This window comes from Oncorhynchus kisutch, linkage group LG14, assembly GCF_002021735.2.
Source record: "Oncorhynchus kisutch isolate 150728-3 linkage group LG14, Okis_V2, whole genome shotgun sequence".
Classification (NCBI taxonomy): domain Eukaryota; kingdom Metazoa; phylum Chordata; class Actinopteri; order Salmoniformes; family Salmonidae; genus Oncorhynchus; species Oncorhynchus kisutch.
In genome coordinates this window covers 22,757,674-22,901,852 of record NC_034187.2, presented here as the reverse complement: position 1 = coordinate 22,901,852, position 144,179 = coordinate 22,757,674, and the positions used below count along the sequence as shown (strand labels likewise).

Sequence of the window (144,179 nt, the reverse complement as noted above, 5' to 3'; positions counted from 1 at the left end):
GCCGCAGAGAGTGCCTGGAATCCGGAGTCTCTTTTCGATACTTCTCTGCACGGATTATCTGAGGAGGATAAGGATGAGCTCGCTGCTCGGGAACTGCCGGTGAACCCTCCACTCCCTTATCGCCACCATTATAATTGATAGACACCTAAGGGAACACAAGAAAGAGAGGAGGTCTGGTCTCGGGCACACTCGTGCACCCGATATGGCGCATTCATCTCCTATGGAATCCAAAAATTTCAGAGAGGAGTCGAAACAACCCGAGTTCTCTCGTGAATCTACGACGGGTGAGTTGGATACTTCTGAGCCTATGCAGTTGGTAAGAACTAGGCTATCAGTTTGGGAGTGCTCACAGAGGATGAATAATAACTGTGTCTGTACTGTGGAGGGGCAGGACATTTTATAGCTACCTGCCCTATAAGTAAACCCTTGTCTATAGTGGGTACCAGTACTATGGTGAGTCAGACTGGGAGTTCCCTAATTCCCATCCCCCGCACAATCCTTGTTTTTCTTGTGCCGTGGGGAGACCATTCTAAGTCTCTCCGAGTGCTCATTGACTCTGGGGCTAATGAAAATCTTATGAATGTCACCGATAGCTTCGGAGCTTGGTATTCCCACTCAGCCTCTCTCTGTGCCCATGGATGCTAGGGCACTGGATGGCCGCTCTATAGTGTAAGTTACCCATAGCACTGTGCCTGGTCAATTACGGGTTTCTGGTAAACACAGTGAGACAATACAGTTCCTCCTCATTACTCCTCCCCATGTTCCGGTGGTTTTGGGATTTTCCTGGCTTCAGAAGCACAATCCAATGATTGATTGGACCACAAGCTCCATCCAGGGTTGGAGCCCATTTTGCCATTCCCACTGCCTTCAAGCAGCACAGCCTTCCTCAAGTCATCTTCCTCAGGATGTTAGCAAGACTGTGGATGTCTCTGCTATCCCGACCGAATACCAGGACCTCCTGGAAGTGTTTAGTAAGGCACGTGCTACTTCTCTTCCCCCACACCGTCCTTATGATTGTGACATTGATCTCCTCCCAGGCACCAAACCACCTCGGGGTTGATTGTATTCTCTGTCTGGACCAGACACCAAAGCTATGGATGAGTACATAGAGGAGTCTCTGGCCACTGGGGCCGTCCATCCATCTGCATCTCATGCTGGCGCAGGGTCCTTCTTTGTGGAGTAGAAGGACATTACTGTCAAGAATCGTTACCCCCTACCTCTCCTCTGCATTTGAACCTCTCCAGGGGGCCACCATATTTTCCAAGTTGGACCTTCGAAATGCCTACCACCTGGTTCGGATACTAGACCACCTCCAGGTGTTGCTTGTTTTCCCCAGTGTATTTATCCCTGTGTTTCCTGTCTCTCTGTGCCAGTTCGTCTTGTATGTTTCCAAGTCAACCAGCTTTTTCCCGTTCTCCTGCTTTCTGCATTCTCCTTTTTCTACTCCTCCCGTTTTTGACCCTTGCCTGTTTCTGGACTTTGTACCCACCTGCCTTGACCATGAGCCTGTCTGACACTCTGTACCTCCTGGACTCTGATCTGGTTGACCTTTTTGCCTGTCCACGACAATTCTCTTACCTACCTCTTTGTTTATTAATCCATTCTAAGACTCCAACCATCTGCCTCCTGTGTCTGCATTTAGGTCTCGCCTTGATACTATCACACCTCCTCCTCCATTCTTCTCGGTGGGAACCACACTTCCGGAGATCATCCGTTCACCTACCCTGCATCTCATAAAGACACGGCGGCTGGAACCAAAAATCTCAAATTTGGACTTCAACTGGTCTAATGTCTATTGCTTGTGTTTCTTGGCCCAAGAAAGTCTCTTCTTATTATTGGTGTCCTTTTAGTAGTGGTTTCTTTGCAGCAATTCAACCTGACTCACGCAGTCTCCTCTGAACAGTTGATGTTAAGATGTGTCTCTTACTGGAACTCTGTGAAGCATTTATTTGGGCTGCAATTTCTGAGGCTGGTAACTCTAATGAACATCTGCAGCAGAGGTAACTCTAGAACTTCCTTTTCATGTTGTGGTCCTCATGAGAGCCAGTTTCATCCTAGCGCTTGAAGGTTTTTGCGACTGCACTTGAAGAAACTTTCAAGTTCTTAACATTTTCCAGATTGACTGACCTTCATGTCTTAAAATAATGATGGACAGTTTCGCTATGCTTATTTGAGCTGTTCTTGCCATAATATGGACTTAGTCATTTACCAAATAGGGCTATCTTCTGTATACCACCTCTACTTTGTCACAACACAACTGATTGGCTCTTAAGAAGGAAAGAAATTCCACAGATTATCTTTTAGTAAGGCATACTTGTTAATTGAAATGCATTCCAGGTGACTACCTCATGAAGCTCCCGAGTGGCGCAGCGGTCTTAGGCACTGCACCTCTGTGCTCTAGGCGTCACTACAGACCTTGGTTCGATCCTGGCCTATATCACAACTGGCGGTGATTGGGAGTCCCATAGGGCGGCGCACAATTGGCCCAGCGTGGTCCGGGTTAGGGTTTTGCCTGGGTAGGCCGTCATTTTAAATAAAAATTAGTTCTTGGTAGAAAGAGGAGGAGGGAAATGCTACTAAGGTACACAATAGCACATTTTGGTAGACAGAAGGTGCTCTTTGGTAAAAGGGGTGAATTGGTCATCAAAAAGAAAGGAGGACCAAGGCACTCTTCATATAATTAATAATAATGCCTTTATTTGTATGACATGTTCAATAGAAACAAAGTTTTAAAAATCCGACACGTTTCGGCTGCATGGCCATCGTCAGGGAGTTTTGAATTTGTTCTTAACTGACTTGCCTAGTTAAATAAAGGTTGAGAGAATGCCAAGAGTGTGCAAAGCTATCAAGGCAAAGGGTGGCTACTGTTTAACACTTTTTTTGGTTACTACTGTACATGATTCCATATGTGTTATTTCACAGTTAAGATGTATTCACTATTATACTACAATGTAGAAAATAGTAAAAATAAAGAAAAACCTTGGAATGGGTAGGTGTGTCCGAACATTTAACTGGTACTGTACATGCAAAAGAAAGAGACCCTATTGTCACGTCAAACAGCTGTCTAACTAACAGCACAATAACACAAGATCTCCAGGAATCTAAATAGAAACAATGTGCTTCTTTTGTTCTTTATATGTTAGAGGCCTGGCATGGATGGAATGCTAGGTTATGGTGGGGTGGGCCCTGTCACTGCAGGCTATGTGGTACAGGTGTTGTCACATGGCCTCTCTCTGTGTGTGACAACATAGATGGAATGCTAGGTTATGGTGGGGTGGGCCCTGTCACTGCAGGCTATGTGGTACAGGTGTTGTCACATGGCCTCTCTCTGTGTGTGACAACATGGATGGAATGCTAGGTTATGGTGGGGTGGGCCCTGTCACTGCAGGCTATGTGGTACAGGTGTTGTCACGTGGCCTCTCTCTGTGTGTGACAACATGGATGGGCCCATTTCTTCCATTGGTCCCACTCCTCAGTGAAGGACTGTTTAATGCCACATAAAAAGGAGTAGGTGGGGGGGGCTAGGGGGTGTGGGGAGAGCTAGTATTAAAGGGCCTTATTGCTTCCTCTCTCTCTCACACACACATAAAACACGCCCAAACCCCCTGTCCCACATAAGAGAGAGACACCATTGTAAATACAACCCATATTTATGTTTATTTATTTTCCCTTTTGTACTTTAACTATTTGCACATCGTTACAACACTGTATATAGAAATAATATGACATTGGAAATGTCTTTATTCTTTTAGAACTTCTGTGAATGTAATGTTTACTGTTAATGGTTTATTTCACTTTGGTTTATTATCAACTTCACCTGCTTTGGCAATGTTAACATATGTTTCCCATGCAAATAAAGCCCTTAAATAGAACATTGAATTGAATAAAATTGACAGAGAGAGACAGAGACTGTGAGAGAGAAAGAGATGCCCAGGCATTCTCATTTTGGACCTCCATTACCAAGCACTCACACACTCACAAAATGGTCCTAGCAGAGGCTGACATTGTACCCAGTCCTATCCACCCACCTCCACCGATGGGAGCTACAGGAGAAGAAGAGAGGAAGTTGTAGGAGTGTAGGGGTGTGTGTTTGTGCATAGACGGGATAGCTGACAATGTCACGAAATCGATGTGCATGCTTAAACGGGACAGAAGTACAGGTGTTGTGATTCTGGATGGCCAGATAGCTAGCAACAATGACAAGAAGCTAACATGTGGGGAATCGTAGGTGGCTCGTTTCAGCTACTGTAGTTTAATTTGTTGATACCATGTCTTGTTTTGAGGAGTTTAGACTGATGTCACGTCTATGCTAATATGGCTAAAATGCGCTAGCTAGCTAACCAAAAATTGCAACGATGTATGTGAGAGACAACAAGTGTTCATTGTGCAAACGTATTTATGTTTTCAATAAAAATCCAACACGAGAGTGTGGTAGGTGTGAGTGTGGTAAATAATGTACTCTGATTTGTCTGTGTGTGTGATAGTGTGTGCTCGCGCTCGTGTGTGTACAGTATGATAAACTGTGACCTTTCCTTGGTGTTGTGGTGAGCCTAATGGTTGCCCTCCATGCCCCAGCTGCTCACAACTCAAGGTGTCTGACTTTAGTAAATGGAGGGGTATTTTTAACCTAGCCACACCATGCCCGGGCCTGGGCCTAGCGTCTGGGAGCACCACAGGAGGAATAGAGAGAGAGAGAGAGAGGAGGCGAGGAGAGGTGGGGCTGGAGGGTTGGCACGCATTGCTGGCAGTACTCAAGTTCCTGATAGCTTTCAGTGGACCCTTTGATGTGCTCTAGCCGCCCCCGTCCCCGTCCCCATTCCCCCTGACTCCACCTCGCAGGAAATTGCATTCTGTCCGCTGCCACAGCAGATAAATGAAGAGGGAGAAGGGGCTGCACACCGTCACCAGCTGACCTGGCCTGTCTCACACCGTGGCCTGCAGTATGTGAGCAGTGTGTTAGCCGCGTGTGCCACCATCGGGTACCCACCGCTTCTCCTTTCCAAGACAGGACCATATACAGTGCATTCGGAAAGTATTCAGACCCCTTGACTTTTTCCACATTTTATTACATTGGAGCCTTGTTCTAAATGGATTCAATTGTTTTACCGTCATCAATCTACAGACCACATTTTCTTGCCATTTCATTAGTTTAACAGAGCGTTTCCTAAAAGTTAAAATATTGTTGCATTTCATTTACATTTTGGTAATTGTCTTGGAACGTTCTCCAACTGGTTTGACATTGGGAATCTTCTCAAATAGTTACTCTGTGGGAATTTCAGTTCTTCAGCATAACTTTTCCTACAGATTTCCTCATGGTTCTATTTAACCTCTACAGGATGGGTGTCCCTAAACCGGGAACAGTTGTTGCTAACGTGCGCTAATGTGACTAGAATGATGTTGCATACACCAGCCAACTTTCCGGGACATAGACATGTCTTATATGGGCAGAAAGCTTAAATTATTGTTAATCTAACTGCAATTTCCAATTAACAATAGCTATTACAGTGAAAAAATACCATGCTATTGTTGGAGGAGACTACACAACAACAAAAAACTTTTATCACGGCAACTGGTTTGATACATTCACCTCTGAAGGTAAATAATGTACTCTGATTTGTCTTCCTGAGGGTCCAAAAAATGAAATGTAGTATAGTTTTGTTTGATAAAATCAATGTTTATGTTCAAATGTAGGAACTGGGTTCTACATTTTGACCCCACTGCTGTCTCTGGCTCCACACCCACCCCGTCCGGCCATCTAGATGTGTGAAAGTGTATAAGCTAATGACCCATCATGTATGACATTCGTGGGAGTGTGTAATCATACATTTTGTATAACATAGCATTTTGTTATGTTCTCTATAGTTATGTACTTGAAAATATATCAATTGGCCAATTCGGCACATTTGGGAAAACTCCTGGCAGACTTGATACAAAATATTGTGCAGTAATTTCATTATTCACTGGATCAGTGAAACTTTGCACACACACTACTGCTATCTGGTGGCCAAAATCTAAATGAAGTAGGGCCTTTCTTTTGCATTTCAAAGATGATAAAACAAAAAAATTCATGTTTTTTTTTTTACCAGATCTAATGTGTTATATTCTCCTACATTCATTTCACATTTCCACAAACTTCAAAGTGTTTCCTTTCAAATGGTATCAAGAATATATATGCATATCCTTGTTTCAGGTCTTGAGCTACAGGCAGTTAGATTTGGGTATGTCATTTAAGGCGAAAATCGAAAAAAAGGGTATGATCCTTGAAGTCATGTTCGCAAATTGTTCTGAGAACATTAAGAAAACCACAAGAAAACTTTAGTAACGTTCAGAGAACATTCTAAGAATGTTATTTGAAAAAGTTCCATTCTCAACATTAACAAAACTCTCTATCCTCGATCTTATTAATTATGTTCAGGTTTGTTGGCCGTGCCCACTAATTGGCCGAACCATAGTGGACTAATTCCATGGACAGAGAACAGAAGATCATAGTATCGATTCTCACTGACGCGGGGTCACAATAAAAAATAAATGTGTTTGCATGATTAATGCCTAAGCAAATGTATTTCCATGTATCCTCTCTGTACTTGGACTTCAAAACAGTTAACCCAAACTAAGCTAGCAGTATTATTAAAAATCTTATTGAAACATGTTCTCAGAACCTTATTTCATTACCTTCAAATAACCAATAATATAACGTTAATAAAAACCTTCTAGGAAAACATTCAGGGAACCAGAGTAAAATGTCCTCAGAACCTCTTTGCAACCTAAAAATGTACGTTCCCAGAACAGGCAACATTTTCGCTTCCGTTCTCAGGACGTTTAAAAAAACATTCAGTTTTACCGGTCAGGAAACTTATGGCTTCATTCCCAGAACCAATGGGAAACCAAAAACGTACATTCCCACAACTTCCAAGGAACCAAATGTGCTAGCTGGGTATGCATGCAATAGAAACCTCTGATAGAGATACTGTAACTACTCTATGCTCTCAGCAATAACATCAGGTCACATCAAATGACATCAGAGACTAAAAGAGTGAGATTCCTGCTGTCTTTCCACAGAGACCGTCTGAGAATGTTGGGACTCAACGTGTCTAAGAGGGGTCGCTCACGCAATGGGACCCCAATGGCACTTATGGGTATTGAAGGGACAATACTTAGGGGAAGCTGCCTTGAGCGTGTTTGTGTGTGTCTGTGTGTGTGTACGTGTGTACACGAGTGAGGTCATGTGTGTGTGAGATCATGGACGAGTGGAGCGAGTTGTCTCAGACAACAACTATTTGATTAGTGCTACATGAAACAGGGCTCGTTCCTGCCGGAGAAATGACGTCACCCCCAGTGGAACTCTTTGGGGCTACTCCACCCTCACCCCCTATACTATAGACTAGGAGCCTCCAGAAGGAGAAGCTAGTATGTCATTATACTACGACACATGGGATGCTTCCTATGGCTCTATGACATGTTAATGTCTTCAACCCATTTTGCTGTATCTTCTCTCATATCGTCTTTCGAACTTCAAATCAGGTATGTCCATGATCCCAAGGGTCATTCTTTATGTGGTCTCTTTAAGACAGTAAAGCAATTTGTTTACTTGTGATCTACATAAAGAAGAGGTTTATGTGAGACTCATGGGTTTGATTATTTGATTACTCTGTTCTGAATTACAGGCCTATACTGAGCCATGTGGGGGTCTGGCCAATGAGAAATGTGTGTGAGGGTATTTAGGTCCATGTTGATTCAGGAAAGTGTTGCTGTTGATGGGAGCTATCCTGGACGTGGTGAGTGAGGAGAGCAAGAACCCTGTGGCCTCTCGACCCAGCATGCACGCACGCTCACTCTCTTTATTACCACCAGCACCATGACCTCTCCATCCTCCCTGAGCTGTTGCAGACCCTCCCCCCCTTCAGAATCCCTGGGGGTCCCTGATTGACAGGCCGTGAAGATACACCAACACAGTCTCCATTTAGCTCAAGAGCCACCTCCCTCTGACTCCTCTTCTCCCTCCCTCCCTCCTCCCCCATTGTCTGATGAGAAAACACACTTGAGCCAAAGTGTTTCAGAGCAGGAAGTTTCCCGGGGAGAGAAGGTTTCGTTTCGGGTCAATGTGTACCGCTGCGGCGGACGGTGCTTTTGGGGAGGTCAGGACATCCAGAGAGGAGGTGACGGGGAAGGGTGCGTGTTGGAAGCTGTTGAACATTGGGGAGAGGTGAAGGTGGAGGGTGGGTGGAGGTAGGGGTATTTTATTTCCTTTAACCTTCATTTAACTAGGCAATTCAGTTAAGAACAAATTCATATTTACAATGAGGGCCTACCCCGGCCAAACCCTAACCTAATTGTGCGCCGCCCTATGGGACTCCCATTCACTGCCAGTTGGGATACAGCCTGGAATCGGACCAGGGTCTGTAGTGATGCCTCTAGCACTGAGATGCAGTGCCTTAGACTGCTGCGCCACTCAGGAGCCCTAGAGGTAGGGAGGGAGGGAAAGTTGAAGGTGGGTGGGGTGGATGTCGGGGTGTTTAGTCCTGAGAGGAAAGTGCAGGTAGGGAGGGAAAGTGGAAGGCGGGTGGGGTGGCAGTAGGGGTGGTGGTGGGGTCGAGGTAGGGGTGAAAGTGGAGGGTGGGTGGGGTGAAGGTAGAGGTGTTTAGTCCTGAGAGGAAACATTAGCAAAGCGAGGAGGAAATGCTGCCAAATTAACTTCTCACCCTTTCAATCACACCCCTAGGAGTTACTGCCCCACTTTACTTCTGCCGATCTGACTTTTTTGGGGGGGAGTGGAGGGTGTTTCTTTTTTCTCTTTTTGGGGGTACCGCACTGGGGAGAGACATTGCACCCTCACACCGACCCGAGGTTCGCCCCTCTGACCCTAACCCCCCCAACCCCCGGCACCCGCCATGCACCCACTCGGCAAGCGCAGACTACAAGCAGAACCACTTCAGTCAATCCGCTGCCAGGACCGCCCTCTTAATTCTGCTCTCGGTCAATGAGAAGAGAGGGAAAGCTTCAAACATGTCTGTCCAAAACAGGCTAAATCGATCTCATACTTTAGTAAATTAATCCACTCCCAAACAAGGGCCAGTGAATCAGTCCTTGGAGAGAACAGAAAAACACTTTCCTCTCAATGCTTCTCATTATCCAAGAATGACAGAAAATGCATTCATGTGGTTTGAAAAGATCACCAGAAAGGAACAGAACAGCAGATGGATGGTTTGTCGTGACTGCTGCTTTTCTCAGCTCATGCATATGCTCCAGTACCAACAACATGGGCAGGAGTGCGGCAACAGAACATTTCAAACCTCTCTCCGTACTCCCTCTCCGTCTCTTCTCTTCTCCTCCCCTCTCCCACCTCCCTCTTACTCAAAGGCATACCTGCCTAATTTGCTTGTATTTGTGCATCTTCTTCCCCCCTCCCTTCTCTCCCCCTTTTCCTCACAATTTCTCTCTTTCTACAGATCAGATAAGGTGGTTCGTCCTTCTGTTCCAGCTCCCTTTGCTTGGAGAATAGATGATTGTAACTTTTCTGGATGCTCTAAATCTATTTAGGCACATTTAATAGTGTTAATTATTGTGGGGCCCGACAGGGGACTGTGGAGCTTTCTTTGGTCAGGGCCTTTAATAACATTGACTGCAATGAGAAGCAGATGCTGATCCGCTTGGTACCTTTGAAAGAAGACATTTGAGTCGCTCTCCTTCTAATTTATGGGCCCCCCTCCACATCTGGAATTCTTTATAATTAAAACGTAAAACCCAAAGTTCTACTTCCACCTGTCAAACGTTGAGAAGATGAACACAGTAATGGGCTTCTCCACCATCGGTGAAGTGGTGGTGGAGGTTTTATTTTTGGAGGTGGGTGGGGGGGTTGTATACAGGGCTTGTGTTTCAATACTTTGCCTGTAGCATTGCTGTGGGAGCTAAAGTACATCCAGACAGTACAGATGCTCAGAGACCTAGGTCCCTCAGGTTAACAGCCATGGAACATTCATTCAGAGATGCTCTCTTTTCGTTCCAAAAGGGTCATGTCTCCTTTTGGAAGATCAATTATACCCAGACAGAGAATTATACAACAACATGAACAAATGTAATTCTCATAGGGTTTCCTTTAAACCTGTACTTCACAAGCTTTAGTGCTGAGGGAAAACATCAGTAGAGACTAAAGCATTCTCAACACTAATAGGACGGAAACAGAGATTTCCGATTCTGATCTCTCAAAGATCCCGGAAACATCACAGTTAAGCTTAACAGATTTGCTAACTCTGTTTTATTAGCTAATAATGAAAGCAAAAATATGGATTTGCCACGGCTGGTGAATAACATCATTGCTCATGAATAAGAACCTGCAGAAGTTAGGAGTGTCACCTGTATGTGGGTATGCGTGTGTGCGTGCGGGCGTGCGTGCCTGCGTGTGTGTGGGTGTGTGTGTGTGTATGTCCGGGCGTGCAGAGCTCAAAGCCTCTCAAACCTGTAGCCTACTTCATTAAAAGGAATTAAGATCCAGCACCCAGAAGATTAATTTTCTTTGTCTTTTCTTCCCTCCCTCACTCTCGCCTCATTGGAGTGCGAGACAAAGGCAGCTGTAAGAAGGGTTCTGGAAGAGGGAGAGGAAGCTGGCCAAGGTTGGGGAGTGCAGCTTGTGCAGCTAATCCTTCTGTGAACACGGCCATGTGGACAGCATTCCTGCCATTTTCTCCACTATTACCAGATCACCGTAATTAAGTCTTCAGCGTTAACAGGTCGGCCGGGCCTGACCAGGGAGAGAGCTAATCTACTGCAGCGTTCTGTGGCTACTGGGGGGTGGGCTGCTGTTGTAGTCAATACATACGGTACACACACACACAAACGTATTCACACATACTGTACATGTACTCACACACACACAAAAGGGTTAACCAAGCTCAGTTTAACCATCTTTTCAGTTAATCAATGTTTCAAGTATTCTTGAAATATGGTATAATAATAATAGGCTTCCAGAAAATTCCCTACGCAGAATGGATCTGTTTCAGCCAGTGAGAAGGGTCTCACAAAAACCAGTCATGTTGCCATCAGCATTAGGTGAATCAAATCTCTCTCTCTCTCCCTCCTGGTAGCACACACAGCAATCTACACTACAGTATACTGTCAGCTGTTATGGGGGAGCTTCAGATATGAGGCAGTTAAAACCAGACCAAAGCCAGTTCCCAACAACAACATAAAAATGTATAGCCTCGAAGAGGGCGGCCATGTTCAAAGGAAGAAGGTTGCACTGCTGTGCACGAGAGAAAGAAATGAGCACAGTATGGGAGGAGAGAGAGAAAGAGAGAACTACAGGGTGAAATAGAGAGTTGCATAGAGAGTCACGGGAGGTAGAGAGAGAAAGTGCACTCGACACAGGGGAGGTAAAGGCAGAGACAGAAGGGCCCCCTTTGTGGATCATCGACAGATAATGGGCTCATTAAGGCTCTCGCTCTCTAAACAAACAGAACAGGCGCTGAGGAGATGGACTTAAGGGCCCGACATGGAGAGAGAGAGATAATGAGGCCCCATCACCCGCTCTGCCCCAGCTCCGCTCGACACAGCAGAGTGAGGCCTATCAACAAGCTGCTGGCCTGTAACCAGTAACAAGTCAATCTCCCCATGCACTTTCCTTGTACACACACACTAACCCACAGTAACATACACTAGTTCTCTCACACATACCACAGGGATGCAGCCCATGTTGACTCCAATGCTCCCCACAGTTGTCAAGTTGTGCTTTGGATGGTGTTGGAAACTGTTGAGCTTGAAAAACCTAGCAGCATTGCAGTTCAATCAATCAATTAAATGTATTTTTAAATCCCTTTTTATATCAGCAGATGTGTACAGAAACCCAGTCTAAAACCTCAAACAGCAAGCAATGCAGATGAAGATGCACAGTGGCTAAGAAAAACTCCCTAGAAAAGCAGGAATCTAGAAAGAAACCTAGAGAAGAACCAGACTCTGAGATTATAAGAGTACATGGCCATTAAGTGGCACCTCAGTTGTAAATGTCAGTTGCCTTTAATAGCTGAGAGAGAAAGAGCGAGAGAGTGAGCGAGAGAGACGAAAACAGCAGGTCCAGGACAAGGTAGAACATCAGGTGAACAGGTCAGGGTTCCATAGTCACAGGCAGAAGAGTTGAAACTGGAGCAACAGCTCGACCAGGTAGAGTGGGGACAGCTAGGAGTCATCAGACCAGGTAATCCTGAGGCATGGTCCTAGGGCTCAGGTCCTCCGGGAGGGGAGGGAGAGAGAGATTTAGAGGGAGAATACATAAATTCACACAGGACACGAGATAAGACAGGAGCCCCCCAGCACATAGACTATTGCAGCATAGATACTGGAGGCCGAGACCGGGGGGTTCTGGGGACACTGTGGCCCTGTCTGATGATACCCCCGGACAGGGCCAGCCAGGCAGGATATAATCCCACCCACTTTGCCAAAGCACAGCCCTCACACCACTAGAGGGATATCTTCAACCACCAACCTACTACCCTGAGACAAGGCTGAGTATAGCCCACAAAGATCTCTACCGCACGAGCCCGAGGGGGCGCAAGACGGGACAGAAAGAAGGCATAGGGATGGCATAGAAGAGCACCAGTAAGCCAGTGACTCAGCCCCCGTAATAGGGTCAGAAGCAGAGAATCCCAGTGGAGAGAGGGGGGTCGGCCAGGCAGAGACTGCAAGGGCGGTTCGTCATTCCAGTGTCTTGCCATTCACCTTCTCACCTCTGGGCCAGACTACACTCAGTCATGAGGACCTACTGAAGAGATGAGTCTTCAGTAAAGACTCATCGAGACCGAGTCTGCATCCCTCACATGGATAGGCAGACCATTCCATAAAGTGTTGCTTTCTAGGGACAATAAGGAGGCCTGCGTCTTGTGAGCGTACGTGTAGGTATGTACGGCAGGACCAAATCATAAAGATAAGGTAAGAGCAAGTCCATGTAATGCTTTGTAGGTTAGCAGTAAAACCTTAAAATGAGGCCTAGCCTTAACAGGAAGCCAGTGTAGAGAGGCTAGCACTGGAGTAATATGATCAAATGTATTTGTTCTAGTCAAGATTCTAGCAGCCGTATTTAGCACTAACTGAAGGTTATTTAGTGCTTTTTCCAGATAGTTGGATTGCAGTAGTCTAATCTAGAAGTGACAAAAGCATGGGTTAGCTTTTTTTATATAATTTTCAGATAAAAAGTTTCCGTTTTTTTGCAATGTTACGAAGAGTTCTTGACACAAACCGGTGCGCCTGGCACCTACTACCATACCCCGTTCAAAGGCACTTAAATCTTTTGTCTTGCCCATTCACCCTCTGAATGGCACACACATATAAGCCATGTCTCATTTGTCTCAAGACTTCAAAATCCTGTCTCCTCCCCTTCATCTACTGATTGAAGTGGATTTAACACGTGACATCAATAAGGGATCATAGCTTTCACCTGGATTCACCTGGTCAGTCTATGTCATGGAAAGAGCAAGTGTTCATAATGTTTTGTACACTCAGTGTATGTAAGTATTTCTCTCGCACAAGCACACACAGATCCCACACATCTGTCCATGCATTGCACTCTCTGTCTCCCTGTCTTGTGTTTGCTTGTCCCACCGCTCTGTCGCTCTCTCTCTCTCTGCTTGTGTATCTCTCTTTTTCTCCAACTGTGTAGTTCTCTCTCTCTGCTTGTGTATCTCTCTTTTTTCTCCAACTGTGTAGTTCTCTCTCTCTGCTTGTGTATCTCTCTTTTTCTCCAACTGTGTAGTTCTCTCTCTCTGCTTGTGTATCTCTCTTTTTCTCCAACTGTGTAGTTCTCTCTCTCTGAAAGCAGCAGTCTGGTTTCCTAATTTGGGTGTTTTGTGGAGTATGTAGTCTGGTTTCCTGATGTGGGTGTAGTGTGACGTATGTTACTGACGACTGGGTAGCCATGGATCATCTGGCAGACTGATTCTGGCATCCAGAAACACCTGCAGTGATTTCTTTCCTGTCACCTCGTAAAAGTGGTTAACACACGACGTCATGCAGTATTAATCACTCATGATGCTTAATAACTCAACACTGGCCTCTTCTCCTTAACTCTCTTCGGAGCGGTATTGCTCAAACTAACCTCAGGAGAACACAAATAAAATGTTAGGAAGTAGGCATAAGAAATGTAAGGCATAGTGCAATGGGGCTGGAGAAATGCAACCACTCAAATTCATAGAACTACGGCTACAAGGACTGACAATCCCAGAATGATAGATTTAACCATGTTTTCAAGGCCAGTCTTTTGTTTACATTTATTTTTTTTACAAACATTGGAGTAAAACAAGTTTATATTTCGGGTTCTGATGGGGTACGTAGTGGCGACCCATCGCACAGGGCAAGTGGGGCTGAGCCCCACCAGTTTTTTTTTATTTGTTGTTGCCTGTTTTACATGTTATCACATATCAATTTGCAAACCAAAATAAATACTGAGTTAATAAAGCTACATACAAAAATAGTCTCTTTTTTGCTTTCTTGATTAAGGCAGTTCCAAAATGCTAGCTCAGTGCTTTCCGTGGTGGTGGGGCAAGCCAATGGAAAATACAGAGCGTAGGGCTTGGTAATCTTCTCTAGTTACGCTGTGATTGGCTCAGTGTTTTGTTACTTATGGGGACACTACGTTACCGCAAAATCTACATGGAGAGCTAGAAAGTTCAAGCCACATTGGGTGCTAATATAGATTTACATTAGAAGGGCCCATACAAGAAGGTTCAAGGTCTTTTGTCCACAGATAAAATTACGTCAAATCACGTTATGTCTACTGTAGCTTTGACTGGACTTAGCTAGACAAGCAGTCATCATCATTAATCACGTTGACAATCTACTGGAAAATCCTTTTAAATACTTGTCAAATGAAGAGAAATTATATATAAAACGTATCAGTGCTCATTGGCCATTGGACATAAAAATTAAAGACAAGTGAGAAATCGTAAATTCATCAATAAGTGGTTTGGAAGGAATCAGTGGCTAACTGCAAGGGTTGCAAAGCAATCACTATTTTGCTTTCCCTGCTATTCGGTGGAAAGGGTCTGTTTCAAGTCTGGGTTTAAGTCTCTTTTCCAAGCTTAAAAGGATTAACATTCACCAGAAAAGTTTGAATAGGTTGGTCATGCTGTCATTCCAGAATTTAAAAAAACTGGAAACTGGAAACTGGGAAATCTCAGACTTCAGTGAGTTCAAGACAACTGGGAACTCGGGAAAAAACTAGTTCCAACAGGGAAATACGTTTTGAACAGTCATCCAACTCGGAATTCCAAGTCTGGAACTCTGGCCTCTTTCCAGAGATCCGTCCTGAAGATCATAGACCCCCCAAAAATGAAATACTAATTAGCTGCTAATGTGGCTCATAAAGATCTACAAATGCCATGATGATCTGGACGAGACTGCAGAATTGAGGCAAAGGTAAGAATCTCTGGATTAACTATCTAATGTTAGTTAAATTAAGTAAAATGGACAATTCTGTGAACTGTCTTGTGCAAGTTTTAAATTGACGCAATACCTGTTAGCAAAGGTGTCAGCTAGAGATTACGTGCAGGACCTTGCAGGGATTTGTAGTTTTGCATGACTTTGGTGCTAATTAGGATTTTTGAATCTGAGCATAAATAGAGCTGAATATATTGATAAAATCACTTTGTCCGAAGAGAGATTTACATTGTTATCAAAGCTTTGCCAGCAGCTTTGCCAGCAGCATACCACCCTGCATACCACCCAGCATACCACCCTGCATACCACCCAGCATACCACCCAGCATACCACCCTGCATACCACCCTGCATACCACCCAGCATACCACCCTGCATACCACCCAGCATACCACCCTGCATACCACCCTGCATACCACCCTGCATACCACCCTGCATACCACCCAGCATACCACCCTGCATACCACCCTGCATACCACCCAGCATACCACCCTGCATACCACCCTGTATACCACCCTGCATACCACCCTGCATACCACCCAGCATACCACCCTGCATACCACCCTCATACCACCCAACATACCACCCTGCATACCACCCTGCATACCACCCAGCATACCACCCTGCATACCACCCTGCATACCACCCTGTATACCACCCTGCATACCACCCTGCATACCACCCTGCATACCACCCAGCATACCACCCTGCATACCACCCTGCATACCACCCTGCATACCACCCTGCATACCACCCTGCATACCACCCTGCATACCACCCTACATACCACCCTGCATTCCACCCTGCATACCACTGCTGGCTTGCTTCTGAAGCTAAACAGGGTTGGTCCTGGTCAGTTCCTGGATGGGAGACCAGATGCTGCTGGAAGTGGTGTTGGAGGGCCAGTAGGAGGCACTCTTTCCTCTGGTCTAAAAAAAATGTCCCAATGCCCCATGGAAGTGATTGGGGACACTGCCCTGTGTAGGGTGCCGTCTTTCGGATGGGACGTTAAATGGGTGTCCTGACTCTCTGAGGTCATTAAAGATCCCATGGCACTTATCGTAAGAGTAGTGGTGTTAACCCAGGTGTCCTGGCTAAATTCCCAATCTGGCCCTCAAACCATCACAGTCACCTAATAATCCCCAGTTTACAATTGGCTCATTCATCCCCCTCCTCTCCCCTGTAACTATTCCCCAGGTCGTTGCTGCAAATGAGAACGTGTTCTCAGTCAACTTACCTGGTAAAATAACGGACAAATAAAAGCTTACATGAAAACAGACCTTATTTTAAGTGTTTCTAAAATCCCCTATGTGAAAAATTAATGGTGGAAAAACGATTGGAACAATTTCCTTGTTTGACCGTAAGGTTTTAAGGGTATTATGACACCTACACTGTGGGGCTCTATAAGGAAATGAGTTGCATTCATGAGTAGTAGGGAACAGAGTTTCAATCATGAGCAATAAGGCAATGAGTTGCGTTCATGAGCTACTTAGAGAACCCTTTCTGCCCTCCTATTGCTTCAGTGGAAGAAAACGAAACAAAATGATATTGTATGACATGCGATTGAAGTCGTCCACTGTAGCATATACCCGTAAGGTACCATGGCTGTAAGCAATAAAAGACGAGGAGCACTCCTTGAACTCCCTTGTAATCAACTGGAGGAAACTTCACAGCAGAGCAGGCCCATCCAACCATTCAAACTGCCATGAGATTTATTGTGAGAAGAACTAAAGAGGCTGCTGTTTCTCTGAGAAGCAGCCCAAATACCTTCCTTCCACTACCCTCCCTACTCCCATTACAGAATGTCAGCCTTTGCCTTTATTAATACCAATATATTATGGTGGAAAAAGGCCGGAGTGCATTACAAGCTCGAGACAGTGGAGCGCGAATAAAAAAAATTGAGGCATTGTGAGAGGGACGGGGAAGGGGGTTCTGTTAATCTCCAGCTGCTTCTCTGCTCATCAAGCTGTGAGCTAACATGAAACAAACTCACGCTATACACATCTGTCAGCCATTAGGGACAGACAGACAGACAGACAGACAGACAGACAGACAGACAGACAGACAGACAGACAGACAGACAGACAGACAGACAGACAGACAGACAGACAGACAGACAGACAGACAGACAGACAGACAGACAGACAGACAGACAGACAGACAGACAGACAGACAGACAGACAGACAGACAGACAGACAGACAGACAGACAGACAGACAGACAGACAGACAGACAGAGACTCTGAGAAAGCCTCTGAGGGGACATATTGTCCCATCTCTCAGTTCCGTCCTCATGGAGGGAGAAAGAGGGAAAGGAGGAAGGAGGGGGAAGAGGAGGGAGAGGAGAGGGGGAAAGAAGGAAGGGGGGGAATAGATGGATGGTGGGGGGTACCATAGATGAAGTTCCATAGATGAAGTTGAGGGGGACCCTGGCCATTTTGAAACAACATTCCAAGGCCGACTCTGGATATGTCTCTCTATTCCCTCAGAAACTTTCCCCACTCAGATAAGTCAACCTTGACAGTGTGAAACAGCTCTAAAAACACTGCAGACTCGAATTACACATGTAGGTCTCCACGCAAGGCCACAGAGGTTGGGAGGGCAGAACATTCAACCTGTAAATGACAGGCAGATCTAAAGAGGTTACTCATGGAGAATCTATTACACACCATCCACACCTGGACTGGGCCCCTTGTTGGACATATAGGAAAACTTGGGGCTGTGGGGGCTATTGAGGCAAAGAGCACAGAGCCTGCACACACACACACATCAACATCCTTAGAGAGGGGCCAAGCTACACTGATACCCACAATTCAACTCTGCTTTCAGGTCAGTTTCTTACTCATCATTTGTTAATCAAATATAAAAAATTCACTGGTTAATGAAAGATTTTTATTAAAGTAACGCATTGCATAAATCCATGGCTCACTCTGTGAGGCAAACCCACAGCAGTCACACAAAAACACTTCCATGGAGGCCTGAGGAGGATCCATTGTGAATTGTGGAGAGGAGAGGACAGACAGGACAGATTGAGGAGACTGACATGGAGAGAAAATAGCTTTTAGAGAGTGTTTGTCCAAACAGGATTACACCAAGCCTAGTTTGATGTGTATGAAGCTAGGTGATGCTAACATCACCCGTCTGTCTCTCCCAGATATTTACCTCAGCTAACTACACCACAGGGGCGGCCCACACACTCACACACAGATAAAGGAAAAAAGAGCGGGATGGCGTGAAGGCGAGAAGAGGCACACTTCATTAATCTCTTTGGCACTTTTCCACTAAAGCGCTGTCTGTTTTAGCAGCCCCGTTAACTTTTAGCTGAGGTGAAAGTGACTAATACCCAAACCCCACCGCCCCAAAATCCAAAATGTACAACTTCACCCACAAGTCATAATTTACACCATTTGTAATTTCCGTGCTGTCCTATTTTCTTCAGACATTTCCTGAGCACTGGTTTCTGGTCGTTTCTGGTCTCTTAACATGGAATTTTCAATACATTAAGACACATCCCACTGGGCACACACTGGTTGAAATAACGTTGTTTCCATTTCAATGAAATAATGTGGAACCAACGTGGAATAGACGTTGAATTGACATCTGTGCCCAGTGGGATACTACATCTTCCACAGCTGACATTTTAAGGAGTACCCACTATTTTGTCACACTGGGTCATTGTCCTGTTGAAACAAATGATAGTCTCACTAAGCGCAAACCAGATGGGATGGCGTATCGCTGCAGAATGTTGTGGTAGCCATGCTGGTTAAGTGTGCCTTGAATTCTAAATAAATCACTGACAGTGTCACCAGCAAAGCACCCCCAAACCATCACACCTCCTCCTCCATGCTTCACGGTGGGAATCACACATGCGGAGATCATCCGTTCACCTACTGTGCGTCTCACAAACACACAGCGCTAAAACATTTTGGACTGGATATCTCAAATTTGGACTCATCAGAACAAAGGACAGATTTCCACCGGTCCATTGTTTTTAAGGCCGAAGCAAGTCTCTTATTATTGGTGTCCTTTAGTAGTGGTTTCTTTGCAGCAATTTGACCATGAAGGCCTGATTCATGCAGTGTCCTCTAAACAGTTGATGTTGGGATATGTCTCTTACTTGAACTCTGTGAAGCATTTCTTTGTGCTGCAATTTCTGAGGCCGGTAGCTCTACTGAACTTATCCTCTGCAGCAGAGGTAACTCTGGGTCTTCCTTTCCTGTGGCGGTCCTCATGAGAGCCAGTTTCATCATGGAGCTTGATGGTTTTTGCGACTGTACTTGAAGAAACTTTCAAAGTTCTTGAAATGTTCTGTATTAACTGACCTTCCTGTCTTAAAGTAATGATGGACTGTTGTTTCTCTTTGCTTATTTGAGCTGTTCTTGCCATAATATGGAATCTTTTTTTTTTTTACCAAATAGGGCTATCTTCTGTATACCACCCCTATCTTGTCACAATTAACAAATTAACAGTTAACAAAGGCACATCTGTTAATTGAAATGCATTCCAGGTGACTACCTCATGAAGCTGGTTGAGAGAATGCCAAGAGTGTGCAAAGCTGTCTTCAAGGCAAAGGGTGGCTACTTTGATGAATCTCAAATATAAAATATATTTTGATTTGTTTAACACTTTTTTGGTTACTACATGATTCCATATGTGTTATTTCATAGTTTTGATGTCTTCACTATTACTCTACCATGTAGAAAATAGGTCAAAGAAAGAAAAACCCTGGAATGAGTAGGTCACTGATACTATACATGTACAGTTACTGACCAGGTTCTCTCTTTAAGTTTAAGTTTCATCCTGTGATGATGGTCCCTCTTGCTATGCTTAGCCTCACTCACACCGTGCTATTTTGATTCTAGAGCGAGAGAGAGAATGCTCTGCTAGGATGTAAACCAGGTGGCAGACAGACTTGTCCTGCTTACATAAAGGTGTGGTTGGTGTGTTTTCTGTTCTGCGGGCAGGGAGTGTTCCAGAGGAGCAGTACAAAAGAGACCGAGCCTGGCTAACAGTGTGTATATCTGCCAGTGCATCTTTATTTGTGTCCAATGGGGTAACAACAGACAGTGCTGTTCCCTTAATTAGGCTAAGTGTCTGAGTGCTCCAAGTAACCAAAAGGAAGCCCCTCCCTAAAAGAACACACACTCAACAAAAAAATACAAAAATACAAAAAAATAAATAAAATACATTCACACTTTTTCACATATACACACCGTCTTTCTCTCTGACACACACACACACACACACACACACACACACACACACACACACACACACACACACACACACACACACACACACACACACACACACACACACACACACACACACACACACACACACACACACACACACACACAGCTAGCGGCAGAAGCCTGGGCCCAGGCTCCGGAGCGGAGGGATATCCGACCTGTGAATTGGAGGGGGTAGCTGAATCACAATAGGACTGGCAGCCCTGGAGGAGGTCATTAGGGTTGGGGCCAGGCTCTGGCTACGGCACGCTGCAGTCAACAGCCCCCGGTCACCCACCTGGCAACTGGAGCCCAGACGTCCCGGGATTGAGAGGGGACCCAGGGGGGAGTGGAGCCGTGGGGCTGGAGGAACGCCAGACGAACCCAAAGGGCTGCTCCTGTGGGCCCGGTGCCCCTGCACCTCCTCCCACCCACGTCTGTGGCTGCTCACCACCACCCTTGTCTATATCCTCCCACCTATAACCCCCCTCCCGCCCCATTCTCACACCAGCAACTCCTCACCTCCACAACTCTCAACTGCCCTAACTCTGGTGTAATCACCTCTGATGTGGGTGGGGTAAGGAGAGGTAGGTGGGGGGGGGTCACACATTACATCATTTATTTACTTATCCTGGGTAGCTAGCTAGTGTTGCGCGTGTCATGGTGGAGTTGAATTATGGATGAAAGGTGACGGATGCGAGAGTAAATGAGTCATGACCAACGTGGGGTGTTGAAAACGGGGGTTGGGGGATGTTCTAAAAACCCAAGGTACTCACACCACTCCCTATAGCATTGTTACAAGCAAAGTATCTAGACACTAATATGACATTGAGGGATTTTAGGCATCAATACAAAGTGACAAATTTTCACTTATTTCTAAACCAGGCTGTGTTATGAAAGCAAATTGGAGCAATTTACCTTTTTAGCAACCAGCCTGCAATTTTCAGCATTTCAATTTTTGGGACCAAATCACAAACAACTACATCTGCGGTCTTCAAAAAAGGGGGCCTAAAAAACACAATTCAATCCCTTTTTAACCAAATGTAGCTGGGAACTACTAGTGCCCCCCCCCCTCCCCCGGGCAATAGTGGTGCAGCCCAGCAAGCCCTAGCAGCCTCAACAAGGAGAGGCTGCAGGCTGTTCTATTTATCACTTAGCACGGGGTCCTCTTTCTGCAGAGAGGTCCCAGTTATGTCAAAATGGATAAGAGAGTGAGAAAGAGAAAGACAGAGGGAGAGAAGGATAGGGAGAGAGAGAGGGATTTCCATTCCTCCATCTCTCTGTCCCGAGTGGGCCTTGCCTGTCTGATGGAGTGGGAATGGCGCACGCAGAGACATCAAGCACATTCCAAGGGTAGGCCCAATTACGGGCAGATGAGGGGCCGTTCTCTTTGTTTAAGAACAAAGCTAGGAGTGATACAACTGGTCTTTAAATGGAGCTCTCTTAGCCAAGGTGGTGGAGGGGGGGGGGGGGGTCTCAGTGGATGGGGGAGATGACCAGCTGGTTATAAATATCTATTTGGTCAGTTACTGGAAGGGAAATTTGCAGTTTGTCCTTCACCCATTCATCCAGGTGGTAGGCCTGTGGTAACTCTGAAAGAAAGGGAGTGCCTCATTGACAAACAAACAAACCAAAACAAAGGCAAAGTCTTATCATGCTTTGTTGATAACAAAAAAGCTTTTGACTTAATTTGGCATAAGGGTCTGTTATACAAATTGATGGAAAGTGGTATTGGGGGAAAGAACATACAACATTATAAAATCCATGTACACAAACCACAAGTGTGCAGTTACAATGGGCTTAAAACACTCACATTTCTTTCCACATGGCCGTGGGGTGAGACAGGGATGCAGCTTAAGCCCCACCCTCTTCAACATACATATAAACTAATTGGCGAGGGCACCAGAACAGTCTGCAGCACCCAGCCTCAACCTAGTAGAATCTGAAGTAAAATGTTTACTGTTTGCTGATGATCTGGTGCTTTTGTCCCCAACCAAGGAGGGCCTATAAGCAGCACCTAGATCTTCTGCACAGATTCTGTCAGACCTGGGCCTTTATAGTAAAGCTCAGTAAGACAAAAAGAATGTTCAAAAAAAAGGTCCAGTTGCCAGGACCACAAATACAAAAATCTAGACACCATTGCCATAGAGCACACAAAAAACTATACATACTGTACCTCCGCCTAAACATCAGAGCCACAGGTAACTTCCACAAAGCTGTGAACGATCTGAGAGACAAGGCAATAAGGACATTCTTTGCCATCAAAAAGAACATAAAATTTGACATACCAATTAGGTGCTGGCTAAAAATACTTTAATCTTTATTTAACTAGGCAAGTCAGTTAACAAATTCTTATTTAAAATGAGGCTAGGAACGACTGTCACCACCGGTAAATCCACAATAATTGAGAATTTCAATAAGCATTTTTCTACGGCTGGCCATGCTTTCCACCTGGCTAACCCTACCCTGGTCAACTGCCCTGCACCCCCCACAGCAACTCGCCCAAGCCTCCCCTATTTCTCCTTCACCCAAATCCAGATAGCTGATGTTCTGAAAGAGCTGCTAAATCTGGACCCCTACAAATCAGCCGGTCTAGACAATCTGGACCCTCTCCTCTAAAATTATCTACCAAAATTGTTGCAACCCCTATTACTAGCCTGTTCAAGCTCTCTTTCGTATCGTCTGAGATCCCAAAGATTGGAAAGTTGCCGCGGTCATCCCCCTCTTCAAAGGGGGAGACACTCTATACCCAAACTGCTACAGACCTATATCTATCCTACCCTGCCTTTCTAAGGTCTTCGAAATCCAAGTTAACAAACAGGTCACCAACCATTTCGAATCCCACTGTACCTTCTCCGCTATGTAATCTGGTTTCGGAGGTGGTCATGGGTGCACCTCAACCATGCTCAAGGTCCTAAATGATTTAATAACCTCCATAGATAAGAGCCAATACTGTGCAGCCGTATTCATTGGCCTGGCCAAGGCTTTCGACTCTGTCAATCACCACATTCTTATCGGCAGACTCAACAGCTTTGGCTTCTCAAATGACTTTCTCAATCTAGAATCGGCTTCCTATTTCGCAACAAAGCATCCTTCACTCATGCTCCCAAACATTCTCAACTAGCCTACCTGGTTAAATAAAATAAAATACCCTCGTAAAACTGACCATCCTACCGATCCTCGACTTCGGCGATGTAATTTACAAAATAGCCTCCAACACTCTACTCAACTAAATGGATGCAGTCCACTCACACAGACAGCATCGTGAAGAAGGCGCAGCAGCGCCTCTTCAACCTCAGGAGGCTGAAGAAATTTGGCTTGTCACCAAAAGCACTCACAAACTTCTACAAATGCACAATCGAGAGCATCCTGGCGGGCTGTATCACCGCCTGGTACGGCAACTGCTCCGCCCTCAACCGTAAGGCTCTCCAGAGGGTAGTGAGGTCTGCACAACGCATCACTGGGGGCAAACTACCTGCCCTCCAGGACACCTACACCACCCGATGTTACAGGAAGGCCATAAAGATCATCAAGGACATCAACCACCCGAGCCACTGCCTGTTCACCCCGCTATCATCCAGAAGGCGAGGTCAGTACAGGTGCATCAAAGCTGGGACCGAGAGACTGAAAAACAGCTTCTATCTCAAGGCCATCAGACTGTTAAACAGCCACCACTAACATTGAGTGGCTGCTGCCAACACACTGACACTGACACTGACTCAACTCCAGCCACTTTAATAATGGGAATTGATGGGAAATGATGTAAATATATCACTAGCCACTTTAAACAATGCTACCTTATATAATGTTACTTACCCTACATTATTCATCTCATATGCATACGTATATACTGTACTCTATATCATCGACTGCATCCTTATGTAATACATGTATCACTAGCCACTTTAACTATGCCACTTTGTTTACATACTCATCTCATATGTATATACTGTACCTGATACCATCTACTGTATCTTGCCTATGCTGCTCTGTACCATCACTCATTCATATATCCTTATGTACATATTCTTTATCCCCTTACACTGTGTATAAGACAGTAGTTTGGAATTGTTAGTTAGATTACTTGTTGGTTATTACTGCATTGTCGGAACTAGAAGCACAAGCATTTCGCTACACTCGCATTAACATCTGCTAACCATGTGTATGTGACAAATAAATTTGATTTGATTTGATTTGTCTATCACAGTGCCATCCGTTTTGTCACCAAAGCCCCATATACTACCCACCACTGCAACCTGTACGCTCTCGTTGGCTGGCCCTTGCTTCATACCCGTTGCCAAACCCACTGGCTCTAGGTCATCTACAAGACTTTCCTAGGTAAAGCCCTGCCTTTTCTCCGTTCACTGGTCACCATAGAAGCACCCACCCGCAGCACGTGCTCCAGCAGGTATATTTCACTGGTCACCCCCAAAGCCAATTCCTCCTTTGGCCGCCTCACCTTCCAGTTCTCTGCTGCCAATGATTGGAACAAACTGCAAAAAGCCCTGAAGCTGGAGACTCATATCTCCCTCACTAACTTCAAGCACCAGCTGTCAGAACAGCTCACAGATCATTGCACCTGTACATAGCCCATCTGTAAATAGCACATCCAACTACCTCATCCCTGTACAGTATTTATTTATTTATTTTGCTCCTTTGCACCCTATTATCTCTACTCGTGCATTCATCTTCTGCACATCTATCACTCCAGTGTTTAATTGCTATATTGGAATTACCTCGCCACTATGGCCTAATTATTGCCTTACCTCCATTACCTTACCTCATTTGCACACACTGTATATAGACTTTTCTACTGTATTATTGACTGTATGTTTGTTTATTCCATGTGTAAGTCTGTGTTGTTGTATGTGTAGAACTGCTTTGCTTTATCTTGGCCAGGTCGCAGTTGTAAATGAGAACTTGTTCTCAACTAGCCTACCTGGTAAAATAAAGGTGAAATAAAAAGAATTAAACTCTACATGCAGAATTCTGCAAAAATATCCTCTGTGTACAACGTAAAACACCATGTAGAGCGGAATTAGGCCGATACCTGCTGATGATCAAAATCCAGAAAAGAGACATTTAATTCTACAACCACCTAATAGGAGGTGATTCCCAGACCTTGCATAACAAAGTGATCACCTACACAGAGATGAACCTGGAGATGAGCCCTGAGCAAGCTGATCCTGAGGCTCTGTTCACAAACACAAACAGACCGCACAGAGCCCCACAGCAACACAATTAGACCCAACCAAATTATGAGAAAACAAAAGGATAATTACTTGACACATTGGAAAGAATTAACAAAAACAGAGAGTACACAGTGGCAGAATACCTGACCACTGTGACTGACCCAAAATTAAGGAAAGCTTTGACCATGTACGGACTCAGTGAGCAAAGCCTTGCTTTTGAGAAAGACTGCCGTAGGCAGACCTGGCTCTCAAGAGAAGACTGGCTATGTGCACACTGCCCACAAAATGAGGTGGAAACTGAGCTGCACTTCCAAACCTCTTGCCAAATGTATGACCATATTAGAGAGACACATATTTCCGACTACACAGACCCACAAAGATTTCGAAAACAAACCCAATTTTGATAAATTCCCATATCTATTGGGTGAAATACCACAACGTGCCATCACAGCAGAAAGATTTGTGACCACAAGAAAAGGGCAAACAGTGAAGAACAAACGGCATTGTAAATACTACCCATATTTATGTTGATTTATTTTCCCTTTTGAGAGAGAGAGAGAGAGAGAGAGAGAGAGAGGACAGGACTGAGAGGGAGGGGGAGAGAGAGAGGGAGGGAGAGAGAGGGAGGGAGAGAGAAAAAGAGAGTGAGGAGGGGACTGAGAGGGAGTGAGGGAGAGAGAGAAAGAGACAAGAGGGAGGAAAAACAAGCCAACCTGTTTGAGATTGAGTTGGCCAGGAATGAGGAATTTTACTAATTCTTATATAAAAGCCATATGTCATCCCCAAATGGAAGCCCTCAACTAGAGAGTGAGAGAGAAGAGAGAAGGAGGGAGGGAGAGAGAGGGAAGGAGAGATCTGGAGGACATCTCAATAGCTATTTAGCATGTTAGTGCTCAGACCATGCAGACAGAGATGTTCATGTGCATTAGCCCTCCACTCAGAACATTCCACTACAATCTTGTGTTGCTATCCTTAGGAGAGGATATGAATAATATTCATGAGTTGGCTCAGGTTCCTGTGTACTCATCACATACTTACTAAAAATAATATTTCTGGCATGGGACGTTTCAATATAATAGCATTGGTGAAATGCATATGGCCTCAAATCAAAGGTCTCTGATAGACTAATAATCTAAAGTATCTTAAAACAAAACAACACTATCCAAAGAAATAGACAGATTTTGTAGGACAAGACACATGGCCTCATGAATAAACAGCTCCAAGAGCTGAACCTTAAAACAACACTATCCAAATGAAGTTGGTGTATGAGAGCAAAAGCTTGAATGTACCTTTATGAGTGTTGAGAGTATGTTAGGAGGTGACTGGGGTCGTCTCTCTTTGGCTTTGGTTGTGCAAGGGGATGCAGGTGACCAGACATTGGCGTGTTTGACTAGAGAGGGGTGGGACGTGTTTAGAGTTTGATTCCCACTCTGCAGTAAATTAGAACACAGCGGGGTAATCTCTGTTTATTCACAATACAGCTGCACAGGCCTCTCTCTGTGTCCTACTGTAGCTCTCCCCATAGACCTGACCCCGGTCTGGGGTTCACCTGTAGACTACTATGATTACACTCACACAAATAAGCAACGACAAATAGGTTGTGTGTACAATTAATTTAAAAGTGGAAAGTTATTACAGCTGAACAGAGTATTGAATAAACAAAGGCATTGAGTGTCCTATACTTTAAATGAGTATAACATTATGCAAACAGAAAACTATATATTCAATTTAATGAAGTGTCTCAAATATTAGTGACTGAAATTACAATTGACTATGAATCTCACTAAACACATCCAACTAAAAGAGCAAGTAACATTTTTGAAGGCACAATTCTTCAGACAAATGTTGCGTTCTAGTGGACTGTTGTTCAGCTGTTTCTCAGTCAATTCCAAATTTCTACTCATATTAGAAAGATATTGTCTCCATCTAGTGGCAATAGTCTGAACTCGTTTTTTGATAGCTTCAATCAGTTGCATGCTGTGTAGGCTGGTGGGAGGAGCTATAGGATTACAGGCTCATTGTAATGGCTGTAATGGTATTCATGGAACGGAATCAAACATGTGGTTTCCATATGTATGATTTGTTTGATACCATTCCATGAATTCCATTCCAGCCATTACATCGGGCTCCCGAGTGGCACAGCGGTCTAAGGTACTGCATCTCAGTACTAGAGGCGTCACTACAGACGCCCGGGTTAGATTCCAGGCTGTATCACAACTGGCCGTGATTGGGAGTCCCATAGGACGGCCCAGCGTTGTCCGGGTTTGGCCGGTGTAGGCTGGCATTGTAAATAATCATTTGTTCTTAACTGACTTGCCTAGTTAAATACAGGTTACATAAAAAACATATACAATGAGCCTGTCCTCCTATAGCTCCTCCTATAGCTCCTCCTATAGCTCCTCCTATAGCTCGGCAAATAACTTGCAATCTCTGTCTAGCACCGCTGGTCTAGCCAGGCTAGCCGCGATTAGCTGTCCATCAGTGTTTGTCACACAAGATCGATTTTGCACGCTCCCTTGATTCAATAAAAATTTAAAGCACTCTCCTGCAAAAAACAAAGAATAATTTGCCTATATTTGAAATGGAAATTGAACATTTTTATAAGTTTGCAAAACATAGTCCTACACCGAAATTAGTAGTCATTTCAATTCATCCAAATTCATTGCAATTTTACCATGAACCAATAGGTAAAGGTGTGTGAGCCTTCATTGGGGATTTACAGGTTTTTCTTCTTCTGTGGGGTTTCAGGCTGACTACATCCAAAAAGTAGCAGTGCCGCCCACTACTGGATTCAAAGTAAAAAATACAACCATACTTCATGTGGAAAACCAACTTACTCTACACAACTAAAATAGTCGACAAAAACAAAAAAACTAATCAAAACAGACTCTCACTTCTTCAATCCTTCGAAGTTCCATATCTCCCCACTCAGGCTCTGGGGCCTGACAGGGTAGTACAGCTCGTGACAGCCTTACTCCTTCACCGAGAAGTCCTTCAATCCCAGAAACCTCTCTGCCGCATCCACAATGATGTCCACCTTTCTAGACTTTGCCTCTACTTTGGCAGTGCCATTGAACCCATAGCCATAAAGAGTACAAAGTCCACCTTCTTATCCTGTAAAATATCTGGGTCCTGCTGATGAGAGCCAACCGCAGCCGTGCAGTGAATGTCTATCCACCAGCATGGGCCCTTCTGGACCATTGTCTCCGTCAACCCTCTTGACCGCCGCTGCATATGATATGTTCTGGTTAGCCCTGACTTTAGCCACCTCATTTTCGGGCATTCCAAAGATGAAGCAATATGGTTCCCACCACAAAGGCAACATTTCCCACAATCAAAACTCAAACCACAGTCAATATGATATTCTCCACAACTGTCACACCTTGGCTTCTTTCTTCCACAGAGATTTCCCACATTTCCAAAGACACAACAGCGACCACACCACTTAAACGGCAATTCATATACCCCAACTTCACGTGGGTAGGGATGCACTCCACTTCAAGATGTACAGGTTGAAGAATGAAATAGGGTTTTATAACCTAGGCCTACTTCAAAATGGCCTCCTTAGGGACCACAAAGGGAATATGACACAAAAGATGATGTGATCGGTAAATGAGTTGCAAAAATCGGACTAATAGAAGGCCATTTAAAATACATATATATACACACACACACACGCACACATGCACACACACACACACGTGTGTGCGCGTGTGTGTGTGCGCGTGTGCGCGTGTGTGTATATATGTATTTTAATATATACAGAGGCATACAGCAGGTCAGCCGCCAGGGGGAGACTCGTCGAGGCCTGGTGGCAGATGGAGTCCACATCACAAGGCGATGGCTCCCTCAGCTGGACGTGCAAGGTCTCGATGGGCTCTCCAGCCAGCAGCCCCATTGGGGCTTATTATGGTTGGTGAGTAATCAAGGGGCTGATTGCTCATCAACTGGACAATTCCCATAATGTTGCCAGAAGGGCAGCACAGAGGAGAGGGGACTGGGGGAAGAGAGGTTATTCCTGTATAGTCGTGCTCAGTCCCAGGGATAACAGAGGGAGCTCACTTTAGTTCCCGACAGGATACAGCAAGACTCGGAGCCCAGCAGACGGTATCCCGGAGAAGGTCTCCTGGGGGAGACATTTTCTTTTCCTTTGTTGTTTAAATAAACACCCTTGAAACCGAACTAACCCAACTCTGTCCGTGTCTGATCTCTGTAAACGTCTTGACCAAACCCCTGGTCTGCCACTATATATATATATATATACATACATACAGTACCAGTCAAAAGTTTGGACACTACTTATTCAAGGGTTTTTCAAGTGTTTTTCTTTATTTTTACTATTTTCATCTACTCTGTGTCTGACAGACACAGCGGTTGGAAACAAATCTAAAATTTGAACTCATTCGACCAAAGGACAGATTTCCACTTGTCTAACGTCCATTGCTCGTGTTTCTTGGCCCAAGCAAGTCAATCAATCAAATGTATTTATAAAGCCCTTTTTACATCAGCCGATGTCACAAAGTGCTGTACAGAATCTCAGCCTAAAACCCCAAACAGCAAGCAATGCAGATGTAGAAGCACGGTGGCTAGGAAAAAAGGCCAGAACCTGGGTGACCAGTCCTCTTCTGGCTGTGCCGGGTGGAGATTATAATAAGTCTCTTCTTCTTATTGGTGTCCTTGAGTAGTGGTTTCTTTGCAGCAATTCAACCTGACTCACACAAACTCCTCTGAACAGTTGATGTTGAGATGTGTCTGTTACTTGAACTCTGTGAAGCATTTTTTGGGTCTGTGGTCTCTGGGTCTTCCTTTTCCTTTTCCTGTGGTGGTCCTCATGAGAGCCAGTTTCGTCATAGCGCTTGATGGTTTTTGCGACTGCACTTGAAGAAATGTTCAAATTTATTTTCTTATTTGAGCTGTTCTTGCCATAATATGGACTTGGTCTTTTACCAAATTGGGCTATCTTCTGTATACCACCCCTAGCTTGTCACAACACAACTGATTGGCTCAAATGCATTAAGAAGGAAAATAATTCCACAAATGTACTCTAAACAAGGCACACCTGTCAATTGAAATGCGTTCCAGGTGACTACTTCACGAAGCTGGTTGAGAGAATGCCAAGAGTGTGCAAAGCTGTCATCAAGGCAAAGGGTGGCTACTTTGAAGAATAGTTTTGATGTCTTCACTATTATTATTATAATGTATGCAGACGGGTGGCTCAGGCGGCGCCGGGCAGACGGGCGGCTCAGGCGGCGCCGGGCAGAAGGGCGGCTCAGGCGGCGCCGGGCAGACGGGCGGCTCAGGCGGCGCCGGGCAGACGGGCGGCTCAGGCGGCGCCGGGCAAACGGGCGGCTCAGGCGGCGCCGGGCAGACGGGTGGCTCAGGCGGCGCTGGGCAGACGGGTGGCTCAGTCGGGGCTGGGCAGACGGGTGGCTCAGGCGGCGCTGGGCAGACGGGTGGCTCAGGCGGCGCGGGGCAGACGGGAAGCTCCGGCAACGCTGGAGAGGAAGGCTCTGGCAGCGCTGGACTGAGTAGCTCTCATAGCGCCGAACAGGCGGGAGACTCCGGCTGCGCTGGAGAGGCGGGAGACTCCGGCAGCGCTGGAGAGGAGGGAGACTCCGGCAGCGCTGGACAGGCGAGGCGCACTGTAGACCAGATGCCTGGTGCTGGCACTGGTGGTACTGGGCCGAGGACACGCACAGGAAGCCTGGTGCAGGGAGCTGCTACCGGAGGGCTGGGGTGTGGAGGTGGTACTGGATAGACCGGACCGTGCAGGCGCACTGGAGCTCTTGAGCACCGAGCCTGCCCAACCTTACCTGGTTGAATGCTCCCGGTCGCCCTGCCAGTGCGGCGAGGTGGAATAGCCCGCACTGGGCTATGCAGGCGAACCGGAGACACCGAGCGCAAGGCTGGTGCCATGTAAGCCGGCCCAAGAAGACGCACTGGAGACCAGATGCGTAGAGCCGGCTTCATGGCACTTGGCTCGATGCTCACTCTAGCCCGGCCGATACGCGGAGCTGGAATGTACCGCACCGGGCTATGCACCCGCACTGGAGACACTGTGCGCTTCAAGCATAACACGGTGCCTGCCCGGTCTCTCTAGCCCCCTGGTAACCACAGGAAGTTGACGCAGGTCTCCTACCTGGCTTCGCAATACTTCCTGTGAGCCCCCCCAATACATTTTTGGGGCTGACTCTCGGGCTTCCATCCACGATGCTGCGCTGCCTCCTCATACCAGCGCCTCTCCGCCTTTGGCCGCCTCCAGCTCTTCTTTGGGGCGGCGATATTCTCCTCCAGGCTGTGCCCAGGGTCCTTTACCATCCAACTCATCCTCCCATGTCCAGTACTCCTATTTGGGCTGCTCCTGTTGCCTCTTCTCCTGCTGCACCTTGGGGCGGCTACACTCCTCTGGTTTAGCCCAGGGTCCTCTCCCGTCGAGGATTTCCTCCCAAGTCCAGCAGTCCTTATTAAGCTGCTCCTGCTGCTGCCCGTTACCACGCCGCTTGGTCCTGTTGTGGTGGGTGATTCTGTCACGGTTTTTTTGTAGGCAAAGGAGAGTCAGACCAAAATGCGGCGTGGCTATTGCGATCCATGTTTAATGAAAAAAAGTAAACACGAATCAAATACAAAAACAATAAACGTAACACGAAAACCGAAACAGCCTAATACTGCTGCAAAGTAACACAGAGACAGAACAAGGACAAAAAGTTGAACAACTGAAGGGTAAGATTCCTGGTGTTTGTGATGATCGTCGTTTGTTGCGACACAGACAGGGTGAAACAGAAGAGTCATTGTCTGTTCTTTTGAGTTTTGATGTTGAGTCTTTGCCCGACAAAGTGATGTTAAGATATATAAGTTATCCTGTACAAGCTTTTGTGCCGAATACATTACGTTGTTACAGGTGTCAAGCTGATGGGCATGTGGCAGCAGTATGTAGGAGGGAGGTTCCTATGTGTGAGAAGTGTGCAGAAGGGCATGAGACAAAGGAATGTGTAGCATTGGGAAAGTAGTGGTATGTGTTAATTTCAGGGGTGCCCATGGGGCTGGGGATCAGAAATGTCCTGTGCGAGTGAGGCAGGTTGAGGTTTCCAGGGTTAGAGTAGTGCAGAAGTTATCATATGCTGAGGCGGTGAAGAAAGTAGAGGAAGATGGGTCAAGGGGGAAGGATCCCAAGAGGAGTGGTGTGAGTAGTAGATTTTTACCAGTACAGAGGTATAGGCCAACAACAGATATATGTTTCAGTAAGATTAGATTTTTAGCATTTATAGCAATGGTTATCAACTGTACTGCAGGAATGGAACGTAAGTATTTTATCAAAGTATAAGGGAGTTGTACTCCAGTCTAGTAGGTGGCGGTAATGCAACATTTATTGGATGCCAACCGCCGTTAAACCTAATTGAAGAAGAGGAAGACACTAACAACACAATCCTTTGGGCAAAACTGAAATAACTGACATCCCAACCATGGACCAGACCACAATGGCTTCAAGTGATTCCTCTCATCAAAACGAATTAGAAGATGGAGCATTTTTTTAGGAATATGGTGACATTCAACTATACATGTTTTAACCGGAATAACGAAGAGGATTCAAAACAAATAGTTGGATTTAGTTAGAAGCTCAGCTACAGCAGATGCCAGCACCAAGGCGGCTTTCTGATTACTACATAGAGGTCGGCTAGCAAGCTAATGGCAAGCTAGCTTGCTCAATAGTTATGTCGAGCAGTTTTACAAACAAGACGTCTTTGCTAAGCAGTTCTCCATGAACAGTTTTTTTTCATATGTTGGTAACAACAACACAGACTGGGACTTGGAAAGCAATGTATTTGTGTGCTGCTATGAAGAGCCTATAGGCGAAACGATGCAGGCGGGGATGCACTCGGTTCAGCCAGGTCTGAATAGGCACCTGCCGCCAGGCCGTTACCGGGTTCTCCCGGGTAGTATGATACTGGGCCTAGAGGAGGCTGTCACGGTCTGACCATCGTTCATATGTGTTTTCCTTGTTTCAGATGCGTAGAGCCGGCTTCATGGCACTTGGCTCGATGCTCACTCTAGCCCGGCCGATACGCGGAGCTGGAATGTACCGCACCGGGCTATGCACCCGCACTGGAGACACTGTGCGCTTCAAGCATAACACGGTGCCTGCCCGGTCTCTCTAGCCCCCTGGTAACCACAGGAAGTTGACGCAGGTCTCCTACCTGGCTTCGCAATACTTCCTGTGAGCCCCCCCAATACATTTTTGGGGCTGACTCTCGGGCTTCCATCCACGATGCTGCGCTGCCTCCTCATACCAGCGCCTCTCCGCCTTTGGCCGCCTCCAGCTCTTCTTTGGGGCGGCGATATTCTCCTCCAGGCTGTGCCCAGGGTCCTTTACCATCCAACTCATCCTCCCATGTCCAGTACTCCTATTTGGGCTGCTCCTGTTGCCTCTTCTCCTGCTGCACCTTGGGGCGGCTACACTCCCCTGGTTTAGCCCAGGGTCCTCTCCCGTCGAGGATTTCCTCCCAAGTCCAGCAGTCCTTATTAAGCTGCTCCTGCTGCTGCCCGTTACCACGCCGCTTGGTCCTGTTGTGGTGGGTGATTCTGTCACGGTTTTTTTGTAGGCAAAGGAGAGTCAGACCAAAATGCGGCGTGGCTATTGCGATCCATGTTTAATGAAAAAAAGTAAACACGAATCAAATACAAAAACAATAAACGTAACACGAAAACCGAAACAGCCTAATACTGCTGCAAAGTAACACAGAGACAGAACAAGGACAAAAAGTTGAACAACTGAAGGGTAAGATTCCTGGTGTTTGTGATGATCGTCGTTTGTTGCGACACAGACAGGGTGAAACAGAAGAGTCATTGTCTGTTCTTTTGAGTTTTGATGTTGAGTCTTTGCCCGACAAAGTGATGTTAAGATATATAAGTTATCCTGTACAAGCTTTTGTGCCGAATACATTACGTTGTTACAGGTGTCAAGCTGATGGGCATGTGGCAGCAGTATGTAGGAGGGAGGTTCCTATGTGTGAGAAGTGTGCAGAAGGGCATGAGACAAAGGAATGTGTAGCATTGGGAAAGTAGTGGTATGTGTTAATTTCAGGGGTGCCCATGGGGCTGGGGATCAGAAATGTCCTGTGCGAGTGAGGCAGGTTGAGGTTTCCAGGGTTAGAGTAGTGCAGAAGTTATCATATGCTGAGGCGGTGAAGAAAGTAGAGGAAGATGGGTCAAGGGGGAAGGATCCCAAGAGGAGTGGTGTGAGTAGTAGATTTTTACCAGTACAGAGGTATAGGCCAACAACAGATATATGTTTCAGTAAGATTAGATTTTTAGCATTTATAGCAATGGTTATCAACTGTACTGCAGGAATGGAACGTAAGTATTTTATCAAAGTATAAGGGAGTTGTACTCCAGTCTAGTAGGTGGCGGTAATGCAACATTTATTGGATGCCAACCGCCGTTAAACCTAATTGAAGAAGAGGAAGACACTAACAACACAATCCTTTGGGCAAAACTGAAATAACTGACATCCCAACCATGGACCAGACCACAATGGCTTCAAGTGATTCCTCTCATCAAAACGAATTAGAAGATGGAGCATTTTTTTAGGAATATGGTGACATTCAACTATACATGTTTTAACCGGAATAACGAAGAGGATTCAAAACAAATAGTTGGATTTAGTTAGAAGCTCAGCTACAGCAGATGCCAGCACCAAGGCGGCTTTCTGATTACTACATAGAGGTCGGCTAGCAAGCTAATGGCAAGCTAGCTTGCTCAATAGTTATGTCGAGCAGTTTTACAAACAAGACGTCTTTGCTAAGCAGTTCTCCATGAACAGTTTTTTTTCATATGTTGGTAACAACAACACAGACTGGGACTTGGAAAGCAATGTATTTGTGTGCTGCTATGAAGAGCCTATAGGCGAAACGATGCAGGCGGGGATGCACTCGGTTCAGCCAGGTCTGAATAGGCACCTGCCGCCAGGCCGCCACCGGGTTCTCCCGGGTAGTATGATACTGGGCCTAGAGGAGGCTGTCACGGTCTGACCATCGTTCATATGTGTTTTCCTTGTTTTAGTGTTGGTCAGGACGTGAGCTGGGTGGGCATTCTATGTTGTGTGTCTGGTTTGTCTATTTCTATGTTTGGCCTGATATGGTTCTCAATCAGAGGCAGGTGTTAGTCCTTGTCTCTGATTGGGAACCATATTTAGGTAGCCTGTTTTGTGTTGGGTTTTGTGGGTGATTGTCCTTAGTGTCTTGATGTCCTTATTCTGTGTGTATGTGCACCAGTATTAGGCTGTTTCGGTTTTCGTTAAGTTTATTGTTTTGTAGTGTTTGTATTTAGATTCGTGTTACTTCAGTTTAATAAACATGGATCGCAATCTACACGCTGCATTTTGGTCTGACTCTCCTTCACCACAAGAGAACCGTTACAGAATCACCCACCACAAAAGGACCAAGCAGCGTGTCAACAGACAGGAGCCGCAGGAGAGGCAACAGAGGCAGGAGCAGCAGGAGCAGCAGCAGCTACAGTAGGAGAGGCTGCACTACTTGGAGAAATGGACTTGGGAGGAGATTCTAGACGGGAGAGGACCCTGGGAACAGCCTGGAGATTATTGTCGCCCCAAAGCCGAGCTGGAGGCAGCAAAAGCAGAGAGGCGGCATTATGAGGAGCTAGCACGGCAGAGCGGATGGAAGCCCGAGAGTCAGCCCCAAAAATGTATTGGGGGGGGCTCACAGGGAGAAGGGCTACGCCAGGTAGGAGACCTGCGCAAACTCCCTGTGCTTACCGGGGGGCTAGAGAGACCGGGCAGGCACCGTGTTATGCAGTGGTGCGCACGGTGTCCCCAGTGCCGTATAGGCCGGGCTAGAGTGGGCATCGAGCAAGGTAAGGTTGGGCAGGCTCGGTGCTCAAGAGCTCCAGTGCGCCTGCACGGTCCGGTCTATCCAGTACCACCTCCACACCCCAGCCCTCCGGTAGCAGCTCCACGCACCAGGATTCCTGTGCATGTCCTCGGTCCAGTACCACCAGTGCCAGCACCACGCATCAGGCCTACAGTGCGCCTCGCCTCTCCAGCGCTGCCGGAGTCTCCCGCCTATCTAGCGCTGTCAGAGCTTTCCTCATCTCCAGCGCAGCCGGAGTCTCCCGCCTGTTCAGAGCAGCCAGAGCTGTCAGTCTGCATGAAGCAACCAGAGCTGCCAGTCTGCATGGAGCAGCCAGAGCTGTCAGTCTGCATGAAGCAGCCAGAGCTGCCAGTCTGCAAGGAGCTGCCAGTCTGCAAGGAGCTGCCAGTCTGCAAGGAGCTTCCAGTCTGCAAGGAGCTGCCAGTCTGCACGGAGCGGCCAGAGCTGCCAGTCTGTAAGAAGCCGCCAGAGCTGTCAGCCTATATGGAGCAGCCAGAGCCGCCAGTCAGTGTGGAGCAGCCAGAGCCGCCAGTCAGCATGGAGCAGCCAGATCCGTCAGTCTGCCAGGATCCGCCAGTCAGCCATACTCTTCTAGATCTGCCAGTCAGCCAGACTCTTCCAGATCTGCCAGTCAACCAGACTCTTCCAGATCTGCTAGTCAACCAGACTCTTCCAGATCTGCCAGTCAGCCAGACTCTTCCAGATCTGCCAGTCAACCAGACTCTTCCAGATCTGCTAGTCAACCAGACTTTTCTAGATCTGCCAGTCAACCAGACTCTTCCAGATCCACCAGTCAACCAGACTCTTCCAGATCCGCCAGTCAACCAGAATCTTCCAGATCCGCCAGTCAACCAGACTCTTCCAGATCCGCCAGTCAACCAGACTCTTCCAGATCCGCCAGTCAGCCGGGATCTGCCAGAACTGCCAGTCGGCCAGGATCCGCCAGTTAGCCAGGATCCGCCAGTCACTGAATCCGCCCGGCACTGAAACTGCTGATTCCACCAACCATGTCTTGATGATTTGTTGATTAGCTGAATCAGCTAGTTCTCCTGGACCAGGGTTGGATACCAGTGCTGTAGGAATGCTCTCTCAAATCTTCATCCGCAAAGCTCTTTCAGCGAAATCACTACTAACCTGATTATAATTCCAGCCAGGCAATTATCTATAAGGAACTTATACATAATACAATGTGATAGCGGCTGTGGAATGGGGTTCTCTGTCGATGGTGTCTGGGTTAATTATGGACTCCATTAAAAAAGCATCCGCTCCCATTCAAGTCATTTACCTTAGCCCACCTTAGCAGAACTGAAAAGTGCTTTTGAGACTCATGTTATTACTCAACTTATTAGCTATCATGATCTCCCTGTAGACCAGAAAAATATAGGTTTGATCTTTAGGAGGCAGTTGGTTGTATTGTGTTAGGTTGTATTGTATTATAGGTAAAAGTGTATTTGTTATGCAAGGCTCAGACAGCACAGTTATGTGACTTATTTTCAGGAATGGTTAGTTGAAGCACTCTGAAAAGTAATGATAAAGCAATCTTTCAGTCAGCAATCCACCTCTGAATGCAACACGTCTTTAGGGCTGCTTCTTCTGTAATGAATGTGAGGTTGTGTAAATGAGTGCGATACCAGCGGTATTACATCGCAGTGTGTCACCAGGGGAGATTTTGTGTGACTGTGTCAGTGAAAGAGGTAAAGGTAAGGAGACTGTCTCTACGTTTGTGTGTGTGATAGAGAAAGGGCGAATGCCATTGGTGTTGGTGTGTGCTGTCTAAGGACATACATGTTTATATGCACACTACCGTTCAAAAGATTGAGGTCACTTAGAAATGTCCTTGTTTTTCATGAAAACATACATGAAATGAGTTGCAAAATGACTATAAAATATAGTCAAGACGTTGACAAGGTTATAAATAATGATTTTTAATTGAAATAATAATTGTGTCCTTGAGAATTTGCTTTCGGTAAAGAATCCTCCATTTACAGCAATTACAGCCCTGCAGACCATTGGTATTCTAGTTGTCAATTTGTTGAGGTAATCTGAAGAGATTTCACCCTATGCTTCCTGAAGCACCTCCCACAAGTTGGATTGGCTTGACGGGCCACTTCTTTTGTACCATACGGTCAAGCTGCTCCCACAACAGCTCAATAGGGTTGAGATCCGGTGACTGTGCTGGCCATTCCATTATAGACAGAATACCAGCTGACTGCTTCTTCCCTAAATAGTTAAGAGCTGTGCTTTTGGTCATTGTCCTGTTGTAGGAGGAAATTGGTTCCAATTAAGCACTGTCCACAGGGTATGGCATGGCGTTGCAAAATGGAGTGATAGCCTTCCTTCTTCAAGATCCCTTTTACCATGCACAAATCTCCCACTTTTACACCACCAAAGCACACCCAGGCCATCACAGTGCCTCCACCATGCTTGACAGATGGCGTCAAGCACTCCTCCAGCTTCTTTTCGTTTTTTCTGCGTCTCATGAATGTTCTTCTTTGTGAACCGAACACCTCAAACTTAGATTCGTCTGTCCATAACACTTTTTTCCAATCTTCCTCTGTCCAGTGTCTGTGTTTTTTTGCCCATCTTAATCTTTTCTTTTTATTGGCCAGTCTGAGATATGGCTTTTTCTTTGCAACTCTGCCTAGAAGGCCAGCATCCCGGAGTCAACTCTTCACTGTTGATGTTGAGACTGGTGTTTTGCGGGTACTATTTAATGAAGCTGCCAGTTGAGCACTTGTGAGGCATCTGTTTCTAAAACTAGACACTCTAATGTACTTGTCCTCTTGCTCAGTTGTGCACCGGGGCCTCCCACTCTTTCTATTCTGGTTAGTGACAGTTTGCACTGTTCTGTGAAGGGAGTAGTACACAGCGTTGCACGAGATCTTCAGTTTCTTGGAAGTTTCTCACATGGAATAGCCTTCATTTCTCAGAACAATAATAGACTGATGAGTTTCAGAAGAAAGTTATTTGTTTCCGGACATTTTGAGCCTGTAATCGAACCCACAAATGCTGATGCTCCAGATACTCAACTAGTCTAAAGATGGCCAGTTTTATTGCTTCTTTAATTAGAACAACAGTTTTCAGCTGTGCTAACATAATTGCAGTTTTTCTAATGATTGCCTTTTAAAACGGTAAACTTGGATTAGCTAACACAACGTGCCATTGGAACACAGAAGTGATGATTGCTGATAATGGGCCTCTGTATGCCTATGTAGATATTCCATAAAATAATCAGCTGTTTCCAGCTACAATAGTCATTTACAACATTAACAATATCTACACTGTATTTCTGATAAATTTTATGTTATTTTAATGGACAAAAAAAGGTGCTTTTCTTTCAAAAACAAAGACATTTCTGTGACCCCACGCTTTTGAACAGTAGTGTATGTGTATGAGAAATCATCTTGACAGGTCAAGCTAAGTCTGAAGACAAAACGTATATCTTGAACTGAGAACAAGTGCTGCTTTCCTTCCAACGAAGGCCAGCGCCATCTCCTCAGTCACAATGGCACTCTGTATTGGACCATAACACAGTGTTTGCACACATTAACCCCTCATTGTAAATGGTCATGACTTGCTCTGATTAACTGTTAATCAAAATAAGTTTAGTCCTTGAATGGATCCCTGTTCTAGCATCTATTCTGTGTTTTGAATTCCTCCAACAGTACACTCTGTTCATTCATTCAAGGACAGTCTCTTCTCACCGTTCAGGAGCTATAGGGGACCGTAAATAGTGTCATCTGTAGACTGGCTGGCTACTGGAGGTTGCCTTACAGCAATCTACACACGCACAGAGGACACACATCCTAATCAAATCACAGACTGAGTGTTTGAAATGGGTTCCAGGGTTATGCCAAGGGTTGTGTCACCTTCACGTAACTACCAACAACCCGGCCCTTTCCAAATCCCCCTCTGGAAGCACATCCCACATCCTTTCCGTTCTGAGTCACCTCTTCTGAGAGAATACGACACTACTCTGTTCTGTCCTATCACTTCACCAAATCAGTTGGATGGATTCATTCATACGAGGATTCACTCTTCTCGAGATTGACACTTCAAACTGTTGACATGTTCTGAAAAAGCCAGTTAATACCCTGTGTAGTGAAGTCTTATAGCTTACTGAACTTCTCTTAGTTTTTGCTATGCTACACTGAACATTGTTGAAGACTGACAATCTTGTTATTAGTGTCCATGCTGATATATACTAAATAATGATTGCATCTTAAAAGCCTTACATCTTAATATTCATTATCATCCGTTTGAGACGCATTTTTAGTGTGCTTCCTTTATAATGCGAACACTCCGGGCTTCACACACTGTTGTAAAGCACCTTGAGCCACTTTAGCACAGTACACAACACAGAGCAAGCTGTGCTTTGAAAATACTGCAGTACTCTCTCGCTCTCCCCCTCTTTCTCTCTCCTTCACTCCTCTTCCCATCATTCTCCCTCCAAACTCTGTCTTTCTCTCTCACCCTTCCTCCCCCCCTCTTTCTCTCTAACTCATCACCCTTTCCCTCTTTCTCTCAACATTCCTATCCCTTCTCCTCCCTGTTTCCCTCCCTGCCTCTCTGGCCCTGAAGCCCCAGCAGCCATCTCAGACGAATGGAGCAGAAAGCATATGGTGGGGCATGCATTGCAGGCATGTTATGTAGGCATGGGTTGATCATGATACAGGCAGGATGACCTGTGTGAGTGGAGTCCTCTCCTGCCCTAGGTTACTGCTGCTGCTGCTGCTGTCTCAGTCAAACAGGGGGAGAGGATGTGGAATGACATGTCATTTCATAGAGATATTCAGCCACTGTTCATTGTTATTAAAAATGGAGGGGGAAAATACATTGAAAGGTTCCTCATTCCTCATCAGGCTTCTTTGGCCAAGAGTGACAGTGACAGTTTGCCACTTTCTTTGCAGTTAATGGCTGCCATCGCTGCCTAATTTGAGGAGGAAAATTGACAGGGTCATGGCTAGAAAGGGATCCAGCTGTTGTCAAATGAATGTCAAAAGTTAGATTTTTATTTTATTTTAGCTAAGACTAACCCTTTTCCTAACCTTAACCTAATTCTCCTAACCTGCTATGAAAAGTCAAATCTGATGTTAATTTGACAAAAGCTGGATCCCTCCTAGCCATGATCAATTGACAGTGGCCACAGATGGCGACCCGCATAGCAGCTGTACAGTGGAGGGTTTAATGATGATTTCAGCAGCTACTGAAGCTGGCGATGGGCTGAGTCACATGATATAGAGTCAGTACCTGCCAGTCTGGCTTGAGAAACGAGGAAAAAATAATGTACAAAGTATCACTGACAATATTTGTTGTACAGAAACCGTCAGTTAGCGCCAGTGTGACTGAAATGGCACCTCCAGAGAAAAGTCCATTGAGGCTGACCCTCTCACTGTGAATACACCAACTATGGAGCAGGGGGGTGTTAATAGCAAGATGGCCCTGATAGCTCCCCTTTCAGGATTTGGAAGACCTGTTTAAACATGCCCTGCCTGTGTGTCACTAAGGGAGACTGTGTGCTCACTGTGCTGTGTATGGAACAATATAGTGAGAATGTGTGTGTACTGTGGCTATCTGCCTGCATGTGTTTTTGGAGTGGTTGCTGATGATGGCAACAGAGAAATGTGAGTGTGTGAAGGGACTGTGTGTAAAGCCTATGTGAGAGTATCATGAGGGTGTGTTTGAGGCAGGAGAGCTATTTGCCTGTGGGCCGGCTAGGGGCTGGGCCAGGGCTCATGACGGTGGGGAGTATTCCAGTCTGTCAGGCTCATGGAGGGCCAGAGCAAAGCAAAGCCCCACAGACACAAAGGGTCATGTGTCAAACACACACAGGTCATAACACCACATAAAGTCATGTCACAGCTCTAGCCTACACCACAGGACATTCATCATGGCACACTATGACATGTACATTGACCATACGCATTCAATAACTAGAAGGGCTACCATTCAAAATAAACAATACAAAATGTAATCATAAGGTTGTCAGACTCAAGTTGTCAAACAGTTTAATTAAAGTGCAGTACATTTGCAGTGTTGCATCTGCAGTACTGCTCTTTCCCCTGGACGATTAAATCCAAAGCTCCAAGCAGAGCAGACCAGCTCTAATCTAATATGTCATTTGGAATGCCATGCCATTCCACTCCACCAATGGACCTACATTCAATATTTAGGCCATACCAAGCCCTGAGCAGGCCACGTCAAAATGCAATATCTTGTACTTTGTAGCACTGTCATATCATCTGCAACTGTCAACATCCTGAAATATACAGCATTGAACCTCTGAACCCAAGCATAGCCTATGATAGGGCACGCAAGCCATCTTCAGTTCAGAAAATAAGCCAGATGTATTAATGCTGTGTTAGTATTAATCATAAGCAGGATATAAAGCCTATTGTGAAACTGTTGTATTGATGTGGTCCCAGATGGAGCAGCTGATTCATGTGTCTGTCACCAGACCCTCAGAGGGTGGCCATATGGTAGTACAGTGCTCGCTCTCTCTATTCCTCTCTCCCTACACAACTCACCCTTGACAACTTGCTTGCATCTGGGTAGTCTTGATTGACCTATTTATAGCTGTGAGTAATTGTGAAATATGAAAGCCTTCACAGCACAGCATCATACCTTTATGACCAGCTGAGCTCCCAGCTCAGGTTTAATATGAACACCCTTGTGTTGACTAACTGTCCTTAAACACAAACCCAGCCTCCAGCTCAGTCAGCTCAGGCAACTTACTCCCTTCCAACAGTAGGGTCCACAAACCGGGAGGTCCATGGGGCGGCGCACAATTGGCCAAGCGTCGTCCGGGTTAGGGAGGGTTTGGCCGGTAGGGATATCCTTGTCTGATCGCGCACTAGCGATCCGACACATTGGTGCGGCTGGCTTCCGGGTTGGATGCGCGCTGTGTTAAGAAGCAGTGCGGCTTGGTTGGGTTGTGTTGTGTTTTGGAGGACGCATGGCTCTTGACCATCGTCTCTCCCGAGCCCGTACGGGAGTTGTAGTGATGAGACAAGATAGTAACTACTAACAATTGGATACCATGAAAAAGGGGGTAAACATAAAAAATAATGTATTAATGGTTAGGCTGTACGGTTCTAAACTATTTCCTATTAAAAACTAAATGTGACATTTTCAGCTGCTAACCCAACGGCTAATGTACTGTACACACAAATCCCAGCGTGGTTACCTGATAGCGGCGCTGCTTGACAAATGCCCCCAGTGTCACAGTGATGGCAGTGGGTAGCCCTTTCTGACCAAACACCATCGTCATGTCCATCACTCACTGTCTCTTGGTTGTTAGTTCTCTCCCACCTGCCCCCTTTCTACCTCCCCCTTCTTTTCAAATGGAGTGGATTTCAGCCGAATGCTACAACTAAATGTCGCAAGCGCAAGCGCTTCTCAGGTACTGTAACACCAGCCTTTTTTATCCCCTACATTATCTCCTACATGTCTGCTATACTCCATCCTCCCTCTAGATCTTAGGTTTCGATTGAACTAGATCTTCGTTCAAAGCCCAGTGAGACATCCCAACCCGCTCTAGAAGAATTAGATCTAGATTAGACTCCTCCTCACTCCTTTAGTTTAAACTGGGCTTAGTCACTAGAATTTCCCCCTTTCTGTGAAGCAGAGTTTGTCACAATTACTGCTGCAGCTGCTTTCTGGACTTCTGGATGATCTTGCTCCGGTCTGTCTGTTAGTGGAGGTACAGCTAAGTAGGTGGAGTGTCAGTTAGCTAGTAACATCCTTCCAGGCTCTCTAAATCCACATAGGACAACTATGGATCTGAGCTTAATAAGCTATCTCTCCAAAAATCCTCCTCTTCTCCGCCTCTCTTTCCCTGTAGTGGCGTGATCACAGACAATGAGGCAACAGAGTCGCCATTCGGGCCCCCATAGACTGCAGTCTGCACTCTAAGGTATAACATTGCCTCTATGGATGGAATAACTGCTCCTCTATCGCTGGCAATAAGCGTCTCTGCACTGTCTGCAGAGTTCAGTTAAACTAGCCTGAATATATACCTAATATAATAATATAATATAGACCTAATAATAATATAGACCTGTACGCTCTCGTTGGCTGGCCCTCGCTTCTTACTCGTCGCCAAACCCACTGGCTCCAGGTCATCTACAAGACCCTGCTAGGTAAAGTCCCCCCTTATCTCAGCTCGCTGGTCACCATAGCAGCACCCACCTGTAGCACGCGCTCCAGCAGGTATATCTCTCTGGTCACCCCCAAACCCAATTCTTCCTTTGGCCGCCTCTCCTTCCAGTTCTCTGCTGCCAATGACTGGAACGAACTACAAACATTTCTGAAACTGGAAACACTTATCTCCCTCACTAGCTTTAAGTACCAGCTGTCAGAGCAGCTCACAGATTACTGCACCTGTACATAGCCCATCTATAATTTAGCCCAAACAACTCCCTCTTTCCCTACTTTATTTATTTTGCTCCTTTGCACCCCATTATTTCAATCTCTACTTTGCACATTCTTCCACTGCAAATCTACCATTCCAGTGTTTTACTTGCTATATTGTATTTACTTTGCCACCATGGCCTTTTTTTTCTTACTTTACCTCCTTTATCTCAACTTATTTGCTCACATTGTATATAGACATATTTTTCTACTGTATTATTGACTGTTTGTATCACCCCATGTGTAACTCTGTGTTGTTATATGTGTCGAACTGCTTTGCTTTATCTTGGCCAGGTCGCAATTGTAAATGAGAACTTGTTCTCAACTTGCCTACCTGGTTAAATAAAGGTGAAATAAATAAATAAAATATCCACATGCAGTAAATTACAGTCCGGTAATCTGGAAAGACATGGGTTGCATTCATTTGGCACAACATTTTCTCTGCTGTTTTTGTTCATAATGAACGCAACCGTAGTGAACTAACACAGAGTAGTGTACTCCCTAGCTAAGATGTTTGGCAGGCCATAGATAGGCCTTGTGCATATTTGTCAAACTGTAACTCTCCCATGCCATTTAAAGTTGAGAGTAGCATCCTAACAATAGCACCATTTTAACACCACTTTTGCCCTAGTTTAGTGGCATAATTCCATACCTCAGGTACAAACAGGCTGTCTTTCTCGCTCTCTTTCTGACTGTCATTCTCTCTCACTCTAGTTCTAGCTGTTGATCTCTCACACTGTCTCTAAATGTATCTACAACTCTTTCTTCTTTTCCATCTCCCTCCCTGGCTCTCCGGGGCGTAGTTGGGAAGCCTCCCATGTAAACTTCTTAAGCTCTCTGTGTTTGACTGCTAGATCCTCTGGTGTGCTTTGCCCTGGTCTGGGCTGCATTGTAAAACAGGATGTGGTCTCTAGGAGGCTACACAAGTACAGGTCACTGGGAAAGTCCCCCTAATGTCCACCTCTCCTTTGAATCCCTTTGCCCTGGACTCTTTAACACTGTCCTTCTATTCCCTCCTGATTGGCTGTGAGCACCGCAGGGTTCGGTCCGGTGACTGGTGTGTGAAAATAACCGGTCACCTCTTCGCGTACTGTACATTGTCTGAAGTGTCATTCAAACCTCAATGTGATCGTCTCACCCTAATCAACTGGTTTAATTTATCTTTCTTGTTTTCAGCTAACCGCTTCCAATTCCGCTCCCCCTGTTTAGACTATACATGCCATATTTCCACTCTTACTTGCCCTGTTGTTGTGTGCCCACTAAGATAACAAGGCTGGAATCTAATATAGTCCTCTGTCAAGGATATGTTCTGCACAGCCTCAGTGTAGCCCATCCACATAGGAGATTGGGGCTTACCATAGAGCCCCACTGGGGACTTGTGTGGTACTGTAGTATCTCACATTGTCTATTGTACACAGTCAATGACACTCAAGGAATACATATGCTCAAGGAATACATATGCAGACTCTGTGAACCTGTGTGCTTCTTCAATATGTTATTTTATGGTTCTCTAGTAACTCTCCGCAGATCAATGCACTAGTCATTATTTGATCGACCGCTAGACCAGATCAAACTTTCTCCTTGTTGAGTTGAATGCAAAATTAGGAGTTTGTAATCACCCTTTTGATGAGTGTATTTTCTCTCTACCCCGTCATTCATTCATCTTTCCTCACCTCCTTTTTCTGCTTGCTCTCTCTTCTCATTCCATCTTCCTCGCATGCTTCCCCCTTTCTCCATCCCTTCCAACCTCTCTCGTTCCTCCATCATTCCCTCCTTTCCCCAATCCTCCCTCTTTCCTTCCACTATTCTGCCCTCCCTCCCTCTGCAGCTGTCCATAGTCTGAAGCTGAGTCGTACCCACGTGGACTGGCACAGTGTGGACGAGGTCTACCTCTACAGCAATACCACCACCTCCAAGATCGCCCGCACCGTCACCCAGAAACTGGGCTTCTCCAAAGGTTAGAGGTCACTGCTGACTGACCACTCTACTGTTGAAGCCCCCCTTCCCCATCCCAAAATCAGTAAACCCTTAGCTAGACACAACCTCCTAGGCCACTTGTGGAGATGAGACCGGATTGGAGAGGCTCCATATTTCCATCCAAAGTTGATGAAGATGAAGAGGTGGATCTGGGAGGAGTTACCTCAATCTCCTCTGAATGACACACAAACCCACGGTCGCTGGAAATATCCTTAGTGCTGTGCTGGCTAGATGGCAAGCAGAAAATCCTGTTGGCTTAGTGTGTTAGCAAGTGTTAGCAAGGAAAGCTCTGAACAGGGCCACACACACAGTGTCCCACGTAAACAGCACCATGTAAACGGTCACTCCAATGTTCCTTTCAAATATAGGATGATCTACGATGTTCATCACCATCTATGCCGAGTATATGTTCGGTCAATTCGTTGTGGCAGGGGGTGAAATTGAATGTTTCTTATGATTTGAGGCTTTCCTTAAATCAGGGTAATTATGATTCAAGGCAATTAGGGAAACATTCATCAATTGGGCAAAATCTGGGCAATGTGCAATCGCCTACTGTTGGGAGCCTCTGATTTTCCTGACCATTTCCCCTCCCACGCCACCCCCCAGCCTCCAGCAGTGGTACGCGGCTCCACCGAGGCTATGTGGAGGAGGCCTCACTGGAAGACAAGCCACCCCAGACCACACACATTTTCTTTGTGGTCCACGACATTGGATAGAAGATGGACATGGGACGCATCATCAAGAACACTGGCATGTGAGTGCACTCGTGTGTGTGTGTGTGTGTGTGTGTGTGTGTGTGTGTGTGTGTGTGTGTGTGTGTGTGTGTGTGTGTGTGTGTGTGTGTGTGTGTGTGTCTCTGTCTGTCCCCGGAAAAAGTCAAGGGGTCTAAATACTTTCCAAATACAGTGCATTCCGAAAGTATTCAGACACTTTGACTTTTTCCACATTTTGTTAAGTTACTGCTTCATTGAAATGTATATGGAATCATGTAAAGTCAAATAAATATACATTTTTCCTTTTCAGGACCCTGTCTTTCAAAGACAATTCGTAAAAATCCAAATAACCCCACAGATCTTCATTGTAAAGGGTTTCAACACTGTTTCCATGCTTGTTCAATGAACCATAAACAATTAATGAACATGCACCTGTGGAATGGTCGTTGAGACACTAACAGCTTACAGACGGTAGGCAATTAAGGTCACAGTTATAAAAACTACTACAGACTCTGAAAAACACCAAAAGAAAGATGCCCAGGGTATCTGCTCATCTGCGTGAATGTGCCTTAGGCATGCTGCAAGGATGTGGCCAGGGCAATAAATTGCAATGTCCGTACTGTGAGATGCCTAAGACAGCGCTACATGGAGACATGACGGGCAGCTGATTGTCCTAGCAGTGGCAGACCACGTGTAACAACACCTGCACAGGATCGGTACATCCGAACATCACACCTGCGGGACAGGTACAGGATGGCAACAACAACTGCCCGAGTTACACAAGGAACGCGCAATTCCTCCATCAGTGCTCAGGGCTGTCCGCAATAGGCTGAGAGAGGCTGGACTGAGGGCTTGTAGGCCTGTTGTAAGGCGGCTCCTCACCAGACATCACCGGCAACAACGTCGCCTATGGGCACAAACCCACCGTCGCTGGACCAGACAGGACTGGCAAAGTGGCGGGTTTGTCTCGCCAGGGGTGATGGTCGGATTTGCGGTTATCGTTGAAGGAATGAGCGTTACACCGAGGCCTGTACTCTGGAGGTGGAGGGTCCGTCATGATCTGGGGCGGTGTGTCACAGCATCATCGGACTGAGCTTGTTGTCATTGCAGGCAATCTCAACGCTGTGCGTTACAGGGGATACATCCTCCTCCCTCATGTGGTACCCTTCCTGCTGGCTCATCCTGACATGACCCTCCAGCATGACAATGCCACCAGACATACTGCTCGTTCTGTGCATGATTTCCTGCAAGACAGGAATGTCAGTGTTCTGTCATGGCCAGCGAAGAGCCTGGACCTCCCATTGAGGCACATCTGGGACCTGTTGGATCGGAGGGTGAGAGCTAGGTCCATTACCCCACAGAAATGTGCGGGAACTTGCAGGTGCCTTGGTGGAAGAGTGGGGTAACATCTCACAGCAAGAACTAGCAAATCTGGTAGAGTCCATGAGGAGAAGATGCACTGCAGTACATAATGCAGATACTGCATTATTACTTTTGATTTTACCCCCCCTTTGTTCAGGGACATATTATTCCATTTCTGTTGGTCGCATGTCTGTGGAACTTGTTCAGTTTATGTCTCAGATGTTGAATCTTATGTTCATACAAATATTTACACATGTTAAGTTTGCTGAAAATAAACGCAGTTGACAGTGAGAGGACTTTTTTGCTGAGTTTAGTAACCAAAAAACGGTTAAACAAATCAAAGTATATTTTATATTTGAGTCTTCAAAGTAGACACCCTTTACCTTGATGACAGCTTTGCACCCTCTTGGCACCCTCTTGGCATTCTCTCAACCAGCTCCACCTGGAATGCTTTTCCAACAGTCTTGAAGGAGTTCCCACATGCTGAGCACTTGTTGGCTGCTTTTCCTTCACTCTGTGGTCCGACTCATCCCAAACCATCTCAGTTTGGTTGAGGTTGGGGGGATTGTGGAGGCCATGTCATCTGATGCAGCACTCCAGCACTCTCTTTCTTGGTAAAATAGTCCCTACACAGCCTGGTGATGTGTTGGGTCAGTGTCCTGTAGAAAAACAAATGATAGTCCCACTAATCCCAAACCAGATGGGATGGTGTGTCGCTGCAGAATGCTGTGGTAGCCATGCTGGTTAAGTGTGGCTTGTAAAGTAAATCGCAGACCATGTCACCAGAAAAGCACCATAACACCCCCTCCTCCGTGCTTTACTGTGGAAAATACACATGCAGAGATCATCCGTTCACCCACACCGCATCTCACAAAGACATGGTGGTTGGAACCAAAAATCTCCAAAATTGGACTCCAGACCAAAGGACACATTTCCACCTTTCTAATGTCCATTGCTTGTGTTTTTTGGCCCAAGCAAGTCTCTTCTTCTTATTTATTTCCTTTTATTAGTGACGACTTTGTTCTCCTCTGAACAGTTGATGTTGTGTTGTCACGGTCGTCATAAAGAGGAGACCAAGGCGCAGCGTGGTCAGCGAACATAACTCTTTACTAAAGAGAGAACACTGAACAGAACAACAAAACAAACCGTGAAGCAATATGCCTAGTGCAGAACAGGCAACTAAACATAGAATAACAACCCACAAAATAACCAAGGAATATGGCTACCTAACGATAAACATCTGCCTCTGATTGAGAACCAATGTAGGCAACCATACATATATAAACACATAGACTAGCAAAACCCCCTAGACAATACAACAACTAAACAAACCACCCTTGTCACACCCTGATCAAATAATAAAGAAAACAAAGATAACTAAGGTCAGGGTGTGACATATGTCTTTTACTTAAACTCTGAAGCATTTATTTGGCCTGCAATTTCTGAGGCTGGTCACTCTAATGAACTTATCCTCTGCAGCAGAGGTAAATCTGGGACTTCCATTCCTGTGGCGGTCCTTATGAGAACCAGTTTTATCACAGCAATGTTTTTTGCGACTGCACTTGAAGAAACTTTAAAAGTTCTTGAAATTTACTGGATTGACTGACCATGTCTTAATGATGGACTGTTGTTTAGCCTTGCTTATTTGAGCTGTTCTTGCCATAATACTGACTTGATCTTTTACCAAATAGGGCTATCTTCTGTATACGCCCCCTACCATTGTCACAACACAACTGATTGGCTCAAACGCATTAAGAAAGAAAGAAATTCCACAAATGAACTTTTAGCAAGGCACCTGCTAATTGAGATGTATTCCAGGTGACTACCTCAGCAAATCAAATCAAAATGTATTCGTCACATGCGCTGAATACACCTTACAGTGAAATGTTTACTTACGAGCCCCTAACCAATAACGCAGTTTTAAATAAGAAATAAAAATAAGAAGTAAAAGTAACATGTCATCAAAGAGCAGTAGTTAAATAACAGTAGCGAGACTACATACAGGTGGGTACCGATACAGAGTGAATGTGCTGGGGCTCCGGTTAGTCGGTAATTGAGGTAATATGTACATGTAGGTAGAGTTATTAAAGTGACTATGCATTGATGATAACAACAGAGAGTCGCAGCAGTGTAAAAGGGGGAGGAATGCAAATGGTTCTCGGTATCCATTTGATTAGATGTTCAGTAGTCTTATGGTTTGGGGGTAGAATCTGTTTCGATGCCTTTTGGACCTAGACTTTGCGCTCTGGTACTGCTTGCCGTTCGGTAGCAGAGAGAACAGTCTATGACTAGGGTGGCTGGAGTCTTTGACTATTTTTAGGGCCTTCCTCTGACACCGCCTGGTATAGAGGTCCTGGATGGTAGGAAGCTTTGCCCAAGTGATGTACTGGGCCGTACCCACTACCCTCTGTAGTGCCTTGCGGTCGGAGACCGAGCAGTTGCCATACCAGGCAGTGATGCAACCATGCTCTCGATGGTGCAGCTGTAGAACCTTTTGAGGATCTGAGGACCCATGCCAAATCTTTTCAGTGGCCTCTTCACGACTGTCTTGGTGTGCTTGGACCATGTTAGTTTGTTGGTGATGTGGACACCAAGGAACTTGAAGCTCACAACCTGCTCCACTGCAGCCCCGTCGATGAGAATGGTCCTCTTTTTCCTGTAGTCCACAATCATCTCCTTTGTCTTGATCACGGTGAGGGAGAGGCTGTTGTCAGGGCACCACACGGCCAGGTCTCTGACCTCCTCCCTATAGGCTGTCTCGTCGTTGTCAATGATCAGGCCTACCACTTTTGTGTCATCGGCAAACTTAATGATGGTGTTGGAGTCGTACCTGGCCATGTGGTCATGAGTGAACAAGGAGTACAGGAGGGGACTGAGCACACACCCCTGAGGGGCCCCTGTGTTGAGGATCAGCATGTTGGATGTGTTGTTACCTATCCTTACCACCTGGGGGCGGTCTGTCAGGAAGTCCAGGATCCACTTTCAGAGGGAGGTGTTTAGTCCCAGGATCCTTAATTTATCGATGATGTTTGTGGGCACTATAGTGTTGAACGCTTAGCTGTAGTCAATGAACAGAATTCTCACATAGGTGTTCCTTTTGTCCAGGTGGGAAAGGGCAGTGTGGAGGGCAATAGAGATTGCATCATCTGTGGATCTGTTGGGGCGGTATGCAAATTGGAGTGGGTCTAGGGTTTCTGGGATAATGGTGTTGATGTGAGCCATGACCAGCCTTTCAAAGCACTTCATGGTTAAAGACGTGAGTGCTACGGGTCAGTAGTCATTTAGGCAGGTTACCTTAGTGTTCTTGGGCACAGGGACTATGGTGATCTGCTTAAAACATGTTATTACAGACTCGGACAGGGAGAGATTGAAAATGTTAGTGAAGACACTTGCCAGTTGGTCAGTGCATGCTCGCAAAACACACCCTGATAATCCATCTGCCCTGCTGCCTTGTGAATGTTGACCTGTTTAAAGGTCTTACTCACATCGGCTGTGGAGAGCGTGATCACAGAGTTTTCCAGAACAGCTGGTGCTCTCATGCATGTTTGTGTTATTTGCCTCGAAGTGAGCATTGTAGTTTAGCTCGTCTGGTAGGCTTGTGTCACTGGGCAGCTCTCAGTTCTGCTTCCCTTTGTAGTCTGTAATGGTTTGCAAGCCCTGCCACATCAGACGAGCATCAGAGCCGGTGTAGGACGATTCAGTCTTAGTCCTGTATTGATGGTATGTCGAAGGGCAAAGCGGGATTTCTTATAAGCTTCCGGGTTCTGGTCCCGCTCCTGGAAATCAGAAGCTCTAGCCTTTAGCTCAGTGCGAATGTTGCCTGTAACCCATGGCTTCTGGTTGGGGTATGTACGTACAGTCACTGTGGGGGCGATGTCATCGATGTACTTATTGATGAAGCCAATGACTGATGTGGTGTACTCCTCAATGCCATCGGAGGAAACCCGGAACATATTCCAGTCTGTGCTAGCAAAACATTCCTGTAGCTTAGCATCTGCTTCAACTGACCACTTTTCTATTGATCGAGTCACTGTTGCTTCCTGCTTAAATTTTTTCTTGTAAGCAGAATTCAGGAGGTCAGATTTACCAAATGGAGGGCTAGGGAGAGCTTTGTATGCGTCTCTGTGTGTGGAGTAAAGGTGGTCCAGAGTAATTTTTTTATTTTATTTGTTCCCCTCTGGTTGCACATATGGTCCCAAATAATTTTGCTTGTCAGCATTCACGTTTTCAAGATATGTAACTTTCAAAATACAGAAATCATCCCCGTATGATGCTGTTTGCATCACATGATGCCGCGTATATGATGTAAAACGCAGCATCATACAGGGACGATTTCTGTATTTTGAAAGTTACATACAGTATCCTGAAAACGTGATTACTCACAAGCAAAACATTTTGAGGCCATGTCAACAATGGACCAATGAAACAAATACCAACATTTTCTCAACGAGAATAGACTATGCAGCTGCCAGCACCTCAAACATGTTGACCCATTTACGTCATCACCCCAGTATTCCTACCATCAGAGTAAGACAGAAACACAAAGAAACAACACATTGTCTCCCTTCTGCATTCAAGCAGCCCTTGGTAGATGATTTTGACCTGCGGATATGCGCCCATTCTAAATGGCTGAGAATAGGGGGTTTTAGCACCTTGTAAAAGTGCTTAAGACACGTTATGAACTTCCCTCTTGCACCCATTTCAGCAAACAGGTAGTACCTGCTCTATTCTAAGTAAACCAAAGTCAAAGTCTTTAATTAATTGGCCAATGCACCCTGTGTTGCGCTTATTTAACAGTGACAGCCCGTCACATTTCACGGAGTGGGAGATGTACCGTGCCACAGACACACACCCTTTATGAGAGTCTGCATCTGGCACTGAAGGAGGCAGTGTCATGGTGCGTTCGTAACCAAGTGGAAAGTGGGAATTTACCACATAAGACTGTGAAAAATCCACTTGGACTGGCCTCAAACTGGTTAAAACTAGTGGGAAACTCCTCTATCACCCACTTCTTCCACATGCTGACCTCTGACATCGCCTACTAATGAAATGGCCTCTAACAGCTTTTTCGACAGTTAAATGCAACAACAAAACATTATTTAAAAAAGCAATCTATGAATGTATTTTTTAAACTCTGGAAATAGTTTACAAGCATGATATCTGTACTTCTAGTTTGTGATTGACACAACTTTTTGGCCATTAGCCAAAGTGATATTAACGACCTCCAAACTCCCACATGGTCGCAGACGCAGCATTGGAGTGGAAACTTGAGGCCCAACATAATGCTCCAGTCACAACACACAATGCAAGGAACATTGTGAATGCTGAACATTGTGAATGCTGAACATTGTGAATGCTGAACATTGTGAATGCTGAACATTGTGAATGCCATTTAATTTTTACACTGTCCTGAAACTGAACCGTGACCCCCCCAAAACCTCAATACGTACCGAACCGTGGGTTTGGTGAACCTTTACATAGCTAATAGATACTTCTGGCCATGTAGTGTATGTGGACATCCATTCAAATGAGTGGATTAGGCTATTTCAGCCACACCTATTGCTGACAGGTGTATAAAATCGAGTACACAGCCTTACAATCTCCATGGGAAAACATTGGCAGTCGAGTGGCCTGTACTGAAGACCTCAGTGACTATCAACGTGGCACCGTCATAGGAAGCCACCTCCAACAAGTCAGTTTGTCAAATTTCTGCCCTGCTAGAGCTGCCCCGGTCAACTGTAAGTGCTGTTATTGTGAAGTGGAAACATCTAGGAGCAACAACGGCTCAGCTGCGAAGTGGTAGGCCACACAAGATTGAAAATAAAATAAAAGAGAGCCGCACACTCTAGGAGCTCAGATGCAAAAATGTAATTACCAACATTTTGACAGCCAAGCTGTCTTCATCAGGGTAGGCCACACAAGCTCAGGGTAGGCCACACAAGCTCACAGAACGCGTAAAAATCATGCTGTCTGCTCCAAACTGAGTTCCAAACTGCCTCTGGAAATCAAATCAATCAAAGTTGATGTGTCTCCTTCCATACCTCTCCTCTCACCTCTCCTTCCATACCTCTCCTTCCATACCTCCCCTCTTACCTCTCCTTCCATACCTCTCCTTACATACCTCTCCTCTCACCTCTCCTTCCATACCTCTCCTCTCCTCTCACCTCTCCTTCCATACCTCTCCTCTCACCTCTCCTTCCATACCTTTCCTCTCATCTCTCTTTCCATACCTCTCCTTCCATACCTCTCCTCTCACCTCTCCTTCCATACCTCTCCTCTCACCTCTCCTTCCATACCTCTCCTCTCACCTCACCTCTCCTTCCATACCTCTTCTCTCACCTCTCCTTCCATACCTCTCCTTCCATATCTCTCCTTCCATACCTCTCACCTCTCCACTAAGAATAATGGCTGCTTGTTCTGCTTGAGTGGCAGGGCAGTAAAGACAGCCTCTCTGTATGATCCTCATGTGTTAGAGGGGGTTTGCGTTAAGACCATTAAAGCCAGTACAGTTAGCCACTTGAGATAAACTGTGCTAGCCCACGCTAGGTTATCCTGCTAGCGTCTTTAGCATAAACACCTACTATACAGGTGCATAGAAGCCCACCAGAAAGACTGCATTAGTGACAGTGACAGTCACAGACCAGTTCACCTAAGGCCGATGTCCCTCCCAGGTCGTCCCTGTTATGTCAACAGCAGCCACTCTCCCATTGTTTGTGTATCTAACATAGTACACTAACGTAGCCTGCTAGCAGCCATTGAGAGTAAATGGACTGCGTCAGTGAGTGGTGAAATGGACACATGTCATCCCTCTCAAACACAGTCATTAAGTGAAAGGCAGAGCAAACACAAGGCACAAAGGATTTCCTGGTTGACTTGGAGAGGGGTAGACTAGTAGACAGTCTATGGACCACATTGTAAAGCTATTCATTCATTCACCCAGAGGTAATGAGGTACCGTTTGGTAGCCTGCTGCGAAGATGATTACTTGCAATGAAATGTGATGTTAGGTTGATGCCCTGTTTATCTCTGTTTTTAGAGCTTTAGGACACGTAGATTAAAGGCTATCCAGAGAATAAGACCATTTTCAAGACCGAACAGCAAGAAACTATTCTTATGCACATAGCAATTAAACTGTCTGTGTGTGTCGTCTTTGACATCTGTGTCTGTGTGTCCAGGCTAAGGGAGGCAGTAAGGAAGATGGAGGAGAAGCACTTTTCAGAGTACACAGAGAAGTATCTGGACTTCCTGCCTGTGGAGTGGCGCTCCAAACGGGCACTGGATGGGGGTAAGGGGTGTGTTTGCTCGTGCGCAGTGTGTCCTTGATCCCAATTGAGCTGAGAGAGCAGCTGCTGTCGTCCACTAGCTTCCAGGAGGTGACACCCACCTTGTGATGGCACGCTGAATTTAGGTCACACTTGTGGAACCACAAGCCAGGCAGATAGGCTACATCTCTCACATGGAGTTCCGTGTGCTGTCCTCTGCCCTACTCCTGTCCTGTCTCCTACGCCCTTTAATTTCCTATTCTGTCTACAATGCACATACAGTACTGAGTATTCAACATCTATACAGGTCTTAGGCCTTAACTGTTTTAGCCAAGTGAATGGAAGGTTGATCTGAATACAAATAGATCTGTAGAAGTATAGAGGATTAACAAAGGCTTACTCTTAAAAACTATCCACAGTCAGACATATATTTGTATATGTTATTGATGGTTGAATCGTGTGAATCTGTAGATACGGTGGACTCCATCACCCCAGACAAGGTGCGAGGACTGAGAGACCTGCTCAACAGCAGTGCCATGAACATTATGTACTACACCGGTCCCTTGTACAGGGACAAGGTGAGACTGAAACACACACACATTTGGTTTAAGTCTTCATCTCTCTTGACAACCGTATTGGCCCTGGCTAATTGATACCACCCTTCATCTCCAGATCACCAGGGGCCTGACGTCAGAGCTGAACCACCTTTACACCCTGTTCTGCTCCAGGAACCCTGAGTTTGAGGAGAAGAGGGGCAAGGTGTCCATCGTGTCGCACTCCCTGGGCTGTGTGATCACCTTTGACATCATGACAGGCTGGGACCTGGTGAGGTTCTGTCTGCAGAAGCACCAGGATCTGGAGAAGGAGCTGGACCTGAGATGGGAGTGTGTGTGTGTGTGTGTCTCTTTGTCACAGTTGAGATGGCCACCTAAACTGTTTCTTCAGACAGTTAGGTAGTGTGTGTGTAGGATGGAGTGGGGTGTGAGTGGTGTAGGTATTTTGTTAATAGTCTGAATACTAACAGTATTACTGAAACTCACTCTCTACTCCTCAGGTTACTAGAGCTGGAAGATCATCTTCAAGGCCTGGAGGCCTCCAAAACGCTAGCAAATTTAAGGTACACTGCTAACTGCTCAAAAGCAATACCTTCAACCCGGGACACAGGATCCAGGGTGATAATGGCAGAAAGTAGAATGGCAGAAAGTAACAAGATGACTAAGCAAATCACTGAAGGAAAGATGGTGTCTGTTTCCTCCTCTTCCCCAGGTGGAGAATCCTTCTGTATGGGCTCTCCCCTGGTGGTGTTCCTGACCCTGAGAGGGATTAGACCAGGGAACAGTGGAGAACAGGACCACATTCTGCCTCGCTGCATCTGCCAGAGGCTCTTCAACGTCTTCCACCCTACAGACCCCGTGGTGAGACACAGAGACAGACAAACACACACACTATTCTTTACAGTCCTGGAGAGCTGAATGACTTCGTTTTTTTGTCTGTCTCTCTCTAGCCCTGCCATTCCCCTTACCTCACAGCTCCTTTATGCTTATCTAAGAGCCTTTATCATCTTAAGGATTGTTGGGAAAATTCATACACTGGACACTCGAAGTCAATCTTAAATGAATCATTCAGTTTGTCAGCGCGCTGGAGAGGTTTCCAACCAACTCAATGCGCCACAGTACACATGTCAATCAGGAGCTCTGCCTGGGGCAGTCTCAGCAGTTGTCTTTATATACAGCTATACACATGATTTAGCATAATGAATCATTACCGTTTTTTTTCATCCATGTGACCGACCAATACTGGTTCATAACATGTGACAGACCAATACTGGTTCATAACATGTGACAGACCAATACTGGTTCATAACATGTGACAGACCAATACTGGTTCATAACATGTGACAGACCAATACTGGTTCATAACATGTGACAGACCAATACTGGTTCATAACATGTGACAGACCAATACTGGTTCATAACATGTGACAGACCAATACTGGTTCATAACATGTGACAGACCAATACTGGTTCATAACATGTGACCGACCAATACTGGTTCATAACATGTGACCGACCAATACTGGTTCATAACATGTGACGACCAATACTGGTTCATAACATGTGACGACCAATACTGGTTCATAACATGTGACGATCAATACTGGTTCATAACATGTGACCGACCAATACTGGTTCATAACATGTGACGACCAATACTGGTTCATAACATGTGACGACCAATACTGGTTCATAACATGTGACGACCAATACTGGTTCATAACATGTGACAGTTCAACACTGGTTCATAACATGTGACAGACCAATACCTCACGAGGCTTCTCCTCTCTAAGCTGAGACCTTGAAACTGAGATCTTTCGTTCGTTCTCAAAACAAGATCTGAGCGTACTGCCAAATCGCAGCTACTAATAGTGAGGATTTGTACAGTCTGCCACTTGCAAGAACACAGAAATTAGTTACTTAGAACAGCACATGAATGGAACACAGAAATTTGTTATAACCACAAACATAAAAATTTCACTTACAGGATGATTAGACCCAGGGTTTTTTCCTGATCAGAGGAAAGACAAGGTGCTAGACTGACTGTGACTGGTTTGTCCTTGCTGCAGGCTTACAGACTGGAGCCCCTCATCCTTAAACATTACAGCAACATTGGACCTGCGCAGATACACTGGTAAGAGATCATTCATTCTCCCAAGGTGAATCTGCTGAAACTACTACTTTCTGTACGGACAGTGACAGGTGTTTTTCTTCTCCCAGGTGTAGTGCTGTAGACCCCACGCCATACGATGAGATCCGGCCAACCTTCATCAACCCACAGAAGGACACGACGTCAGACACAGAGAGCATCCCCAGCCCCTCCACTTCCCCTGTCCTGGCCAGGAAATACTACGGAGAGTCTATCGCCAGCATGGGCAAGGCCAGCATTCTGGGTACGTCTGTCAGTCCTCTGGTTGATTCTCTGTATAGAACCTTTTTGCCTTTAATCACCGTGCACATTATTATTAACTTAAATATTTGAATATGAGTGCCTTCATTACCTGTGCACATGATGCAGATTCACACTCGAGGTGGTCCAAAGCTAGAAGGGATAGAATTAAACTTCATTGTAAGATTACCTCACACAAAATCCCATAGATTTTACAGTCAATCATTTGTACAGCAGATATTTGTAGACAGCACAACATGTCCTGAGCAAACAAAGCAGATGGTTCCATTCAAAAGTACATCAGCATGTAATCAGCCTCTTGTGATAGAGTTGTCATTTATTATTGGACTCACTCAACAGCATTTCCCTCACAGACCCACCTAATCGGATAATTTATGACATAGGAAACACTGCTGTCTTGTGGAGAGAGCATGTAAAGACCAGAGCCGTACTACTGGGTTAGTCTCCAAAACTCCACCCTAGGCAACAGATTAAGGTCTGGTTTCAGTGACGGACTCTTGGCAACTTTCATAAGCAGAAGAGATCCTCTTCCGAGAGTCAACTCTCCCAACAAATCACGAGGCAGACATGCCAGAACGTCGCGATTGGAAACCAAATTTGTCAGGGAAAAGCTTTTTTGGTTTTAGTGAAGTTAATTGCACTCATGAAAAAATAATCTCTTCATCTTGCTAGATACTATTTAGTATTTTATTCAAGCGGATAGGGTAGTGACGTAGTTCCTCTATGCCAAACTGACCTTCTATTACTTACAAACCTGTTAAGCCGGAGCCGGGGAGGCAACCCGGATGTCTAGAGTCTAGGGTCGACTTCACTCACCTTTGTCGCACCCTGTCTGAAATGAATGTCTCTCCCTCCCTCTCTCTGTGTGTCTTGCTGTCTTTCCGTCTTCGCTCTCGGTGTGTCTTGCTCTCCCTCGCTGTCTCTCCCTCCTTCTCTCTGTGTGTCTTGCTCTCCCTCGCTGTCTCTCCCTCCCTCTCTCTGTGTGTCTTGCTCTCCCTCGCTGTCTCTCCCTCCCTCTCTCTGTGTGTCTTGCTCTCCCTCGCTGTCTTTCCACCTTCGCTCTCTGTCTAGGAGTGGCCAGTATAGGTAACAGTATATGGAAGGGGATAGGAGGGATACTGTTCTCCCAGTTCTCCCGCTCCGCGCCCTCCGGAGTGTCCTTTGGCATCGAGGGCGGGACCCCAGAGGGAGAGGAGCCGAAGAGGACAGTCGACAGCCAATCAGCTTACTGCCTTTCGTCCACCTTGTCCCTGTCTCCCTCCACCCTCACAGACCCCTCAGTTTTGTTCGGCTGCATTTCAACCCCAATTACACTTTCAGGAATAATTGTATTGTAGTCCATGTAATAACAAGTGCCTTTTCATAATATTTGCCACCCTTAACCCCCCCCCCCCCCAGAGTTGTTATATACAGTGCCTTGCGAAAGTATTCGGCCCCCTTGAACTTTGCAACCTTTTGCCACATTTCAGGCTTCAAACATAAAGGTATAAAACTGTATTTTTTTGTGAAGAATCAACAACAAGTGGGACACAATCATGAAGTGGAAAGACATTTATTGGATATTTCAAACTTTTTTAACAAATCAAAAACTGAAAAATTGGGCGTGCAAAATTATTCAGCCCCTTTACTTTCAGTGCAGCAAACTCTCTCCAGAAGTGAATGATCCAATGTTGACCTAAATGACTAATGATGATAAATACAATCCACCTGTGTGTAATCAAGTCTCCGTATAAATGCACCTGCACTGTGATAGTCTCAGAGGTCCGTTAAAAGCGCAGAGAGCATCATGAAGAACAAGGAACACACCAGGCAGGTCCGAGATACTGTTGTGAAGACGTTTAAAGCCGGATTTGGATACAAAAAGATTTCCCAAGCTTTAAACATCCCAAGGAGCACTGTGCAAGCGATACTATTGAAATGGAAGGAGTATCAGACCACTGCAAATCTACCAAGACCTGGCCGTCCCTCTAAACTTTCAGATCATACAAGGAGAAGACTGATCAGAGATGCAGCCAAGAGGCCCATGATCACTCTGGATGAACTGCAGAGATCTACAGCTGAGGTGGGAGACTCTGTCCATAGGACAACAATCAGTCGTATATTGCACAAATCTGGCCTTTATGGAAGAGTGGCAAGAAGAAAGCTATTTCTTAAAGATATCCATAAAAAGTGTTGTTTAAAGTTTGCCACAAGCCACCTGGGAGACACACCAAACATGTGGAAGAAGGTGCTCTGGTCAGATGAAACCAAAATTGAACTTTCTGGCAACAATGCAAAACGTTATGTTTGGCGTAAAAGCAACACAGCTCATCACCCTGAACACACCATCCCCACTGTCAAACATGGTGGTGGCAGCATCATGGTTTGGGCCTGCTTTTCTTCAGCAGGGACAGGGAAGATGGTTAAAATTGATGGGAAGATGGATGGAGCCAAATACAGGACCATTCTGGAAGAAAACCTGATGGAGTCTGCAAAAGACCTGAGACTGGGACGGAGATTTGTCTTCCAACAAGACAATGATCCAAAACATAAAGCAAAATCTACAATGGAATGGTTCAAAAATAAACATATCCAGGTGTTAGAATGGCCAAGTCAAAGTCCAGACCTGAATCCAATCGAGAATCTGTGGAAAGAACTGAAAACTGCTGTTCACAAATGCTCTCCATCCAACCTCACTGAGCTCGAGCTGTTTTGCAAGGAGGAATGGGAAAAAATGTCAGTCTCTCGATGTGCAAAACTGATAGAGACATACCCCAAGCGACTTACAGCTGTAATCGCAGCAAAAGGTGGCGCTACAAAGTATTAACTTAAGGGGGCTGAATAATTTTGCACGCCCAATTTTTCAGTTTTTGATTTGTTAAAAAAGTTAGAAATATCCAATAAATGTCGTTCCACTTCATGATTGTGTCCCACTTGTTGTTGATTCTTCACAAAAAAATACAGTTTTATATCTTTATGTTTGAAGCCTGAAATGTGGCAAAAGGTCGCAAAGTTCAAGGGGGCTGAATACTTTCGCAAGGCACTGTATATAAAAAGGAGAATGAATACATAATGCTAATTCACAGAGTTAATTACCCTTTTGAAACTGTAGCAGTTAAGTTTGTGCAGTATACAGTAGATGGTCTAAAATGTATTCCCACAGTGAATCTATCTCTGTTCTACAGTGGAAATAGAGCGCTGCATCGATTTTGAACTCCGTGAGGGCCTTGTGGAGAGCCGCCATTGGTCAGCGGTGACCTCACATACAGCCTATTGGGTCTCACACGATATTGCGCTCTTCCTACTGACGTTCATATACAAGCAGGCCAACGTGCCGCCACCCACAGAAGACAGTCCTGACCCAGAGTAAACACACAGAGAGAGACTCCATGTCCACACTCACACAACACAGCATCTTTATCACCCTCTGTTACTCCATTCTCTCTCTGTTTTTATACTGACACATCTCTACTAACACACAGACTTTGTACTGTTTAGGATGGGATGGATACACACTCACCCAAGGGTGACACATTGGATTATGCCCCCCGAAGGATCCTTATATCCCCCATGCTCTATGAAGCATGGGGGATGGTAGTATCCTCTATGTATCCTCCCAGCCAGTCCAGCCGCCAACGAGTATGTCAGAGATTCCATTGCACACTACCGAAGGGGTGTCCTCTTCCTCGAAGATCACTGTCTCTGTCTGAAACTGCTGCCCTCCTGGATGTACCCATCTCCAACTCCCCCCATGTGTAGCAGCCATGGTTCAGCCCAACCCAAATATTTTCTCTCCTCCACAGACCTTGGAGGAGAGGATGTACAAGTCAGCCAGGCCCCCTCAGTAAACTCCCTCATCCTCACTGCTCTGTCTCTTCTTACGCTATGCTTCCATCTACAAGGACCTGGGCTGAATACTGGGACCCTTAGTCTCAAAACCTACAGTATGTCACTGTCTGAGCAAACTCAATGCAACTTTCAAAGTGGTCTAAACTTTATTTATATCTTATAATGTTAATATATTACCCTAAGAAAATAATACGGCATAGTTCATATTTTTCTCTTTGTTTTGGAAATGTAAAAAAAGGGGAGATTATGATCTTGTCTCTAGTTTTTATTTTGATATTCCACAAGGACGCTGTACCTCTATTACCATGTGACTATCAAGTGACTTTTACATAGAAGTATTGATCTACGCAAACCAGATGCGTGCATGCTTTATTGATTTTGTCCCCCCACACCAAATACGATCACAACACGCAGGTTGAAATATGACCCAATTATATTAATTTGGGGACAGGTTGAAAAGCATTAAACATTTATGGCAGTTTAGCTAGTTAGCTTGCAGTTGCTAGCTAATTTGTCCTATTTAACTAGCTAGCTTGCTGTTGCTAGCTAATTTGTCCTGAGATATAAACGTTGAGTTGTTATTTGACCTGAAGTGCAAGATCCTCTCCTCCAACAATTAATCCACACATAAAACGGTCAACCGAATCGTTTCTAGTCACCTCTCAATCCAGGCTTCTTTTTCTTCTTTGGACTTTATATGGAGATTGGCAACTTAGCATTCATAAAAGGTGCTTTACCACAACCGACCTCAATTCATCTTTCAATCACCCACATGGGTATATGTTCCTAAAAACCAATGAGAAGATGGCACATGGGTATATGCTTCTAAAAACCAATGAGGAGATGGGAGAGGCAGGACTTGCAGCGCGTTGCGACACAAATAGAATCAACTTCTATTTTAGCGCCTGGCAACGCAGACACTCGTTGGCAGTATGGATGCAATGATTGAATAACATGTATGTGTACATTTATTTTGCAAAGCACATGACGCGTCTGGTTTGGGCATGGTGTAAAATGACCTTATGTCTTTGGTTTAATAATTGAATGGTGCTGTGTGGCAAACTGTTTGTTTTTGTTATGAGGTACATCTTTGGCTCCAACGAGTGAGAAACAATGGCTTGACTCACTTGACGTTCAGATGACGTTCACACAATGTCAGCAGGACATTCAAGTGACAGACGTACATCCATGTGAAAGTCAAGCTTGATAAGTATAACTTACCTTATTGTCATTAAGTTTCTCTTTTAGTCCTACCAGGAACCATATAGATCCCTGTACGGAGATCTGAAATGTAGCCTCCATAAATATGTTATAGGGCAACTTTTCAATCCAACCAAAACACAGGTGAAATCAGTTTTGTTCAGACGGATAGTCGGAGGTCTGACAAGCTCCCTTTGTATGCAATTCAAGTGTCCAATCAAAAGAGAGATCATGTCAATGTTTCAGTCTGTGGTTGGACAGAGGAGCTGTCACTCAGAGGTTCAAGCCAGTAGGAACACTTCTCAGAAAACTTGAAAAGGTCATAAACAGAAAGTGACCTTCAGGTGCCTACTATTTGCATTGATCCTGAGATAAATCAAAAAGAAAGGATGTATATATTTTTTTATCCAATTCATTTTTCATGACCATTTTTTAAATCTGTAGTAGTGTTAACATAGATCCCGGAGTCCAGCAGGTGGCCACATATCTCTTTAATGTCACTAAGTTATTCTGTCTGCTTCACTCTTAGTGGCTAAGCTAGTATGAACAGAGCATGTTGAAATCCAAGGGCATTTTCCCTCTAGTAAAGGGCTTCAGGTCAGAGTTACTCAGCTTTAGTTGCTTTTTCCACAAACAATATGCAAAACTAAACAAGCTCAGTATATCTTTTATGGCCTCCAAAAAGAAACATGATGCCTGAATCACTTTGCATCCCATGTGGTAATTTTAAATGTGAATGTGTCTCTCATGGGTGTTATTGCAGTGTTCCCAACAGACCTCTGAAATCCTGAAGCTGCATTCAGATGGTCTGGCGCTAGCTGCTCACTATCTAAAAACACTTCCCACACAGCATTTATTTTTTATATCAGCAGTTTTAGAAGATGATGGATGCAGGATGATGAAATGTAACTAACCTCAAATGAATGTGTATGCTGCTGACTGCACGTTGTCATAGTAGAGTTCCCTATATGTCTTGTGCTTTGTCTTTAAAATAAGTCTCAATTGAGTTGTCTAATAATCTGTATGGCACAAGCTAACTGTCCCAGTGGTCTCGTAGTCCACAGAATGGATTTATTTGAGTGGTTTTTAATGTAGATGCATGATGTGTATGAGAGTCAGACCTATTTTGTGAAGCGGACTTGGACCAGACTGCCTTGTAGAGGACCACAGAACAACTTGAAGTCATGGACAATAAAGGAAAAGTACTTGGAATTGTTCAGAGTGAAGGATGATGTTGGACCTTGCACATTCTCAATGGCTTGAAATTGCACAGTACCCCTTTTAGACATGGCTTGAAATTGCACAGTACCCCTTTTAGACATGGCTTGAAATTGCACAGTACCCCTTTTGGACATGGCTTGAAATTGCTTTTGTGTGTTTGTGTTAAATATCAATCACAGACAAAGGTGAAAACTTCCTCGTTTCTGCCATCTAAATCAAGTTGTTTCCACATTGGGCAGTCATGCAACTATTCTCTCTTATAAAGGGTTTGAACACTCCCTACCATGTTTTGAGTGTACTGATCAAGGACAGTTCAACTGATGTCTCTGCATGCTAAAATGATACGGGCTGGGTATTGGGGCAATTTACAATGATGGTTGGAGGATGTTTTGTTCGTGGGCTATCATAATTGTGGTCTATTATAGTTTCAACACATCAGGCCAGCTATCACAAGGTGAACCTCACTCAAATAGACAAGCACAGAATGTTAACTATGTTCGGAAATACATTGGCTAAAGAACTAGGTTTGTTTAAATGGTGTGCTGTGCATGTTCTGTTTTTTGTTCTGTTTTGAAAATGGTCTTGGGACCTGTTATATTCTCTCACCATTCATCTCAGCTACAAGCATCTAGTGAAGTCAAAGTGCGGTAGCTAGCTGGTCTATCCCAGAGTCACCCCTAGTTTAATGAGGGCTTTGGATGACCTTTGAACCCTAAGGGCTCATCTGTAAAACCAGTTGTGTTCTGTTGGGCACACCGTAGCAAAATGTTTTGCAACAGAATATAGATGGTATTCTTATTTGACAAGTTCAGGTAGTACCTCTGTTGCACAAATGTTCCACCTACTCAACATGTTCCAGGGCTTTCGCCTTTCAGATAATGTCCACAGAATGAGAGGTACCATCATCAATGTCTGCATTGCCTGGGTCGACTGAATGAACAAAACCTTTTTCAATAAAACTTTTAAAACTAAAACACTTTTTAGTTTGATTTTGAAAGGATTTCTGCTGGAAAAGTGACTGTCCCTAGAGCTGGGCAATAACCCACCATGCCTGAAATGGATTAAAACTGCCATCTGAAACGCTCTTTACTTAAAAAAAATTTTTTTTATACGTTTTATGTACAATGGCTTCTTTTATTCTGTATTCTTCTCCCATCTGCTGCTTCTGAAGTTGTTCTGTCATGTCCCAAGGATGACATCTGAGAGGAAGTACTGACGTCTGGACCGTCTGGTCTGTATGAATGAAAAGTGCTTAAATGTGTGGGAGGGAGGTCTGGGACGAGGCTGAGGGAGGAAGATATTCTCCAAATATTAAATGGGAAAGATTCGCTAGTTTCCATCTCCCGGTTTTGATGGAGCACAATAGTGCTATTTGTTTCCTTTGAACCGTACATCACATTCTTTCGTCGGCCCCACGCATACTTTCCACCCACACAACAATAGCTGATTCATTGTTAATGAATAGAGCTTTGTGTGATTGAAGATATGGACCTAACACTTTTTATGTATCTAATGTGGTACTGTAGTAGAATCAAAATGCAGTTAAGCAATATCTGTAAAGCAGAGATGGGATTAGTTAAATTAAGTGAATGCAACAACAAAAAACTGCAATTCCCATTGTTCTAGGTTTGTCCACAAGATGGCATACCTCCCCATGTAGTAAAACAATGGCCCCCATTGAACAATCTGGTCATCACAGACCTCTCCAAGTCTATTTCCTCTCTCCATTAACAATGAGGCAATTAGCATGAGACAGTTACTCAGTTACTAGTTACTACTGATCAGCCCTGCAGTGGTCCTCATGTCTGAGCTATTAGAGAGGATTTATAGGGTGATGTACTTGAGCTGCCCTTCTCTTAGCTTGTGCAGTACTAACTCCTAGTTAAATCACACACAAATACCTTGGCAGTGAATTGTAAACGACTGTGTGTACACCATGCTATAATGCTGTAATATACTGTCTAATTGTATGATTATATGTCCGTCTAGGATGGTTTGCCGTAATAGTGATTGTAGGCTATATGTCATTTGATTTGTACAAAGTAACACATTTCTATTGGACAGTGCCATATCCACACGATTACAGATGCTGTTGTGAACTTCATTAGAAGACACAGTACAAGTTCCTCATCAGTAATTAACTGTCTGGAATTGATTGAGACTATTTTAGTGACACCACCAGTGTTGTGTGAAAGCCAGACGTTATACAGCGAAACCAGACCAGGGCAAGCTCCACTCCACCTCAGTGTACCGTCTCTCTCCTCTCCTCTGCAACACCGTTCCCAACTCCATTCTCATGCTCTCCCTGCATCTGACTCAAATGTTTACCCGTCAATTAAAACAGCCTTTATAAGGCAATGGGTCGGCTGCCAGACTGACGAGGGGGTCAGAGCAGCAAGAGAGAAAGGTTATACATTGTTTCAATGCAGACCATAGTCTGAGGCCCAAACTCCTTAGCTGGAGCTGGAGAGCTGACACTAGTGAGAGCAGAACACTGGAGGAGAGACAGAAACCCTGATGATTCATGCCTTACCGCCAACCACTTGGAGCAGGAGAGCGTGCTGCTGTAGAGAAGAGCAGATGCAATGGAAAAAAAATGGACAGCAGCTCAATCTTTGCCAAACGAGCCATTTGTGTTGCTATGGCTTTGAATGCACATCAACAAAGCCAAACAAATGAGTAGTTTGGCTAAATATATCATTCTTTAGAGTGGTGGAGGCAGTGTGTGGATAGAAAAATCTGTACAAATCCACACATTGATGTGTATTTTATTTAGTTTACAATGACTAATAGCTACTACCCATGCACGCTCAACAGGGTATTCTTTCAAGGCTGAGGTTGTGGATCCATCAAAGAGGTTTGATTATTCTTCACTTCAGTCAGCCATAACTCATGCCTGTTGATCTGTCAAAGTGTATGCCTACAATCCACTCCTGATGTTGGTATTTTAATGATGTACCAGAAATGAAAATACAGGGAGAGAGATTATCTTGTTATTTTATTTAGCTCAAGAAAAACAATGAACAGAAAGGATGTGTGGGTCTGATAAGAGGGTAGGACACCATTTAAGGAAAACAAGTGCAATGCATGTTATGTTAAAACTTGTGTGTTTCATCAAAAGGAGTGATCAGCAGCTATATCCAAATCAGATTTGTGGCTGCACACTGGACATTTTGTAACATCTTTACCAGTGAGAGCATAATATTGCAAAGTATTTAAGACTAGTGGGCTCAGTCGCTGGATTTGATATACTGTAGATGTGGGGGGGGGGGGGGGGGGCTTTAGAATGTGTGTTCTAAATGAGTAATTGTGTGTAATTCCCTAGGCGGGGACCCCATAACGGTCCCCGGATGTACCACCGCAAACGCTATACTATTTCCATAAAAGGCATGCAGCAGCGGTTCTATGCGCTTGTTATCCCCTACCAAACTGTTGGATTTTCCACAATGGGTCAGTTTTGAATGAAAGCATGGAATAAAACACCACATACAAAAGCATAGTTTTAACTTTTCCAATGCATTTCTAAATAAGAGTGCGTGGTTGGGGACATCATTGAAACTCCAAGCCTAGGGGTTAGAAAAGATCTGCGAGATTATAAAAAATGACATTGTACGTAATTTCCCGCGTCACACAAGTCCCCTTCCAATGAAAAATAATATAAGTATGGAAGGAGCAGGGGAATGACCGGGCGGGTAATGTTGGGAGAGAGGAACTGCTGAACCGTTTGAAAGGAAACGTCGATTGGAGCTGGAGCAGTGAGTGACGTTATCTGGTGGGAAGAGGGAGGGAGAAAGAGAGACGGCTGGACTCCATTAGCTGAAGCCAGGAGGCACTTTGGGATACTTCAATTGGACGCGTTTTTTGGGGGATATTCTCTTTGAAAAGACCCAGATAGTCTACATTATTTAGAAAATCTGGTTGACTATCGAAACCTCGGAAGTTTAAGTGGCTTTTTGGATTTGGTTGGTGTATTTGAGAAGGTGAGTGGACACAACCGATTTAATTTACGTCCTCAACTCAATAAATGTAGTTCTTTTTGCGCACTCTGCCGCTCGGGAATATGAAAACATTTTTTTTTGTGCGCCAAATGCAGATAAGGCCTGCTATATCTGGTAAATAACGTATGATTCTAACTCCCCTTTACTCGTTCAAACGTATTAGTTTTGTTCATGTATGGACATAAAGTGAGTTACTCTGGCTGACCAGATTGGGTGCTCTCATGAGTTCTTGTATGGGGCTGCTTACGTAATCAACTTCATATTTGTCAGGATGTCTTTACCGTTAGAAAAAGCAGGTGAACACAGACGGGAGAGTTTTTTTAAATATTTTTCATTGAAGTTCAGTTTGCCATAATTTAGGCCGGTACCCTTTGTTCTTTTTTGGTTATCGATTAATTGCGTCCTTCACATGTAGCCTTAAAGGGGCAATCTGCAGTTGTTACATCAATTGTTTTTGGTATGTACCCATTGATAATGTAATGCCTCGTGACCTTAGTTCAACTGTCGTACCCAATCAGAATCTTAAATATACGTTTGACTGTTTCCAAATATTGACGTAAAACAATGTAAACACATTGTATAGCCTCAACGTTGTTCAAACTATGTTGATATCATGGATGGTCAGTCATTGCATCTCTAGTTATGTCTGAATTTGAGTGGTTACATTTCTCCAACCCCATCCCTCCAACCAGTTTTTGTCGAATCTAGGGCGGGATTTCGCGTTGTTTCAATTCCTGATTGCCGCTTTAAGACTTATTCATGACTCCAATTACATTGAGCCATTGGATGTCCCTTTAGCCTTGTGAGGCAAATGCCCCGACGCCTGCCCAAATGCCCCGACGCCTGCCCAAATGCCCCGACGCCTGCCCAAATGCCCCGACGCCTGCCCAAATGCCCCGACGCCTGCCCAAATGCCCCGACGCCTGCCCAAATGCCCCGACGCCTGCCCAAATGCTCTGTCTAAACGCAAATATGCCTCGCATGCAATACAGCTTTGGCAACATTTGGAACTTAACTTGTATATCATTTTTCCTATACAACAGATACACTTACTGTCACAGTTCAGGAAAGTTACAACCGCCTGTATTTTGACAAACATGCCATCTGACCGCAAATGTGGAATGGTCCAATGGAAATGCGAGCGCAAGGTGAATGTCATATCTGAGGTAGTGAGTGAAAACAGCCGGGTGCGACTGATAAATTGCGCACAGTCGGTGTTAAAAAAATAATAATAATTGAAAGTTAAGTTCCAAAGGTTTCCAAAACAATATCGAGATTTTAGTTCACATGGAGCCAGCTATCCTCCATACCATCAGCAGAGAACCAAGGACGGGCTGTGAGCCACTTTGGGTTCTGAAGAGCTAATGAAGCCTTTGCTAGAGCCATATCCAAAGCATGCTTCAAATGGCCTATAAGAAAACATGTAAAATGTGAGTTATGATTCAAGAAACAAACTGAAGTTATGGACAATCACAACATTTTATCAAAACACTTTGAACGGCTATGGTGGTCTGGGTCCTGTGCTTCCTCAAGTCACTTTTAGTCTGCATATGACAAACTTCACAAATGTATGGCAAGCACAATTTTGATGCATCTTTTTTTACCAGTTGAACGGAAGTATTTTTTTTCTTGGGCAGTTTTTCCTAATTGTTGTGATTTGTGTAAGGATGGCGCTGGACGGTATACGGATGCCCGATGGCTGCTATGCGGACGGAACGTGGGAACTGAAGATGCACGTGACAGACCTCCATAGGGACGTGTCTCTGAGGGTCACCGGCGAGATCCACATCGGTGGGGTCATGCTCAAACTCGTGGAGAAACTCGGTAAGAGATGTTCAATGGTGTTGCACTCTATGTCCAGCTTCTTCTGGAAGAAATGTGCTTATCTCCTTTTTGTTTTAGTCCCCATCTTATTCAAAGTATTGGAATAGAAACATTTGCATATTGATTTATGTCAATGTTTTATTTTGTGTAGATTTGTGCTTCTATTCAGATGACCAATTTCTACTATATTTGTTTTCCTTATGTGGTTGACCAAAGGGGAGGAAGGCCATAGTTGGTCACGAGGCAATGTTCTTTGGCCCCTGTCCCCTCTGACTCCCATCTGCAGCTGGGTTCTGTCTGTCAGTTATCTCGTCATATTTGTGAGGCAGTACATGTATTTTCTTTGCAACTGTTACTCAACTGACAACTGGAATGAGACTTCATCTAAACACCATTAACAGATAATAGCACATCGTAGCCGGTGAGCGACGCAAACTAAACATACAGGCTACTCTGTTGGCTTAAGTGGGAATTCAGAATCTATCTAGCCTGTAATGTTTTATGATATGGATATACTGGAACTTCTCACATTCTATCACATGATTAGCAACATCCAATGGAATTATGCTGCCATTTTACAAGTTTCTGAGCGAGAGATTGAACAGAGTGGGAATGAACTCTGTTTCAGCATGTGGAACACTGGGTTGTTTCATGGTGAAAAACATGATGGCAGTGTAGTTTGGGACTTGACAGTGTCTTAGGCGTGCGAATACCCAACATTTCTCCATTGCACCATATTTTTTTCCCCCCTGGCCTGCACATTTCCCTGTTCCTTCTGTTAAAGCTCAGTATAATTGTGGCCTTTGTTCTCTGTGGTCGTATGTGCTGCATCTAAACCAGGCTCCCATGCAGCACTGCAGCTGCACCGTGTGGGGAAACGTCAGGGAGGCTCAGTTAACTGACTCTGTTTTTGACTCCTTCAGTCAAAAGAACACATCTTTTGACTCCATTCATTAATTGGAGTCAGTTCTGCCCAGAGAACGCAGGACCCCTACCGGAGAACGAGGAACTGAGGTCTTTAGAGTCATGATTTTACAAGCCTCTCGTTCACCGTAAGGGGTTTGTTGGAGCTGTCATTTGTGAATGAGACTTGTAAAAAGGTGTTTTAAACCATGTACGCGTGTTGATTGCTAGGCATACAAATAAGATGATTTCTTGATGCATTTGAAAGAAGGTCTAGTTGTGGCTGAAACCGGACTATATTGTGAACGACGACTCTTGGCGGAATGCATTGCTTGACTGCTGTGAGGGTGATGAGCACAATATCGTTTGCGAACTGCATCACCCCAATGGTTTGAGTTGGTTGAGCAAAGGATGCGTGTATGTTTTAGTTTTTTACAAAGCTGTGTCCCTCATAATATCCAATAATCTAATCATTACATTCGTTCCTACTCCATGAGATCAATTATCAGTTTTAAATATGTATTTTCCTTCTCTGTGCTGCTGCTGGCAGCATGATCGGTTTTCCTGCGCGCATATATGGCGGACAATTGTTGGAGCGCGTATTAATCCTGCTGTCACTCAGAAACAAATCTTGACTCTCGAGTCAGTAAAATGAGTTGTTCAAAAAGGATGAATCGTTTGCAAACTGCACATCACTAGAAGATGTGGATGTATGGAGCTGTAAGTTCCCCTTGTGAATGCTTCCCTTCTGTTACAGCATGAGTGTGTGTGTGTGCTTTTATAGTGGGTTGTCCAGCTTGTTGTAATATTTAAATAAGTTACTGCTCTTGTTATTGGTCAATAGTTAGTATCATAAATACAATTCTGATTCCGCGAATCATGTTGTGCTTGGTCCTGGCTACCTTTGGTTTTGTGAGTTATCGCCAGTGGATTCAAGTGGTGTGTGTGTGTGTGTGTGTGTGTGTGTGTGTGTGGTTTGATGTCCATGGTTTAGAATAATTTGGTTCAGCTGACTGACTGTCAGTTGTTCTTGTCACACTGAAACAAACACTGATTATACTAAACAATAGGAACACCTACCTGATATTGAGTTACATCCCCCTCCCACCTTGGATTCAACAAGGTGTTGAAAGAAGTCCACAGGGATTCTGGCCCATGTTGACACCAATGCTTCCTAAAGTTGTGTCAAGTTGTCTGGATGTCCTTTGGGTGGGAGACCATTCTTGATATGTACAGGAGACTGTTACGTGTGGAAAAATCCAGCAGCGTAGCTGTTCTTGACACAAACCGGTGCGCCTGGCACCTACTACCATACCCCGTTCAATGCACCATGTTTTCTTGCCCATTCACCCTCTGAATGGCTCACATACACAATACATGTCCCAAGGCTTACAAAACCTTTCAACTGTTTCCTCCCCTTCATCTACACTGATTTTGAAGTAGATTTAACAAGTGATCTCAATAAGGGATCACATCTTTCGCTGAGTCTGTCTGTCATGGAAAGAGGTGTCCTTAATGCTTGGTACATGTTTTTCCCAAACTTTACCATACCACCAAAAACATTTCCTCCTTCTCAATATGTCAATGGTATTTTTTTATCTAACCAGGTAAGCTAGTTGAGAAAAAGTTCTCATTTACATCTGCGACCTGGCCAAGATAAAGTAAAGCAGTTTGACACATACCACTACACAGAGTTACACATGGAAGTAACAAACACAGTAGAAAAGGTCTATATATAGTGAGTGCAAATGAGGTAAGGCAATAAATAGGCCGTGGTGGCGACGTAATTACAATATACCAATTAAACACTGGAGTGATAGATGTGCAGAAGATGAATGTGCAAGTAGATACTGGGGTGCAAAGATAAATACAGTATGGGGATGAGGTAGTTGGATGGGCTATTTACAGATGGGCTATGTACAGGTTGAAGACATGTATCAAACTCCCAGTTATCCAATCGTTTGTAATAAATGTGAAGGAATAGCTTACCAACGTGTGGTGACCTAGATTGTCATTTCAGCACCGCTTTGATTGCTTTGAGACAAGCGCTGGGACTTAACTTGATTTATCAAGTTTAAAAGTTCCTGTAGCTGCTATGGTTATCCTCAAATGGCCCCCATAGTTGACATGTTGGTGTTTGGGTGCACCTTAGATGGCATGGGAACATTCAAATGGGTCTAGTCAGGTTGTTTTCCATTGTAATCATTAACCCAGTCTCCCTGCAGACTTGACACGTGGCTACTCTATGTTAACCTTGTTGAAATACTGTACATATGACCAGTAGTGGTAATGAGATGAAGTAGTGATCAAGTATTATCCACATTTAGAGTAAATCAACAACTTACACTGGATAGAGTGGGATCATGGGAGCCTCACATGATGAAACTAGTGTGACACTGGTGTATTGTGAGAAAAGGCACCACCTATTTTATGTGTGTGCGCTTTCTCCCAGCTGTACGTGACCTCTTTTCATGCCTCCCGGTCCACCCACCTCTCACTGGTGACATCGTTGAGTACAGACTGAACTGCATTCAAGTGCTTTGGCCACATGTCGGCATATGGACTCTGATTGGTTGAATGATAGTCGGATGTTTGTCTTGGTGTAGGGAGGTTAATTTAGAGGGCATCCTTTTGAACGTAGTCTGTCAACACACATGCCACGTACTTCTCGCACACAGACACACAGGATGTCCTGTCCCAGTCTCTCTCACAAAATCCCTTGTGATTCTGTTCATGTCTAAGGGTGCAGTCCGTGGCATGCGCTGCATTGTCACACATACTGAGCTAAGATTCCTCATGGTGGTTTCACAGCTACTGTTTACAGCCCACATTCAAAACACAACCCTTTACCAGCACAGTTCTCTTGTTGTAGGTTGGGGCATACATTATGCATGTTAACGCATGTGTTCTGTCTGCCGTCCGCCAGTCCTCTCCATCCCCTACTATAAGCAGTGACTAACCCCTTTACATCAGAGGCTCAGATGGGGAGCTAGTAACTACAGTACAGCATAATGGATTCAACTGTGAAATGCCAGGAAAGCACTTTGCCATTGATTAGTCTTCATTCCCCCCTGATCTGAGGAGTACGGTGTTTCAGGCTGCATGATTAAAAACCCTCCCCTCTGATCGCCTCCTCACTCACTACTTCACTTGTTTGTGTCTGCTAAAGTTGGACATTATTACTTTGTTCTTATCCGAAGTGCTTCCTTTGAAAGCTTTTCTGTTGGACTCGAAGGGGAAACCAACATCTGACTAAACAACATTAGCTGTGGACTTTATTGGATGAAGATGGAACAATTGTCACACTGTATCAACCATTGTAGGAAGTCTGAAATTCTGAGACTTTGGCTCACTATCAACTTCGGGTTCATCAAATATGGTTAAAATGGTCTAACTTGATTTCACACTCAAACATGAGATTTTGCTGCTGCGTTGACAGTTACCATTGCCGTCATCAACTTACTCAATTTCACACAGTAAACCATGATCATTTGCCACCACCTGAGCAGTTTCCATTGCCGGGCATCACCTCATCTAATCCAAGGGGTTTGGACACACTTACTCATTCCATTCCACACTTACTCATTCTACATTGTAGAATAATAAGGAAGACATATCAACTATGGAATCACGTAGTAACCAAAAAAGGGGTAAACAAATCTAAATGTATTTGAGATTATTCAAAGTAGCCTCCCTTTCCCTCTGACAGCTTTGCACACCCTTGGCATTCTCTCAACCAGCTTCATGAGGTAGTCACCAGGAATGCATTTCAATTAACAGGTGTGCCTTGTTAAAAGTTCATTTGTGGAATTTCTTTCCTTCTTAATGCGTTTGATGCAATCAGTTGTGTTGTGACAATGTAGGGGTGGTATACAGAAGAGACCTACTTGATAAAAGACCAAGTCCATATTATGGCAATAACAGCGCAAATAAGCAAAGATAAACGATAGTCCATTACTTTAAAACATGAAGGTCAGTCAATATAGAACATTTCAAGAACTCAAAGTTTCTCAAGTGTAGCCACAAAAACCATCATGCGCTATGATGAAACTGGCTCATGAGGACCATCACAGGAAAGGAAGACCCAGAGTTACCTCTGCTGCAGAGGTTACGTTCATTAGTTACCAGCCTCAGAAATTGCAGCCCAAATAAATGCTTCCGAGTTCAAGTAACGCACATCTCAACATTAACTGTTCAGAGGAGACTGAGTGAATCAGGTCTTCATGGTCGATAAAAAAAAAAAAGATATATATAATTTTTGTTGTTTCCAACCGCCACATTCTGCAGCGATACGCCATCCCATCTGGTTTTCGCTTAGTGGGACTATCATTTGTTTTTCAACAGGACAATGACCCAAAACACCTCCAGGCTGTATAAGGGCTATTTGACCAAGAAGGAGAGTGATTGAGTGCTGCATCAGATGATCTGGGCTCCACAATCACCCAACCTCAACCCAATTGAGATGGTTTGGGATGATTCGGACCGCAAAGCAGCAGTGACAGAAAAGAAGCCAGCAATTGCTCAGCATATGTGGGAACTCATTCAAGACTGTTGGAAAATAATTCCAGGTGAAGCTGGTTGAGAGAATGTCAAGTGTGCAAAGCTGTCATGCAAAGGGTGGCTTCTTTGAAGAATCTCATATCTTTTAATTTGTTTAACACTTTTTGGTTACTACATGATTCCATATGTGGTGTTTCATAGTTTTGAAACACCACACATAGTTTTACAATGTAGAAAATAGTAAAAATCAAGAAAAGCCCTTGAATGAGTAGGTGTTCTAAAACTTTTGACCGGTAGTGTACGTTGCCCAGTCCCTTTCATTGCATATGACTTGGTAATAACATGATCATTGTCCAACAAACACTTTGGTTTCTTTGGGTTTTGTTGAAGCGAGCACCATGAAGTACTAACTGATGGCTAAAAATGTTGAATTCTTTGACGTGAGTACCAGAAAATACCCATATCACAATTTTTAAAGAGTGCCAAGATCTGTCCTGGCCTTTTACACAGGCCTTTACAGTGTCCATGAAGGGACAGGACAGCCACTGGCCTTGTGCTCTTATTGTTAGCCTATATAATGGAGGCCTGCCTGGCTGCCAGCACTCAATGCTAATGCAATCCCTGGAATCCTGATGCGCTAACACGGACGTCATTAAATTGAGCGAGGCACATTTTGTACAGACACACACACACATACCGGTATGGCCTGCCCCTTCCTGTGAAAGTGGGGATGCAAACACTCTTGTTTGTTGTGTGCAATCTTTTTTCTAAGAATGCATTGTTGTAATGTTTCACCATCCTGGAAGCAGTCCCTGTTTTCTGTATCAGGGCTCCAAGAAAAGGGTTTGTGAGAAAAGCCAAACATCTGACTTTAGGGAGTAGAGGAGCTACTTTGTTAGTATACAGTACCTCTACCCTAAGGGAGGGGGAGCGCATGGAGGAAAGTCCAAACTCTTATGTAAAAGGTGTGTTTGAGTAAAGTAATGTTGCCCCTCCAACCTGGGTGGGTGTTGACTCCCAGTGGGAAAGTTCTAAGGGGCTTTGACTCTGAATAGTAGAGCCAATCAGTGTTGTGTTGCCCCTGCTTAGCTTCATCCTGACAGCTGTTTAGCGGGGAGTAAGGTTCAGATGCCCTTAAATGCTGTTTTCCCATCCTAGTGGTTCGGATTCGAGGATAAGCTGATCCTAGATCTGTTGTAAGGGATGGAGAAGTGGTGGTGGGCTGGCTGAGAGGAAGGGGGGTGGGTGGGTAGGCTTGGGGAGGGGGGGGTAGAGGGAGGTGGTCTTTGTGACGTGAAACACGGTGCTAGAATTCCATAAAAGTCTTCTGTGGAGCAGGAAATGATTTCCATGGTTTGGCATGTTCTCTGGAAGCTACAATGCCGTCATCCCAATACCTCCTGCTGCATGCTTCAGCTCTTTCCCCCGCTCTCTTTCCTTCACTCTGTTTCTTTCACTTTCGACCTACCCCCTTTTTTGGAAAATTTGTTTCGTATGAGGAGCCTGTTCCCTGACAACTTTTCCTATAGCGGTTTTATTAATTGAGAATCCATGTCCCTTGAAATAGTTTTTGGGGTGTATATTTAGAAGCCTTGTGCAGTATTGTTTTAGTAGTTGCCCTCATTTTTGTTTTATAAATAGACACTACCGTTTTTATAGAAATGTACACTAGTGTTCAAAAGTTTGGGGTCACTTAGAAATGTCTTTGTTTTCGAAAGAAAGGCAAAAAAAAAAGTGTCCATTTTGAAGTAACATCAAATTGATCAGAAATACAGTGTAGACATTTAACGTTGCACATGACTATTGTAGCTGGAAACTGCTGATTTTATTCTTACATTTTTTTAAATAGAATATCTACATTTTATCAGCAACCATCACTCCTGTGTTCCAATGGCATGTTGTGTTAGCTAATCCAATGTTATCATTTTATGTTAGCACAGCTGAAAACTTGTGCTGATTTTAAAAGAAGCAATAAAACTAGCTTTCTTTTAGACTAGTTGAGTATCTGGAGCATCAGCATTTGTGGGTTCGATTTACAGACTCAAAATGGCCCGAAACAAAGACCAATTGGCGCTAAGCAACTGACATTTAATTTTAAAAAGTGGTGGATAGGTTTTCCTAGTACTCCAATCAGAACGGCAGGTTTGGTCTGTTGCCGTGGTGGGGTTTTGTGTGGTGTCCCCGCTGACCGGCCTGTCTGTTGGTGGTATTGACCAGAGGATGATTGTCAGTGTTTGACAATGAAGATGGTCAAGGTTTGACAATATATGAGGGGGTTTGTGAGGAAACGGATGCGGTTTAACGCAGGATGTGTGACTTCCTGTGAAATGTTGTTCTCAACATCCCCTCAACTCTGCTCTCCTTGTTTAGGGGCTTTCTAAATGGATACTTCCCAGAATTTTCTCTGGTTTGGAATGAGGGTCTTGACTACATACAAAGAGAATCTCCCTTCTGTAGAATCAGGGTAGTATTGCAAATCCCTCTCTGTTTCCTATAAATGCTTTGTCATCTCACTTATCATGTTTCCATGACTCGCAAATGAGGTAACACGTAGAGATTTGAGTTGACTGTGAAGCAGTCTTGTCCATTGGTCAGAACCCTCCACAACCATAGCTCCCTGCAGAGAGGGGGCCTCACCGGACCAGGCGATTAGCCCCACTCTGCTTTGCTCTATCTTACAGGAAGTAGTTAGGCTAAGTAGCAGCCCTGCCCTGCCCAGAGCATCCTGTTACGTATGCAGATCCTGCTGGGTTTTACCCCCCCCCCCCCGATCACAGCACTACACTACAAATTGTGATTACTATCCTAAATTGAGCATACATTGCAATGCGGTTCCAAAATGTCCTAAGAGGTCTAATATCTAGTACTCGGCAGTTCTATTCTCTCCCTCCCTCGTTAACTAATTGTGCTGTTTTTGGACCCTTCTGTGTCCTTGCTTTTTATTTTTTTATTAATAATGTTTGTCATCTCAAACATGCAGCAGAAAGGCCTTTCCTGGCTCCACCTCCTAGTGCTGCCTGGTAGTGATGGGGGGAAAATAAATCACTACAGTTACATTTTGGGATATTCTTTTTGATATTTCGGTCTGACAATATCGCAATATTGTTTTAGCGCTAGTTGGATGTACCTGCATTAAAAGCCCTTCATAGCTTGTTTTCAGCACTTTTATTTCCCTGATTGATCAACAGTCTCATGGGTCTCTCCTGTCCCTCTGCAGCGGACATGTCTAGTTGGATGTACCTGCATTAAAAGCCCTTCATAGCTTGTTTTCAGCACTTTTATTTCCCTGATTGATCAACAGTCTCATGGGTCTCTCCTGTCCCTCTGCAGCGGACATGTCTAGTTGGATGTACCTGCATTAAAAGCCCTTCATAGCTTGTTTTCAGCACTTTTATTTCCCTGATTGATCAACAGTCTCATGGGTCTCTCCTGTCCCTCTGCAGCGGACATGTCTAGTTGGATGTACCTGCATTAAAAGCCCTTCATAGCTTGTTTTCAGCACTTTTATTTCCCTGATTGATCAACAGTCTCATGGGTCTCTCCTGTCCCTCTGCAGCGGACATGTCTAGTTGGATGTACCTGCATTAAAAGCCCTTCATAGCTTGTTTTCAGCACTTTTATTTCCCTGATTGATCAACAGTCTCATGGGTCTCTCCTGTCCCTCTGCAGCGGACATGTTTAGCAATATGTTTGAATTATCAAATTGCAATGAAAGCACGGTATCGAAGCGCAACACATCGTATGGGCACCTAAGTATATCTTGAGGTCCCTGGCAATTTCCAACGCCGCTGCCTGGCTCTCCTCACACCCAGGCAAGGAACTAAATCAATATGGCTTTTATCATTTTGGTCCCTAAGCTACGTTACATTCCAAAACCCTGTCACCTTTAACTCTATCCTCATTTACTCCCTTCTATACATCGGACAACTGTTCTATTGCTTTCACCTCCTGTCAGACCTGGGAGTGAGTGAGGGTAGAAGAGGGAACAACTTTGGGATGAGATGCAGCCCTGGTCTGTTTTCCCTCCCTTTCATAGATGGCTTCTAAACTCTAACCTCTCTCTGGTCCCCAGTGTAGGTTAGTCACTCACTAAGAGCTGTAAGCCTATTCACTGTCCCTATTATTTGGGTGAGGTGATGTATGGCGCAATCACTGGATATAATAGTCTGTTTACCTGGGTAGCCAAACTAGCCATCCCACTCGGCTGTTCCCTTCTGTCAGAGAAACAGCAACTCCAGGATACCTAGGGCCTATCGGAAATAGCTAGGCATATATAAATATATATATATATATATTTTTTAGGTTTCACTGATACTTTTGCATAGGCGGGTGAGCACAGCAAGTTTATTTTTATTATTTTTTTTCCCTTTCTGATAAATCATAGTGGTAGTATAATGGGGGGGACAATACATTAGGATGATGGGTTGTCAGTGAGTGTGGCAGATCTCTCCCATATTCATCTTTGGTGCCTTGGGGATTGGATGGCCTCTCCCTGTGCTCCATTGATCCTGGACACTGGCTATAACGTGATTACAGGACTGGGCCCTGACTCTGAACACATCTGGGTATTGTTTTGCTTTGTTTGGATTATGACAAATGGATACAAACGATCAGTCTCCGAGGAGGACTGGGCGATCCTCTCGTTTGTTATCCAATAACCCCCACAGCAGAGCTCTCTGTCTCCCCTCTCCTCTCTCTGAAACAGGCCTGACTCGGTGAATCCTGGCAGTGATGGTCCGTAGGTAAGGCCATTCCACTCCCCTCTAGGGCTTTAGAAGTTGGACACACCACTCTCCTTTCGTCCTCTCTCGCTCTAGCGCTGAGCGTATCCTCCTGGGCTGTAAGGTATCAGGTAGCTCATGGGTCTTCTACACAGATTCTCCCAGACCATAACAAAGTGCATCTTTGGGGAAAGCCTGAGCGAGCCTGCTTGGAAAATCCTCCTGGATACTCCCGGCTACACTTCTAATCCACGAGCTGCAGCCGGGCTGAAGGCTGAGCTCAAGGGCTGGGCTCATGGGCTTGCTGCTAGTGGCATCAGGAGACTGCTCAACCACCATGTACAGTAGCCAGGGACTTGTGTGTGTGATTCTGTTGAACAGGGTCTTATATCAGACCTGTCCCAGAGGAGGGTTAGTGTGTCAGACAATAAGATCACCAGGATCAATATCTAGCCTATAGCCTCTGTTCCTTCTGGATGCACATGACTTCTACAAGATAGATGGGATATATATATATATATATATATATCCCTCTGTTTCTTTCCTGAAGAAAAGTGTATGTGTGTCAGTTCATAGCCATTGACTGCGCTACACTGTACTGTGTTGTGTATCATGTCCGTAGCCAAAAGGAGGCTAGAAGGTCCCTGTGTTATTTTGTGTAACATACATGCAACCACACTACAAGCTGATCCAACTTTGATGTAATGTCCTTAAAACAAGTCAAAATGAGGCTCCGTGTGTGTGGCCTCCACGTGCCTGTATGACCTCCCTACAACGCCTGGGCATGCTCCTGATGAGGTGGGGGATGGTCTCCTGAGGGATCTCCTCCCAGACCTGGACTAAAGCATCCGCCAACTCCTGGACAGTCTGTGGTGCAACGTGGCGTTGGTGGATGGAGCGAGACCTTGTGTCCCAGATGTGTCAATTGGATTCAGGTCTGGGGAACGGGCGGGCCAGTCCATACCATCAATGCCTTCCTCTTGCAGGAACTGCTGACACACTCCAGCCACATTAGGAGGAACCCAGGGCCAACCGCACCAGCATATGGTCTCACAAGGGGTCTGAGGATCTCATCTCGGTACCTAATGGCAGTGCTCTGGCGAGCACATGGAGGGCTGTGTGGCCCCCCAAAGAAATGCCACCCCACACCATGACTGACCCACCGCTAAAACGGTCATGCTGAAGGATGTTGCAGGCAGAACTTTCTCCACGGCGTCTCCAGACTGTCATGTCTGTCACATGTGCTCAGTGTGAACCTGCTTTCATCTGTGAAGAGCACAGGGCGCCAGTGGCGAATTTGCCAATCTTGGTGTTCTCTGGAAAATGCCAAACGTCCTGCACGGTGTTGGGCTGTAAGCACAACCCCCACCTGTGGACGTCGGACCCTCATACCACCCTCATGGAGTCTGTTTCTGACCGTTTGAGCAGACACATGCACATTTGTGGCCTGCTGCTGGGTTGTTGCCCTCCTACGGCCTCCTCCACATCTCCTGATGTACTGGCCTGTCTCCTGGTAGCGCCTCCATGCTCTGGACACTACGCTGACAGACACAGCAAGCCTTCTTCTCACATCTCGCATTGATGTGCCATCCAGGATGAGCTGCAGAACCACTCCTTTATTGGGGGTGTCTTGCTAATTGCCTATAATTTCCACCTGTTGTCTATTCCATTTGCACAACAGCATGTGACATTTATTGTCAATCAGTGTTGCTTCCTAAGTGGACAGTTTGATATCACAGAAGTGATTGACTAGGAGTTACATTGTGTTGTTGAAGTGTTCCCTTAATTTTTTTGAGCAGTGTAGATTTACCCTATACCCTGCTACATCTTAGACTGTATGCAATGTTGTGTGGTGACAAATGTGAACAGTGTTGCTCAGTTTTATCAGAACTCTTCAGTCACTATATACAGATCTCTCCTAGTTTTTTTTACCAAAACAAGTTTGTCTGCTTGCCGGGCTCCAATCTTTTCACAAAAGCCTTTTCTGACAGACTTGCACCATATCTCAGAATACATTATTCTGCACGCCCAGGCTATTGAACACAATGTATCACAGTATCATCTCGCACCGTGACACCATGTCGTGACATTTTATCTACATGCCACACGAACGTTGTCACCATCTCCAGTATTAGTTGGGTGATATGGACACATCCATATCATGATAAATTGACTGACTGAATTATAATGATACATTGAACAATAAGTTCATAAACTCAATGTGCAAAGGGGATTCATATTTTCCTGAAAAATCTACCAAGTTTCAATTTCAGGAATAATTCCTATTTAGCCTAAGAATCCTGTGAAAGACTGCACAAATCAGATGGTCATTTAAAACCAAGATATGGTCACTATGCCAGGATTCTCCACAAATAAGAGGTGCTGTGTCACCTTTACATAGTGTCGCTGACAAGATATCAGAACCAATGAAACCGATATAAGCAACTTGGAAAATAACCTAGGCTCTAGGACCGGAGAAGATAGCATCTTTCCCTCAAGTCTCTCTGAGTTGTTACGACTTCATGTCTGTGACCGAGATGCTTGTTGGTGAATTGTGCATAGGCCTATCACATTCGTGACTGTCTGAAGATTCACAATGACTTCATAGAGGCACACATCATTTTATAGACTATACTGTAGGGGTTTCCTGTAGGGTTTATTAACTGCATTCAGTGATTTTTCTTTTGGGGGGGGGGGGGGGGTCGCTACAGGTACATATCGGGATATTATATATCGTTTTGACTCACAATATTATTTTTGTGCTAGTTGGCTGTGCCTGCATCAAAACTCCCAGTTTTTTTCCACTTCATAGCTTGTTCTCCATCTTATTTTTTTAATAGGGAGCCAATTTGTTTTCAACACCTTTTTATTTCCATAACTAGGGCTGTGTGGTGACCGTATTACCGCCACATCGGCGGTCACAAGTCATGACGACAGTCAAATTCCACGTGATGGTTTAGTCACAGTAATTTGGCTTTTTCCAAGCTCTGACACTGGTTATTAGTAACCTACCAAACTTGCTAACTGCCTGGTACTCAGCACTCTTGTCCCACTAATCACTCTGACATCCATGTCAATGTAATGAAAAATCAAGTCAAACACTTCATGAGAGCTCATGTTGCGCAACATTTCTATTGGCGATGCAGTTGCGTGAGAAAACAGTGGCCTCTTAAAAAGAGGATCCCATCAGCTTTCTATAGGCTAGGACTACTATATTTCTCAACTTTCCTAACATTGTCTCTATACAACAGGAGTACAGCCTACCTGGCTGGCATGAAAATGAACCCCGTGAAAAGCGACCTCCATTCGCTATTTAAGTGCATAGATGTTTTTTTTTCCAGCTACCCCTGTTTTGAGACAGGTGCAGGATAATGGTCCATTCTACATAAATAAAAAAAATCTCATGATTTAGCATATGTAAAACCATTGTTAAATCAAGAATAGTGTGATGGGCTAATATTGTCACCCATCACTTGTGAATATGTGAATGATGCCCAGCGTGAGGCAAGAAACACAGCATACCTTTTTTTATTTCTCAAATCATAGTCACACACCACATGTAGCCTAGCCCATAGGTCGATATGTTTTGATAAGGCTTGTATCACAACTAAAGTGGCCAAATAACTTCTCAAAATGAAGCACATTAGGCTCTACACCCGTTGTAAAGCAGATGATCTGGGATACATAAGCAGTGTGTGAATTTGAAGTTTGGAAGATTATTTTCACCATAAAAATTCACCTTTTTATAATAAAAGCATTACAACAGTAATCACATTTACTGCCACTTGATAATGGAACGTGTGCATTACTGAGCTTATAATGTAAAGAAATGGCCTAATTGTTTAGCTTAAAATGTTGATAAACTTTCATCTGTTGCATCAGGCTCATTGCTTAGAACTGTTATTTATTTTTAATCCCAAACTTAATACATCGCATCCCACAACTGTCCCAGACTATGTTTTGGAATATTTATTTCTTACACAGGATGGGTCAACTTTTGTACTATGGGCGATAGTAGCTTGATATAGGCTAGTGCTTTTGCTGTTTTTTTAGGCCTACTCATCTTGTTGGCTGATGAAGAAAAGTACATGTGGATAGCTCCAATATCCAATATCTTCAATATGCTCCTCGGAATTGGATAAGCACGCGCATAGTCCCCGACGTCTGTCTTCACTTGTAGCCTGTCAGAAGGACCCGATCACGTGAGCAGCCAGGAGAAGGGAATTATAATTATTATATTCAGCCCATGGGCACAGTGGTCACTGGGCGCAAAAGGCATGGATTTTTTTTAGGGGGCATTATGGCGACACAAAAGGGATGAATTTCCCAGCTGCAAGAAATTTATCAAGTGCTTGTCAAATTGTGAATGAGACAAGTGTGTACAGCCTGTGCAAAAAGCAAAGCAGAGCTCATACCTGTCATGAGTTTTCTTTTTCAAATCATCATTAGTCACATCATGCAGCCTATAAAATCTAAACTTATAGCCCAACATTTGTATCACAACAAAAGTTACATTAATATCTCTAAATGAAGAATATAGGAGTACCTGTTTCTTTATTAACGCTCAACACATTAGCCGCATGTGCTCACTTAAATCGCTTTGGAGAACAAAGCTGAATACAATAGAAAGGATATGTTCAATTGTGTTCTTCATACTATAAAATAATGCAAATATTGTCTGCTAAATATTGTCTGCTAAATGGCATATCTTGATCAGGACCTAACATAAGGACAACTCCGAGTATGCTATTCTGTTCTTCTGAAATGGACTAAATTGTCTTAATGTTTCTTTAGACCTGTCTAAAATAAATCATGGACATATTGTGATGGTTTAGGCTATATTAAATGGATTTATTATACTTTAAAAAAAATGTAGATGTTCTAAAGGTCTGTATCAGTGGCTTGTAGGCCATGTCTGGAAGCCAGGAGATGCTAAATGATATGTTAATTGACGATCAATTACAGTGAGAGCAGCAGGTAGTTGCTTGACATTCACTGGTCGCCACAGCCCTATCCATGACTGAAACATTTTTCTCATGGCTCTCTTGTTCTTCTCCAATTGACATACAATGAGAAATATTTTGGAAGATCTAATTGCAATAAAATTACAGTATCGAATTGCTGGTGTTTGTTAGAGCAAATAGTGGTTATAGCGTTGGACTAGTAACCGAAAGGTTACAAAATCAAATCCCTGCGCTGACAAGGTAAAAATCTGTTCCACTTTTCTCAGGCCGCCATTTGAAAATAATCATTTGTTCTTAACTGACTTGCCTAGTGAATTAAAGGTACAATTTTTTTTTTAATATTACACACACACACACACACAGTACAAGTCAAAAGTTTGGAAGGAATTGAAGACCCCGAGTTACCTCTGCTGCAGAGGATAAGTTCATTAGAGTTACCCGTCTCAGAAATTGCAGTCTGAATAAATGCTTCAGAGTTCAAGTAACGGAGACATCTCAATATCAACTGTTCAGAGGAGACTGTGTGAATCAGGCCTTCATGATCGAATTGCTGCAATGAAACTACTAAAGGACACCAATAATAAGAGACTTGCTTGGGCCAAGAAACATGAGCAATGGACATTAGACCAGTGGAAATGTGTCCTTTGGTCTGACTAGTCCAAATTTGCGATTTTTGGTTCCAACCTCGGCGTCTTATGAGATGCGGAGTGGGTGAATGGATGATTTCCTCGTGTGTATTTCCCACCGTGCAGCATTGAGGTGTTATGGTGTGGGGTGCTTTGCTGGTGACACTGTCAATGACTTATTTAGAATTCAAGGCACACTTAACCAGCATGGTACCACAGCATTCTGCAGCGATACGCCATCCCATCTGGTTTGTGCTTAGTGGGACTGTCACTTGTTTTTCAACTGGACAATGACCCAACACACCTCCAGGCTGTGTAAGGGCTATTTGACCAAAAAGGAGAGTGATGGAGTGCCTCATCAGATGACCTGCCCTCCACAATCCCCCGACCTCAACCAAATTGAGATGGTTTGGGATGAGTCGGACCACAAAGTGAAGGCAAAGCAGCCAAGAAGTGCTCAGCATATGTGGGAACTCCTTCAAGACTTTTGGAAAAACATTCCAGGTGACGCTGGTTGAGAGAATGCCAAGAGTGTGCAAAGCAGTCATCAAGGCAAAGGGTGGCTATTTGAAGAATCTCAAATATATATATATATATATTTTTTTTGACTGGTTAAACACTTTTTGGTTACTACATGATTCCATATGTGTTATTTCATAGTTTTGATGTCTTCACTATTATTCTACAATGTTGAAAATACAGGAAAATCCTTAAATGAGTATGTAAATAAGGTACCTCCTGCTTTTTATTTTTTTACTGCATTTGCAAAAAATGTCTAACCCTGTTTTCACTTATGGGGTGTTGTGTAGATTGAGGGAAACAATTGATTTAATACATTTTAGAAAAAGGCTGTCACGTAACAAAATGTGCAATTAGTGAGGGTGTCTGTACTTCCCGAATGCACTGTAAGTAGTCAGTTTGGTCTGTGTTGATCATTTTCGGTTTATTGTCCCAGCTCTAGTCAGTATTTCTAATAGGAGTTGGTCAGCTGGAGGCTGAGGGGAGGACAGCCATGTGTGATAACACACTGCTCTCCTCGCACCACTACCCCTGCGGCACCGCAGCCTCTGAGAAGGCAGTCGCCAGGAAAATGCACGCCGTGCAACGTGACCAACCTCAAGTAGGTTGTAATGATAACAGCCAACTACAAATGTTTGTGAGAAGATGGTGTGCATGAATGTTTTTTTGCTATGAATATCGTGTGTGTGTGTGTGTGTGTGTGTGTGTAAGACTAGGTTGTCTTGGTCAGGCTTAATTCATTAGAGAGCTGTCAGGAATAGAGCAGTAATGTTTCTCTAGAGGCAGAATAACCATTTAACTATAGTTGGACTGTAGGACGATTCAGTTACTTCAATGCCATTAGGTTCAATGGGCATCACTGGGCCTCTGTTTAGGGCTTCTTTTTTCTACAGACATGACTGTTGCTGTTCTTTTTAAACCATTTAAGTTCTAATATAATGTAGTGAGGGTCAGTTGGGGTTGCATCACTCAGAAGGCACAGAATGGGAGGAGGTGATTGAGCTTGTTTGACTATGTTCATGTGAATGTTTTTGCTGCTCGGCTTCGACCCTTGTGAGGTGACACAGGCTGATGTTCGTAATGTGTGTTTTAAAATGTGAAATGTCAGAAATGCATTTTCTTATGTCTACGTTTACTTATATGGGCATTGTAAACTGTCAGTAACAGTGTGACTTCTAGCTTGACAGCTGCTACCATCACTTGACAGGATAATTGCACCTTTTCTCTACAAAGCCCTTCCACAGTATTCTCTTCCCGTCTTCTTTGTCTCTCTCCTGTCCTCCTTTTCTCTTTCTCCTTTTATTTCTCCTAGTGTGAACACTACAGATACTCTACCTGGAATGGAGGGAGGAGAAAGGGAGGGCCAGCTTCAGAAATGAAATCTGCATCCGGTCCTAGTTGGGGACTGTTCAGAGTAATGTCTGTAGATCATAACAAATCAAATCCTGATCCTATACTTGAGTCCCTGCCCCAGTTTGCTGATGAGTACTTTATTGAGGAAAAGTGTACTTACTATGCCTGAGCTTGGTGGGACAACAACATATCAATCTTAAGATGAATGCGCTTAACTGTAAGTCGCTCTGGATAAGAGGACTAAAGGAGAAAAGTGTTCAATGTCTTCAGAGCACTGCCGTCTTATCAATGCTACAACAACCCACTTTTTGTTGCTTTATCTCATTCTATCTCGCTATTTTGTTGTACTGTTAAATTGAAATGCTGTATTTTGAGGCTCATGTTCTTGTGGTACATAGTGAGAGTGGGGAAGGGCTTGGTTGGTTTATGAACAGTTTGTGTTAGCACTGCCATGGTCGTGATAGTGAATGGAAAGCGATTTGACAGAACTTGGGTGGGGAAATTTTGTCAAGCTGTTGCTTTGGAGTGTTTACCTGTAAGGGGGCACGTTTTTTTTATTTTTATTATGACTCGCATAATTACGCACAGTACAGAAAGCTGAAATTAACATGCCCACCGACTAACACCACACTTTTTACAACTAGTGCCCACCGAGGTCATAATACATGAGTGCCCCCTCTCCAACATCTCTCACTCCTTCCCTCTATCCATACCCCTCTCCCACCCTCTTCCCAAGGACTCTGGGTCTGCATTTAATGCACATTTTTTATTTTTTTATTTTTATTTCACCTTTATTTAACCAGGTAGGCTAGTTGAGAACAAGTTCTCATTTGCAACTGCGACCTGGCCAAGATAAAGCATAGCAGTGTGAGCAGACAACAAAGAGTTACACATGGAGTAAACAATTAACAAGTCAATAACACAGTAGAAACCAAAGGGGGAGTCTATATACAATGTGTGCAAAAGGCATGAGGTAGGCAAATAATTACAATTTTGCAGATTAACACTGGAGTGATAAATGATCAGATGGTCATGTACAGGTAGAGATATTGGTGTGCAAAAGAGCAGAAAAGTAAATAAATAAAAACAGTATGGGGATGAGGTAGGTGAGAAAGGGTGGGCTATTTACCAATAGACTATGTACAGCTGCAGCGATCGGTTAGCCGCTCAGATAGCTGATGTTTGAAGTTGGTGAGGGAGATAAAAGTCTCCAACTTCAGCGATTTTTGCAATTCGTTCCAGTCACAGGCAGCAGAGTACTGGAACGAAAGGCGGCCAAATGAGGTGTTGGCTTTAGGGATGATCAGTGAGATACACCTGCCGGAGCGCGTGCTACGGATGGGTGTTGCCATCGTGACCAGTGAGCTGAGATAAGGCGGAGCTTTACCTAGCATGGACTTGTAGATGACCTGGAGCCAGTGGGTCTGGCGACGAATATGTAGCGAGGGCCAGCCGACTAGAGCATACAAGTCGCAGTGGTGGGTGGTATAAGGTGCTTTAGTGACGAAATGGATGGCACTGTGATAGACTGCATCCAGTTTGCTGAGTAGAGTGTTGGAAGCCATTTTGTAGATGACATCGCCGAAGTCGAGGATCGGTAGGATAGTCAGTTTTACTAGGGTAAGCTTGGCGGCGTGAGTGAAGGAGGCTTTGTTGCGGAATAGAAAGCTGACTCTTGATTTGATTTTTCGATTGGAGATGTTTGATATGAGTCTGGAAGGAGAGTTTGCAGTCTAGCCAGACACCTAGGTACTTATAGACGTCCACATATTCTAGGTCGGAACCATCCAGGGTGGTGATGCTAGTCGGGCATGCGGGTGCAGGCAGCGACCGGTTGAAAAGCATGCATTTGGTTTTACTAGCGTTTAAGAGCAGTTGGAGGCCACGGAAGGAGTGTTGTATGGCATTGAAGCTTGTTTGGAGGTTAGATAGCACAGTGTCCAAAGACGGGCCAAAGGTATATAGAATTGTGTCGTCTGCGTAGAGGTGGATCAGGGAATCGCCCGCAGCAAGAGCAACATCATTGATATACACAGAGAAAAGAGTCGGCCCGAGAATTGAACCCTGTGGCACCCCCATAGAGACTGCCAGAGGACCAGACAGCATGCCCTCCGATTTGACACACTGAACTCTGTCTGCAAAGTAATTGGTGAACCAGGCAAGGCAGTCATCCGAAAAACCGAGGCTCCTGAGTCTGCCGATAAGAATATGGTGATTGACAGAGTCGAAAGCCTTGGCAAGGTCGATGAAGACGGCTGCACAGTACTGTCTTTTATCGATGGCGGTTATGATATCGTTTAGTACCTTGAGTGTGGCTGAGGTGCACCCGTGACCGGCTCGGAAACCAGATTGCACAGCGGAGAAGGTGCGGTGGGATTCGAGATGGTCAGTGACCTGTTTGTTGACTTGGCTTTCGAAGACCTTAGATAGGCAGGGCAGGATGGATATAGGTCTGTAACAGTTTGGGTCCAGGGTGTCTCCCCCTTTGAAGAGGGGGATGACTGCGGCAGCTTTCCAATCCTTGGGGATCTCAGACGATATGAAAGAGAGGTTGAACAGGCTGGTAATAGGGGTTGCGACAATGGTGGCAGATAGTTTCAGAAATAGAGGGTCCAGATTGTCAAGCCCAGCTGATTTGTACGGGTCCAGGTTTTGCAGCTCTTTCAGAACATCTGCTATCTGGATTTGGTTAAAGGAGAACCTGGAGAGGCTTGGGCGAGGAGCTGCGGGGGGGGCGGAGCTGTTGGCCAAGGTTGAAGTAGCCAGGCAGAAGGCATGGCCAGCCGTTGAGAAATGCTCATTGAAGTTTTCGATAATCATGGATTTATCAGTGGTGACCGTGTTACCTAGCCTCAGTGCAGTGGGCAGCTGGGAGGAGGTGCTCTTGTTCTCCATGGACTTCACGGTGTCCCAGAACTTTTTGGAGTTGGAGCTACTTAAGCGCCCTGGTTCATCTGTTGCGTCAGGCCTGGCAGGCAGGCAGTATTGTTAGCTGGGAGATGCCATTGGCCCCCTTTCCCCCCCACTCTCTTCTCTTTACAGATTGAAAGAGAAGGACCTCTTCCACATTCATGGAAGAGACTCTCTCCATGCAGACACCCTTCTAGATTTTGTGTTTCTAGATTTTTGTGTTTCTTGATGCCCACCGGCATCCTAATAAGGAAACGAGAACAAAGAGAGAATACGGCAGACAGAGTGGGAGGGTCGTCACACATAGCAGAGATGCTGGATGAGGATGCAGATATAGACCCAGACAAAGCAGAGATGCTGGATGAGGATGCAGAGATGCTGGATGAGGATGCTGGATGAGGATGCAGATATAGACCCAGACAAAGCAGAGATGCTGGATGAGGATGCAGATATAGACCCAGACAAAGCAGAGATGCTGGATGAGGATGCAGATATAGACCCAGACAAAGCAGAGATGCTGAAGGAGGATGAGGATGCAGATATAGACCCAGACAAAGCAGAGATGCTGGATGAGGATGCAGATATAGACTCAGACAAAGCAGAGATGCTGGAGGAGGATGCAGATATAGACTCAGACAAAGCAGAGATGCTGGAGGAGGATGCAGATATAGACCCAGACATAGCAGAGATGCTGGAGGAGGATGCAGATATAGACCCAGACAAAGCAGAGATGCTGGATGAGGATGCAGATATAGACTCAGACAAAGCAGAGATGCTGGAGGAGGATGCAGATATAGACTCAGACAAAGCAGAGATGCTGGAGGAGGATGCAGATATAGACCCAGACATAGCAGAGATGCTGGAGGAGGATGCAGATATAGACCCAGACAAAGCAGAGATGCTGGATGAGGATGCAGATATAGACTCAGACAAAGCAGAGATGCAGATATAGACTCAGACAAAGCAGAGATGCTGGAGGAGGATGCAGATATAGACTCAGACAAAGCAGAGATGCTGGAGGAGGATGCAGATATAGACTCAGACAAAGCAGAGATGCTGAAGGAGGATGCAGATATAGACCCAGACATAGCAGAGATGCTGGAGGAGGATGCAGATATAGACCCAGACAAAGCAGAGATGCTGGATGAGGATGCAGATATAGACTCAGACAAAGCAGAGATGCAGATATAGACTCAGACAAAGCAGAGATGCTGGAGGAGGATGCAGATATAGACCCAGACAAAGCAGAGATGCTGGAGGAGGATGCAGATATAGACTCAGACAAAGCAGAGATGCTGGAGGAGGATGCAGATATAGACCCAGACATAGCAGAGATGCTGAAGGAGGATGTGGATCCTCTCATAGATATTCATATCCTTTGATGGCACTTGCCACTAGACGATTCACCTCCAACTATGGGATAGGTGTGTGCATTCGTGCTAGAAAAAGGTGAAGATCCACCCAGTCACAAACAATGGAGGCCATACATTTTTAAAATTAAGGTTGCATGGAAAATGGTACCTGTATATCATAGGATGTCAAATGATAACGTCTTCAAAAGAATGTAGCATGGAGGAACCCAGAATGAATGTCTGAACTCTCTGGTCGCAAGGCCCCCAAAACCTCTGTGGGCGAAAGCCGCATTGACACAGTATCCAGTATGGCAGTAGCCACGTTTAGTGAGGGAGCCACTGCTATTTCAAATGTGATGGACAAATTGTGGCTTCACAGCACTTTGGTGACACTGGAAGCAATCAGAGAGGAGCTGTGGGAGCTGATGCTGCTTCATTTGAGTTTGACAAGCGTAGGTGCAGCTCCTATGACAATCAAGAAAGTAGAGGCACCAGCAACAACTCGGATGGCCTTACAATATTGGGCAGGCATGGCTGATTTTTAATGTTCTACACATATCAATAGCCATACAAAATCCTTGTATGTGACAAAGTGATGTGAGAATTTGCCCATAATGTCATATTTGCCCAACAGACTAGTATTCTAAGCATATGCTCTACTGCCTGAAACAAATGTATTAAACATGCCAATGTATTTGATGTTTGTGATATGTACAGCAGTTTAATGTGACCTAAATGGTCATATTTATTGGAAGTATGTTTTAATTGCATCAGTGTCTCTTATCAGCTGTTTTCCCCATGCGGCAGTTTGTTTTTCTGTCTTCAAAGGACGTACATTCACATGATTGCACACACAGGTTCTTAGATCTTAGTCAGACTTTAGAGGCTTTTTTGATATCTTGTTGTTTTGATTGTTATTTTTATCTGTAAATATTTGCAAAATATGCATCCGTCATATACAGTACATGGGAATAGTGTTTTTTAACTAATTCCATGAAATGACAATATTTTGAGGAACTGACCATTTTTAGTGTATCACAATATAAAAATGTAAAAAAACGTTCTGCCTTTAAGCAATGTGTTGTAAAAACAGTTTTTTGTAATATGCAAATTAGCACACATTTAAAGAGTTTGCCTAATTTGCATATTTTGATTTTAAAATCAAATAAAGTTGTAATACAATATCTTGTATTTAAGTATACTTTCAACTGATTAAGTTTTGTCTGATGAGAGTAAAGGTTAACCCCTATTAGCCTGGGCTTAAAGAAATAGCAGACACACTTCTGAACAGAGTTTGAATCTTTTCAGTCAAGTGTCCCCTTTTTATAGGTAAACTCTCTAAAGCAACAGCTTGACAATTTGCCCACCCATCTCCTATCATGTCACACAGACTTATCCTTAGCAATAGTATCTTACTACCCCATAAGAGTCTCCTACACCGTACAACTATAGTGCATGGTATTGTTGTATCTGAACCAGGTTTACACTGAGATTCTGCTTTCTCTTTAACATTCCCTTATCGTCCTGGTAAATCACCAGTTTCTCCTAATCTGCCCCCCCCCCCAGACTGGATTGGTTTGGTCTGCTAACATCCCTTTCCTCAGCCAGTAGTTGGGTTCAGTGCACACTACATTTACCCATGTCACTCACCTTGAGAGGGATTAAGGTTGTCGACACAGCACAGTATGCCACTGTGTGACTAAGCACTGCACTACCTGGTCTGGGGTTGCCATGGCAGCTGGCCATTGATTGACGAGGTCAGAGCAGGGCAGCATTGAGGAGAGGGCTGAATTGGGTTCTTGCTGAATGTGCTCTTGTATAACTACAGATGTACAGTGCATTCAAAGTATTCAGACCCCTTCACATTTGATTACGTTAGCCTCATTCTTAAATGGATTGAATTGTTTTCCTCAATCTATACACAATACCTCACATTGACAAAGCGAAAAACAGGTTTTTGCAAATGTATTCTAAATCAAAAAACAATTACCTTGTTTACATAAGTATTCAGACCCTTTGCTATTAGACTTGGAATTGAGCTCAGGTGCATCCTGTTTCCGTTGATCATCCTTTCTACAACTTGATTGGCGTCCACCTGTGGTAAATTCAATTGATTGGACATGATTTGGAAAAGGACAATTACCTGTCTATATAAGGTCCCACAGTTGACAGTGAATGTCAGCACAAAAACCAAGCCATGAGGTCGAAGGAATTGTCTGTAGAGCTCCGAGACAAGATTGTGTTGAGGCACAGATCTGGAGAAGGGTACCAAAACCACTTCTGCAGCATTGAAGGTCCCAGTGGCCTCCATCATTCTTAAAAAGAAGTTTGGAACAACCAAGACTCTTCCTAGAGCTGGCCGCCTGGCCAAACTGAGTAATCTGGGGAGAAGGGCCTTGGTCAGGGAGGTGACCAAGAACCCGATGGTCACCGACAGAGCTTCAGACTTTCTCTGTGGCAATGGGAGAACCTTGCAGAAGGACGATCTCTGCAGCACTCCACCACCAATCAGGCCTTTATGGTAGTGGCCAGACGGAAGCCACTCCTTCGTAGAAGGAAAATTACATTCCGCTTGGAATTTGCCACAAGGCCCCTAAAGGACTCAGACCATGAGAAACAAGATTCTTTGCTCTGATTAAATCCAAATTGAACTCTTTGGCCTGATAGCCAAGTGTCACGCTCATCACCTGACCAATACCATCCCTACCGGGAAGCATGGTGGTGGCAGCATCATGCTGTGGGGATGTTTTTCAGAGGAAGCGACAGGGAGACTAGTCAGGATTGAGCGATGAACGGAGAAAAGTACAGAGATCCTTGATGACAACCTGCTCCAGAGCTCTCAGGACCTCAGACTGGGGCAAAGGTTCACCTTTCAACAGGACAACGACCCGAAGCACACAGCCAAGATGACGTAGGAGTGGCTTCGGGACAAGTCTCAATGTCCTTGAGTGGCCCGGACTTGAACCCGATAGAACATCTTTGGAGAGACCTGACAATAGCTGTTTAGTAACACTCCCCATCCAACCTGACACAGCTTGAGAGGATCTGCAGAGAGAAATGGGAGAAACTCTACAAATACAGGTGTGCCAAGCTTGTAGCGTCATACCCAAGAAGACTCGAGGCTGTAATCGATGCCAAAGGCGCTTCAACAAAGTTATTTTTTTAAATTTTTAAATTTTTTATTTCACCTTTATTTAACCAGGTAGGCTAGTTGAGAACAAGTTCTCATTTGCAACTGCGACCTGGCCAAGATAAAGCATAGCAGTGTGAGCATACAACAAAGAGTTACACATGGAGTAAACAAATTAACAAGTCAATAACACAGTAGAAAACAAAGGGGGGGGGTCTATATACAATGTGTGCAAAAGGCATGAGGAGGTAGGCAAATAATTACAATTTTGCAGATTAACACTGGAGTGATAAATGATCAGATGGTCATGTACAGGTAGAGATATTGGTGTGCAGAAGAGCAGAAAAGTAAATAAATAAAAACAGTATGGGGATGAGGTAGGTGAAAAGGGTGGGCTATTTACCAATAGACTATGTACAGCTGCAGCGATCGGTTAGCTGCTCAGATAGCTGATGTTTGAAGTTGGTGAGGGAGATAAGTCTCCAACTTCAGCGATTTTTGCAATTCGTTCCAGTCACAGGCAGCAGAGTACTGGAACGAAAGGCGGCCAAATGAGGTGTTGGCTTTAGGGATGATCAGTGAGATACACCTGCTGGAGCGCGTGCTACGGATGGGTGTTGCCATCGTGACCAGTGAGCTGAGATAAGGCGGAGCTTTACCTAGCATAGACTTGTAGATGACCTGGAGCCAGTGGGTCTGGCGACGAATATGTAGCGAGGGCCAGCCGACTAGAGCATACAAGTCGCAGTGGTGGGTGGTATAAGGTGCTTTAGTGACAAAACGGATGGCACTGTGATAGACTGCATCCAGTTTGCTGAGTAGAGTGTTGGAAGACATTTTGTAGATGACCTCGCCGAAGTCGAGGATCGGTAGGATAGTCAGTTTTACTAGGGTAAGCTTGGCGGCGTGAGTGAAGGAGGCTTTGTTGCGGAATAGAAAGCCGACTCTTGATTTGATTTTCGATTGGAGATGTTTGATATGTGTCTGGAAGGAGAGTTTGCAGTCTAGCCAGACACCTAGGTACTTATAGACGTCCACATATTCTAGGTCGGAACCATCCAGGGTGGTGATGCTAGTCGGGCATGCAGGTGCAGGCAGCGACCGGTTGAAAAGCATGCATTTGGTTTTACTAGCGTTTAAGAGCATTTGGAGGCCACGGAAGGGGTGTTGTATGGCATTGAAGCTTGTTTGGAGGTTAGATAGCACAGTGTCCAAAGACGGGCCGAAAGTATATAGAATGGTGTCGTCTGCGTAGAGGTGGATCAGGGAATCGCCCGCAGCAAGAGCAACATCATTGATATACACAGAGAAAAGAGTCGGCCCGAGAATTGAACCCTGTGGCACCCCCATAGAGACTGCCAGAGGACCGGACAGCATGCCCTCCGCTTTGACACACTGAACTCTGTCTGCAAAGTAATTGGTGAACCAGGCAAGGCAGTCATCCGAAAAACCGAGGCTACTGAGTCTGCCGATAAGAATATGGTGATTGACAGAGTCGAAAGCCTTGGCAAGGTCGATGAAGACGGCTGCACAGTACTGTCTTTTATCGATGGCGGTTATGATATCGTTTAGTACCTTGAGTGTGGCTGAGGTGCACCCGTGACCGGCTCGGAAACCAGATTGCACGGCGGAGAAGGTACGGTGGGATTCGAGATGGTCAGTGACCTGTTTTTTGACTTGGCTTTCGAAGACCTTAGATAGGCAGGGCAGGATGGATATAGGTCTGTAACAGTTTGGGTCCAGGGTGTCTCCCCCTTTGAAGAGGGGGATGACTGCGGCAGCTTTCCAATCCTTGGATCTCAGACGAGATGAGAGGTTGAACAGGCTGGTAATGGGGGTTGCGACAATGGTGGCAGATAGTTTCAGAAATAGAGGGTCCAGATTGTCAAGCCCAGCTGATTTGTACGGGTCCAGGTTTTGCAGCTCTTTCAGAACATCTGCTATCTGGATTTGGGTAAAGGAGAACCTGGAGAGGCTTGGGTGAGGAGCTGCGGGGGGGGCGGAGCTGTTGGCCGAGGTTGAAGTAGCCAGGCGGAAGGCATGGCCAGCCGTTGAGAAATGCTTATTGAAGTTTTCGATAATCATGGATTTATCAGTGGTGACCGTGTTACCTAGCCTCAGTGCAGTGGGCAGCTGGGAGGAGGTGCTCTTGTTCTCCATGGACTTCAGTGTCCCAGAACTTTTTGGAGTTGGAGCTACAGGATGCAAACTTCTGCCTGAAGAAGCTGGCCTTAGCTTTCCTGACTGACTGCGTGTATTGGTTCCGGACTTCCCTGAACAGTTGCATATCACGGGGACTATTCGATGCTATTGCAGTCCGCCACAGGATGTTTTTGTGCTGGTCGAGGGCAGTCAGGTCTGGGGTGAACCAAGGGCTGTATCTGTTCTTAGTTCTGCATTTTTTGAACGGAGCATGCTTATCTAAAATGGTGAGGAAGTTACTTTTAAAGAATGACCAGGCATCCTCAACTGACGGGATGAGGTCAATGTCCTTCCAGGATACCCGGGCCAGGTCGATTAGAAAGGCCTGCTCACAGAAGTGTTTTAGGGAGCGTTTGACAGTGATGAGGGGTGGTCGTTTGACTGCGGCTCCGTAGCGGATACAGGCAATGAGGCAGTGATCGCTGAGATCCTGGTTGAAGACAGCGGAGGTGTATTTGGAGGGCCAGTTGGTCAGGATGACGTCTATGAGGGTGCCCTTGTTTACAGAGTTAAGGTTGTACCTGGTGGGTTCCTTGATGATTTGTGTGAGATTGAGGGCATCTAGCTTAGATTGTAGGACTGGCGGGGTGTTAAGCATATCCCAGTTTAGGTCACCTAACAGAACAAACTCTGAAGCTAGATGGGGGGTGATCAATTCACAAATGGTGTCCAGGGCACAGCTGGGAGCTGAGGGGGGTCGGTAGCAGGCGGCAACCGTGAGAGACTTATTTCTGGAGAGAGTAATTTTCAAAATTAGTAGTTCGAACTGTTTGGGTATGGACCTGGAAAGTATGACATTACTTTGCAGGCTATCTCTGCAGTAAACTGCAACTCCTCCCCCTTTGGCAGTTCTATCTTGACGGAAGATGTTATAGTTGGGTATGGAAAGTACTGAGTAAAGGGTCTACATACTTATGTAAATGGGATATTTCTGTTTTTTTTATGGGGTTCTGTGTGTAGATTGGGGGGGGGGTATTTTATAATAAGGCTGTAATGTAACAAAATGTGTAAAGTGAAAGGGTCTGAATATTTTCTGAATACCAGAGTAATGATAGTACATTAGGATTTTGAGACCATGAAGTCTTTCCAGACTCCCCCTTGGTAGTTTGCTCTTTCAATGTGTAGTAGATAGCTAATATCTTAATGGGCTATTTTACAAGTCCTGAATATGAAGTAGATTAAATACTGTCAATGTATTATGCTAAATTTAAAGAGCACCACAATACCTTCAGATTGTGGTGTCATAATGGCTGCTTTCTTACAGAGGTGGGCTCTAAAACCGTGTCTTGAGTTTTCCCACCAAACGGGCAAAACCATTTTTCTAACCACAACCTGCTGTCGTTATGATTGAAGAGGGATTAGACTGTCACAACACACCCGTGGTTCCCAACCTACTATATATAATACTGCTCTTAAACACCAGAATTGAGTGATCTTAAGTGTCTTTGATGACAATGACTGATCTGGTGTTCTAAATGGAAACAGATTAGCGTGGTAGAAATGGAAAAAATGTAGGGGGGATTGGCCCACAGAAAACCTGACTGGATCAACCTCATAGTCCACTAGAAACTGACTTCACTCAATGCATCCAGGAGAGCAGGAGTGATTGAGGGGAGGGGGATGACGGCCTACGGGAGGTGGCTTTCTGGTTGCATGCCGGAGTGATGTCATTGCTGTGGGGAACATCTGATACGCCTGTAAATTGGTCATCCATGTTAAAAAATATATATTATTGGGGAAGAAACTCCCAATGGGTTTGTCATGATTACAGGCTCGTCTTACACACACACAGTTAATAGTGCAGGCTGTCCATCTCCTCTGTATAGTAGTAGGAAAACTGCTCTGCTTCTGGGGTGTTAGAGGTTCAAAGGGAACACAGGTCATCACAATCCTGCGTTTGGAATAGAAAGCAAAGTCATTCTCTCTTAACCAGCTGCTGTCAGTTGCCTCAAATCCCTGTGGTTTTCACCTTTCTGAAGACCGCGCTCAAAGGACACACTCATTGTGGTGAACCCCCGTCAGACAGTGTACTGGGAGGTGAGAGGTTCTTTTTGTGACATGTCTCTGGTATTACTGGGATCACTGTGTGACTCTGGGTCAAAGAGGTTTAAAACATGATATCCCCACGGTGTTATGGGCAATTCCACGGTAAACAAAGGATGCAGTTTTTCAACAACTCTCTGCACAGACTACATTTTAGCAATTTCTGTAGAGGTGCAACTGAGTTAAATATCTGCTCTGCAGATAGAATGTGGTGTCAGCCATGACATGGCCCCTTGAGTTTGAAAAACTATTTTCTTACTGAACTAAAGTAAGTGGATTTACACCCGGTAACGGAATTACGGTAGCATAATTAAGTCATGGTCCCTGATCTATACTACATAGAAATGCACAATTATGGATATGAATGCCATTCTCATGTTTCACAAGTTTGGACATCACAGGGGAGTACAATACAGCACAGCAGAGTAATGTATAGTTCAGTACAGTATATTGTACTATCTTTACTGTATTGTCTTGGACTGTACTCAGTACTGTGCTCTACTCGCTGTATTGTACTGTGCTATCCAGACTTGTGAAACATGCAGTACCAGTCAAAAGTTTGGACACCTACTCATTCAACAGTTTTATTTTTTATTATTTTCTACATTTTAGAATAATAGTGAAGACAAAAAACTATGAAATATCACATATGGCATCATTTAGTAACCAAAAATGTGTTAACCAAACCAAAATGTATTGCTGTGATGACAGCTTTGCACACTCTTGGCATTCTCTCAACCATGTTGAAGGCTTTTCCAACAGCCTTGAAGGAGTTCCCACGTATGCTGAGCTCTTGTTGGCTGCTTTTCCTTCACTCTGCAGTCCAACTCATCCTAAATCATCTCAATTGGTTTGAGATCGTGTGATTGTGGAGGCCAGGTCATTTGATGCAGCACGCCATCACTCTCCTTCTTGGTCAAATAGCCCTTACACAGCCTGGAGGTGTGTTGGGTCATTGTCCTGTTGAAAAACAAATGATAGTCCCATTAAGCGCAAAGCAGATGGGATGGTGTATCTCTGCAGAATACTGTGGTAGCCATGCTGGTTAAGTGTGCCTTGAATTCTAAACACCGACAGTGTCACCAGCAAAGTACCATCACACCACCTCCTCTTCCATGCTTCACGGTGGGAACCACACATGCTGAGATCATACGTTCACCTACTCTACATCTCACAAAGACACGGCGGTTGGAGCCTAAAATCTTAAATTTGGACTCACCCAAAGGACAGATTTCCACCAATTTAATGTAAATTTTTCTTGTTTCTTGGCACAAGCAAGTCTCCCTCTATTGGTGTCCTTTAGTAGTGGTTTCTTTGCAGCAATTCAACCATGAAGGGCTGATTCCCACCACGCTGTCTCCTCTGAACAGTTGATGTTGATATCTGTTACTTGATTTCTGAAGCATTTATTTTGGTTGCAATCTGAGGTGCTGTAAACTAAAATCGCCAAAAAAAGAAACGGCCCTTTTTCAGGACCCTGTCTTTCAAAGATAATTCCTAAAAATCCAAATAACTTCACAGATCTTCATTGTAAAGGGTTTAAACACCGTTTCTCATGCTTGTTCAATGACCCATAAACAATTGATGAACATGCATCTGTGGAACGGTCGGTAAGACACTAACCGCTTACAGACAGTAGGCAATTAAGGTCACAGCTATAAAAACTTAGAGGTCTTTCTACTGACTCTGAAACACGCCAAAAGAACGATGCCCAGGGTCTCTGCACATCTGCGTGAATGTGCCTCACGCATGCTGAAAGGAGGCATGAGGACTGCAGATGTGGCCAGGGAAATAAATTGCCATGTCCGTACAGTGAGACGCCTTAGACAGGGAGACGGGATGGACAACTGATCGTCCTCGCAGTGACAGACCACGTGTAACAACACCTGCACAGAATTGGTACATCCGATCATCACACCTGTGGGACAGGTCCAGGATGGCAACAACTTCCCGATTTACACCAGGAACGCACAATCCCTCCATCAGTGCTCAGACTGTCCACAATGGGCTGAGAGAGGCTGGACTGTGGGCTTGTAGGCCTTCAAATTTGAAAACAGTAAAATCACTGACTAATTGGTAGGTCTACCATTTACTTGTTACTTCTGTGAACTTTCATTTTCCTCCCTCATTGAGGGAGAGGAATTAGATGTAATTGTGTTACCAAAATATATAAGGCAATATTTCTTAAACCTAACAGAAGGTAAAACATGTATCAAACTAAATATATATGTGTTGATATTAGTTGGCAGGGGCCTACACATAGACATTATGTTTTGATATGTTTCTGATACCCTTAAGCATTTTCTGGTAATGTTTTCGAAGACTCCTTTTTCATCTGTTAATCCAGAAATCAAAGCCTTTACTTATGAAGTTGAACCTTAACCTGCCCAGGACCTCAGACTGGGGTGTTCATCAAGGATCTCTCTGCTCCGCTCACCTTTTCCTTGATCCCGACTAGTCTCAGTTGCTTTTAAGATGGGGGAATTTTTTAATATATTTTTTATCTATGTGTCGTGTCTTTGGCTATACCGGATTAAGTGATATGACATGCTATTCTATAAAATAATTTCTCTGTAATTAATGATATCTGATTGAGCTAATCATGTAAATGTAATTAACTAGAGAGTTGGGGCACCACAAAATAATATTTATAGAGCTGTTATCTTCCGAATAAACTCTTAAAGACCTAGTAATATTTTACATCAATAGCAGTCAATATCAATCGTCATCTTACTTCAGTCTCATCTGAAAGTTGTAAAATCTTAGTTATCTGCACGAACCCTGGCTAACAATTTGAATCAGCAATGCAAAATTGGGTTTAATTATTTATTTACTAAATAACTAACTAATCACACAGAATTACACTTAAGTCATAACTTGATTACAAATGACGTCATAAAGGAAAACGTCCCTGGCGGGCGGAACATTTGACAGCTGGTTACACAAAAAAAAGGGCTGGGTCTGGGTGGAAGAGCGGGAAGACTGAGGAACAAAGGGCGATGCTGTGCTATCGTAAATACAGTATCTTATGCATTCCAAATTACCGCCCATTTGGAAAAGGAAAATGCAATAAATATTTACTCTGAGTAGGTTGTTGGTAGATGGAAGGCCGTGTTGCCCAACCGAGTCCTTTGTCCTTTGAAGAATGTCCTTCCTAAACCTTGTTTGCAGCGGCTGTTGCTAACTCAATGGCTAGGAGGTATCACTTCTGTAGTGAATAAGAGTTCAAAGTTCATACCATTCGCAACCAAAGCTCACGCTGATGTTGGCTTCGTTCTGTAGTTATTATCTGAACCATTCTGACATCGGACCGTCGTCCTCACGTCCTCGGAACAGGAGGTTATATTGTCGTCAAGGGCTTATATAGGAAGGGAGAGGAGGGCATGTTTGAAAAGTTTTATAGCCCATGTCCCTTCACAGGGGCGGGCCACTGATTGAGCAGAGCCCTATCTTATGAAATCTCACATTTTAGAAGCTAAAATCACATTTCATCCCATCACGAATAATTTCATATTCAAACATTTTAAATTGAACAACAATTCCATGTGAATCTGATAACTCAGTGTAGACTTTCCACTGTAGAGTTTGTCATCTTATCATTGAGAATGTCTCCGATGACAACCGAACTGACGACATATTCATTAAGTACCACCGCATATGTTCAATTGGTTGGATTACCAGAATATAGTTAATTTCCCCCACCTTCTGATGTTCCCAGAATCTCTGTTAACCAATGGGTTTTGCAAATGAAACATCAGTAAGGTAGAGAGAGGAAAGAGGTATTTATCACTGTCATAAACCTACCCCCAGGCCAACTTCATGACAAATGGCTTCATTTCACAAAAATATAGACTCTTAGCTTTCAATTTGATATGCTCCAAAAACTTCACATGATGGTGCTCATTGGTCCTTTTCGATGGAAATGCCCTCACGCAAACAGCAGACCTCTTTCATACTCTTCCCCTTCTCCTCAAACACTTCCCCTCCTACTCACTTAGTTCCCCACCCCCTCTTTCTCTAAATACCTCAGGAGCCCTCTCTCTCAACCTCACCCCCCTGGTCATAAACGTGACCCTCTTCCCATGAGGGACACATTTGGTGTTGTCACATCAACCTGTCAGTGACACACATACAAGGCTCTCCTTTCATTTGCATTGTCTCAATTAGTTTGATCATAATGAAGCCTGTTCGTGTCATATGTTTAGAAAGAATATAGTATTTTGGCCGTAGGCAGTACATGAGTCATTCCAGTCAGTGAATTCCATACACATTACAGGTTTGTGTTCCTCAACTCTTTTGATAGTTATGAAACTGTCATCCAGTGTTTCGACTCAGGATTTGTTCTAGTCACTGCAACAAGCAAATAAATGTTGTGCTGGTCACTGACTGACAAACTAATACTCTCCCCTTTCCTCCATCAGATGTGAAGAAGGACTGGTCGGACCACGCCCTGTGGTGGGAGAAGAAGAAGACGTGGCTGCTGAAGACCCACTGGACCCTGGACAAGTATGGTATCCAGGCAGATGCCCGGCTCCTCTTCACCCCCCAGCACAAGCTGCTGCGCCTGCAGCTGCCCAACATGAAACACATGAAGGTCAAGGTCAACTTCTCCGACCGCGTCTTCAAGGCCGTCTCTGACATCTGCAAGACTTTCAGTAAGTCACCAGTCATTTTGTCAACACTCAATAATGCCCCTATCCTACCAATGGTCCTGTACAGCAGCATTCCCCAACTGGTGGCCTGCGGTCCCCCCAAGTTTTCTGAGCAAAACAATGTGTATTTTTTGCATTTACATCGTTGAACATAAGACTTTTAAAAATGCTAGGAAAGTGATTTTTAACTTAAGAAATCTGTTCCCAAGTATTCCCACGCATAATAGACAGACGTAATCATATACAGTTTGAAATTATGTTTTAGTCAAACTTATCTGTTTGGGCTTTTTATTTTTCTCCCCAATTTCGTGATTGCTGTAATTCCCGTACGAACTCGGGAGAGGGGAAGGTCGAGAGCCTTGTGTCCTCCGAAACACGAACCTGCCAAGCCGCACTGCTTCTTGACATACTGCTTGCTTAACCCGGAATCCATCCGCACCAATGTGTCAGAGGAAACACCGTACAACTGGCGACCGTGTCAGCGTTCAGGAGTCGCTAGAGCGCGATGGGAGACGGACATCCTGGCCGGCCAAAACCCCCCTTAACTCGGACGATGCTGGGCCAGTTGTGCGTCGCCTCATGGGTCTCATCGGTCAGCGGCCGGGATCGAACCCGGGTCTGTAGTGACGCCTTAGACCGCTGCGCCACTGTTTGGGCCTCTACGCCACTGTTTGGGTAATTATACCCCCCCCCCCCAACCATCAGATCACGAAATACTCGGTCCGTGGCTGAATCTAGTTGATGATCCCTGCTGTACAGTATGTACTCTTTCTAACCTTGCCATAATACTGTGTATATTTTTAGGCGAACTAGTGGAAGTGTTTCCGCCTCCCATTGAGCCAAGCATGTCTGCTGCTGCTCTTTGTTTCCCTTTAGCTTTTTGTTGTTTATCAAACAGAGCCTGAGCTATCAGCAATCAACGCTCCCTGTCAGGAGAGGTGACACAGAATTTTCAGGCACCTTGCCTCTGCTAGACCTGTCCTTGAACTACAGCTGTGAAAAATTGTCTGAAGCCTGTTTAGTCAACAAAGTTTATCAATCTAATGCACCTGAATGACTCAAACATTCAGGGATGGATATTGTCTCCACACACACACACACACACACACACACACACACACACTACTGTCTAGATTTAGCCCTCAAGGCCCTGCCCCCTGACGACCACTGGGCGGTCAGCAGACAGCCTTCCTCTATCCATATCTCTGCCCTATGGCCCTGTCAGCTAATGTTAGAGGTCAAACATCGGAGCCTAATGCCCTCCTGACCTTGTAACACCGATCTCGGTCACTCCTCCATGTCGGATCCAACCAGAGCCCTCTGTCTCAAATGAAGACAGCAGCTGCAGGTGAGGATTTCTATATGAAACCTCCATCAGGCACTTTCTGGCCTTTGTTCAGAAGGAGTTATGGCTGTTTCACTGTTATGGTTGTTATGGTTGGCTCTTCCAGGTAGCACTGAAACCTTGTTTTTTATTTAGAAAGGCAAAAAGAGGCCCTCTATGAATTCCTTTTCTTTGAAATGAGAAAGGACAAATAACATTTGTTAGAGTATAAATAAACTGGGTGACTCTTATTCAGGGATGAATAACTAAATGAAAAGGGCTAGTAGCAGAACCCTCCCCCCCACCTCTGCTGTACAGTCCTCATTAGGAATGTGTCTACCTCTGCCACAATAAATCTGTTTTTAATTTTTGAGAAATTCAGGACAAATTGCTCTTGGCTGACTTGGCGCATGACCTACGGTGGCTGGGGAGGTACATGCAGTGCATCTTTCTCTGGAAGTTTTCAATCATATCATTCTTATGGAGACCTCTTCTGGAACTATTTTATTTTTCATTATCTGGGGAACTTTCAGTTGAATAATTTCCTGTGAGTGTGTGACTGACAGAGCGCTGCACAGCATGGGGAATGAAATGAGGAATAAGCAGGGCCAAGAAGGGAAGACTGGAGGCCTTTCCAACTGGCTGACACTGCAGACAGGGGGAGCAGCTATAGAGATGTATTATCTTTGCAGCTGTACAAGACACTGACCATTCAGACTGACTCCCACTCTTGTCTGTTTCCCCCTCTCTTGCTTTCCTCATAATGATTGATTTGGAGGCAGGGGATTTTTTTGTTGTCTTCGGTCATGCAGTAGCTGTTTCCTGGTGCAGACCAAGTTCAGTCCTTCACCACAGGGGAGTTCTGTGTCTTTCCCTCCTTTTTTCCCCCATCACAAACAAAGCACACTATCTGAACACATTCTTTCTTTCGCTCTCTCTACTTCTCATTGTCTCTTCTCTCGCTCCCTTCCTCTCTCTTTCCCCCTTTACCAGATGCGTAACAGAGCTGGAGTCTCTAGCCATGTGAATCACACACACATTTCGAGAGGGGGATCAATCAAATTATTACAGCACTGCGGTTTTTCTCCCATGTCCACAGCAGCTGGCTAGAGGCCAGTCAGCCAAGCCCACAGACAGTCCATCTAGATGGTGCAGGCAGTGAGACTCATCAGAACGTCGTAGAAAAATGACCCCTTCACTCTGCTCCAGCTTTCTAACTGTCTTAGTACTATCAATAAGTCACTGGCAGCTCTGTGGTCCTGCACAATGTTGTTTATTTGGAGACTATTTCATAACTTGGATGGTGAAAAAGCATGTTTATCCTTCATACTCTGAGCCAGTCTAGTAAATGTTTTTCCCTGATTTCTTTAAAGCTGGCATTGTGTGCCAGTAGTGCTACTACCCCATATTGCCCAAGAGGACAGACCTGGGCCAGGTGTGTAAAACTGATCTATAGTGGGTGACAGACTAGGTGTCAACCATGACACGGTTGTGCGGCTTGTCTGCCTCAGGAGAGACAGCGAGATCACAGTCCGCAGCAGAAATGTTGGCGCGCATATCTTCCACCCTGTCTGTCTGCAGAGGGAAGCCCAGTATGGGCGCTACACAGGGGTGTAGGGAAGGGGACTGCTTTAGCCTACTGGTGGTTTGTTAAATGAATCGGGTTGATGCAGTATTATTATAGCTAGTGACCTCTTGATATAAGAGGAAAGATACTCCCTGGTTCTGGTCTAAATGTTTGGTTACATTCTGTTCTCTTCGATAAGGTATTTGTTTCCCTCGTGCTGATTTAGTTTACAGTGGAGGTGTTGCACACCGAGAGCGTGATTGTTATAGGATCCTCAAGCACTCACAGCAAGCTGAAGCCTCTTCCATTCCACCAAGGAAGACCGCCAGGAAATGTTGGCCATCACATCTGACTTGTAAATGACTGACTGACTGGGACCTGACCTGGCAGCCTGAGGTGTTAGAGGCCTTAGTCTCTACCAGGTTCTGACCAATGGGGCCGTCTAGAGGAGCAGTCTGTTCTGACCGATGGGACGGTCTAGAGGAGCAGTTAGTGTTTGTCAGTCCTGCTGCTTCACTTAGGCTCTTCACTCTGCTCAGAGCTGCCTGGCCTGCTTCACTTAACCTCTTCACTCTGCTCAGCGTTGGCTGGCCTGCTTCACTTGGCCTCTTCACTCTGCTCAGTGTTGGCTGGCCTGCTTCACTTGGCCTCTTCACTCTGCTCATCGCTGGCTTTGCCTGGTTCTATAGAGACTGCTGCTGAGAGTCTGTCACTTTGTTGTAGGTTGGCCCTGCCCTGAAGTGGGCCTATGGGGAAGCTGCATAGAGGATGAGGGAGGGAGCGAGGAACTGATAGGGATGGATGGAGATGTATAGAAGATCAATTAAGGGATAGAAGGAGAGGGGTAAGGTCAGTTCCCAGGCTCTGTCCTCTGGTGTAGTTGACCAGCGTTCTATCAACAGTTTACTGCGGTCAACTGTGGTCCAGTTCATTTGTGGACCATCACACCGTGGTCTGGTTCACTGTCCAAAGTGTCAAGGCCTGGATGTTGATCAAATATGTGTGGTTTGACCTCAGTTTTATTTCTACCCAAAATGAACACATTAGCTTGAATAGCAATCTATTAACATTGTATGTTAGTTTGTCCATCCACAAAAGCTCCTGTCCCTAGTCATAATGCAGAAGTCATCATATGTCGCTCTGGATAAGTGTCTGCTAAAATGTAAATGGTTCTGTGTGGTGGGTCTCACTCCCATAGTGATGAGTCATCTATTCTTACTACTCTACTACTGAGCTGGCACCCTGGATATTGTCAAAAGGATTTGATTTAAGATGTTTCTTATTTTGTGAGCGTCATGTTTTTGAACCACTTATCGAGCTTTGCAGCCTTGCTCTGGTACCCCATTCTGCTTGGCTCTGGGTAGAAGTTGTCCTTAGCCACAGATCTAGGATCAGCTCAACTACCCCAAGTCATATTAGTGCATATAATGCAAAACTGACCGTAGTTCAGTGTCTTATGTCAGCTTCAGCACCACCTGCAGAGCTCTGGTTGGTATGGCATTATCACTTCGTCCTGCACCCTATCCTCTTTCTGCCTCCCCCTCTCTCCTCTCCTCTTTCTCAGTATTGGCAGGCTGCATCAGGGGGCCTGCATTCCTCTCCTCCTTCTCAGTATTGGCAGGCTGCATCAGGGGCCTGCATTCCTCTCCTCCTTCTCAGTATTGGCAGGCTGCATCAGGGGCCTGCATTCCTCTCCTCCTTCTCAGTATTGGCAGGCTGCATCAGGGGGCCTGCATTCCTCTCCTCCTTCTCAGTATTGGAAGGCTGCATCAGGGGGCTTGCATTCCTCTCCTCCTTCTCAGTATTGGCAGGCTGCATCAGGGGGCCTGCATTCCTCTCCTCCTTCTCAGTATTGGCAGGCTGCATCAGGGGGCCTGCATTCCTCTCCTCCTTCTCAGTATTGGCAGGCTGCATCAGGGGGCCTGCATTCCTCTCCTCCTTCTCAGTATTGGCAGGCTGCATCAGGGGGCCTGCATTCCTCTCCTCCTTCTCAGTATTGGCAGGCTGCATCAGGGGGCCTGCATTCCTCTCCTCCTTCTCAGTATTGGCAGGCTGCATCAGGGGGCCTGCATTCCTCTCCTCCTTCTCAGTATTGGCAGGCTGCATCAGGGGGCCTGCATTCCTCTCCTCCTTCTCAGTATTGGCAGGCTGCATCAGGGGGCCTGCATTCCTCTCCTCCTTCTCAGTATTGGCAGGCTGCATCAGGGGGCCTGCATTCCTCTCCTCCTTCTCAGTATTGGCAGGCTGCATCAGGGGGCCTGCATTCCTCTCCTCCTTCTCAGTATTGGCAGGCTGCATCAGGGGGCCTGCATTCCTCTCCTCCTTCTCAGTATTGGCAGGCTGCATCAGGGGGCCTGCATTCCTCTCCTCCTTCTCAGTATTGGCAGGCTGCATCAGGGGGCCTGCATTCCTCTCCTCCTTCTCAGTATTGGCAGGCTGCATCAGGGGGCCTGCATTCCTCTCCTCCTTCTCAGTATTGGCAGGCTGCATCAGGGGCCTGCATTCCTCTCCTCCTTTCATGTAACTGATGAAAAGAAGGTCTCTGTCCATTCTTTGTTCAGCCCATCTCTTTCAGGTGCTGGGGTCAAATGTAGCAATCATAGCCATTTCCAATACCAAACAGTTATGTGGGTAACAGAACTTGAAGCTTTGGTGCAACTCCCGTTGACACACTTGTTGACTCAGCACTGCTGAGCGCAGAGGAGTAAGGCTAGGTAGCCCGTCTGCACTCAAATGGCTGTATAAGGGCACAGGGCTTGTGCTGCAATGCAAGAGAGCGGAAGAAGGAGAGGGAGGAAAGGCTATAGAGAGAGGGGGAGAGTGAGGGGAAGGAAAGGCTATAGAGAGAGGGGGAGAGTGAGGGGAAGGAAAGGCTATAGAGAGAGGGGGAGAGTGAGGGGAAGGAAAGGCTATAGAGAGAGGGGGAGAGTGAGGGGAAGGAAAGGCTATAGAGAGAGGGGGAGAGTGAGGGGAAGGAAAGGCTATAGAGAGAGGGGGAGAGTGAGGAAGGAAAGGCTATAGAGAGGGGGAGAGAGGAAGGAAAGGCTATAGAGAGGGGGAGAGGAAGGAAAGGCTATAGAGAGAGGGGGAGAGAGGAAGGAAAGGCTATAGAGAGGAAGGAAAGGCTATAGAGAGAGGGGGAGAGTGAGGAAGGAAAGGCTATAGAGAGAGGGGGAGAGTGGAAGGAAAGGCTATAGAGAGAGGGGGAGAGAGGAAGGAAAGGCTATAGAGAGAGGGGGAGAGTGAGGGGAAGGAAAGGCTATAGAGAGAGGGGGAGAGAGAGGAAGGAAAGGCTATAGAGAGAGGGGGAGAGAGAGGAAGGAAAGGCTATAGAGAGAGGGGAGAGTGGAAGGAAAGGCTATAGAGAGAGGGGGAGAGTGAGGAAGGAAAGGCTATAGAGAGAGGGGGAGAGTGAGGGGAAGGAAAGGCTATAGAGAGAGGGGGAGAGTGAGGGGAAGGAAAGGCTATAGAGAGAGGGGGAGAGTGAGGGGAAGGAAAGGCTATAGAGAGAGGGGGAGAGTGAGGGGAAGGAAAGGCTATAGAGAGAGGGGGAGAGTGAGGGGAAGGAAAGGCTATAGAGTGAGGGGGAGAGTGAGGGGAAGGAAAGGCTATAGAGAGAGGGGGAGAGTGAGGGGAAGGAAAGGCTATAGAGAGAGGGGGAGAGTGAGGGGAAGGAAAGGCTATAGAGAGAGGGGGAGAGTGAGGAAGGAAAGGCTATAGAGAGAGGGGGAGAGTGAGGGGAAGGAAAGGCTATAGAGAGAGGGGGAGAGTGAGGGGAAGGAAAGGCTATAGAGAGAGGGGGAGAGTGAGGGGAAGGAAAGGCTATAGAGAGAGGGGGAGAGAGAGGAAGGAAAGGCTATAGAGAGAGGGGGAGAGAGAGGAAGGAAAGGCTATAGAGAGAGGGGGGGAGAGTGGAAGGAAAGGCTATAGAGAGAGGGGGAGAGTGAGGAAGGAAAGGCTATAGAGAGAGGGGGAGAGAGGAAGGAAAGGCTATAGAGAGAGGGGGAGAGTGAGAGGGAGGAAAGGCTATAGAGCGGGGGGGAGGAAAGGCTATGGGGAGAGTGGGCTACCGTCTGGTTTGTTCTTAGTGCTTTTTGCCACAGTAACACTAACTAAACAAACTACTCTCCCTCTATCCCACACATACATGTTCCTCCCCAGCAATGGAAAATAGGGAGTGAGGTTTAAAACGGGCAAATATAGGACAAAATGACATTTAAATTCCTAAGTCACAACCACCATCTCTTAAATGAGAGTAGAAGCATAGACAAAAGACAGCACAGCCATTTACCCCAGCTGTGCTTTTAGAATCTAGACAGTGCACATGTATCTTTTCCAGATGCATTCTGGCAGATTCAGCCAGCTCCTCAGTGCCGTCCTGAACGCTGGAGATGAATGTTGAGTGATGGTTCCCTGGCCTCCTCAGCCAACACGGAGAGGAGAGTATGCAGCTCTGTTTTACTCATTATATCAGGTCTGCTGTATCTGTGCCTGTCAGAGGAGACTTTAAACAGAGCTCCCAGCATAGTTTAATTACATCCACACACACACACACACACACACACACACGCACCCTCAAACTGTGAACTGCAATGTGACTGTTTACTTCTCAGCTAGTCTTTTGATATACACACGCATGTACAGATACACAAGATCTGATATGTAGTTGTTTATGCCATCTGTTGCCTCTCAGCTAGTCTCTCATCCAGTATGTCATGAAGAAGTGCCAGGCTAGAGTCTATGGTGTTATGACATATTTGTGAATACAAACAGCTCATTATTTAGTGACTCCTGCTAAACACTGACATTGTGTGATATGAGAGGAGCTGCTGCACTTCACACTGCATCGTATTTAGTGTGTGTTCGTATAGGGCTGTGACGGTCACGGAATTTTGAATGACTGTTATTGGTCAGCGATATGACCGCGGTCACCGGTATAATTGTTTGAATAGCATTTTTCTACTTGTTTTAATTGTTAGCTTTTTTTTATAGGGGTAAGGTGACTAGGCATCAGGATATATAATAAACAGAGTAGCAGCAGCGTATATGATGATTGTATCTGGCTGGGTGTGTGTGTGTGTGTATAGAGTCAGCATACGTGTATCTGCATATTGTGTGTGAGCAATTTTAGTGTGTTGGTGTCAGAGTGCGTAAGTGTGTAGGGCCCTTTTGAGTGTGCATCGAGACATAAGAATTAAAATACAGGGCTCAACTGTCTGTGTAGTCATGTTAGGTATTTATCAGTCTTATGGCATGGGGATAAGCTGTTCTGGAGCCTGTAGGTGTCAGACTTGAAGCACCAGGACACTGTTGGATTTCTTGTAACTCGTCTCTGTTTCTCTCTCGGCGTCTCCCTCTCTAGACATCCGTCACCCAGAGGAGGCGTCTCTACTCCGTAAGCCCCGCGACCCCAAGAAGAAGAAGAAAAAGCTGGAGGAGGCTGAGGAGGCGGCTCTGGAGCTGGAGGGGCCACTGCTCACCCCTGGATCAGGTAGTAAGTTTCACTCATTTACCTCAAACACACAATGCCTACCCTGAACCCCATCTCCAACAGCCTTCTACTCCATAGTATCCTACTGGCTGGGCCTATGGATGCTAACCCAGTTGGCATATGCTTTCTAGCCTGTGGATACTGTCTAAACACTATCCCTGTTAGCGGTTTGCAGCTGGGCTAATCTATGTCTTTAACACAGGCCTGGCTCTGTGGCTCTCGCGTGCTGCTCTGATGAAAGAAATTAATAATATAAGGGATGCAACTGTACCAGGGACCTTACCTTAATTGGAGGAAAATCCTTTCATTATACTACCATGAAAGGTCTGTGTAAATCTTGAGAATTCTGGTTACACTTCCACTCCTGGAATGTCCACGATGGAATCAAGTCTTCACAGTCCAATAACCGGTTGAATAGCATCCTTTGTCTTGGAGTATCTATCCCGCTACCTATAACCACCCATAGGGTTTTAAAAACAGTCGTCAACAAATTGAGTTTTTTGTTTTGTTTGTATTATCTGCCTAAATAAGACTGAGTTTGAGGAGTAAGGGTATGATTTGCAGACTCTGGGTTCCTTACTCCTTGGCAGGGAGGGAGTGAATGGTTGGGATTCCTTGCATAGTTGGTCAGCCTGCCATTTTAAACTCAAACCAGGCTGCAGAGCAATAGCTACACGTGGCCACTCCTCCTCCCGCCTGCTAGCCCTGTCAGTGAATTTGCTCCAGTGATGCGAGGAAGGAGGAGGAACATGGTGCTGTGCTATGGTATCTATGCAGTGTTAGCCAGCGTTGATAATGCTAAGGCAGTGTGAATGGGCCTCCATTGTCCCAGCCCTGCCCCTGTATCTACTTGGCCCACCATCCCAAACATGAATACACAGCCTGTAGGCTCAAGGAGGGGGTGAGAAAAGGGGACAGAAGGGGTGAGTGGCAGGAGAGGGGGGTAAAAAGTGAAGGGGGGAGACGGGACATTAAGCCAACAACCTCTGACTCTTGGCTCTCTCTCTCTCCAATACTTTATGTCCATTCTATGTTTGTGGATTCCCATTGCCATTTGACTCCATGGATGATCCTGTGAAATAGTCTTACTTTTTCTGAGTATTAGAATAAAAGCAGAGTTTCCCTAATTCCTTGAGTTAAACCTTTTTATTTACATTATACAGTTGAAGTCGGAAGTTTACATACCTTAGCCAAAAACATTTAAAACTCAGTTTTTCACAATTCCTGACATTTAATCCTAGTAAAAATGCCCTGTCTTAGGTCAGTTAGGATCACCACTTTATTTTAAGAAAGTGAAATGCTTTTTTTGTGTATTTAATATAATCTCAAATTGATCAGATTCATTAATGTTGTAAACGACTGTTGTAGCTGGAAACGGTCTTTTAAAACTTTATATTTTTTAATGGAATATCAACATAGGCGTACAGAGGTCCATTATCAGCAACCATCACTCCTGTGTTCCAATGGCATGTTGTTAGCTAATTCAAGTTGATCATTTTTAAATGATAATTGATCATTAGAAAGCCCTTTTGCAATTGTTAGCACAGCTGAAAACTGTAGTTCTGATTTGAAGAAGCAATTAAACTGGCCTTCTTTAGACTCGTGGAGTATCTGGAGCATCAGCGTTTGTGGGTTCGATTACAGGCTCAAAAATGGCCGGAAACAAAGCACTTTCTTCTGAAACTCATCAGTCTATTCTTGCTCTGAGAAATGAAGGCTATTCCATGCGAGAATATGCCAAGAAACAGAAGATCTCGTACAACGCTGTGTACTACTCCCTTCACAGAACAGTGCAAACTGGCTCTAACCCGAATAGAAAGAGGAGTGGCTAATGTGAACAGTGAAGAGGTGTCTCCGGGATGCTGGTGTTCTAGGCAGAGTTCCTCTGTCCAGTGTCTGTTATTTTGCCCATCTAAATCTTTTATTTTTATTGGCCAGTCTGAGAGATATATTCTTTCTTTGCAACTCTGTCTATAAGGCCAGCATTCTGGAGTCGCCTCTTCACTGTTGACGTTGAGACTGGTGTTTTGCAGGTACTATTTAATGAAGCTGCCAGTTTCTCAAACTAGACACAAACTAGCAAGAGGACAAGTACATTATCTTGTCCTCTTGCTCAGTTGTACACCGGGGTCTGCCATTCCTCTTTCTATTCTGCTTAGAGCCAGTTTGCACTGTTCGGTGAAGGGAGTAGTACACAGCGTTGTATGAGATCTTCATTTTCTTGGCAATGCACTGTTTCTGATAAATTTGTTATTTTAATGGACAAAACCACATTTTTTCTTTCAAAAACAAGGACATTTTCTATGTGACCCCATTCTTTTGAATGTGTGTGTGAGACTGGTATTGCCCCAAATATCACCCCACAGATCAATAGGATATCAATGTCAGTAGTTCGCCAGGGGTTTCTAAAATGAATTTGGCCGAGCCAAAACTCTATGCAAAGAGTCAAAATTGCTTTAGGATAAAAAAGACTTTCAGAAAAACGTGTGCGCACACACCTCCCCCCAGCTCAGATGATAGGAGTGAGTAAATGTTTCATGTGCAGTGTTTCATGGCCGAGCTGCTGGGAGTTAATTTCTGACTGTTGTTGCTTCCCCTCTGGGAAGGGCTGTGGCCGCCTGATGGGAATCACAAGGCCCAGGCCTACGATGCAATATATACACACACACGCGCACACACAGCCTCTTCCTTACACTTTATGCTATCTGTATGGTGCTCAGCCACTGCCTCTCCCTACAGTCCTGCCTATTCCACCCATACTGAAGGAGGCCCTCTGCTGCCTCTGACCTTGACCTGATAACTCCTTATCTCCTTACCAACACACTCACTGGACCACAGAGGAAACCGGGTGAAGGGGCAATAATGCGGTCAAGATCAGTTGGCAAGATTTGACTTCAGAAGTTCACCCTTGACCAAGCAGGATGTTTTGGGTTGATCCAGATCGTGTTTAGAACGAGTCAGTTCTGACTCTAAAACCACAACCCATCTCCACCCACATGTCTATGGTGTCACTGGAAAATCCCAGACCCCCCACACATTCCATTAACAGAAACATGAATGTTGTTACTATCCATATTACTAACAGTTAACTATGACCCAGAACTAGGACTAAGACCATGCTTGCTGCTCCTCTGCCATGGGGTCTGCCACTCTGCTGTTCCTTTCAGATGATCAGCTCTACAATATTCTCATCATGTAAAGTTATGTCCAGGACTTTCATTTCAGTAGGTGTGTTATGTAGCACTGGGTCATTCCAACGAACACCCTGCCCTGCCTGGCTTTTCAATTGGAAATTTGATAGGAACTGTCCATGGTTTGCCATACCATGTTCCTTTCTCCTCTGCTGAGGGGGCAACGGGATCTAATCTAGGGCTGGTTAGATTGGCATACTGGCAGTGCCAGTAACTCCTCCTCTCTACTTTTTCTTCCTTTTTCCTCTTGTCTTTTAAATATCTCTTGTTTTAATATCTCTTTTAATCTGTCCTCTTGTCTTTTAAATATCTCTTGTTTTAATATCTCTTTTAATCTGTCCTCTTGTTTTTGTTCCTTTTCCTCTGCTTTCCTTCCCTTCCTCCTTTTTCTCTTTTCCCACTCCAGCCTCTGAGATCATTTACATTGGGCCGGTCAAAGGTAAGGTCTTCTGTCTGCTTTCTCCCCTTCCTCACGGCCTCCCGTTTCCCTTACCCCCCTCACCCCTCAGCTGGAGTGATGGTCTGGTCACCTGACAAGGCTGTATCCATAGGAAGCCAGCTGCTGCCCTTGTCACCTGACTGAGGAAATAAGCTGACTCTGGTTAGAAGATAGGCTTTGCCTCACTCCAACAGAACCAAGCTCACTAAAACCAGCTTTGCTCACTATGTGTTTGTTTTGCTAGAAATCTGTTCACGGTTTGCTCAGCAGGTACCAGGAAGAGTGAAATAAAATGATTAAGTGGTTAGAAGAAGAATGGTATATCCACAACAATACATTCACCCAATTTCAAATGGACCAACCCCATCCCAAATCCATACAGAAGCCATGTGTAGAAACAGACACTTTTATATGGTGACAAAGCGCTGGGTGGTCTACCCCTCCAGACCTTAGCAGTCCCCAGTGAAGGGGGTTGAAGGATTAGGAAATGTTAACATAGTTGGTGCCCTCCAGCCCATTTGCACTGTCCCACTGAAAGTCAACGGCTGGGAGTAACCACTTTGGCCTGACAGTATATACTCTTATCAGCTTTCCCTAGATGTTTGGGATTCCTCCTGTGACCGTATGGGAGAGCAGCGCTCTAGCTGACCTGCCTTGCCTCCCTCCCTGCATTTATGAGTCGACCTTTATAGAGCCTTCTAGAAACCCTTGCTGTTCTCATTACTTTGACTGTATTAGACACACACAGGCCATTTCTTGTTGAGATTGTGGTTAGTGGTTTGGCATGCCTGCTTTTTCAGGCCAACGGGGCTTGGTCAGTGTGTGGGCTGTTACTACAGGCTAGCCAACAGGAAGTGTCATGGTTTCACATTGGTTATTTATGTCTTAGGTCAATTATCAATGGCTTAAATCTGAATAGAACTCTATTTTTTTCATACACACACAACTCTTTATACATGAGCACTTCTCCTCCAGCCAAGGGAGCCCAATCTCTCCCTCCAAACGCACATCCACCGTTTTCCCCTAAATGGAACACAAACAAATCAGAGAGATGCTAGCTTTAACACTTTCATGTAACACCCTCCACTGCCCCTCTCATATGTTGCTGGTTGTGCTGTATAGTTTGCTCTGTGCACCTCTCAGGTTGTGGACCATGTGATCATGATCATATGAACCATGTGCATGATAAAGCGCATCAACAGCACCGGTCAGATTGGTGGTGCTACCAACCACAGGCTGCAAGTGTGTTGTGGAACAATGTTCACTTTTTTTTTTGGAGGCACTTGTGCTTTGCGCTACACTCACACGTTCAGTACCTTCTGTTGCAGGGGACTGTATTGTGACTGTTTTATCATATTCAGTGTTTTGCAGGTATGGTACTTGTGATATGTGTCTTTGTCTTGGTGGATGTCACTTACACAATTGGGATCAATTCCAATCTAAGAATTTAAAATAAAAATGTAATTGGAATTTCAATCACTCTCCAACTGAAATGGAATTGAGCCCAACATTCCTCAGTCTAACCCAGGGTACAAAACGTGTTTGGTTTGCAGGAAGCATCTACTCCAGTCCAGGCCTGTACAGTAAGACCATGACCCCCACTTATGACTCCAGAGACGGCAGCCCCCTGTCCCCCACCACCGCCTGGTTCGGAGATAGCCCCCTTTCTGAGGGCAATCCCAGCATCCTTGCTGTCAGCCAGCCAATATCCTCGCCCGATATCCTGGCTAAACTCTACAAGTCCCAGTCCCTCCTGGACAAGGCCAAGATCAACCAGGGGTGAGTCGCCCTAATAATAACCATCTAGCACCAGTCTTGTCTGCTGCAGTGCAACTGGCCCCTGTTTCACAACTTTATTAAAACTGAGGTCATTCTGTTTGTGGAACTTTCTTTCAGAAGTGTGACAGTCACTGTTCTGTCAAGTATGGTGTGTTTTATTTCTCGTGTGTGTGAAGGTGGCTGGACTCGTCCAGGTCTCTGATGGAGCAGGATGTCAAGGAGAACGAGGTGCTCCTCCTGCGGTTTAAATACCACAGCTTCTTTGACCTCAACCCCAAGGTACAGTACATGGACTTGTTTTTCCATCAGATGAGACTTTAGGGTTTCTCTAAACTTTTATTGCGTTTCTCTGAATTGTGTAACCGCTTACACACCACAAGCAAAATAGGCACACACCCACACACACACACTCCCCACCAGCCTACATCTGCAGCTGGCAGATTTTTGGGGGGCGTAGAGTGGAGAGGAAGTACCCCTCTGGGCCGTCCTGTTTTCTCAGCTGGAATGTCTCTGAGTGATGTGTGTGGGTCTATGCTATGTACTTGTGAAGAGGCAGGCTTAGTGCTATGTTTTCTCCCCCCTGCAGTACGATGCCATCCGGGTGAACCAGCTCTATGAGCAGGCCAAGTGGGCCATCCTGCTTGAGGAAATAGAGTGCACTGAGGAGGAGATGATGATGTTCGCCGCTCTGCAGGTGAGAGATGTGTGTGTGTGTGTGTGTGCGCCTATGTGCGTGCGCGTCATGTTAATTGGCCTGGTTGAGGACTGCTTACTAAGCCCTCCAGTAGTTATCTTCTCTATGGGCTCACTGCCCGTTGAACAGAACACGGCAGAACAACTAATGAATTGAATGGGCGTGTTGCCCAGGAGTTAGACTTGGATGTGGTGGGTGTCTGGTCTGCTTCAGTACTCAGAAACATGGTTCAGCAAATCCACCACTTTTCAACCTCGTTTTCATTATCTCCGGCACAATACCAGTCTACAGATGTGAAAAAGTTACATTTGAAGAAAAAAGAGGTGATTTTAAAACACTGATTCACAGTGATGTGGGGAGAGAAAATACCCTCCCCCTGGCTAGAAACTCTTTGCAGGTTTTGAAAATCTGTTTTTCTTACTTTTAATCCTACCATGTGATGTCACAGAGAAGCATTTTTTAGGACATTTCTTATCTTTTTAGCACATACAGAACAGGTCAAAAGTTAGGACACCTACTCATTCCAGGGTTTTTCATTATTTTCACAATTTTCTATGCTGTAGGATAATAGTGAAGACATCAAAACTATGAAATAACACACATGGAATCATGTAGTAACCAAAAAAGTGTTAACAAATCTAAATATACTTGAGTCTTTGATGTAGCAACCCTTTGCCTAGATGACAGTTCTTGGCATTCTCTCAACCAGCTTCATGAGGTAGTCACCTGGAATGCATTTCAATTAACAGGTGTGCCTTGTTAAATGTACATTTGTGGAATTAATTTCCTTAATGCGTTTCAGCCAGTCAGTTGTGTTGTGACAAGGTAGGGGTGGTATACAGAAGGTAAAAGACCAAGTCCATATTATGGCAATAACAGCGCAAATAAGCAAAGATACACGACAGTCCATCATTACTTTAAGACATGAAGAATATAAAATTATATTTTGATTTAACACTTTTTTTTTTTTTTTGATTACAACATGATTCCATGTGTGTTAGTTCATAGTTTTGATGTCTTCACTATTATTCTACAATGTAGAAAATAGTGAAAATAAATAAAAACTCTTGAATGAATAGGCATGTCCATCCTTTTGACTGGTATTGTATATAGACACTTGTTTGGTGCTGGCAATAATGAATAGGAGGTTGAAAAGTGGCACAATTGTCCTTTTAACTGTATGCAATATTGTATGCAATATTGTATGCTTGCATGGAACAACTGCAATGAAACCAAAATGATCCTGTCTTTGACGCCTGGGCCCTAGCCCCTTGCTATTTCCGACCCTCGTAAAGCCTGAGTGACAGGACCTGGGGGCGCCAGCGTGTCCTCACCCCAACGGGTAATTATAGAGTAACCACAGCTACTAGTGCTGAGCGATTTAGTCCTTTTTGAGGTCCGTTCGGTTTCGGGTTCAGTTATTAAAAAATAAACACGGTTTTCGGGTTTTGATACATTTTTATATGAAATGTGTGTTGAATGCTGTAACAACACAGAATGAAACAATTAATAAAAGTCCCATGATGGTAGTGACTGCCCATTACTGCTTATCGGCAGGGTAGCCTAGTGGTTAGTGTTGAACTAGTAACCGAAAGGTTGCAAGTTCAAATCCCCGAGCTGACAAGGTACTACAAATCTGTCGTTCTGCCCCTGAACAGGCAGTTAACCCACTGTTCCTAGGCCGTCATTGAAAATAAGAATTTGTTCTTAACTGACTTGCCTAGTTAAATAAAGGTTAAAAAAACTCTTATTGGCCATTTATTTACATTATTTTAATAAAATATCTGTGTATATTACATTAGTTTTATTATTTCATTCCAAGTCATCTCATCTCTATAGAGCTACTCTATGCTGTCTGATAAAAATCACTATTTTAGTAGTTATTCAATGTAAATAAGGCATACTTTTATGACTGCTGAACACTAGCTATCATTCACTTAGATCATGTATTTTCAGGTAGAGATACCTTGCGAGGCAACTGCTCTCTACCCTGCATTTATCTCTTTTCTCAACCTCTCTGTGTCTGCCCCACGCTATCCTAACATAGCAGGCGTAAAAGAAATGCACAGACTGGACAAGTAGGTGCACAGTGGATTATGGTTGTTGTCAGTGGCGATTTTAGCATGCAAATCTTGGTGGGGCAAAGCTGTCCCAACAGCAGTCCCAACACCTTACCACTGCTACACCTGGCTATCAGCGGAGCCTTGTCTGGCAGCAAAACAGTTCATTCAGCCTCATTTACTGCCTTAAAAAAAGCTGATATGGCTGACTTGCTTAACCCTTGTGTTGATCTTAAGGGTCAAAAATGACCCGACAGTATGTTTAACAGCAGAGAGAACCCCCTAAATGACATTTTTTTTCAACTTGAAATTTTATTACTTTTCCAAGAGTGACCCCAACATTAGAAAAAGTGAAACATCGCCTTTGTAAATAAATAATAAATATGGAGACTGATGAGATTGACCTGCATGCCTACATAGGGCTGCTAATTTTAGCGGGCGTGTTTAGGTCCCAGGGTGAGGCTACATGTAGTCTCTGGGATGCAGAGAGGGGAAGGGAGATTTTCGGTGCCAATGAAAGTCTTCCACACTTTCTCAAGAATGCTACAATTTGATAACCGTGAGTCAAGACTTAACAATTATGACAGGTGTTGTAATAAAAAGAGTGGTGTCCACTGATTTTAAATGCGGTCTTTATGCATTGTGAACAGGGAAAATCGAGATATTCCTAAAGTTTCATGAATAACAGGTTGTTTCTTCATGCAAAATAGATTTGTGGTTTAAAATTCAATTAAGCTGCTTTATTTTAGGGGTTTAGAGAAGTCGGATCATTTTTTTAATCCTTGGGACAAGGGGAGTATACAGAATGTTAAGAATACACAAGGGTTTTAAACAAATGTGGTTTCTACTGACAATTGATATGTACAAACTATGGCATAAGGGGACGACAAGCGGATAAGAGGTAATCCGTAATTCCGATGAAGACATTAATGAGGGATCTAGGACGGATGTAGTCAATAACTGTTTGTTCAGCACACTTGAAATGTACAGCGACAGAATTCAAAACATTGGTCTTTTTTAGTGTTCTCATTGTACACCAAGTCAGAACAGTCGGATAAAGAAAGGGGGCATAATAAGCAGATAATGAAAGCTCTTACAAGATTCGATGATTGATTGATTACATTTCTCAAAAACAGGTTATAGGCTACATGTGCACCACCAAGTCAAAATAGTAGGTGAAATTAAGAGGAGAAAATATACAAAATTATTAGGGTCAGGCACATGGGCTACTAACAGCTTACTAAATCATGATGACGTCAGTGATCTTCAGGTCGTAGATCTAGAAAGAGGCCCGAGTTCACGATTTTACAATTCAGAGTTGGATGAAAGTTCAAAACGCATTTTCCTGAGTTCCCAGTTGTCCTGAACTCAGCCACTGATTCCTTCACTCATTTGTTAAATTTGTGATTTCCAACTTGTTGTGTAATGTTGTCCAATGGCCGATGAGCACCGATGCGTTTCATCTATAATTTATCTTCATATGACAAAGATTTTTTTTTTTTCCAGTTTACTTGATTCATGATGACTGCTAGCTAAGATTTTGAAAGTGTGATGTTGACATGATTAGTCCAATCAAAGCTACTGTAGAGAATGTGATTTGACGTAATTTTATCTGTGGCCAATGACCTTGGCCGCCTTGGATGGGCACTTCTAATATAACTCTATGGCAGCACCCAATGGGCTTCCTTTAGACTTGGTGGTGACATAGTGTCCCCATGAGTGACAGAACACTGAGCCAATCACGGTGACGCACTCTGTATTTTCTGCTATCTTGCCCCACCACCACAGAAAGCACTGAGCTAGGCTGAAACGCCTGCGTTTTGGAGCTGCCTTACTCAAGAAAACAAAAAGAGTCCATGTTTGTATGCTGCTTTATTTAACTCAATTTTATATATATATATATATGCTAATGTTCAAAAGTTTGGTCACTTAGAAATGTCCTTGTTTTTGAAAGAAAAGCACTTTTTTTTTTTTGTCCATTTTTAAAATAACATTTATCAGAAATACAATGTAGACATTGCTAATGTTGTGAATGACTATTGTAGCCGGAAAAGGCACTTTAAAAAAAATATATATAAAGTTATGGAATATCTACAGAGGCCCGTTATCAGCAACCAGCACTCCTGTATTCCAATGGCATGTTAGCTAATCCAAGGTTATCATTTTCAAAGTGATCATTAGAAAACCCTTTTGCAATTATGTTAGCACAGCTGAAAATTGTTGTGCTGATTTTAAAGAAGCAATAAAACTAAATTTAGTCTAGTTGAGTATCTGGAGCATCAGCATTTGTGGGTTTGATTACAGGCGCAAAATGGCCAGAAACAAGTAACTTTCTTCTGAATCTCGTCAGTCTATTTTTGTTCTGAGAAATGAAGGCTATTCCATGCGAGAATATGCCAAGAAACTGAAGATCTCGTACAACGCTGTGTACTACTCCCTTCACAGAACAATGCAAACCGGCTCTAACCAGAATAGAAAGTGGGAGGCCCTGGTGCACAAATGAGAAAGAGGACAAGTACATTAGTGTCTAGTTTGAGAAACAGATGCCTCACGTCCTCAACTGGCAGCTTCGTTAAATAGTACCCGCAAAACACCAGTCTCAATGTCAACAGTGAAAAGGCGACTCCGGGATGCTGGCCTTTTTAGGCAGAGTTGCAAAGAAAAAGCCATATCTCAGGCTGGCCAATAAAATAAAAAAAGATTAAGATGGGCAAAAGAACAGACACTGGACAGAGGAACTCTGCCTAGAAGGCCAGCATCCCAGAATCGCCTCTTCACTGTTGACGTTGAGACGGTGTTTTGCAGTTACTAAAAAAATAAAGAGTTTGCTGGTCATTGTAGTTAGTTTAGCACAGAAAATGTGGTATTGGCCTGTTGGAAACTACAACTCCCTTCTACATCACACAGTTCGGGCTTGATCTGATTTATCTTTTAGAGAAAAAAAAACAATCAAATGGAATTCAAATAATTGATCCGACATCGGTGAATGAGTTGTTTTAAAAACCGAACAATAACATACATTTTTAGTGCTGAGTAAATAATAAGGCTACTGGACTCACCCCACAACTACCGGATGGAACACCCACTCCAACCGGACCTGTAGCCTCCTACACATTCCTCTATCCCCATTTACACTGAAAGCTGTTAACTACTATGCTACGTTTTCCAACAGGGGCCGAGACGTTTATTAATACACCATTGGTTGAGGGTTTAGTGTTTCGACCCCCCTGAGGAGATGCTGATCTGCAGTTTGTTTGGATTAACAGCTAGCCTGTCACTACCTGTCTGTTAGCACAGCTATCTCACTCTCTCTTGCTAAGTTAAAGGTATCTGTTGGAGTCATGGCTAAGGTTTCCCTGAAGTCAGGCAGGAAGAGAAGGGGTGGGTTTATTACATTAAGTGGTCTGTGTCCATGGAGCTGGCTGGCATTAGCAGACAATCACCTGGATATGTCAGCTTGTCTAAGTATAGCGACTAGCCAGCCATGTCCAGCTCAGTAAACAGGCCTGTATTTGGAGTCCTGCCCATAGGGTGGAGAATAATGGTCTGCAAATCAGCCTACTGCTCCCAATTCCAACTCTATACATACAACGCACACACCAGTAAATCACATCCCAGAAACACAGTGTAGTGTGGGTGTCGGAGGTAGATGTATGGGGAGATTCTCATTTGGGCAAAAGACTGTCCTCTCTCCTCCGTCACCCGAAAACCGATAAGTGGTTGAGTGTTGTGGCAATTTGTTAGTAGGTAAACAGGAGTGTCCTCTCCTCTCGATAGCCACCTTTCATTGAGGATACTTATGTTTATCCTAACTCATTTTTGGGGATTACTCTACACATTTATTTTGGGATCCACCCCCTGTAAACAATTTGTGTAATGACGTGCGAGTGGAGAATGACCGTCTCATTTCAAGCAAACTAATTTCCAACCACGTTCACTCTCCTCAATTAACTTTGACCTTTTTCAAAAGGAGGCAAGGGAGGAGAGAAGACGTAGGAGGTGAGCAAATCCAATTGAGAAATGGCCATGGTGACATAGAGGGAGAAGCCTTTGTCCTACATTCTGAAACCCTAGCTGGCTATGGGCGCTTCCGCCATAGCGTCCTGAAATATGCCTCTTTTCCTTTCCAGCCCCCTCTACCTCTCACCCCCACACCACCTCACTCAGTCCCTCCCTCTAGGCAGCTGTTCATTCATATATCGAAAGGGACTAGTGGGAGGTGGGGTGGCTTGAAAGTATAAATAGCGTTTGTCAACAAGTTGTATTGAGTGTTGGTGAGTCATAGGCTTAGTGCCACTGTGGGGTGGATCAGGCCGTTCTGAGACTGACTCTCGTTGGTCCACATGATAATGCATGAATGGCCAGGCAAGGTCAGGGACTCTCCCCAATATTACAAACAGGATTCTGAACAGACGAGATGGTATTTCCATTGTGAATCAGTGTAGAAATGTTGCACGCAATGTCCCAAGTCTGCACTACTCACATGTGCTTCTATTAAAGACACATTTACAGTCACTGCTGAGATTGCAGCATCTTGACCCTCCCACCCATTTTCTCTACTAAATCATACCCTTCCCTCCCAAAGCCACTCTGTCTCGACATGGTTGCTACACACTGTACACATACTTTGTTTTACAGTCATATTGTGGAGATCAGGTCATCTGATTCAGCACTCCATTGCTCTCCTTCTTGGTCAAATAGCCCTTACACAGCCTGGAGGTGTGTTGTGTCATTGTCCTGTTGAGAAACAAATGATAGTTCCCACTAAGCGCAAACCAGATGGGATGGTGTTTCGCTGCAGAATGCTGTGATAGTCATGCTGGTTAAGTGTACCTTGAATTCTAAATAAATCGGACCGTGTCACCAGCAAAGCACCCCCATACCATAACACCACCACCTCCATTCTTTATGGTGGGAAATACACATGCAAAGATGATCCGTTCACCCACACCGCATCTCTTAACCCCTTCTCTATTTGTCCCCCAGTACCACATCAACAAGCTGTCTATCATGTCGTCAGGAAACCACATGAACAACAGTGAGAAGGAGGTGGACGAGGTGGACGCTGCCCTGTCAGACCTGGAGATCACCCTGGAGGGAGGCAAGACCTCCAATACCCTGGTACTACACCTTACTGTCCTATACTAACCCTAACCCTGTCAGACCTGGCGATCACCCTGGAGGGAGGATAGGCCTACAACACCCTGGTACTACTTTAGTTCACTGAATGTTACTTTACTGCAATGCAAGAGGCTTGTTCAGAAGGCTAAATACTGTAGTTGGTATCACATGTGGCCATTGTTAAAGGTACCCCTCCCCAAATGACTGTAGTTTATACAGCTTATCTGAGGAAGTTAAAGCTTGATTACACAACTGTTCCTTCATATGCAATGCTGAAGTCATTGTTAGTTGTGCAGAATCCTGCCCTTCTCCTTTCATCAATAAACTTATTTGTTTTTCTCTTCCTCTCAGGGTGATATCACGTCCATTCCTGAACTGGCCGACTACGTCAAAGTCTTCAAGTAAGTTCAATAACTGCTTCTGCTGTAGAAGTTGTCTTTAATCGCAGCTGTAGAATAAGTGTATCATCTAAAATCCTAATCTTAACTAAGGTTGCAAAATTCCAGGAACTTACAATTAAATTCCCTGATTTTCCCAAATCCCGGTTGGAGGATTCCCGGAATCTGGAGGGAATAAGCAGGAAATCCGGAATCCTCCAACCAGGAGTTCTTCAAAACCAGGGAATTTATTGAAATAATTGTGCAACCCTAATCTAAACCATTAGGGAGTAATTCAAAACTGACCTTAGGGGGATCACGTGACCCTTGAACGAGATGGCCGCATGAACTAAGAGCTCCGCACAAATAGTTTCCAATTCCTAATCTTACCTCCACTTCAAGTTAACTCCTTTAGCTTTAGTCAAAAAGTCATGGCGGCTACAAAAGGCGACATTACAGGTGACATTTTTACCCGGACTCGCGCATTAGCCGCAGAAAAAGCCTCCAAGAAAAAGCTAGCGCCATTAGCCAGGAGCAAGAGAACCCATCCCCCCCGAGGCCCAACAAATGCCAACCTCGCACTCTGTCGAAGACATCCTTTTTGAGCTGAGATCCCAACGTACAGAGCTCAACATCAAATTAGATTGCAATTAAGTCTCAGCTCAGTGTGATGGGGGGCAAGGGGTGACAACCCTGAAATGCTTTGCCTGACATCAACAACAAGATAAGCATCAACGCCGGGCGCCTGGATAAGGCAGAGGGGCGGATGCTATCCATGGAAAACACACTGACCGACACCATGGAAACAATAGCATATGCTAAAAAGAAAATGGAGCATCTGGAAGAGAAAACAGAGGACCTAGAAAACGGGGCGAAGGAATAATTGTGTTCTATTAAATCTGGGTGAAAAAGAACAGGGAACATGCCACTGATCCATAAGACTAACTCCCGAGTGGCTCCACCTGTCCACTGACAGGCCCATAGAACTCGAGAGCTCACCGAGCACTGAGGCCCCCACCAGCAGCCAGACAACCACCGTGCCCAATCACTTACGTTTCCTGAGATTCACTGACAAGGAACGAGTGCTACAGGTGTCGCAAATCAACACCGTTAGTGGGAAATGCCATACTCACTTTACACCAGGACTTGTCAGCTGGAATATGCCAAAAGCACAGTGTTTGACGTGGTGAAGAAATACGCCATTGACCGAGGCATCTTTAGGGGATTCAAATACCCAAACAAGCTCAGGATTCTTCAAGGAGCCCTGCGACACTTCAAAACTCCAGAAGAGGCTAAATGTTTTTTTGAAGGACAATCCTGGTCACTGAGAAATGGACCAATGACTAAAAGCGATTACTGTCATTACTAATGGAGGTAAGACAACATATAGCCGCCATCCAAAGACCCACCCACCCCGCTAAATGTCATTATAGCCGTCTAATTTGTATTCATTTTATTTTAGCTGAGAGAGGGATAGACTCTATAGCCTAACCTAGGTCTAGTAATGTTTCAGCCTACTTTTATTTCCCCCTTTTTAATTATTATTTGTAGGTATTATTTTCACATTGGCCTCCACCATTTATAGGCTGTTGATTTACAATACATTTACAGACCTAACGGGAAGCTCAAATGTGTCAATTTTATGCCTATGGCCTTGTAATATCAACAGGATGTTTTAATAAAAACAAGCAACTTATCCTATAGATCCCTCTTAAGGATTTGCCCCAACATTTCTGTATTATTTGGTCCAAACGATTAGCCCTATGTCCTTCGGGGGAGGTATATGTAGGCTGGGCTATTGATTTTGTTTTCTCCCCCCTTTTTTTTTAATGTGGTCTGGACGTTGTCACTTACTCAATGTGGGGTGGAGAGGATGAGGCATTTCTTTGATGGGGAGGGGGAGAGTGCGTTGCTAACTATTCCTGCTTTTTATTTTTTTTATTTTTTTGGGGAACACAGAATTGAGACTGAGCGGGGGGGTAATAGATCCAATGGGATATGTCGAGTTGTTTGGGAACTCGGCTAGGGTGTTCAGAGATTGTTATTTTTATGTGATCGCAGTTGTAACTATTATCCACCTTTACCCAGAGATGACTTGCACTAGAGTTCCATTACTGTTCGATGATGTTGACTAGTACCTTACATCTATTGACATGGAACTGCCAGGGTCTAGGTCATGCAATAAATACTATGTGCTGTAAAAAAGGAAAAAGCAGACATTGCACTATTACAAAAGACACAGCTCTGTGATGCAGAACATGCCAAACGCCGCAGAGCTTGGGTGGGACAGGTGTATTTCTCATCTTTCAAATCAAACAGTAGAGGTACAGCCATACTTATCCAGAAGAATGTTCCATTCATAATTGACAAAAACATATCTGGAGTGGAGATTTATTTTGATAACAGGGTCACGGTAATTGGTTGTCCATACAATCTTAAACATATATGCCCCTAACACAGATACTCCTGCTTTCATGTCAAAAATGATAACCCTGTTCATTGAGCATTGTGTTTCCTTTGGAGTGCTGGCTGGACAACACTGGACAAACCCAACACTGGACAAAGCCTCAAGTCCCCTCCACAAATCCTAGATCTGCAAAGATGTTGAACTCTTACTAAAGAGATGGGACTGAAAGATATCTGGAGAGAGACTAGCTCATCTATGGACATGCATACATACTACTCTAATGTTCATTACACCTACTCCCGTATAGATTACATTTTTATCCCAAAGATTTTCATAAATTCAGCCATGTGTACAATCGGACCCATAGCACTTTCAGATCACGCCTTTGTCCACCTCCCCTTTGACCTCTGCAAAAACACTCCGAGGTCAAAGACCTAGAAATTCAACATCTCCATGTTATCAAACGAAGCGTTCCATACATTGGTAACTACATGGATAGACACACAAGACAACAGACTCTCCTGTTTCACCGGCCACAATGTGGGACACTGCCAAAGTCACACTAAGAGGTCATCTAAATGCATAGGCTTCCTCTAAGAAACAAGCAATGGAAGCACACAGGCTAGATCTTGAGAGGGAGCTGGAACGCTGTGAAAAAGTACATAAACAATCCCTAGACAGCACCTCCTGGAGTCAACTTAAAGCAGCCAAACTGAACTTGGACTATACTCAGGAGATATAAGTTCTTCTTTACTAAACATAAATACCATGAGTATAGCAATAGGCCTAGTAGATTGCTTGCTTACCAATTAAAAAAATATGTCCGAGCGTACAATCATGGCCATCCGAACAGCAGAGGACTAGGTCACATATGACCAAAAAAAGTGATTTAACTTTTCATGATTTTTACTGCAAACTATATATTTCTGCATCCGTATGTTTTATCTCAGAACTCCATTCCTTCCTAGAGGGAATCTCACTACCTAAACTATCAGAGACAGACCAAGAAGATCTCAACTCCCTCTTCACTACTGAGGTGGTCCTGGAGGAAATGACCCCCATGCTAATAAGCCCCCAGGCCCAGATGAGTTCTCCAAAGCGTTTTGGCCCCAGTTTAGCCCTATTTTCATGCCAATGCTGGATGATTTTTGCAAAAACGGAGCTCTCCCAGACTTTGTACACAGCCCTCATTACAGTGCTGCTCAAAAAAGACAAGGTCCCTCTATCCTGCTCGTCCTTCCGGCCCATAAGCTTGTTGGATTTCCACTACAAAATAATTACCAAATTGCTCGCCAAAAGACTAAACGCTCTTCTTCCCAAAATAATAAAAGCAGACCAAAAAACTGGATTTATTAGAGACAGGTACTCTTCTGATAACATTCACTGTCTTTTTGATATTATTGATCAAGTAAACACACAGAAGACCCCTGTCCTGCTGGCTTCACTGGATGCTGAGAAGGCTTTCACAGAATAGTGGCGCTTTCTGTTCTCAGTCTTAGAAAAGTTCAATATAAGCCCAAACGTTATTAAATGGATAAAGTCCCTATACTCTCATCCAAATGCCATGATGACTACTAATGGTCTGAACTCTGACAGATTCCTTTTGGGTGCTCGCTGGCCCCCCTGCTCTACTTGTTGGGGGCGGAGCCTCTGGCAAGGTAGATAAGGAGCAATCCAAGTATTGTGGGTGTTTTCTGCAGGCGGTTTCTGTCCAACTGTAACAGCTAGCTAGGTTTCTGTCCCACTGTAACAATTAGCTAGGTTTCCGTCCCACTGTAACAATTAGCTAGGTTTCCGTCCCACTGTAACAATTAGCTAGGTTTCCGTCCCACTGTAACAATTAGCTAGGTTTCCGTCCCACTGTAACAATTAGCTAGGTTTCCGTCCCACTGTAACAATTAGCTAGGTTTCCGTCCCACTGTAACAATTAGCTAGGTTTCCGTCCCACTGTAACAATTAGCTAGGTTTCCGTCCCACTGTAACAATTAGCTAGGTTTCCGTCCCACTGTAACAATTAGCTAGGTTTCCGTCCCACTGTAACAATTAGCTAGGTTAGGTGGAGTCGCAATTCAACGGCTCAGATAAGAGACGTATGTGGCAGGATCTACAGGAAATTACGGACTACAATAACAGCCACGTCGCGGACACCGTCACGCTTCCATACAAACTAAACACCTTTTCCCGCTTTGAGGATAATACAGTGCCACTGTCACAGCTCACTAACAAAGACTGCGCCCCCTCCTTCTCGTGAGTGAAACATTTAAACGTGTTCACCCTCGCAAGAATACTGGCCCAGACGGCAAGGCTAATGGCCCAGGCAGCATCCCTAGCCGCGTCCTCAGTGCATTCATAGACCAGCGGGCTGGTGTTTACGGACATACTCAATCTCTCCCTAGCCCAGTCTGTTGTCTCCACATGCTTCAAGATGGCTACCACTGTTCCTGTACCCAAGAAGGCAAAGATAACTGAACTAAATGACTACGGCCCCGTAGCACTGACTTGTCATCATGAAGTGCTTTGAGAGGCTAGTCAAGGATCATATCACAACCACCACCTTACCGGCCACACTAGATACACTTCAGTTTGCGTACCGCCCCAACAGGTCCACAGATGATGCAATCATCCTTCACTGCACACTGCCCTATCCCATCTGGACAAAATAATACCCATGTAAGACTGCTGTTAATTAACTACAGCTCAGCATTCAACACCATAGTGCTCATCAAGCTGGAGGGCCTGGTCTCAGCCCCGCCCTGTGCAACTTGGTCCTGGACTTTCTGACGGGCTGCCCCCAGGTGGTGAAGGTAGGAAACACCTCCACTTCACTGTTTCACAACACAGGGGCCCCACAAGGGTGTGTGCTCAGCCCTCTCCTGTACTCCCTGTTCACCCATGACTGTGTGGACATGAACGCCTCTAACTCAATCTTGAAGTTTGCAGACGACACAATAGTAGTGGGCTTGATCACCAAGGACGACGAGACAGCCTACAGGGAGGAGGTGAGGGCCCTCGGAGTGTGGTGTCAGGAAAAAAACCACTCACTCAACATCAACAAAACAAAGGAGATGATTGTTTACTTCAGGAAACAGCAGAGGGAGCACCCCCATATCCACAACGAAGGGACAGTGGTGGAGAAGGTGGAACGTTTTAAGTTCCTGGGCGTACACGTCACAGACGAACTGAAATGGTCCACCCACACACAGTGTGGTGAAGGCGCATCAGCTAAATACATTTTGCTTGTCACCCAAAACCCCCACAAACTTTTACAGATGCACAATCAAGAGCATCCTGTCGGGCTGTATCACAGCCTGGTACGGCAACTGCACCGCCCTCAACTGCAAGGCTCTCCAGTGGGTGGTGCGGTCTGCACAACGCATCACCGGGGGCAAACTACCTGCCCTCCATGACACCTACAGCACCCGATGTCAAAGGAAGGCCAAAAATATCATCAAGAACGACAACCACTCGATCCACTGCCTGTTCACCCCGCTATCATCCAGAAGGCGAGGTCAGTACAGGTGCATCAATGCTGGGACCGAGAGACTGAAAAACAGCTTCTATCTCAAGGACATCATACTGCTAAACCGCAATCCCTAACTCAAGAGAGGCTGCTGCCTACATTGAGACCAAATCAGTGGACACCTTAATAAATGGATCACTAGTCACTTTAAATAATGCCACTTTAATAATGTTTACATATTATTATGCTTACATTAGTCATCACATGTATATACTGTATTTTATACCATCTATTGCACGTTGCCTATGCCGCTTGGCCATCGCTCATCCATATACTTATATTTACATTCTCATTCACCCCTTTTTAGATTTGTGTGTATTAGGTAGTTGTTGGGGAACTGTTAGATTACTTGTTAGATATTCTGCACTGTCGGAACTAGAAGCACAAGCATTTCGCTTCACTCGCATTAACATCTGCTAACCATGTGTATGTGACCAATAAAATTTGATTTGATAAACACCGATGATGAGCTAGGTTTCCATCCAACTGGTGACAGATTCTCATGCGAATATTCCAAAGTCTGCATGAAAACATTTTCCCAGCAGATATGTGCTTCCAACAAATTGACCCTTTGCGGATTAGTCTGTACTTGATGACATGGTGCACATAAAAACACCTTTTGCGCTTCTATTCCCATGTACCTCGCTCTCTGCCTCTCGCTCTCTGCCTCCTCTCTCTGCCTCTCTCTGGCTATCGCTCTGCCTCTCGCTCGCTGCCTTTCTCACTCTCTCTCGCTGCCTCTCTTGCTCGCTCTCCTATGTATTTTCCAGGCCAAAAAAGCTGACACTGAAAGGCTACAAGCAGTACTGGTGCACATTCAAGGACATCACAATTTCCTGCTACAAGAGCAAAGAGGAGGCTCATGGGACACCCTCCCTCCAAATGAATCTAAGAGGTACCAGGACCCCCCCCCCACACACACACCGAAGGCAACAGTTCCTTTATGACCTAAGTGTGTGATCCCCAGTGGTGTGTGATAGATGGTTTTGACCCCCTCCTGTCCCCTTCCTCTGAACCTTTCCTTGTCTTTGTAGGTTGTGAGGTAACACCAGATGTGAACATTTCCAGTCAGAAATTCAACATAAAGTTGCTAATCCCAGTGGCTGACGGCATGAACGAGATCTGGCTGCGGTGTGACGCTGTGAGTGTGGCTCTCAGTCCTCCATGCAGCCAGTGGAAGCCTATCTGTCACAATGTCAAGAATGCAATACATTTACTCATGGTGTTACATTTAAAGCGACTTAGAAACATATTAAGACTGATCAGATTTGTGTCAATAGTTGGAGTGTAGGTGAAAATATTATATCTATATCTATTATATATATCGGAAAGTGCTCTAGGACCTAATGAAAAACCTTGTACGTCATTGGCCTCAGCATAACCACCACCTCCCTCCTTCCCATGCAGGAGAAGCCATATGCCCACTGGATGGCAGCGTGCCGCCTGGCCTCTAAGGGGAAGACCATGGCAGACAGCTCCTATAGCCTGGAGGTCCAGAACATTCTATCCTTCCTCAAGATGCAGCACATGAACCCTGACCCGCAGTTCATCGCCGAGCCAGCTGTCACCAACGACATCAACTCTGAGTGCCTGGTGTCGCCGCGCTACCTGAAGAAGTACAAGAACAAGCAGGTAACTAGCCAGGGGCTGTGTGGAGAGGAGACCCCATCAGTGTAGACAATAGATGATTGGCCCATCACTCCCTGGATTCAAATATGCATGCATACAGATGCATATTGCTACACAGCTTTTGTCAGTTCACTTGCAATGGCAATAAAAAGCAACCCTTAATCATGTTCAGATGAGTTGACGTTAGTCAGGTGAAGGTTTAAGGATAGTCTAGGATGGAGAGAGACGAAGGGGGAAGAGAATAGGCAGAGCAGTGTTCAGGGTGGAGGTTGTATTCCCAGCTGGCCTGGGGTGCCTCCTGGCATCTGGGTTGTCCTGCACAGGAATGCAACCGCCCTCTATTCCTCCCTCTCCAAGGGGAACCCAGGACAACAGTCTAAAGGAGAGGATTACCACAAGTCACGCTCAAAGGCTATCTTCTTACTCTAATCAGCTTCCTTCCCTAGTCTCCCTTCTGTCATTTACCTCTGAAAGGAAGCTAGTTGACTGGATAGAGGTCCACCATGTTAATTTCACCCATCCATATCCTGCCAGATCTGTGCTCAAGTAACAGTATTGCTTCTGTCCCTCTCTTTGCCCCATCCCGGGCTTGAACCAGGGACCCTCTGCACACATCAATGGTCACCCACGAAGCATCATTACCAATCACTCCACAAAAGCCACGGGCCTTGCAGAGCAAGGGAAGCAACTACTTAAAGGTCTGAGCGAGTGACGTCACCGATTTTTAAACACTACTAGCGCGCACCGCTAACTAGCTAGCCATTTCACCAGTTACACACAAGGAAAGGAGAAGAAGAAATTAATATATTACTAAAGGTTGAGTCACAGCCAGAGAAAGAGACTCAACCTAAAGGAGTTGTCTTACTGAGAAATCCGAAATAAACCACCAAAAGCCAACCAATGACGAAAAGTCACATTTCCGCATTAGTCCCTCATAGGCAGAGATTAACTTAAGTTTTTAAGTAACAGTAAAATTGTGCTCTTTATTTAGCAAATTCCAACGTAAATAACAGGCTGATGCGTATACCGGTAACAATGAGAAGGGGAGTGGTCTTCCCACGCTTACTCACTCAATGTGGTTCTGATTTAAGCTGTATAGGAAAAGTTGGAGGTTCTTTTTGTGTGTTGGTTAAGTGATGTCTCGGTACTAGTCTGGGTTTGGACTGTAACCATAGCTTCAGCCTTACGTGAATCTGGTCGTCTAGAAGAAGAGCATAGGGAAAGACCACTCATAGTGTGAGTGAGAAGGGAGGAGAGAGCTAATCAAACAGGAAATGTCTATCCAGGGTCGACATCCTAAAAACGTCATTACCGTGTCTGCTGGATCACACTGGAATGGTGTTTTTGTCCCAAAGAAGGAGACAGACTGGTTTATTCTGCATTGCTGCCCACAAACAGAATAGGTGTGTGTGTAGTATGCATGTGTGAGAAAAAATGGGCCTCTCCTCACATCTCATAGTAGCACCCCTCCTAAGTTCTCTCCCCAGGCCTGTGGGTCTGTCTGTATGGGACTGTGGTTCTGGCCCAGCTCCAGTCTCAATTTGGGGCTCTGAGCTCCAGCCAGGCAGGCAGGGGATGTCCCTAAGGCACCACATGAAACACCCACTCACTTCCCCGCCTGGACAGGGCCGCTGGCGGTGTGTTCAGAGAAGGTGTGTGTGTCCTTCATGCGACTGTGTATGTACTGTAGTTGTGTATGTGAGAGAGTGCGTGTATTGTATGCTTGTGGACATACAGTATGTTTGGGAGTTTGTTTGTTTGGGAGCATCAGGAAATGAGTCCTGTCTGGGAATGCAGAGTGGGAAACCAGGCTGGGAAAAGCCACTCTTTCAGCTACTCAGTCGCAGGTCAATGTTTTTCGTCATGAATCTTGTTCTGGTGAGAACTTTGCAGTGGTCACTAGCTGGCACAGCCATAAAGTCATAACATCTGATTTTTAACCTAACCTTAACCATACTGCTAACCCTAATGTCTAACCCTAACCTGAAATTAAGACCAAAAAGCACATTTTTGTCATCAATTCTTACAAAATAGCAAACGTTTTCATTGCAGCTGGCCTAAGGTATATTGCCCACTTCTGCGTTCATGACGACTCATGAAGATAAAGGTCAACCTGCCACTGTGTCAGTCAGCTGTGCTGTGGGAGATGCTTGCAGGGTGCTGCCTCTGCTCTTTCCTTTTTTTCTCTCCATACTTTACTTCCTCTCCTCCGACTCCCCCGATGTGACTTCCACGCTGCAATTCCCAGCAGATATGCAAAGGAATTTATAGATCAAAGGGAGTTAGGCTAGATGGATTCCTAACTTCCTAGCTAAACATAGTTTTACATAAGAGAAAGCAAACTGGGCAGGCACAATAACAAACAACAGGATATTGCTAGATAACCTAATGCAGAGGGCTGTAGTGGTGTTGAGCTGTGTGATGCCTTGGTATGTGTTCCCACCGTGTGGACATGAAAGGAATTGCAAACACAAGATGAATGGCCTGCCCTACAGTACAGTAGCTACTTAAGTCTAAAATAAAACCATATTTACTGTCATAATAGCTCCAATGAAATGTTTCAAACTTGTAAATCAGTTTGTAATCATTTGTGTCCTAAACCCTCTGCTTGCCCTGACAGATACCGACTGCTGCTGGTTTCTCTCCCTATGGAGACTGCTGCTCGTTTCTCTGCCCATGGAGACTGCTGCTGGTTTTCTCTCCCCATGGAGACTGCTGCTGGTTTTCTCTCCCCATGGGGACTGCTGCTGGTTTTCTCTCCCCATGGGGACTGCTGCTGGTTTTCTCTCCCCATGGGGACTGCTGCTGATTTTCTCTCCCCATGGAGACTGCTGCTGGTTTTCTCTCCCCATGGGGACGGCTGCTGGTTTTCTCTCCCCATGGGGACGGCTGCTGGTTTTCTCTCCCCATGGGGACTGCTGCATGATCCTGCAGAGATCAAAATGTTCCTGTTAATTTAGCCTGTTCTGATTATGCTACGTTGTTTTGAAGCTGTTTTCTTTGCTGATTGGCCTTGTTCTCATTTGCTTGTTTTTCTTTGTTCTTTCCTTCTGTTTTCTCTTCCCTCTTTTTGTGTTGTCCTCCCATCCCTCCGTCTGCCTCCTTCCCTCTTCAGCCAGGCTATATCAGGGACCTGGTAAGTGGAGATGGGTTTGTCTTCGGGTCGTGTTTGATTTACCAGTAGATCTGTAACATAGTCTCAATAGTTAGTTTCACCTTTTAATATTTAGAAAAATATACGGCACGGTCAAGGGTGATTGCTAGAGTGTGTTTTGTCCGATCCTCATTCCCTCTAATTTCTCCAACTACTAACACACTCTAAATGTGAAGCTAATATAGTGAAGTGGTCTGTCCTGAAGACTCAGGTCAGCATCTCTCTGCTCATCCCACTGACTCATACACCGGGTGGGGAGGAACTTCATGGGCCCTTAGACTGGCCTCTGTGGAGGGTCACATATTTCAAATGTTTGTTGATACTTTTGGTTACCTTGTGTGCCTTCCTATATTTATGGGGAGGTGATGGGTGTCTTTGGGTTTGGGGGTTTATAGGGAGGTTATAGGACAGGGCCATGTGTGCACCGTAGACCTGTGTCTGTGCAGGTGTGTGTGTCTGGGGCTTGGTTACAGAGTGGTGGTCTGTGACGTGTGTGTGTGTTCAACAATCTTTTGTTGTGTGTTCACCAGATTTCGGCCCGGATCCTAGAGGCCCACCAGAACGTGGCCCAGATGAGTCTGATCGAGGCCAAGATGCGCTTCATCCAGGCATGGCAGTCCCTGCCTGAGTTTGGCATCACTCACTTCCTGGCCAAGTGAGTCCCCCTCTCTTCTCCAGAGTCTCTTCATACACTCCTTTATTGATATAACAGATCTCTTCCCCCAGGTCTCTCTGTCTGCCCACCTGCCTCTGTGGTTGGGATTGTTCTATTACAGCATACAGAGATTTTGTCAGATTTCAAAGATGCATGGTTGAAAATCAATAAGCTTATTACTTCCAATAAGCACATCCCAAGCAGTGAGCTCACTTGGAATTCTGTAATTGACAGATTCCAGGGTGGGAAGAGGGACGAGCTGATTGGCATCACCTATAACCGTCTCATCCGGATGGATGCCAGCACCGGAGACGCCATCAAGACCTGGAGGTTTGCCAACATGAAGCAGTGGAATGTCAACTGGGAGATCAAGATGGTATGGATTTCAGCTTATAGACCAGAAAAATAAAGACGAGCCATTTTAATACTCTGAACAGATACCACCAATTTGTTTTAACTTCATCTTAGCTTGGCATTTCACATGGTTAGTACATTTTAAAAGGAGAATCTCTGTTCTCTGTTGTAGATTCCTATAGTTTTGACTGTGTGATCATTCTGTGGCCCTAGGTGACGGTGGAGTTTGCAGACGAGCCTAGCCTGGCTTTCATATGTGCGGAGGTGGACTGTAAGGTGGTACATGAGTTCATCGGAGGCTATATCTTCCTGTCCACGCGCGCCAAAGACCAGAACGAGTCTCTGGACGAGGAGATGTTCTACAAGCTGACCAGCGGCTGGGTCTGAGTCTGACTACCTGACCCCCTGGGTCAGAGTTTAGGGTAAAGAGGGGAGGGTGGTGGCTACATCAAATGGGTTTATTTTATTTGTTATAAAGTTTTGGTGGTTTTAAATGGAACCATGCTTTAGAGCCCCATGCAGCCACCCATTATTGCCATTGTTGTTAAGAAGCTGATGCCCTTTATTTTTGTTGCATTAACACTAATCTGCGCAACGCTGCAGCCCAGACTAACTCCAAACCCTGCCTGTGGCTCCCCCATCGCCCACATTATTTGACAGGAAGTTGGGAGTCGTCCCCCTCCCATGACCCCTCTCCACTCACCCATCCCGCTCCAATGCACTGGGGACAGCAGCCTCTTCCTCAAGCAGCTATCAAAAAGCTAGGTCCATGAGAACCTATCACATGTCATCAGGAGACCATTCCAAAGACTCTTTCTTAATCCCCCTTCTACTCTGACTCCCCTGAAGGAACTGATCAAATTGACCCTTCAACCTCATCATAATCTGACCAGCCCACAAAACCATGTATCAGTTCGTATGAAGAATCACATTATTTATTTATCCCTGTTTTGATTTATTGTTGTCATTTTGGTGAGGTGTGGTACTGTTCGGAGTCTTTGAAGTGGTGTGTTGTGGTTTGTGTACTGCCTGACATCCTGTGTTATGATACTGTCTAATTTATGCTGCAGAGTGCCACCTCACTCTCACGTATTGTACATCCACATATTCACTCAGTTTGGTGTGACTATAGGCAGTAGTAATCCGCAGAGTAAGAGTATCAGCAAAACAGTGACAAGCTTTTACTTTCTCAGCAGAGACAGGAAGTGATATGAGGTCATTTCCTTCCGCCGTTAAGGAAAGGCTAAGGAACGCAGAGCTCATGGAGAGAATTGGGCACCGTGTCCTCTCCACTCGATGAAGGATTCTCACTTTGATCTAACTAGTCCATATGAAGTCACACTTCTGCAGTAAGCACTTCTCCAGTATATGTATGATCCCTGGTCACACTTGATTTGGATAGTCTGGATTTTCCATCTGTGGATGCTCTACAGATAGCATGGCCATCTGTTGATAAGCAACTGCTTGCTGAGGTAACAGTTAGGGTAATGGTTAAGTGTAGAATAAGGGTTAGGGTTAGGGGAGTCTGTAGCACATCCCTTAATGAATAAGCTGTAGTTCAATTCATTGTTCTTTTTGTTTGATCATACCTCCAGTGAGTGTCTCCTATCCTCTGTGTGAAACACTACAACAGCTAACAAGTGTGTTTGGAGAGTTTAAACAGCCTTGGTATACACCTACTGTAGCGCTTCTCTGTCTGCATTAGTTAACATGTCAGCACAACAGGAGCTCAAGCAGGGTGAATGTCCTGTAGTTTTTTATCTGTAAACCGCTGAATAACCATGACTAGTTCTCATAGCTACTCAAGGTTGAAGGGGTCACTCAAGGATACTCTGTTTGAGATGGAATTTTAATGGGCAAGTTCTGAGGCAATTACTGAAAATGTAAATAAGAACGTTGTCATGGAACATGTGGTGCCCAAATGATTTGGCTCAGATACATACTGCCAGCCATATAGGGTTGTCCAGCGTCCACAGCATGAAGGAAAGACCTCCGCTCTGCCTTGAGACTCAGACCCTTGCAAATGCATTGTGCGTGTGTAGTACAGCAGGAGGGATACTACCATTAATAACAGCATTCCCAAGTGCAGCCTCTTTTAAATGCCATTCTTTATCTTACACCATATAGTGTTATTATTCAGCACCATCATTATTACGCACCAGCAACAGGTCACCAAGTTTGAAGAATTAATTATGCAAAGTCTTTTTTCTTTGCCCTCTGTATGAACGAACATTAAATGAAGTATTAGTTTTTTGTAACTGATGTAAAAGGTTTTCTACAATTGTACAGTTCTTTTGTTGCTGCTTTTTCTTGTTGTTTTTTTGGGAAGTGTGTTTTTGTTTGCAGAAAAGAGAGGGAAAGCCATCTGTCAACATTATGTAGTATGAAAATGTGTGCCTGCCAATGTTACGGTCTTGAGTTTTTAACATTAAGATATATATAGATATATATATTCTCAAACTCCAGGTTGTTTGGGATTTAATTCAGATTTTTCTCACACTAGATATTATTACCCAAACATTAAAAGGGCTTTTCAATGTACTTTTTTATTGTTGCCTCTCCTATAAGCTGAATTACATTGCTATTCTATTTTCTTGCATTTTTTGGGGGCACTGATCTTACTCTCTAGCTCTGTAAACTACCACCAATGACACATCCCTAGGTTGCCAAACCCTTACTCTGCTGTTCAGTGCCTTTTCCAAAATGTATCACTTCATTTTCAGATCTGATAACTTGTAGCTTTTAATTGAGTAATGTTTTTGGTATGAAGGAGACACTTTTTGTTAAAGTAGACCTTTGAGTTTGAGACAAACGGCCGTAAGTGAACTGAAGTAAAAGAAGCGAACTTAGCCTAGTTTTTTCCTCCTATAACAGTTGTTTGTTTGCCTCCAATGTCCAGAGCAGCAGTGCATGGCCGGCTGTTTTCAGACTGTAAAAAAAATGCATTTATTTAAAAAAAAATAAACGTTTTTATTTAAGGAAGTTTCAGTTATAATATTGTACTCCAATTGAGGACATGTTATGTGTTCGTAGACCATTGTTATACAGAATAATATGGACACTGATTTTAAATTGAAATGCTGTTATGCTGCTGACAGTAAGTAGCAGCCCTCTCCTTACTAGTTATTCAAACATTGAGTCAGTGATCACAGAAAACATCCAGAATACTTGCTATAAAGCTACAGTATTGAATTTTCCTTTTCTGTAACAATTGAAATGGGGTGAAGGTTGCCTGTCTCCACCAGAGGACAGTATGTAACCATCCCCTATTCCACCCTCTGCTGCAGTCACATCCAGGACTGGATCCAAACTACTCTAAAGGTCACTCACTGTTCTTAAAGCAGCTTCCATCGTTACTTGGCATCCATCAGAAACATAGCGGCAGATTGATGGGGAGATTAAATGTTTAGTGTTACCGTCCGTCTCTGTACCCAGGCTTTTGGTGGCCGAGATGGATGGCACTCCTGGCCACCTGGTGCCCATGGTGTCTTGGCATCTTGTAGGGAGGGGTGGTGGGCTGTGACTCAGACAGGTGACATGGGGGATACATGGTGAGAGGGTTGGTGTGTCAGGGTATGTCTCTTGATTTATACATTGATTCTACATTTAGTTTTTTGTTTAACTTGTCAACATGCACATCATGCGGTAATGTTAGAAAACAAAATGTGTAGCGTTCTGTAGTCTAGCATGTTCATGGCATCACAGTAAGATCTGAGCATGTCAAATCCTTTATGGTGACAGTTGAGAGAGCCCTCCCCTCTGCTTGTCAACTGGTACGGTATCCACCCTCCAATCCAGTGCTGAGGTGTGTGATGTTACTGGTGTAGCTCTGGGAACAATGAAATCTACAGGAACATCCTGTCCTTCTAATAGATGTGTCAATAGCATTTCAAGAACTATTCAATTATCATTTTCATTGTTTATTTAAGATGTTTCGAGCATGTCTCTCACTTAACTAAAGCGCTTGCATGTATGAGAGAGCGTGCGCTTACGATCTGTGTGTTGAATCTTCTGCATGCATCTCTGTCCTCATCTCAAACCGAGGCACCTATCCCGATGACATTCCCTGGGTCTTCTTCAGAGGGAGTATTTCCATTGTGTGTGTGACGCTGAATGGGAAGTGGCTGTCCTCAACCAATCGCCACTCCACCTAGTGTCAAGAAACTCCCGTGGCCTCATGGGACAACGGCGTGACGTCCACCACGATAAGAGCAGAAGGAGTAGGACGCTCAAAGAAACTACTCCGTTGAGTTGGAAGTGATTTTAAATAATTTAATCTGCTTGGATTCAATGACCCACAGAACATCTCACACCTCTTGTAACCACTGATGTGCCAGCTGTCTTCCACTGTTCTTTACATTCTAAGAAGCATATCTCAGCTGTCTTCATACCTGGTCAAGGTAATGGACATAAGGGTTGACTCATTGGAACTTGACTGATAATCAATGGTTGAAAAATGTGTGTTAGCCTAGAAAGCAAATCGTACTGGTAAGCTAGTTTATGAAACAGCTACAGGTATAGCATCGTTTTTCTTGTCGGTTATTCTACCTAACTTCTGTTAATCAGCTGGCTGGAGATATTCAGCTTTCTCCACACACTGCCACTCATTGAGTTGTTTCCAATGTGTGTACAGCTTGTACAGCCTCATGACTACGTCAATAGACCTACACCAGACCATTATAGACAAACCAGTGATCAATTAAACAGTCATTCTCTGGAACTGGTCAATTATTTCACATGGGACTGATTATTTCACATCTTACAATACTTCCCATATTGGGGAAACATGTTTTTATTGTTGTCCAGATGCTGCCTTAGTAAATACAGTGATTGCATTGTCATTAAAGAGCGACTCCCTTTAAAAAGCACCTTTTCATTTTTTGAGAATGACTCAAACATTTATTCTAGTTGTCAAAGCCGACCACCTCCTGGGTCTATACTCTCCCCTGTGTCAGATCATCTATTTCCAATGATCTATGATGAATGATCTGCCCCTTCACATCCAGAAACCTCTAACAGCCCCCTCCATCAAAACATAGTAGGAAATAAGTTCAGTCTCCAC

The 144,179-nt window shown here is 44.8% G+C and overlaps 2 protein-coding genes across 10 annotated transcripts; both read left to right on the top strand.

Moving 5' to 3' along the window:
* Nucleotides 1-33,692: 33,692 nt before the first annotated feature.
* LOC109904564 (phospholipase DDHD1-like) lies at nt 33,693-62,758 on the top strand. The gene is given in 11 exon segments (XM_020501765.1): nt 33,693-33,768; nt 46,961-47,089; nt 47,716-47,863; nt 56,359-56,468; nt 56,917-57,023; nt 57,118-57,331; nt 57,712-57,860; nt 59,069-59,133; nt 59,220-59,392; nt 60,481-60,694; nt 62,563-62,758. Coding segments are annotated over 11 exon segments (1,581 nt in total).
* A 6,583-nt stretch (nt 62,759-69,341) lies between these two features.
* Nucleotides 69,342-142,095, top strand: LOC109904174 (fermitin family homolog 2). Of its 9 annotated transcripts, none has more exons than XR_004202710.1 (17): nt 69,342-69,638; nt 71,323-71,480; nt 105,125-105,358; nt 113,609-113,740; nt 117,335-117,367; nt 118,921-119,146; nt 119,323-119,425; nt 119,733-119,840; nt 126,887-127,021; nt 127,373-127,422; nt 134,096-134,220; nt 134,360-134,466; nt 134,733-134,957; nt 137,575-138,090; nt 138,639-138,763; nt 138,998-139,139; nt 139,331-142,095. XR_004202710.1 is itself a non-coding variant. In XM_020501368.2 (17 exons), the coding sequence occupies exons 2-17, from the start codon at nt 71,324-71,326 to the stop codon at nt 139,502-139,504; spliced, it is 2,097 nt and encodes a 698-aa protein (XP_020356957.1). In that variant the 5' UTR covers nt 69,344-69,638; nt 71,323; the 3' UTR covers nt 139,505-142,095. The 9 variants fall into 9 exon arrangements, 8 of the variants coding, with proteins under 8 accessions (XP_020356957.1, XP_020356958.1, XP_020356961.1 ...); XM_020501368.2 differs by having other exon boundaries at nt 69,344-69,638; nt 138,070-138,090; XM_020501369.2 differs by having other exon boundaries at nt 69,345-69,638; nt 113,609-113,737; nt 138,070-138,090.
* Nucleotides 142,096-144,179: the final 2,084 nt, after the last annotated feature.

Bases quoted from the DNA above. Each gene is read 5' to 3' on its own strand.
- LOC109904174 (XM_020501368.2), top strand. From the start codon at position 71,324: ATGGCGCTGGACGGTATACGGATGCCCGATGGCTGCTATGCGGACGGA. The intron at 134,958-138,069 runs GTAACTAGCCAG...TTCCCTCTTCAG, and splicing joins AGAAGTACAAGAACAAGCAG to CCAGGCTATATCAGGGACCT. The intron at 138,764-138,997 runs GTGAGTCCCCCT...TGTAATTGACAG, and splicing joins ATCACTCACTTCCTGGCCAA to ATTCCAGGGTGGGAAGAGGG.